The following is a 121896-nucleotide window of genomic DNA, read 5'->3' as shown; positions in this document are numbered from 1 at the left end:
TGCCAATTCTGGCCAGGTGTCTAATTTGGATGCCCAGTAATCAAATGGGAATGACGGTTGAGGTAGAACATCGATAAGGGATGAAAAATAGTTAGTAACCATACTGGACAAATGTTGTCTCCTGTCACTTTGAATTGATGCAGCAGTACCTGTCCTGTCTGCGGTCATAGCAAAATCACTCCACAACCTGGTCAGAAAACCCCTCTGTCCAACGCCACTTCTGATTTCTGCACCTCTAACACTTCTGGTCTGCTGCCCCCTGCAGCTCGTGTGAGAACGATCACGGGCGCTGTGTGCTGGGATTGCCTGAAGCAAACGGTCAACAAGAGTTGATTGTTTGGTTGCTAATATTAGTTCCAAGTTCTCATGTGGCATAATATTTTGCAATTTGCCTTTATAGCGAGGATCAAGGAGGCAGGCCAACCAGTAATTGTCATCGTTCATCATTTTCATAATGCGTGTGTCCCTTTTGAGGATACGTAAGGCATAATCCGCCATGTGTGTCAAAGTTCCAGTTGTCAAATCTGCGGTTGTGCTGGGTTGAGGGGCAGTTTCAGGAAAATCTACGTCACTTGTGTCCCTCAAAAAACCAGAACCCGACCTTGCCACGCCACCAATTTCTAGTGGCCCCGGAGAAGCTTCCTCATTAAAAAAATACTCATCCCCATCATCCTCCTCGTCCTCCTCCTCCTGTTCGCCCGCTACCTCGTCCTGTACACTGCCCTGACCAGACAATGGCTGACTGTCATCAAGGCTTTCCTCTTCCTCTGCTGCAGACGCCTGATCCTTTATGTGCGTCAAACTTTGCATCAGCAGACGCATTAGGGGGATGCTCATGCTTATTATGGCGTTGTCTGCACTAACCAGCCGTGTGCATTCCTCAAAACACTGAAGGACTTGACACATGTCTTGTATCTTCGACCACTGCACACCTGACAACTCCATGTCTGCCATCCTACTGCCTGCCCGTGTATGTGTATCCTCCCACAAAAACATAACAGCCCGCCTCTGTTCGCACAGTCTCTGAAGCATGTGCAGTGTTGAGTTCCACCTTGTTGCAACGTCTATGATTAGGCGATGCTGGGGAAGATTCAAAGACCGCTGATAGGTCTGCATACGGCTGGAGTGTACGGGCGAACGGCGGATATGTGAGCAAAGTCCACGCACTTTGAGGAGCAGGTCGGATAACCCCGGATAACTTTTCAGGAAGCACTGCACCATCAGGTTTAAGGTGTGAGCCAGGCAAGGAATGTGTTTCAGTTGGGAAAGGGAGATGGCAGCCATGAAATTCCTTCCGTTATCACTCACTACCTTGCCTGCCTCAAGATCTACTGTGCCCAGCCACGACTGCGTTTCTCTCTGCAAGAACTCGGACAGAACTTCCGCGGTGTGTCTGTTGTCGCCCAAACACTTCATAGCCAATACAGCCTGCTGACGCTTGCCAGTAGCTGGCCCATAATGGGACAACTGGTGTGCAACAGTGGCAGCTGCGGATGAAGTGGTTGGGCGACTGCGGTCTGTGGACGAGCTCTCGCTTCTGCAGAAGGACGAGGAGGAGGAGGGGGTGCGAACACCTACAGCCAACTGTTTCCTAGACCGTGGGCTAGGCAGAACTGTCCCGAAATTGATGTCCCCTGTGGACCCTGCATCCACCACATTCACCCAGTGTGCCGTGATGGACACGTAACGTCCCTGGCCATGCCTACTGGTCCATGCATCTGTTGTCAGGTGCACCTTTGTACTCACAGATTGCCTGAGTGCATGGACGATGCGCTCTTTAACATGTTGGTGGAGGGCTGGGATGGCTTTTCTCGAAAAGAAGTGTCGACTGGGTAGCTCGTAGCGTGGTTCAGCGTAGTCCATCAGGGCTTTGAAAGCTTCGCTTTCAACTAACCGGTAGGGCATCATCTGTAACGAGATTAGTCTAGCTATGTGGGCGTTCAAACCCTGTGTACGCGGATGCGAGGATAAGTACTTCCTTTTTCTAACCAGAGTCTCATGTAGGGTGAGCTGGACTGGAGAGCTGGAGATCGTGGAACTAGCGGGTGTGCCGGTGGACATGGCAGACTGAGAGACGGTTGGAGACGGTATTGTTTCCGCCGGTGCCCTAGATGCAGTGTTCCCTACTACGAAACTGGTGATTCCCTGACCCTGACTGCTTTGGCCTGGCAAAGAAACCTGTACAGATACTGCAGGTGGTGCGGAAAATGGTGGCCTTACAGTGACGGCAGGTATGTAGCGTTGCTGACTAGCTTCATTGGCCGAGGGTGCTACAACCTTAAGGGACGTTTGGTAGTTAGTCCAGGCTTGCAAATGCATGGTGGTTAAATGTCTATGCATGCAACTTGTATTGAGACTTTTCAGATTCTGACCTCTGCTTAAGGTAGTTGAACATTTTTGACAGATGACTTTGCGCTGATCAATTGGATGTTGTTTAAAAAAATGCCAGACTGCACTCTTTCGAGCCTCGGATCCCTTTTCAGGCATTGCAGACTGAGCTTTAACCGGATGGCCACGCTGTCCTCCAACAGGTTTTGGCTTTGCCACGCGTTTTGTCCCATCTACGGGCCCGGCAGATGGAACCTGTTGCGATGTTGATGCCTGCTGCTGCCCCTCCTCCTCCGCTTCAGAACTACTGCCGCCTGCACCCTGTTCCCCCAATGGCTGCCAATCGGGGTCAACAACTGGGTCATCTATAACCTCCTCTTCTAGCTCGTGTGCAACTTCGTCTTTGTCACCGTGTAAGTTGGTGGTATAGCATTCGTGACGGGGCAACATAGTCTCATCAGGGTCTGATTCTGGATCAGTACGCTGCGAGGGCAATGTTGTGGTCTGAGTCAAAGGACCAGCATAGTAGTCTGGCTGTGGCTGTGCATCAGTGCACTCCATGTCAGATTCAACTTGTAATGGGCATGGCCTGTTAACTGTTTCACTTTCTAAGCCAGGGACGGTATGTGTAAAGAGCTCCATGGAGTAACCCGTTGTGTCGCCTGCTGCATCCTTCTCTGTTGTTGTTTTTGCTGAAGAGGACAAGGAAGCGACTTGTCCCTGACCGTGAACATCCACTAACGACGCGCTGCTTTTACATTTACCAGTTTCAAAAGAGGAGGCAAAAGAGCTAGAGGCTGAGTCAGCAAGGTAAGCCAAAACTTGCTCTTGCTGCTCCGGCTTTAAAAGCGGTTTTCCTACTCCCAGAAAAGGGAGCGTTGGAGGCGTTCTGTAGCCAGAAGACGAACCTAGCTCCACAGCTCCAGACTTAGGTGCAATATTTTTTTTCCCACGACCACCTGATGCTCCACTACCACTACCATCATTACCAGCTGACAATGAACGCCCACGGCCACGACCTCTTCCACCAGACTTCCTCATTGTTTTAAAAACGTAACCAAAGTAACGGTATTTGTTGCTGTCAAAAAACTTACACGGTGAGCTATAACTTCAGTATGATTTAGATATCCCTTTACCGGTGGGTGAGACCGCAAGGAAAATCAGGCACAATGTTACACACTCTGTTTTCGGTGGCACCAAATGAGAGAGATGCCACACACGCAGGACTGTCACTCAAGCACAAATGTCAATAATAATCTCCCACTTTTTTTTTTTTTTTCAGGGAGAATTTAGAAAACAAATAAAAAAAATTGATTTTTTCAGGGAGAATTTAGAAACCAAATAAATAAAAAAAATAGGCTTTCTATGGCCCACTATTTGAGAGATGGCACACCCAGGAGTCAGGAGTGGCACACAAGCAGAAAGGCCAATATTAATCTCCCACTGATTTTTTTTTATTTTTTCAGGGAGAATTTAGAAACCAAATAAAAAAAATTGATTTTTTCAGGGAGAATTTAGAAACCAAATAAAAAAAATAGGCTTTCTATGGCCCACTATTTGAGAGATGGCACACCCAGGAGTCAGGAGTGGCACATAAGCAGAAAGGCCAATATTAATCTCCCACTGATTTTTTTTGATTTTTTCAGTGAGAATTTAGAAAACAAATAAAATAAAAAAATAGGCTTTCTATGGCCCACTATTTGAGAGAGAGAGATGGCACACCCAGGAGTCAAGACTGGCACACAAGCAGAAAGGCCAATATTAATCTCCCACTGATTTTTTTTTATTTTTTCAGGGAGAATTTAGAAACCAAATAAGAAAAAAAAATAGGCTTTCTATGGCCCACTATTTGAGAGAGATGGCACACCCAGGAGTCAGGACTGGCACACAAGCTGAAAGGCCAATATTAATCTCCCGCTGATTTTTTTTTATTTTTTCAGGGAGAATTTAGAAACCAAATAAAAAAAATTGGCTTTCTATGGCCCACTATTTGAGAGAGAGAGATGGCACACCCAGGAGTCAGGAGTGGCACACAAGCAGAAAGGCCAATATTAATCTCCCACTGATTTTTTTTTAATTTTTTCAGGGAGAATTTAGAAACCAAATTAAAGAAAATGATTTTTCCAGGGAGAATTTAGAAACCAAATAAAAAAAATTGGCTTTCTATGGCCCACTATTTGAGAGAGAGAGATGGCACACCCAGGAGTCAGGAGTGGCACACAAGCAGAAAGGCCAATATTAATCTCCCACTGATTTTTTTTTAATTTTTTCAGGGAGAATTTAGAAACCAAATTTAAAAAAAATGATTTTTCCAGGGAGAATTTAGAAACCAAATAAAAAAAATTGGCTTTCTATGGCCCACTATTTGAGAGAGAGAGATGGCACACCCAGGAGTCAGGAGTGGCACACAAGCAGAAAGGCCAATATTAATCTCCCACTGATTTTTTTTTATTTTTTCAGGGAGAATTTAGAAACCAAATAAAAAAAATTGATTTTTTCAGGGAGAATTTAGAAACCAAATAATAAAAAAAAAATAGGCTTTCTATGGCCCACTATTTGAGAGAGAGAGATGGCACACCCAGGAGTCAAGACTGGCACACAAGCAGAAAGGCCAATATTAATCTCCCACTGATTTTTTTTTATTTTTTCAGGGAGAATTTAGAAACCAAATAAGAAAAAAAAAATAGGCTTTCTATGGCCCACTATTTGAGAGAGATGGCACACCCAGGAGTCAGGACTGGCACACAAGCTGAAAGGCCAATATTAATCTCCCGCTGATTTTTTTTTATTTTTTCAGGGAGAATTTAGAAACCAAATAAAAAAAACAAAAAATAGGCTTTCTATGGCCCACTATTTGAGATAGAGAGATGGCACACCCAGGAGTCAAGACTGGCACACAAGCAGAAAGGCCAATATTAATCTCCCACTGATTTTTTTTTAATTTTTCCAGGGAGAATTTAGAAACCAAATTAAAAAAAATGATTTTTCCAGGGAGAATTTAGAAACCAAATAAAAAAAATTGGCTTTCTATGGCCCACTATTTGAGAGAGAGAGATGGCACACCCAGGAGTCAGGAGTGGCACACAAGCAGAAAGGCCAATATTAACCCCTTTACCCCCAAGGGTGGTTTGCACGTTAATGACCAGGCCAATTTTTACAATTCTGACCACTGTCCCTTTATGAGGTTATAACTCCGAAACGCTTCAACGGATCCTGGTGATTCTGACATTGTTTTCTCGTGACATATTGTACTTCATGATAGTGGTAAAATTTCTTTGATAGTACCTGCGTTTATTTGTGAAAAAAACGGAAATTTGGCGAAAATTTTGAAAATTTCGCAATTTTCAAACTTTGAATTTTTATGCAATTAAATCACAGAGATATGTCACACAAAATACTTAATAAGTAACATTTCCCACATGTCTCCTTTACATCAGCATAATTTTGGAACCAATTTTTTTTTTTGTTAGGGAGTTATAAGGGTTAAAAGTTGACCAGCAATTTCTCATTTTTACAACACCATTTTTTTTTTAGGGACCACGTCTCATTTGAAGTCATTTTGAGGGGTCTATATGATAGAAAATGCCCAAGTGTGACACCATTCTAAAAACTGCACCCCTCAAGGTGCTCAAAACCACATTCAAGAAGTTTATTAACCCTTCAGGTGTTTAATAGGAATTTTTGGAATGTTTAAATAAAAATGAACATTTAACTTTTTTACACAAAAAATTTACTTCAGCTCCAATTTGTTTTATTTTACCAAGGGTAACAGGAGAAATTGGACCCAAAAAGTTGTTGTCCAATTTGTCCTGAGTACGCTGATACCCCATATGTGGCAGTAAACCACTGTTTGGGCGCATGGGAGAGCTCGGAAGGGAAGGAGCGCTATTTGACTTTTCAATGCAAACTTGACAGGAATTGAGATGGGACGCCATGTTGCGTTTGGAGAGCCACTGATGTGCCTAAACATTGAAACCCCCCACAAGTGACACCATTTTGGAAAGTAGACCCCCTAAGGAACTTATCTGGATGTGTGGTGAGCACTTTGACCCACCAAGTGCTTCACAGAAGTTTATAATGCAGAACCGTAAAAATAAAAAATCATATTTTTTCACAAAAATTATATTTTTGCCCCCAATTTTTTATTTTTCCAAGGGTAAGAGAAGAAATTGGACCTCAAAAGTTGTTGTCCAATTTGTCCTGAGTACGCTGATACCCCATATGTGGCAGTAAACCACTGTTTGGGCGCATGGGAGAGCTCGGAAGGGAAGGAGCGCAGTTTGACTTTTCAATGCAAAATTGACAGAAATTGAGATGGGACGCCATGTTGCGTTTGGAGAGCCACTGATGTGCCTAAACATTGAAACCCCCCACAAGTGACACCATTTTGGAAAGTAGACCCCCTAAGGAACTTATCTAGAGGTGTGGTGAGCACTTTGACCCACCAAGTGCTTCACAGAAGTTTATAATGCAGAACCGTAAAAATAAAAAATCATATTTTTTCACAAAAATTATATTTTTGCCCCCAATTTTTTATTTTTCCAAGGGTAAGAGAAGAAATTGGACCTCAAAAGTTGTTGTCCAATTTGTCCCGAGTACGCTGATACCCCATATGTGGCAGTAAACCACTGTTTGGGCGCATGGGAGAGCTCGGAAGGGAAGGAGCGCCGTTTGACTTTTCAATGCAAAATTGACAGGAATTGAGATGGGACGCCATGTTGCGTTTGGAGAGCCACTGATGTGCCTAAACATTGAAACCCCCCACAAGTGACACCATTTTGGAAAGTAGACCCCCTAAGGAACTTATCTGGATGTGTGGTGAGCACTTTGACCCACCAAGGGCTTCACAGAAGTTTATAATGCAGAGCCATAAAAATAAAACAAAATTTTTTTCCCACAAAAATTATTTTTTAGCCCCCAGTTTTGTATTTTCCCTAGGGTAAGAGAAGAAATTGGACCACAAAAGTTGTTGTCCAATTTGTCCTGAGTACGCTGATACCCCACATGTGGGGGGGAACCACCGTTTGGGCGCATGGGAGGGTTCGGAAGGGAAGGAGCGCCATTTGGAATGCAGACTTAGATGGAATGGTCTGCAGGCGTCACATTGCGTTTGCAGAGCCCCTAATGTACCTAAACAGTAGAAACCCCCCACAATTGACACCATTTTGGAAAGTAGACCCCCTAAGGAACTCATCTTGATGTGTTGTGAGAGCTTTGAACCCCCAAGTATTTCACTACAGTTTATAACGCAGAGCCATGCAAATAAAAAATATTTTTTTTTCCACAAAAATTATATTTTAGCCCCCAGTTTTGTATTTTTCCAAGGTTAGCAGGAGAAATTGGACCCTAAATGTTGTTGTCCAATTTGTCCTGAGTACGCTGATACCCGATATGTGGGGGGGAACCACCGTTTGGGCGCATGGGAGGGCTCGGAAGGGAAGGAGCATCATTTGGAATGCAGACTTAGATGGATTGGTCTGCAGGCGTCACATTGCGTTTGCAGAGCCCCTAATGTACCTAAACAGTAGAAACCCCCCACAAGTGACCCCATATTGGAAACTAGACCCCTCAATGAACTTATCTAGATGTGTTGTGAGAACTTTGAACCCCCAAGTGTTTCACTACAGTTTATAACGCAGAGCCGTGAAAATAAAAAATCTTTTTGTTTTCCCACAAAAATTATTTTTTAGCCCCCAGTTTTGTATTTTCCCAAGGGTAACAGGAGAAATTGGTCCACAAAAGTTGTTGTCCAATTTGTCCTGAGTACGCTGATACCCGATATGTGGGGGGGAACCACCGTTTGGGCGCATGGGAGGGCTCGGAAGGGAAGGAGCATCATTTGGAATGCAGACTTAGATGGATTGGTCTGCAGGCGTCACATTGCGTTTGCAGAGCCCCTAATGTACCTAAACAGTAGAAACCCCCCACAAGTGACCCCATATTGGAAACTAGACCCCTCAATGAACTTATCTAGATGTGTTGTGAGAACTTTGAACCCCCAAGTGTTTCACTACAGTTTATAACGCAGAGCCGTGAAAATAAAAAATCTTTTTGTTTTCCCACAAAAATTATTTTTTAGCCCCCAGTTTTGTATTTTCCCAAGGGTAACAGGAGAAATTGGTCCACAAAAGTTGTTGTCCAATTTGTCCTGAGTACGCTGATACCCGATATGTGGGGGGGAACCACCGTTTGGGCGCATGGGAGGGCTCGGAAGGGAAGGAGCATCATTTGGAATGCAGACTTAGATGGATTGGTCTGCAGGCGTCACATTGCGTTTGCAGAGCCCCTAATGTACCTAAACAGTAGAAACCCCCCACAAGTGACCCCATATTGGAAACTAGACCCCTCAATGAACTTATCTAGATGTGTTGTGAGAACTTTGAACCCCCAAGTGTTTCACTACAGTTTATAACGCAGAGCCGTGAAAATAAAAAATCTTTTTGTTTTCCCACAAAAATTATTTTTTAGCCCCCAGTTTTGTATTTTCCCAAGGGTAACAGGAGAAATTGGTCCACAAAAGTTGTTGTCCAATTTGTCCTGAGTACGCTGATACCCCATATGTTGGGGTAAACCCCTGTTTGGGCACACAGGAGAGCTCGGAAGGGAAGGAGCACTGTTTTACTTTTTCAACGCAGAATTGGCTGGAATTGAGATCGGACGCCATGTCGTGTTTGGAGAGCCCCTGATGTGCCGAAACAGTGGAAACCCCCCAATTATAACTGAAACCCTAATCTAAACACACCCCTAACCCTAATTCCAACGGTAACCCTAACCACACCTCTAACCCTGACACACCCCTAACCCTAATCCCAACCCTATTCCCAACTGTAAATGTAATCTAAACCCTAACCCTAACTTTAGCCCCAACCCTAACTGTAGCCCCAACCCTAACCCTAACCCTAATCCTAGCCCTAACCCTAGACCTAACCCTAACCCTAGCCCTAACCCTAGCCCTAACCCTAGCCCTAACCCTAGCCCTAGCCCTAGCCCTAGCCCTAACCCTAGCCCTAACCCTAGCCCTAACCCTAGCCCTAACCCTAGCCCTAACCCTAACCCTAGCCCTAACCCTAGCCCTAACCCTAGCCCTAACCCTAGCCCTAGCCCTAACCCTAGCCCTAATGGGAAAATGGAAATAAATACATTTTTTTTTATTTTTCCCTAACTAAGGGGGTGATGAAGGGGGGTTTGATTTACTTTTATAGCGAGTTTTTTAGCGGATTTTTATGATTGGCAGCCGTCACACACTGAAAGACCCTTTTTATTGCAAAAAATATTTTTTGCAATACCACATTTTGAGAGCTATAATTTTTCCATATTTTGGTCCACAGAGTCATGTGAGGTCTTGTTTTTTGCGGGACGAGTTGACGTTTTTATTGAAAACATTTTTGGGCACGTGACATTTTTTTATCGCTTTTTATTCCGATTTTTGTGAGGAAGAATGACCAAAAGCCAGCTATTCATGAATTTCTATTGGGGGAGGCGTTTATACCGTTCCGCGTTTGGTAAAATTGATAAATCAGTTTTATTCTTCGGGTCAGTACGATTACAGCGATACCTCATTTATATCATTTTTTTATGGTTTGGTGCTTTTATACGATAAAAACTATTTTACAGAAAAAATAATTATTTTTGCATCGCTTTATTCTCAGGACTATAACTTTTTTATTTTTTTGCTGATGATGCTGTATGGCGGCTCTTTTTTTGCGGGACAATATGACGCTTTCAGCGGTACCATGGTTATTTATATCTGTCCTTTTGATCGCGTGTTATTCCACTTTTTGTTCGGCGGTATGATAATAAAGCGTTGTTTTTTGCCTCGTTTTTTTTTTTTTTTTCTTACGGTGTTTACTGAAGGGGTTAACTAGTGGGCCAGTTTTATAGGTCGGGCCGTTACGGACGCGGCGATACTAAATATGTGTACTTTTATTGGTTTTTTTTTTTTATTTAGATGAAGAAATGTATTTATGGGAATAATATTTTTTTTTTTTTTCATTATTTTGGAATATTTTTTTTTATTTTTTTTACACATTTGGAAATTTTTTTTTTTACTTTTTTACTTTGTCCCAGGGGGGGACATCACAGATCAGTGATCTGACAGTTTGCACAGCACTCTGTCAGATCACTGATCTGATAGGAGTGCAGGCTGCTTCACAGTGCCTGCTCTGAGCAGGCTCTGTGAAGCCACCTCCCTCCCTGCAGGACCCGGATCCGCGGCCATCTTGGATCCGGGGCTCGAGCAGGGAGGGAGGTGAGGAGACCCTCGCAGCAACGCGATCACATCGCGTTGCTGCGGGGGGCTCAGGGAAGCCCGCAGGGAGCCCCCTCCCTGCGCGGTGCTTCCCTGTACCGCCGGCACATCGCGATCATCTTTGATCGCGGTGTGCCAGGGGTTAATGTGCCGGGGGCGGTCCGTGACCGCTCTTGGCACATAGTGCCGGATGTCAGCTGCGATAAGCAGCTGACACCCGGCCGCGATCGGCCGCGCTCCCCCCGTGAGCGCGGCCGATCGGCTATGACGTACTATCCCGTCCAGGGTCAGATAAGCCCAGGGCACCTCGACGGGATAGTACGTCTAAGGTCACAGAGGGGTTAATCTCCCACTGATTTTTTTTTTAATTTTTCCAGGGAGAATTTAGAAACCAAATTAAAAAAAATGATTTTTCCAGGGAGAATTTAGAAACCAAATAAAAAAAATTGGCTTTCTATGGCCCACTATTTGAGAGAGAGAGATGGCACACCCAGGAGTCAGGAGTGGCACACAAGCAGAAAGGCCAATATTAATCTCCCACTGATTTTTTTTTATTTTTTCAGGGAGAATTTAGAAACCAAATAAAAAAAATTGATTTTTTCAGGGAGAATTTAGAAACCAAATAATAAAAAAAAAAAGGCTTTCTATGGCCCACTATTTGAGAGAGAGAGATGGCACACCCAGGAGTCAAGACTGGCACACAAGCAGAAAGGCCAATATTAATCTCCCACTGATTTTTTTTTAATTTTTTCAGGGAGAATTTAGAAACCAAATAAAAAAAAATGATTTTTCCAGGGAGAATTTAGAAACCAAATAAAAAAATTGGCTTTCTATGGCCCACTATTTGAGAGAGAGAGATGGCACACCCAGGAGTCAGGAGTGGCACACAAGCAGAAAGGCCAATATTAATCTCCCACTGATTTTTTTTAATTTTTTCAGGGAGAATTTAGAAACCAAATAAAAAAAATTGATTTTTTCAGGGAGAATTTAGAAACCAAATAATAAAAAAAAATAGGCTTTCTATGGCCCACTATTTGAGAGAGAGAGATGGCACACCCAGGAGTCAGGAGTGGCACACAAGCAGAAAGGCCAATATTAATCTCCCACTGATTTTTTTTTATTTTTTCAGTGAGAATTTAGAAAACAAATAAAAAAAAATAGGCTTTCTATGGCCCACTATTTGAGAGAGAGAGATGGCACACCCAGGAGTCAGGACTGGCACACAAGCTGAAAGGCCAATATTAATCTCCCACTGATTTTTTTTTATATTTTCAGGGAGAATTTAGAAACCAAATAAAAAAACAAAAAATAGGCTTTCTATGGCCCACTATTTGAGAGAGAGAGATGGCACACCCAGGAGTCAGGAGTGGCACACAAGCAGAAAGGCCAATATTTATCTCCCACTGATTTTTTTTAGATTTTTTCAGGGAGAATTTAGAAACCAAATAAAAAAAAATAGGCTTTCTATGGCCCACTATTTGAGAGAGAGAGATGGCACACCCAGGAGTCAGGACTGGCACACAAGCAGAAAGGCCTATATTAATCTTCCACGGTTTTTTGTTATTTTTTCAGGGAGAATTTCGAAACCAAATTTAAAAAAATAAAATAAATAGGCTTTCTATGGCCCAATATTTGAGAGAGAGAGGGCACACTCAGGACTGGCACACAAGCCCAAAGGCCAATATTAATCTCCCACTGTTTTTTTTTTTTCAGGGAGAATTTATAAACCCCCCCCCAAAAAAAAACAGAAAAATAAAAAGGCTTTCTATGGCCCACTATGTGAGAGAGATGGCACACACAGGGATGGCACTCTAGCAGAAATGCCAATCTTAATCTCCCACAACTTATTTTTTTAAGGAGAATTAAAAAAAAAAAAAAAGGGACTGTCCTACAATTACTATCTCCCTGCAGTAATCTCAGCCAGGTATGGCAGGCAGCAATAAAGAGTGGACTGATGCACAAATTAAATAAAAAGTGTAGACAAACAAAAAAGATAGCTGTGCAGAAAGGAAGGAACAACAAGATTTATGCTTTGAAAAAAAAGCAGTTGGTTTGCACAGCGGCGTACACACAGCAATGCAGCTATCAGGGAGCCTTCTAGGGCAGCCCAATGAGCTACAGCGCTGAGGGAAAAAAAATGTAGCTTCCACTGTCCCTGCAAACAAAAGGTGGTGTTGGACAGTGGAAATCGCTACAGCACAAGCGGTTTGGTGGTTAATGGACCCTGCCTAACGCTATCCCTGCTTCTGACGAAGCGGCAGCAACCTCTCCCTAGGCTCAGATCAGCAGCAGTAAGATGGCGGTCGGCGGGAACGCCTCTTTATAGCCCCTGTGACGCCGCAGACAGCAAGCCAATCACTGCAATGCCCTTCTCTAAGATGGTGGGGACCAGGACCTATGTCATCACGCTGCCCACACTCTGCGTCCACCTTCATTAGCTGAGAAATTGCGCTTTTCGCATCATTGAAACGCGACTTTGGCGCGAAAGTCGCGTACCGCATGGTCGACCCCACACAGGGGTCGGGTCGGGTTTCATGAAACCCGACTTTGCCAAAAGTCGGCGACTTTTGAAAATGAACGATCCGTTTCGCTCAACCCTAATCTAGATGTGTTGTGAGAACTTTGACCCCCCAAGTGTTTCACTACAGTTTATAACGCAAAGCCGTGAAAATAAAAAATCTTTTTTTTTCCCACAAAATTTATTTTATAGCCCCCAGTTTTGTATTTTCCCAAGGGTAACAGGAGAAATTAGACCCCAAAAGTTGTTGTCCAATTTGTCCTGAGTACGCTGATACCCCATATGTTGGGATAAACCCCTGTTTGGGCACACGGGAGAGCTTGGAAGGGAAGGAGCACTGTTTTACTTTTTCAACGCAGAATTGGCTGGAATTGAGATCGGACGCCATGTCGTGTTTGGAGAGCCCCTGATGTGCCTAAACAGTGGAAACCCCCCAATTATAACTGAAACCCTAATCCAAACACACCCCTAACCCTAATCCCAACAGTAACCCTAACCACACCTCTAACCCTGACACACCCCTAACCCTAATCCCAACGGTAACCTTAACCACACCTCTAACCCAGACACACCCCTAACCCTAATCCCAACTGTAAATGTAATCCAAACCCTAACTTTAGCCCTAACCCTAACTTTAGCCCCAACCCTAACTGTAGCCTTAACCCTAGCCCCAACCCTAACCCTAACCCTAGCCCTAAGCCTAGCCCTAATGGGAAAATGGAAATAAATACATTTTTTAAATTTTTCCCTAAGGGGGTAATAAAGGGGGTTTTGATTTACTTTTATAGCGTTTTTTTAGCAGATTTTTATGATTGGCAGCCGTCACACACTGAAAAACGCTTTTTATTGCAAAAAATGTTTTTTGCGTTACCACATTTTGAGGGATATAATTTTTCCATATTTGAGTCCACAGAGTCATATGAGGTCTTGTTTTTTGCGGGACGAGTTGACATTTTTATTGTTAACATTTTCGGGCATGTGACATTTTTTGATCGCTTTTTGTTCCGATTTTTGTGAGGCAGAATGACCAAAAACCACCTTTTGGGGGAGGCGTTTATACCATTCCGCGTTTGGTAAAATTGATAAAGCAGTTTTATTTTTCAGGTCAGTACGATTACAGCGATACCTCATTTATATCATTTTTTATGTTTTGGCGCTTTTATACGATAAAAACTATTTTATAGAAAAAATAATTATTTTTGCATTGCTTTATTCTGAGGACTATAACTTTTTTATTTTTTCGCTGATGATGCTGTTTAGCGGCTCGTTTTTTGCGGGACAAGATGATGTTTTCAGCGGTACCATGGTTATTTATATCTGTCTTTTTGATCGCGTGTTATTCCACTTTTTGTTCGGCAGTATGATAATAAGGCGTTGTTTTTTGCCTCATTTTTTTTTTCTTATGGTGTTTACTGTAGGGGTTAACTAGTGGGACAGTTTTATAGGTTGGGTCGTTACGGACGCGGCGATACTAAATATGTGTACTTTTATTGTTTTTTTTTTTATTTAGATAAAAAAATGTATTTATGGGAATAATATTTTTTTTATTTTGGAATTATTATTATTATTTTTTTTTTTTTTACACATGTGGAAATTTTTTTTTTAAACTTTTTTACTTTGTCCCGGGGGGGAAATCACAGATCGCTGATCTGACAGTATGCACAGCACTCTGTTAGATCAGCGATCTGACTTACAGCTTCAGGCTTACCAAGCGCCTGCTCTCCCTCCCTGCAGGACCCGGATGCCGCGGCCATTTTGGATCCGGGGCTGCTGCAGGGAGGAAGGTAAGAGACCCTCGCAGCAACTTAATCACATCGCATTGCTGCGGGGGTCTCAGGGAAGCACGCAAGGAGCCCCCTCCCTGCGCGATGCTTCCCTATACCGCTGGCACACCGCAATCATGTTTGATCGCGGTGTGCCGGGGGTTAATGTGCCGGATGTCAGCTGCGATAGGCAGCTGACACCCGGCCGCGATCGGCCGCGCTCCCCTCGTGAGCGCTGGACGTACTATTCCATCCTTGGGAATTAAGGCCCACCCCACATGGACGGAATAGTACGTCCAATGACAGAAAGGGGTTATGGTTAGATAGTTAAAATGATGTACTGAGAATAAAATTGGAAGAAAGATACAGTGAGCCCGTAAGCGGGGTGATATCTGTTCTGCGTTTCAATAAAGTGAACCCGTGGGGGTCAGTGAGTCATTTAGTGAGTTACTTAGATAGTTAGCTAGTTGGTTGCTAATTTTGCACTTACGAAAGAATAATTGTTGCACTTGAATAAAGAATAAGAATGTTTGCACTTCATCGGTAGTATACCTGTACGGGTAATAGTATTTTATAGTTAATACAAGATGAGCCAAGCAGTCATGTAAATATGTTATTGTTTGCAACGTTCAAGTGTTCTCACCTCCCATAAAGGGAAGGATAGTTAAATTAACTTGTTTTATAGCATTTAAAAATTTGCTTGTCTTTTGCTAATGTATTGTTGTTTTCTTTCCCAGTCCAGGAGTACTGGATTTAACAGGATGGGGGGGATGGGGGTGGGGAAACTCCAGGCTGCCAGGGGGAGCCATGCTTCTATTTATTAGGACACTCCTCACAATTAGGTAAAACTGGTGGTTTGGACAGGAAGTTAGAATAGAAGTGAGCTGGGCTTCACCCAGTAAGCCGCTATCTGAGCTCCACTCAGGTAGTGGGTCCCTGACAGGGGTGGGATCCTGTCAGAGGCCTAGACAGAAGGACACGGAGATGCGCATGCTTACCAATGCGGCAGCATCCAAAGAGAGAGACATTGAAAGGAATTGCGTTGCTGAGAGTAAGAAATGAAGTCATAGCAAAAGGAGAGGAAACCATAAGAAGTTCTGCCCTGTAAAAGGCTGCCTCCTTTCTGAGGCGCAGAAGCCGGTAGCCGGAACACCAAGGGAGTAATCGTCTCCAAACCTGGCTCCAGAGACCGGCAGGACAGCTAGTTCCATATTAGTTGCCCGACCTTATATCCAGGAGGCACGGTTGCAACTGTGGGGGCCGGGGCGTGAGAGTGTCCCTGTAAAAAACCTCAGGCCATCAGTCATACGGGTTTGTCCTATCCTTACCATCATGGGGACAGAGAGAGAAAGAGACATAACATCTAGAACATCTACAACAGTTGTGAGGACCTTACCGAGACACACAGCAGGGAGGTACTACAACACTCAGGCACTAGAGGAAGGCTACTGATTTCCACCTGGATATGGGGACTCTGGATTTGCCTTCAGACCGGCCGAACTCTGCCTGCCCTGTGATCTGTGCTCTGGACTGTGGATGCTGAACCTTCAGTAAAAAGGTAAAGAGACTGCACCCTTGTGTCCTCGTTCTTCACTGCGCCTCACACCATCCATCACCTTTGGGAAGCCCTGGGGATACACCAGTCATCTCTGTAGTGAGACAGCTCGAATGGAATTTTAGTTTAGAGGACATCCTTATAGACAGTGCTGTGTGCACTGAAATCATGGACCTCAGTGCAGGAACTCCGATCTAGTCATCTCTGTAGTGAGACCGCTAGAATGGCGTTGTTGTATAGAGGACGTCCTTGTAGACCATGCTGTGTGCACAGAAATCATGGACCTCAGTGCAAGAACTCCGATCTAGTCATCCCTGTAGTGAGACAGCTAGAATGGAGTTGTTGTATAGAGGACGTTCTTATAGACAGTGCTGTGTGCACAGAAATCATGGACCTCAGTGCAGGAACTCCGATCCCTGTAGTGAGGCAGCTAGAATGGAGTTATTGTATAGGAGCAGGGAAAAAGGGATTGGGGACATTTTATCGTAATTGCCTATTTTAAAAAAACTAATAAAACAATAACTGATTAATAAACGTTTTTTGTTTTCCCCCTATTTTGTCTGTAGGAGAGGTAAAGAGCGAGGCTAAAGATGCTTTATCTACAGAATTTTACAAAAGAGGGAGGATTGGTAACTTGGAATGTCCTTGTCTATTTTTGGATTGGGAGTTAGGAAAAGGGGCAGGAGACATTTCGGGTTTTGTTTTGGAGGTTGGGACAAAAGATGCAATAGTTGCTCAAATAGTGTAAATATATGAATGCAGTTAGGTCCAGAAATATTTGGTCAGTGACAATCTTGATTTCAGCTTTGCAGGCCATCAAATTTAGATTTAATATGAAACAATTGAAGTACAATTGAAGTGGAAACTTTCAGGTTTTATTTTTAAACATAATTTTTATTGAATTTTCCAAAACAATATACAAATAGTATAAGGAAAAAAGACGTTTTTCGTGACATATTGTAATTCATAGTAGTAGTAAAAACTTTTGATATAGCTTGTGTTTAATTGTGAAACTTTTTTTAGCAATTTTCAAACTTTCAATTTTTATGCCCTAAAAATCAGAGATATGTCACATAAAATAGTTAATAAATAACATTTAGATGCAAATAGACAAAGGATGGCAGCACTCACCAGTCTTGAAGGCAGGTAATTTTTTATTGTGATAAAATCTTCACGGCTCGGGGGTGCATGTACAGATGAGTGTGCAGGTCAAACGACGGCCGTTTCGCGCAACTCAGGCGCTTCAACAGGTCTGTGGGGAGACGGACATGACGCTGGAAGAAATATCTGCCTAGGCAGGCCCTTCTCCCGCCCCACTCCGCCCACCCACTATACAAAAACACAACACGTTAAAATCAATTAAAAACAAATGAACAAGTGACAAAACTTTGCGCTTAATATGACACAGATGTCCTATGTGTACCTCATAGTGTAAATGTTATTATTGAGAGAGAATATATACATACAGTGGCTATTCACAACATAATTAAACCTAAGTTTGCAATTAACGCTTTCATAGTTCTAACCGATCTAATGCAGAACTAATAGACATATTTTAAGGACTTAGTGCCGATGTTCAAACTTACCAGAAGGAACGCAGTCCTCCTGAATGCTGTAAAGCAATATACCCAGATGCAGTAACGCGGATGAAATGGGAGGGACATAGAATGCATACATCGTGTAACCTTAAAGGTAAACTAAATCCTGCATAACTTTTTATAGCAATGTGTTGCTTACAGGGAACGTGAGTTATAAGAAGATTGACATGTCCACCTTCTCATTTAGACCTAAAGGGCCCATCGCTCCTGTTTTCATTATCCACCTGGCCTCTTTTCTCAGCAGCTGGTTATGGAGGTCTCCTCCTCTCTCAGATTTAGTTACTTTTTCAATTCCAGCGAAGGACAAGACTTTTGGGTTCCCCCCGTGGACCTCTCGAATATGATTAATAAGTCGAGGTACTCCTCTGCCCGATGTGACCGATTTGAAATGTGCCCTAAATCGTATATATAGGCACCGTATGGTTTTTCCTATATAGAACCGCCCACATGGGCAGAAAAGTACGTATACGACATAGTCTGACTTGCATGATATAAAGTGAGTAAGTTTATGAGTAATGGGTCCGATGTTTAAGAGTCGCTCTGTTATGTGGTAGTCACAATATGGATAATGTCCGCATCGATTGTTCCCGCTAGGGACGCTTTTTTGTGACCAATTGCTTTTCCTCTCTTGTGTAATGCGATTCCGCACCAATACATCTTTAATTTTTGTGCTGCGCCTATTTGATATTAGTGGGCCCTTCGCTACTATACTGGCCAGATCCTTATCTCTTTCCAGCACGTGCCAGTTTTTTCTAATAGCAACTTTAGAAAAATTGAAAAAGTAACTAAATCTGAGAGAGGAGGAGACCTCCATAACCAGCTGCTGAGAAAAGAGGCCAGGTGGATAATGAAAACAGGAGCGATGGGCCCTTTAGGTCTAAATGAGAAGGTGGACATGTCAATCTTCTTATAACTCACGTTCCCTGTAAGCAACACATTGCTATAAAAAGTTATGCAGGATTTAGTTTACCTTTAACGTTACACGATGTATGCATTCTATGTCCCTCCCATTTCATCCGCGTTACTGCATCTGGGTATATTGCTTTACAGCATTCAGGAGGACTGCGTTCCTTCTGGTAAGTTTGAACATCGGCACTAAGTCCTTAAAATATGTCTATTAGTTCTGCTTCAGATCGGTTAGAACTATGAAAGCATTAATTGCAAACTTAGGTTTAATTATGTTGTGAATAGCCACTGTATGTAAATATTCTCTCTCAATAATAACATTTACACTATGAGGTACACATAGGACATTTGTGTCATATTAAGCGCAAAGTTTTGTCACTTGTTCATTTGTTTTTAATTGATTTTAACGTGTTGTGTTTTTGTATAGTGGGTGGGCGGAGTGGGGCGGGAGAAGGGCCTGCCTAGGCAGATATTTCTTCCAGCGTCATGTTCGTCTCCCCACTTACCTGCTGAAGCGCCTGAGTTGGGCGAAACGGCCGTCGTTTGACCTGCACACTCATCTGCACATGCACCCCCGAGCCGTGAAGATTTTATCACAATAAAATATTACCTGCCTTCAAGACTGGTGAGTGCTGCCATCCTTTGTCTATTTGCATCCACACGTTGTTGAAATTCTCTGGCAATAGCACCCGAAGTCCGGTTACTGGCTGGAGTCGATGCTGGCGGAGAGCAGTTAATTACTTTTTTGGCGTCCTAGTGGTACAGTCAGCTGTATCTTCTCTGTATGACTTTAATAAATAACATTTCCCACATGTCTACTTTACACATTTTTCTGAAACATTTTTTTTGCTAGGAAGTTATAAAGATTAAAAGTTGACCAGCAATTTCTCCTTTTTCCCAAAAAATGTTTGAAAAATAATTTACACAATTTTTTTTTTAGGGATCACCTCACATTTGAAGTGATTTAGAGGGGCCTATATGACAGAAAATACCCAAAAGTCACACCATTCTAAAAACTGCACCCCTCAAGCTGCTCAAAACCACATTGAAAAAGTTTATTAACCCTTCAGGTTCTTCAGGTCCTTCATAGGAATTTTTTAAATGTGGAAAAAAAATTAACCAAAAAAAATGAACATTCAACTTTTTTTCCCCAAAAAAAATACTTTAGACCCCAATTTTTTTTATTTTCACAAGGTTTACAAGAAGAAAACAGACCCCAAAATTTGTTGTGCAATTCATACTGAGCATGATAATATGGCATATGTGGAGGAAAACCACTATTTGGGTGCACAGCAGAGCTTGGTGGGGAAGGAGTGCCATTTGACTAACTGAATGCAATATTTGCTGGAAGAATTAGCAGATTCCATGTCGCGTTTGAAGAGCCCTTGATGTGCGTAAACAGTTAAAATCCCCCTCAAAGAGATGCCATTTTGGAAACTAGACCCCTCGGGGAATGGATCTAGATGTGTGGTGAGCACATTGAATTCTTGAGGGCTTCACAGAAGTGTATAACGTTGAGCCGTGAAAAATCACATTTTCCCCACAAAAATATTATTTCAGCCTCAAATTTAGCATTTTTATAAGGGTAACAGGAGAAATTACACAACAAATTGTATGGTGCAATTTCTCCTGAGTACATTGATACTCCCACGTGAGGGAGAGAACTACTATTTGGGCGCACGGCAGGGCTCAGAAGGGACGGAGCGTCATTTTAATTTTTGAATGTAGAATTTGCTGGAATCATTAGTGGATGCTATGTCCCGTTTTGAGAGCCCCTGATGTGCCTGAACAGTGGAAACCCCCACAAATGACCCAACTTTGGAAACTAGAACCCTCAAGAAATGTATTTGGATGTGTGGTGAGCACCTTGATGCTTCACAGAAATTTATAACGTTGAGCCATGAAAATAAAAAATTACATTTTCCTCATAAAAATGAGATTTTAGTCCCAAGGGTAACAGGAGAAATTGCACCATACAATTTGTTTTGAAATTTCTCTTGAGTATGCGGATACCCCAAATGTGGGAGAATACTACTTTTGAGGCACAGTGCACAGCTCAGAAGGGAAGAGGTGCCATATGGGAGTTCGGATTTTGCTGGAATGGTTTGAGGGTGATGTCACATTGGCAGAGCCGTTGAGGTGCCAGAACAGAACCCTCCCATATTACAAACTACACTTCCCTATGAATTCATTTAGGGGTGCAGTGATAATATTGACAGCACATGTGACTCGCAGAATTTTATACCATTGAGCGGTGAAGAAACAATTACATTTTTACCACTATAATATTGTTTTAGCCCCAAGTTATTATTTTTTCTAAGGGATAATAGAATTTTTTTTCAAACAAACTGAGATCCGTTTTTTCCTGAGTGCGTCAATACCCTACATGTAATTGGGAAAATTTTTTGAGGCACAGTGCAAAGCTCAGAAGTGAAGGACCGCATACTACAGTGCAGATTTTACTATTATGGTTCGCGGGTGCCTTGACCCTCTGGGAGAGCCCCTGAGTTGCCAGAACCCCACATAAGTGACTCCATTTTATAAACTACACCTCTAAACGAATTCACCTAGGGGTGCAGTGATCATGTTGACACCACGGGTATGTCGTATAATTTTCTATCATTGGGCAGTGTCGAAAAAAACCTACTTTTTTAAACACCAAAATTTTGTTTTAGCGCCCAGAATTTACATTTTCACTCAAGACGTGTGTAAAAATGGCATCCTAATTTGTCCCACAAGTTCTATTGAACGTGGCAATACCCCATATGTGGCTGAACAGTACTGCTTCGCCATACTAGAGACAAGGAAGGGACAGAGCGCTATTTGCCTCCTGGAGCGCAGATTTTGCTATAATAGCTTGCAGACTCCATATACAGCGCCCCTAATTGCTAGAAAAGCAGAATCCCCCCTCAATTGAGCCCATTTTGGAAAATATGCCCCTCTGGGAATTTATCTACAGGTGCAGTGACGATTTTGACTCCATGGGTGTTTTCCAGAAACAAGCAGCAATGAATGTTGCCATGTGAAAAGTGCAAACTGCCGTTGTAGTGACCAGTACGTTGTAGTGACCAGTATGTTGCTATCATCAGTACGTTGCAGGCACCAGTACATTATGCCCACCTCATGCTTCTGGAGACACACAGCCATAAGTTAGGCGGGCTCTCGTTGCTTTAGAAATGCCAAACGTCTACATTATATGTGGTTTAGTTACACTGTGGGGTTCAGAAGGGAGGGGAGGCATTTGTATTTGAGAGTGCAGAATTCGCTGAATATCTTTGGAAGGTTACGAAGCCATTTCACTTTTCCAGAGCCTTTGTGCTACCAGTAACATGGAAGCCCCCTATATTTCCGTTAACAGATGACAGACCTGAGTGGGAACTTGCTTTTTTGTGGATTGATTTGAAGCTTTTATTGGGAACATTTTACATAATGTTTGGGATTATGGGATTACATTTATAAAGCATTCTACGCTGAGTACTTACTATGGAGTTTTCATCTAAATCTCCAAGTGACGAGATTCATATGAAACCCCCAAGGGATCCATTCACTTTAATGAGGCAACAGAGTTATTCTGAACTCTGTCTGGCCTCTGTTCAGCGTTGTCCTTTTCAGAGATGCACAAAACTGTGTCCAACAGCACTTTTATGCAGTCCTAAAAAGATGGACACCACCGGTTCAGAGGTCCTATGGAGTCCACAGTGCCTCCATCTTCCTCACTATAGGGAATATTCTGCTGGGGTTCAGTCTGAATCACATATTTCAGAGATTTACATTGGTGTAAGCGCTCAGCGCAGGATAAATGTGAGCCAAGCCTTACTGCGATCTTTGGGAGACAGAACTAACAAAACAGCAGGTGAAGAATTGGTTTTATTTATTTTTTACATCATTACTTGTGCGGTATAAGTGATTAGGCAACTTTAGATTTATATGTTTTTTTGCTTGGCTGCTGTCACACGCTTAAAAAATGCTTTTTATTGCACATCACCATATCATGTCAGGGCATGTTTTTTGCAAGACGAGTTGACGTTTTTATTAGTACCAATATCACACTCATGACACTCTTTGATCGCATTCTATTCTGATTTTTGGGAGGAAGAATGAACAAAAATCAGCAATTCAGGATTATTTTTGTTATGTCACTCCGCATGTGGTAAAATTGATAAGACAGTTTGATTACAGCGATACCACAGTTTTATTTTTTTGATTTTTGATAAAAATCCCACCTTTTGTTCAACGGAATGATGACAAAGCAATGTTTGTCTTGTTTTTTTATTTAATTTTTATGGTGTCCACCAAAGTGGTTAAATAGTGGTAGGTCTATTCGGTCTGGAAGCGACAATACCAAATGTGTACTTTTATTGCTTATATTTTTTTATTCAAATATTTACTTATGGGTACAATATATTTTTACTTTTTAGTTTTGATCTTTTTTTATATTTTTACATTTTTTATAATTTTTTTTTTTTACTTTCTTTAACATTTTTTACTTTGTTCCACTATGGGAATTTCACTTTTTCCAGGCTGATCACTTGTATAGCATGGGGATGCAGGAGCATCCCTATGCTATGCAAACTGTCACCGCTGCTCTGACACACAAAGTTGCCGATTATGATAAAGCAACTTTGCTAGCTCAGGTCATCATCACGACATTGGGTCACCATGGCAACGATCAGGACCCCAAAAAGATGTTGCAGGGTCTCCGATCCAAAGGCAAAGAGGCGGACTGCTGTGAGTTTGATCACATCACTTAGGAGATTAAAGTAGCGGGAGCTTGCACAGGCCGTGTGAGTGCAAAATCATCAAGATGTCACTATGACCCAGGTTACAGGGACATATGGATACGTCCAAGGTGGGAAAGGGGTTAACAAAGCCAAACATTAGGAACCACAAGGTATTGCTTTAATAGTGGACAACCACTTTAAGAAAATGCAATTATTGGTTAAAACATTTCCAACATTCTGAACATGAAAAGGGCTTCTCACCTGTGTGACTGCTCTGATGTTTATTAAGAGTTAATTTCTGTGTAAAATATTTTCCACATTAATCGCATGAAAGACGTTTCTCCTCTGTGTGAATTATTTTGTGACTAGCAAAATCTGATTTCTGTTTAAAACATTTCCCACATTCTGAACATGAAAAAGGCTTCTCCCCTGTGTGGGTTCTCAGGTGCATAACAAAATCTGATTTACGCTTAAAACTTTTCCCACATTCTGAACAGCAAAAAGGTTTCTCCCTTGTGTGAGTTATTTGGTGCTTAACAAAGTTTGATTTCTGTGTAAAACATTTTCCACATACTGAACAGGAAAAAGGCTTCTCCCCTGTGTGAGTTCTATGGTGCACAACCAAATCTGATTTCTCGTTAAAACATTTCCCACATTCTAAACATGAATAAGGCTTCTCCCCTGTGTGAATTCTCTGGTGCTTAAGCAAATCTGATTTCTGGTTAAAACATTTCCCACATTCTGAACAGGAAAAAGGCTTCTCCCCTGTGTGAGTTCTCTGGTGTGTAACAAGATTACATTTGTGGTTAAAACATTTCCCACATTCTGAACATGAAAAAGGCTTTTCCTCTGTGTGAGTTCTCTGGTGACTAAGAAGATTTGATTTATTCACAAAACATTTCCCACATGCTGAACATGAAAAAGGCTTCTCCCCTGTGTGAGTTCTCTGGTGAGCAACAAGAATAAATTTATGGTTAAAATATTTCCCACATTCTGAACAGGAAAAATGCTTCACTCCTGTGTGACTTCTCTGGTGCTTAAACAAATTTGTTTTCTGGTTAAAACACTTCCCACATTCTGAACAGGAAAAAGGCTTCTCCCCTGTATGGGTTCTCTGGTGCGCAACAAAATCTGATTTATGCTTAAAACATTTCCCACAGGTTGAACAGGAAAATGGCTTCTCCCCTGTGTGAGTTCTATGGTGCACAGCCAAACCTGTTTTCTCATTAAAACATTTCCCACATTCTGAACATGAATAAGGCTTCTCCCCTGTGTGGATTCTCTGGTGCTTAACCAAATCTGATTTTCGGTTAAAACATTTCCCACATTCTGAACAGCAAAAAGGCTTCTCCCCTGTGTGATTTCTATGGTGCACAACCAAATCTGCTTTCTCGTTAAAACATTTCCCACATTCCGAACATGAATAAGGCTTCCCCCCTGTGTGGATTCTCTGGTGCTTAACCAAACCTGATTTTCGGTTAAAACATTTCCCACATTCTGAACAGCAAAAAGGCTTCTCCCCTGTGTGGGTTCTATGGTGCACAACCAAATCTGATTTCTCGTTAAAACATTTCCCACATTCCAAACATGAATAAGGTTTCCCCCCTGTGTGGATTCTCTGGTGCTTAACCAAATCTGATTTTCGGTGAAAACATTTCCCACATTCTGAACAGTAAAAAGGCTTCTCCCCTGTGTGAGTTCTATGGTGCACAACCAAATCTGATTTCTCGTTAAAACATTTCCCACATTCTAAACATGAATAAGGCTTCTCCCCTGTGTGAATTCTCTGGTGCTTATGCAAATCTGATTTCTGGTTAAAATATTTCCTACATTCTGAACAGGAAAAAGGCTTCTCCCCTGTGTGGGTTCTTTGGTCTATGGTATGTCCATATTCTGAATGTGAAAATAACTTCTTTTCTTTAGGAGCAGATTGTGTTTTAATGCTTATTTTGTGACTTTCATTTTCCTTTGTAGTCAGTAATAAATCAGAAGACAGGACCTGTTTCAAAGGATCAGATGACAGATCTTTGCTGTGAGGGGATGATGGTATATCTGAAGTCATGGCATTCAATGCAGTTGCATCCTGTAGGATTTCGAGATCATCTGATTTAAAAATTGAAGATGTCAGCTGTACCTCTGATCTCCGAGTACAGTCATCTGCTAAGAAAAAAAAAATTATTTTCAAATAAAATATCCTTGAATTTTATATTTTTGAACATTTCGACTTAAACTGTCCATAAAAATTAGCAAGCTGTGTAAAAAAAACTAATCATTTACCAAAACAATGACAGTTCACAGTCTAATAGAAAACCTTATTAGACGAATCAGTAGTGTGTAGTGTGCAACAGTTTGCTCATTCTGCATCCCAAATATTGAATAAAAAAAACAATCAATGTGTCACGCACGCGCCCAGACTGGTTGGCGCGGGCATACGGGGGTGTGGCCCCACTGGACCACAGACCAAACTTCCCTGGAAGGGGCGTAACTAAGTAGCTTCCTAGGTGTTCCCTGGAGCCTCTGATGGTGAGGTCAGACTTGTACAATAGGAAGCTACCAGGTGCCACTCCAGGGTGATGTCTGGCTGTGGCTGCTGATCCCACTAAGGAACGGAGCGGGCACGGCTGGCACTCTGGCTGACAGGCGGGCACGGCTGGGACACAGGCAGGCAGACGGGTACAACAGAGACACTGGCGGGCAGGCGGACACGGCTGGCTCTCTGGTAGGCAGGCGGGTACGGCTGGAACATAGGAAGAACCGGTAGGGACCGGTCTGCAGGCAGGTATGTGAAACAGGTTGGAACCTGTTCAGACAGGAGGACTAAGTAACAAGTAGAGAAAGACCGCAAGAGCGGATGCAGAGCGAAAGCACAAGAGCTAGAACCAAGAACAGAAACGCAGGAGGCTGAGTGCGAGTAGAAGGTGGAGCGAAGAGAAGGAGAAGGCAGAGCCAAGGGCGGAGCCGCAAGAGGCGGAGCCACTGGAGGCGGAGCCAAGAGCGGAGCCGCTGGAGGCGGAGCCAAGAGCGGAGCCGCTGGAGGCGGAGCCAAGAGCAGAGACGCTGGAGGCGGAGCCAATAGCAGATACGCTGGAGGCGGAGCCAAGAGCGGAGACGCTGGAGGCGGAGCCAAGAGCGGAGATGCTGGAGGTAACTGTTATGATAAGGTAATTCAGTACCACAATGGACATAGAGGTCAGAGCACATACAGTGACCTGACAATAACCCAAAAACATAGAACGAGCTCTGAGACGTGGGAACTCTGCTGACCGCAATCCCTAATCCTCTCCAACCACACTAGAGGCAGCCGTGGATTGCGCCTAACGCTCCCTATGCAACTCGGCACAGCCTGAGAAACTAGCTAGCCTGAAGATAGAAAATAAGCCTACCTTGCCTCAGAGAAATACCCCAAAGGAAAAGGCAGCCCCCACATATAATGACTGTGAGTTAAGATGAAAAGACAAACGTAGAGATGAAATAGATTTAGCAAAGTGAGGCCCGACTTTCTGAACAGAGCGAGGATAGGAAAGGTAACTTTGCGGTCAACACAAAACCCTACAAAAACCACGCAAAGGGGGCAAAAAGACCCTCCGTACCGAACTAACGGCACGGAGGTACACCCTCTGCGTCCCAGAGCTTCCAGCAAGCAGTAAAAAACAAATAGACAAGCTGGACAGAAAAAAACAGCAAACAAAATAGCAAAGCAGAACTTAGCTATACAGAGCAGCAGGCCACAGGAACGATCCAGGAGGAAACAGGTCCAATACTAGAACATTGACTGGAGGCCAGGATCAAAGCACTAGGTGGAGTTAAATAGAGCAGCACCTAACGACTTCACCACATCACCTGAGGAAGGAAACTCAGAAGCCGCAGTACCACTTTCCTCCACCAACGGAAGCTCACAGAGAGAATCAGCCGAAGTACCACTTGTGACCACAGGAGGGAGCTCTGCCACAGAATTCACAACAGTACCCCCCCCTTGAGGAGGGGTCACCGAACCCTCACCAGAGCCCCTAGGATGACCCCAGCTGGACACAGACATGGATTTCCAATCTAATACTGGATTATGGACTTGTAGCCATGGCAACCCCAACACGACCACATCATGCAGATTATGCAACACCAGAAAGCGAATAACCTCCTGATGTGCAGGAGCCATGCAAATGGTCAGCTGGGTCCAGTACTGAGGCTTATTCTTGGCCAAAGGCGTAGCATCAATTCCTCTCAATGGAATAGGACACTGCAAGGGCTCCAAGAAAAACCCACAACGCCTAGCATACTCCAAGTCCATTAAATTCAGGGCAGCGCCTGAATCCACAAATGCCATGACAGAATATGATGACAAAGAGCAGATCAAGGTAACGGACAGAAGAAATTTTGACTGTACCGTACCAATGGTGGCAGACCTAGCGAACCGCTTAGTGCGCTTAGGACAATCAGAGATAGCATGAGTGGAATCACCACAGTAGAAACACAGCCCATTCAGACGTCTGTGTTCTTGCCGTTCAACTCTGGTCAAAGTCCTATCGCACTGCACAGGCTCAGGTTTAAGCTCAGGTAATACCGCCAAATGGTGCACAGATTTACGCTCACGCAAGCGTCGACCGATCTGAATGGCCAAAGACATAGACTCATTCAGACCAGCAGGCATAGGAAATCCCACCATGACATCCTTAAGGGCTTCAGAGAGACCTTTTCTGAAAATAGCTGCGAGCGCACCACTTTCTAAATTTCTGACAATATACCTCTATCTCATCCTGACCCTGACACAGAGCCAGCAAGTTTTTCTCTGCCTGATCCACTGAATTAGGTTCATCGTACAGCAATCCGAGCGCCAGGAAAAACGCATCGATATTACTTAATGCAGGATCTCCTGACGCAAGAGAAAATGCCCAGTCCTGAGGGTCGCCACTTAAAAAAGAAATAATGATCCTAACTTGTTGAACTGGGTCACCAGAGGAGCGAGGTTTCAAAGCCAGAAATAGTTTACAATTATTTTTGAAACTCAGAAATTTAGTTCTATCTCCAAAAAACAAATCAGGAATAGGAATTCTCGGTTCTAACATAGAATTCTGAACCACAAAGTCTTGAATATTTTGTACTCTTGCCGTGAGCTGATCCACACATGAAGACAGACCTTTAATGTCCATCGCTACACCTGTGTCCTGAACCACCCAAATGTCTAGGGGAAAAAAAAGGCAAAACACAGTGCAGAGAAAAAAAAATGGTCTCAGAACTTCTTTTTTCCCTCTATTGAGAATCATTAGTACTTTGGGCCTCCAGTACTGTTATGATAAGGTAATTCAGTACCACAATGGACATAGAGGTCAGAGCACATACAGTGACCTGACAATAACCCAAAAACATAGAACGAGCTCTGAGACGTGGGAACTCTGCTGACCGCAATCCCTAATCCTCTCCAACCACACTAGAGGCAGCCGTGGATTGCGCCTAACGCTCCCTATGCAACTCGGCACAGCCTGAGAAACTAGCTAGCCTGAAGATAGAAAATAAGCCTACCTTGCCTCAGAGAAATACCCCAAAGGAAAAGGCAGCCCCCACATATAATGACTGTGAGTTAAGATGAAAAGACAAACGTAGAGATGAAATAGATTTAGCAAAGTGAGGCCCGACTTTCTGAACAGAGCGAGGATAGGAAAGGTAACTTTGCGGTCAACACAAAACCCTACAAAAACCACGCAAAGGGGGCAAAAAGACCCTCCGTACCGAACTAACGGCACGGAGGTACACCCTCTGCGTCCCAGAGCTTCCAGCAAGCAGTAAAAAACAAATAGACAAGCTGGACAGAAAAAAACAGCAAACAAAATAGCAAAGCAGAACTTAGCTATACAGAGCAGCAGGCCACAGGAACGATCCAGGAGGAAACAGGTCCAATACTAGAACATTGACTGGAGGCCAGGATCAAAGCACTAGGTGGAGTTAAATAGAGCAGCACCTAACGACTTCACCACATCACCTGAGGAAGGAAACTCAGAAGCCGCAGTACCACTTTCCTCCACCAACGGAAGCTCACAGAGAGAATCAGCCGAAGTACCACTTGTGACCACAGGAGGGAGCTCTGCCACAGAATTCACAACAGTACCCCCCCCTTGAGGAGGGGTCACCGAACCCTCACCAGAGCCCCTAGGATGACCCCAGCTGGACACAGACATGGATTTCCAATCTAATACTGGATTATGGACTTGTAGCCATGGCAACCCCAACACGACCACATCATGCAGATTATGCAACACCAGAAAGCGAATAACCTCCTGATGTGCAGGAGCCATGCACATGGTCAGCTGGGTCCAGTACTGAGGCTTATTCTTGGCCAAAGGCGTAGCATCAATTCCTCTCAATGGAATAGGACACTGCAAGGGCTCCAAGAAAAACCCACAACGCCTAGCATACTCCAAGTCCATTAAATTCAGGGCAGCGCCTGAATCCACAAATGCCATGACAGAATATGATGACAAAGAGCAGATCAAGGTAACGGACAGAAGAAATTTTGACTGTACCGTACCAATGGTGGCAGACCTAGCGAACCGCTTAGTGCGCTTAGGACAATCAGAGATAGCATGAGTGGAATCACCACAGTAGAAACACAGCCCATTCAGACGTCTGTGTTCTTGCCGTTCAACTCTGGTCAAAGTCCTATCGCACTGCACAGGCTCAGGTTTAAGCTCAGGTAATACCGCCAAATGGTGCACAGATTTACGCTCACGCAAGCGTCGACCGATCTGAATGGCCAAAGACATAGACTCATTCAGACCAGCAGGCATAGGAAATCCCACCATGACATCCTTAAGGGCTTCAGAGAGACCTTTTCTGAAAATAGCTGCGAGCGCACCACTTTCTAAATTTCTGACAATATACCTCTATCTCATCCTGACCCTGACACAGAGCCAGCAAGTTTTTCTCTGCCTGATCCACTGAATTAGGTTCATCGTACAGCAATCCGAGCGCCAGGAAAAACGCATCGATATTACTTAAAGGGAACCTGTCACCCCGTTTTTGAAAGATGAGATATAAATAGTGTGAAATAGGGGCAGAGCTGGGCTTTACATTAGTGTCCTTTTGGTGCCTTTATTCCCCCGGGATGCTGCTGAAATACCTTTGTGAAGTGTCCGTTTTGTCCTGTCAGTCAAGTTGGTCAGGTCGAATGGGCGTTGTAAAATAGCGGTTCCTCCCCCACCTCATGCAATTCCCTGCGAAGTTTAGTTCCGCCGTTGGCGTTATGTTTAGCGCTTGCGCAGTGAATTTGCCTCCGGCAATCTGTGGGCAAAGCATAATTGACATCATTGCGCATGCGCGGGCCTTCACTTTAGCCGGGGTGCCCCGGAAGTTGTCATATCGGCAAAGTGTTATTCTGGATGCCGTATCTCATCCCACACTGCGAGCGTAAGTTTTGTGCCAAGATCGCTCGCCTGCCTTACGCTCGCAGTGTGGGATGAGATACGGCATCCAGAATAACACTTTGCCGATATGACAACTTCCGGGGCACCCCGGCTAAAGTGAAGGCCCGCGCATGCGCAATGATGTCAATTATGCTTTGCCCACAGATGGGCAAAACATAATGCGCAGGCGCCGGAGGCAAATTCACTGCGCAGGCGCTAAGAAAAAGCGCGATCTGTGCTATTCACAGATCGCGTTTACGAAAGACAAGCCGAGAATCAGGGGGAGGAACCGCTATTTTACAACGCCCATTCGACCTGACCAACTTGACTGACAGGACAAAACGGACACTTCACAAAGGTATTTCAGCAGCATCCCGGGGGAATAAAGGCACCAAAAGGACACTAATGTAAAGCCCAGCTCTGCCCCTATTTCACACTATTTATATCTCATCTTTCAAAAACGGGGTGACAGGTTCCCTTTAATGCAGGATCTCCTGACGCAAGAGAAAATGCCCAGTCCTGAGGGTCGCCACTTAAAAAAGAAATAATGATCCTAACTTGTTGAACTGGGTCACCAGAGGAGCGAGGTTTCAAAGCCAGAAATAGTTTACAATTATTTTTGAAACTCAGAAATTTAGTTCTATCTCCAAAAAACAAATCAGGAATAGGAATTCTCGGTTCTAACATAGAATTCTGAACCACAAAGTCTTGAATATTTTGTACTCTTGCCGTGAGCTGATCCACACATGAAGACAGACCTTTAATGTCCATCGCTACACCTGTGTCCTGAACCACCCAAATGTCTAGGGGAAAAAAAGGCAAAACACAGTGCAGAGAAAAAAAAATGGTCTCAGAACTTCTTTTTTCCCTCTATTGAGAATCATTAGTACTTTGGGCCTCCAGTACTGTTATGATAAGGTAATTCAGTACCACAATGGACATAGAGGTCAGAGCACATACAGTGACCTGACAATAACCCAAAAACATAGAACGAGCTCTGAGACGTGGGAACTCTGCTGACCGCAATCCCTAATCCTCTCCAACCACACTAGAGGCAGCCGTGGATTGCGCCTAACGCTCCCTATGCAACTCGGCACAGCCTGAGAAACTAGCTAGCCTGAAGATAGAAAATAAGCCTACCTTGCCTCAGAGAAATACCCCAAAGGAAAAGGCAGCCCCCACATATAATGACTGTGAGTTAAGATGAAAAGACAAACGTAGAGATGAAATAGATTTAGCAAAGTGAGGCCCGACTTTCTGAACAGAGCGAGGATAGGAAAGGTAACTTTGCGGTCAACACAAAACCCTACAAAAACCACGCAAAGGGGGCAAAAAGACCCTCCGTACCGAACTAACGGCACGGAGGTACACCCTCTGCGTCCCAGAGCTTCCAGCAAGCAGTAAAAAACAAATAGACAAGCTGGACAGAAAAAAACAGCAAACAAAATAGCAAAGCAGAACTTAGCTATACAGAGCAGCAGGCCACAGGAACGATCCAGGAGGAAACAGGTCCAATACTAGAACATTGACTGGAGGCCAGGATCAAAGCACTAGGTGGAGTTAAATAGAGCAGCACCTAACGACTTCACCACATCACCTGAGGAAGGAAACTCAGAAGCCGCAGTACCACTTTCCTCCACCAACGGAAGCTCACAGAGAGAATCAGCCAAAGTACCACTTGTGACCACAGGAGGGAGCTCTGCCACAGAATTCACAAGAGGTAACGCCAAGAGCGGAGACGCTGGAGGCGGAGCCAAGAGCAGAGACGGAGCCAAGTGCAGAAACACAGGAGGCGGAGCCAGATAGAACCGCAAAGAGCGGAGCCAGATAGAACCACAAAGAGCAGAGCCACAGAGCAAAGCCAGAGAGTGCGAAGCAAGGACTGAGTGCAGAGCCGCAAGAGTGCGGAGTGTAAACAGACTGAGAACACAAGGAAAGACAAAGCAGGGAAGGAAGCCACAGACAAGGAGACCGAGAAAAGACAAAGTACAGACAAGGCAATGGAACAAGACACAGGGACAAAGACACAGGGACCAGGATATTCTGCCTCCTGGAGGGTGGACTACAAGATCAAGGCAATAGCACAGAGAAAAGCCTCCAGAGAGGGAGTAACTCAGAGCAAGGCCAGGCAAACTCAGCAGCTAAACACTAACTGAGCTAACACATTGCACAGGCCCAGAACACAGGGTGGAGCTGCACTATATACAGGAGGCCTCTTGGTAATTGGTCAGGAACTGATTAGACAGATGCACCTGATTCCTATAACAACCAGAGAGTTCAGGCGCCGGCCCCCTATACACATAGCCATGAAGCATGCACAGAGCAGAGACACAGAACATGGAGCTGGCATGAAACAGAAACCACACCAAGGCCTGGAGCAGTGGGTAAGATTGTGTGAGAGATGTGAGGCCATGCCGTGATGCCAGCAGAGTTGTTACAGTACCCCCCCTTTACGGCCCCTCTTCTTCAAGCCCGCCAGAATAACTTGTAGAAGAAGGATAGGAGCACACATAGTCCAGGCCAACATGACATCTTCAGGGTAGAATAAGGCAGGCGGGTCACCAGGAATCTCATAAAACAAAGTCTCTTGGTGCTCAACAGGGTTAGCTTCCACAATGAGCTGGACCACCTCCTTCAGGTAGACAGCTAACAGGGAATTGAATGCTGCTGTCTTAACATCTTCACCAGCCGGACACATGGAAACTGGAAGCCTTCTCATAGGATTCAACTTTTGCCCGACAGGTAGCAGAGATGTTCTTAGGTACGGAACACAAGAAAAGTCATTAGAGATGAGAGTGGAGAACAACAGCTCCATCGGGTCAGAGAAAAATTGAGGTGAACAAACTTCTGTTTTGAAATCGTCACCAGCCGGCCACAAGGACGCTGAAGGTATCCACATAGGAACCATCCTCTGCCCGTTATCCAGAAGAAATCGTCCAAACGGCGGGGATGTTCCTAGGAAAGGATTACAGGAATAGTCGTGGGAGATGTGTGAAGAGATAGTCACCGCTTCCCCATCTTCAGTGACGTTAGCACACCTTGACTCGACGACTAACTGTTTACTGGTATATAAAGGCACAGATGATTGGCCTCGGGGAGACCAAAACATCCAACACCGCGGAGACACCATCACGTGTTTCTCAACGCAGTGATTCCAGAACACTGCCCCCATCCCTTATGGGAAATATGCAGATGCATGTAAAGAAGCTGCGGAGACACCATCACGTGTTTCTCGACGCAAGCAGTGAATAGCCAGGCCTTTCCCCGGGAAGGAACAACCACGGGAAGGGCAGCATCCTATGAAGGAAAGCCACCTATGCCAAGCATGGTATCCATCCACAGACAGCTGTTTCGGGGTGTTTGCCCCTCATCAGTGTGGAGTAGGAATCTGGCTATTAGGAGCAGTGCCTAGTAAAAAGGCTATAAAGGCACAGATGATTGGCCTTTTTACTAGGCACTGCTCCTAATAGCCAGATTCCTACTCCACACTGATGAGGGGCAAACACCCCGAAACAGCTGTCTGTGGATGGATACCATGCTTGGCATAGGTGGCTTTCCTTCATAGGATGCTGCCCTTCCCGTGGTTGTTCCTTCCCGGGGAAAGGCCTGTTTACTGGTATAGTCGCTGGAGATGTGTGGAGACATCGTCACCGTTTCCCCATCTTGAGTGACGTCAGCACACCTTGACTCGACGACTAACTGTTTACTGGTATAGTCGCTGGAGATGTGTGGAGACCTCGTCACCGTTTCCCCATCTTCGGTGACGTCAGCACATCTTGACTCGACGACTAGCAGACCAGCTGAAGAAGATGACACTGCTGAGAGTCTTTGATGCATGGGAACCAGACACTTCTCAAGACTGGGTAAGTTCAAACGAAGCACTTTACTGGAACTCTTGACCAGAGCAGGTGGTAGAGTCCTTGGCTCAGAATGTCCCATGGGCATAACAGACAGCATACGGAAAACAAACTTCTTCGTGTATAAGGCTCCAACTTGGAGCTGTAGTTGTCCTAGCAGGACCAGACTGCTCTTTAGCAGGGCTCGGCCATTATCAGGCAACGCCCACACCGGGTTCTGGAGCTGTAGAACGGAGACCATGCACTGACTCCGAATGATAGGCGGCTCAAACACACCAAAGCTCCCAGAAGGCAGAGAAACAGTCATTAACTTTGACGGAAAGGAAGTACTCTCGCCAGGGGCAGCCTCTCCTACTGGCCCAGGGTTTTGGAGTACAGGCCTCACAGGGCAAAGACCATCTGAATGTTCTTTACAACCACAGGGATACCGTATTACAATCTCAGCACCAGATTCAGACTGCAGATTTGCCAGACCCCTCTTATTAGACCTCTTGGATCTTGGTCGGGTGGCCGTTTTGGCGGGTTGTGGAACAGATGAGTCTTGGACGGTCATGGATGGAAGTGACGGTTTACCTACAGGTTTCTTTCGTCTGGACCGTCTCTGTGAGCTAGAAGGGGAAGACTTTTCAGGAGATGCAGTAGTTGGCTCATCGAAGGCTTTACAGAAGGCCACCAGGAAGGCCGGCAGATTCAAGATGATGGGGTCCCCTGCTTCCCAAAGGGGGTCGCACCACATCAAAGCATCTCCTCTAAGGTAGGCCATTAAGAAACTTACTTTCAACCAGTCAGTGGGGAATTGGGTAGCATGCCACTTGAAATAATACAAGCACCGCTCCAGGAACACACGACATTGCTTTGGGTCCCCATAGTAGCATGGAGGATCTGCTGGCTTGGATTCGTCATTAGGAGCGCAGGCTTGAATTCGATCAAACAGCTCATTAGAGATGACAATAGGGGATGGAGCAGTGAAGGACTGGCTTTCAGACTGGGTAAACATTTTCCTCGGAGGCCAATACTGGCAAGAAGAGAGTTCATCTTGCTCCGAGAGCGAAGGCACATGGGACTCAGCAGGGACCATGGCCTGTGCAAACTGTCACGCACGCGCCCAGACTGGTTGGCACGGGCATACGGGGGTGTGTACCCACTGGACCACAGACCAAACTTCCCTGGAAGGGGCGTAACTAAGTAGCTTCCTAGGTGTTCGCTGGAGCCTCTGATGGTGAGGTCAGACTTGTACAATAGGAAGCTACTAGGTGCCACTCCAGGGTGATGTCTGGCTGTGGCTGCTGATCCCACTAAGGAACGGAGCGGGCACGGCTGGCACTCTGGCTGACAGGCGGGCACGGCTGGGACACAGGCAGGCAGACGGGTACAACAGAGACACTGGCGGGCAGGCGGACACGGCTGGCTCTCTGGTAGGCAGGCGGGTACGGCTGGAACATAGGAAGAACCGGTAGGGACCAGTCTGCAGGCAGGTATGTGAAACAGGTTGGAACCTGTTCAGACAGGAGGACTAAGTAACAAGTAGAGAAAGACCGCAAGAGCGGATGCAGAGCGAAAGCACAAGAGCTAGAACCAAGAACAGAAACGCAGGAGGCTGAGTACGAGTAGAAGGTGGAGCAAAGAGAAGAGGAGAAGGCAGTGCCAAGGGCGGAGCCGCAAGAGGCGGAGCCAAGAGCGGAGCCGCTGGAGGCGGAGCCAAGAGCAGAGCCGCTGGAGGCGGAGCCAAGAGCGGAGCCGCTGGAGGCGGAGCCAAGAGCTGAGACGCTGGAGGCGGAGCCAAGAGCAGAGACGCTGGAGGCGGAGCCAAGAGCGGAGATGCTGGAGGCGGAGCCAAGAGCGGAGACGCTGGAGGCGGAGCCAAGAGCGGAGACGCTAGAGGTAACGCCAAGAGCGGAGACGCTGGAGGCGGAGCCAAGAGCAGAGACAGAGCCAAGTGCAGAAACACAGGAGGCGGAGCCAGATAGAACCGCAAAGAGCGGAGCCAGATAGAACCGCAAAGAGCGGAGCCACAGAGCAAAGCCAGAGAGTGCGAAGCAAGGACTGAGTGCAGAGCCGCAAGAGTGCGGAGTGTAAACAGACTGAGAACACAAGGAAAGACAAAGCAGGGAAGGAAGCCACAGACAAGGAGACCGAGAAAAGACAAAGTACAGACAAGGCAATGGAACAAGACACAGGGACAAAGACACAGGGACCAGGATATTCTGCCTCCTGGAGGGCGGACTACAAGATCAAGGCAATAGCACAGAGAAAAGCCTCCAGAGAGGGAGTAACTCAGAGCAAGGCCAGGCAAACTCAGCAGCTAAACACTAACTGAGCTAACACATTGCACAGGCCCAGAGCACAGGGTGGAGCTGCACTATATACAGGAGGCCTCTTGGTAATTGGTCAGGAACTGATTAGACAGATGCACCTGATTCCTATAACAACCAGAGAGTTCAGGCGCCGGCCCCCTATACAAATAGCCATGAAGCATGCACAGAGCAGAGACACAGAACATGGAGCTGGCATGAAACAGAAACCACATCATGGCCTGGAGCAGTGGGTAAGATTGTGTGAGAGATGTGAAGCCATGCCGTGATGCCAGCAGAGTTGTTACACAATGTTATGTAGTCGAAAATAATATCAAATCTCATCTCACAAAAACAAGTCCCCACTCAGGTCCATCATCTGTCAATGGAAAAATAGAGGTTCCCACACTATTAGTAGCTCTAAGCTGTTAAAAAGCAACAGGGTTTCTATAAACCAATCCAGCAAAATCCGCTCTCACTCCTGAGTCTTGCAGTGTGCAAAAACGAAATTTAGGATCCCTGTATTTAGGAATATTATAGTGAACACAATCTGGGCACTAAGTGTTGGGTAATAAAATGGCAAATGTGTAATTTTCACTCTCCAAATTCCACTGCATGTTAATTTCTGGAAAGTGTGGAAAGTGGCTGTAGAATCAAAATATTCAGCCCTCCTACACACGTGGTTAAAATTGTTGTTACTAGGGTTGAGCGACTTAGTTTTTTAGGGTCGAGTCGGGTTTCGCGGAACCCGACTATCTCAAAAGTCGAGTCGAGTGGAATCAGCCGATTATCGCAAAAAGTCGGGGATCGTCCGAAACACGAAACCCAATGCAAGTCAATGGGGGAGCATAGTTGGCAGTGAGTGGAGGCCAGGAAAACACCTACAGTGCCCATTTTAATGGCAAAAACATCCATTCTTGTTACTGAAGCTTGTCAATCTTAATTTACCTTTTAATAATAGTAAGGCATTGGAAATTGGGGGTCATTTGGCTAAAGTTGTGGGGGGTAGGGCTAGTTCAAGTATTTAGTGGGCCCAGGAAATCTGGACCACGTCACGGCAGTGGAGCAGGGAGAGGTAAGTATTTAAACTTTGCAAGTGCTGTGATCCTGAGCAAACAAGGGGGGCCCACTCGTTGGCATTGGCACTGGCACAGGGCCCCTCAAAGTACGGTGGTGTGTTTGCACGGCGGGGGCGCCTCCCACCGGCAGCGACACTTTTGCGTACTATGAGGGGCCCTGTGCCAGTGACGTCGCCAACCAGTATTCCTCCCCCCACCTGATGAAGGAACCTGCACTTTCATCTGCACCTTCCTCTTTGTCCCCGTGTAAGGTGGTATGGTATGCGGGAAGGGGAACCTGACTTTCAGCAGAGTCACATTCTGGCTGTGTAACGTGCATGGGGAATGTAACGTTCTGGGTCAATGTACCAGCAGACTCATCTATCACTGGCTGGGCAATGGGCAGGATGAGGAGGAAACACAGATATAGGCTCAAATAATAAAGTGGGCTAAATGCAGTTCAAAATTGGTAACAGGACTAACCAGGGGGCATTGCTTTGTTCAGTGGAGTACAACTGTAATGAGAGGCTGACACAGTGAGTAGGCCCAAATCAGTAAGTAGGCTAAATGCAGTTCAAAATTGGTAACAGAAGTAAACAGGCGGCACTGGTTTGTTCAGTGTAGGAGAACATCAAGGAGCGGCAGACACCGTTAGTAGGGCCAACAAAACAAGTAGGCCAAATACAGTGTTATATTAACCCCTTCATGACCCAGCCTATTTTGACCTTAAAGACCTTGCCGTTTTTTGCAATTCTGACCAGTGTCCCTTTATGAGGTAATAACTCAGGAACGCATCAACGGATCCTAGCGGTTCTGAGACTGTTTTTTCGTGACATATTGGGCTTCATGTTAGTGGTAAATTTAGGTCAATAAATTCTGCGTTTATTTGTGATAAAAACGGAAATTTGGCAAAAATTTTGAAAATTTCGCAATTTTCACATTTTGAATTTTTATTCTGTTAAACCAGAGAGTTATGTGACACAAAATAGTTAATAAATAACATTTCCCACATGTATACTTTACATCAGCACAATTTTGGAAACAAAATTTTTTTTTGCTAGGAAGTTATAAGGGTTAAAATTTGACCAGCGATTTCTCATTTTTACAACGAAATTTACAAAACCATTTTTTTTAGGGACCACCTCACATTTGAAGTCAGTTTGAGGGGTCTATATGGCTGAAAATACCCAAAAGTGACACCATTCTAAAAACTGCACCCCTCAAGGTACTCAAAACCACATTCAAGAAGTTTATTAACCCTTCAGGTGCTTCACAGCAGCAGAAGCAACATGGAAGGAAAAAATGAACATTTAACTTTTTAGTCACAAAAATGATCTTTTAGCAACAATTTTTTTTATTTTCCCAATGGTAAAAGGAGAAACTGAACCACGAAAGTTGTTGTCCAATTTGTCCTGAGTACGCTGATACCTCATATGTGGGGGTAAACCACTGTTTAGGCACACGGCAGGGCTTGGAAGGGAAGGAGCGCCATTTGACTTTTTGAATGAAAAATTGGCTCCACTCTTTAGCGGACACCATGTCACGTTTGGAGAGCCCCCGTGTGCCTAAAAATTGGAGCTCCCCCACAAGTGACCCCATTTTGGAAACTAGACGCCCCAAGGAACATATCTAGATGCATAGTGAGCACTTTGAACCCCCAGGTGCTTCACAAATTGATTCGTAAAAATGAAAAAGTACTTTTTTTTCACAAAAAAATTCTTTTAGCCTCAATTTTTTCATTTTCACATGGGCAACAGGATAAAATGGATCCTAAAATTTGTTGGGCAATTTCTCCTGAGTACACGAATACCTCACATGTGGGGGTAAACCACTGTTTGGGCACATGGTAAGGCTCGGAAGGGAAGGAGCGCCATTTGACTTTTTGAATGAAAAATTATCTCCATCGTTAGCGGACACCATGTCACGTTTGGAGAGCCCCTGTGTGCCTAAACATTGGCGCTCCCCCACAAGTGACCCCATTTTGGAAACTAGACCCCCCAAGGAACTTATCTAGATGCCCAGTAAGCACTTTAAACCCCTAGGTGCTTCACAAATTGATCTGTAAAAATGAAAAAGTACTTTTTTTTCACAAAAAAAATATTTTCGCCTCAATTTTTTCATTTTCACATGGGCAACAGGATAAAATGGATCATAAAATTTGTTGGGCAATTTCTCCCGAGTACGCCGATACCGCATATGTGGGGGTAAACCACTGTTTGGGCACACGGCAGGGCTCGGAAGAGAAGGCGCGCCATTTGACTTTTTGAATGGAAAATTAGCTCCAATTGTTAGCGGACACCATGTCGCGTTTGGAGAGTCCCTGTGTGCCTAAACATTGGAGCTCCCCCACAAGTGACCCCATTTTGGAAACTAGACCCCCCAAGGAACTTATCTAGATGCATATTGAGCACTTTAAACCCCCAGGTGCTTCACAGAAGTTTATAACGCAGAGCCATGAAAATAAAAAATAATTTTTCTTTCCTCAAAAATGATTTTTTAGCCTGGAATTTCCTATTTTGCCAAGGGTAATAGGAGAAATTGGACCCCAAATGTTGTTGTCCAGTTTGTCCTGAGTACGCTGATACCCCATATGTGGGGGTAAACCACTGTTTGGGCGCACGGCAGGGCTCGGAAGGGAAGGCACGCCATTTGGCTTTTTAAATGGAAAATTAGCTCCAATCATTAGCGGACACCATGTCACGTTTGGAGAGCCCCTGTGTGCCTAAACATTGGAGATCCCCCAGAAATGACCCCATTTTGGAAACTAGACCCCCAAAGGAACTAATCTAGATGTGTGGTGAGGACTTTGAACCCCCAAGTGCTTCACAGAAGTTTATAACGCAGAACCATGAAAATAAAATAAAAAATTATTTTCTCAAAAATGATCTTTTAGCCTGCAATTTTTTATTTTCCCAAGGGTAACAGGAGAAATTTGACCCCAAAAGTTGTTGTCCAGTTTCTCCTGAGTACGCCGATACCCCATATGTGGGGGTAAACCACTGTTTGGGCACATGCCGGGACTCGGAAGTGAAGTAGTGACGTTTTGAAATGCAGACTTTGATGGAATGCTCTGTGGGCGTCACGTTGCGTTTGCAGAGCCCCTGATGTGGCTTAACAGTAGAAACCCCCCACAAGTGACCCCATTTTGGAAACTAGACCCCGAAAGGAACTTATCTAGATGTGTGGTGAGCACTTTGAACCCCCAAGTGCTTCACAGAAGTTTATAATGCAGAGCCGTGAAAATAATAAATACGTTTTCTTTCCTCAAAAATAATTATTTAGCCCAGAATTTTTTATTTTCCCAAGGGTAAAAGGAGAAATTGGACCCCAAAAGTTGTTGTCCAGTTTCTCCTGAGTACGCTGATACCCCATGTGTGGAGGTAAACCACTGTTTGGGCACACGTCGGGGCTCAGAAGGGAAGTAGTGACTTTTGAAATGCAGACTTTGATGGAATGGTCTGCGGGCGTCACGTTGCGTTTGCAGAGCCCCTGATGTGCCTAAACAGTAGAAACCCCCCACAAGTGACCCCATTTTAGAAACTAGACCCCACAAGGAACTTATCTAGATGTGTGGTGAGCACTTTGAACCCCCAAGTGCTTCACAGACGTTTACAACGCAGAGCCGTGAAAATAAAAAATCATTTTTGTTTTAGCAAGCAATTTTTTTATTTTCACAAGGGTAACAGGAGAAATTGGACCCCAGTAATTGTTGCGCAGTTTATCCTGAGTATGCTGGTACCCCATATGTGGGGGTAAACCACTGTTTGGGCACACGTCGGGGCTCGGAAGGGAGGGAGCACCATTTGACTTTTTGAATAAAAGATTGGCTGGAATCAATGGTGGCGCCATGTTGCGTTTGGGGACCCCTGATGTGCCTAAACAGTGGTAACCCCTCAATTCTACCTCCAACACTAACCCCCCCACACCCCTAACTCTAATCCCAACTGTAGCCATAACCCTAATCACAACCCTAACCACAACCCTAATTCCAACCCTAACCCTAAGGCTATGTGTCCACGTTGCGGATTCGTTTTACCTGCGGATTTTCCGCGGATTTCCAGTGTTTTTTGTGCGGATTTCATCTGCGGATTCCTATTGAGGAACAGGTGTAAAACGCTGCGGAATACGCACAAAGAATTGACATGCTGCGGAAAATACAACGCAGCGTTTCCGTGGGGTATTTTCCGCACCATGGGCACAGCGGATTTGGTTTTCCATAGGTTTAAATGGTACTGTAAACCTGATGGAACTCTGCTGCGAATCCGCAGCGGCCTATCCGCTGCGGATCCGCAGCCAAATCCGTACCGTGTGCACATAGCCTAATTCTAAAGGTATGTGCACACGCTGCGGAAAACGCTGCGGATCCGCAGCAGTTTCACATGAGTTTACAATTCAATGTAAACCTATGGGAAACAAAAATCGCTGTACACATGCTGCGGAAAAACTGTACGGAAACTGTTATGAATAGGTAATTCAGAACCACAATGGACCTAGTGGTTAAGAGCACACAAAGTGACCTGATAGTTACTAACATAGAGCGAGCTCTGAGACGTGGGAACTCTGCTGACCGCAATCCCTAATCCTATCATATCACACTAGAGGTAGCCGTGGATTGCGCCTAACGCTCCCTATGCAACTCGGCACAGCCTGAGAAACTAGCTAGCCCTGAAGATAGAAAAATAAGCCTACCTTGCCTCAGAGAAATTCCCCAAAGGAAAAGGCAGCCCCCCACATATAATGACTGTGAGTTAAGATGAAAATACAAACACAGAGATGAAATAGATTTTAGCAAAGTGAGGCCCGACTTACTGAACAGACCGAGGATAGGAAAGATAGCTTTGAGTCAACACAAAACCCTACAAACAACCACGCAGAGGGGGCAAAAAGACCCTCCGCACGGACTAATGGTACGGAGGTGCTCCCTCTGCGTCCCAGAGCTTCCAGCAAGCAAGAAAAACCAATATAGCAAGCTGGACAGAAAAAATAGCAAACAAAAACAACACAAGCAAAACTTAGCTAATGCAGGATAGACTGGCCACAGGAACGATCCAGGAGGAAGCAAGACCAATACTAGAACATTGCCTGGAGGCCAGGATCAAAGCACTAGGTGGAGTTAAATAGAGCAGCAACTAACGACTTAACCTCATCACCTGAGGAAGGAAACTCAGAAGCCGCAGTACCACTCACATCCACCAACGGAAGCCCATAGACAGAATCAGCCGAAGTACCACTTGTGACCACAGGAGGGAGCTCGACCACAGAATTCACAACAGGAAACGCAGCGGTTTACATTCCGCAGCATGTCACTTCTTTGTGCGGATTCCGCAGCGGTTTTACAACTGCTCCAATAGAAAATCGCAGTTGTAAAACCGCAGTGAAATGCGGAGAAAAAACGCGGTAAATCCGCCATAAATCCGCAGCGGTTTAGCACTGCGGATTTATCAAACCCGCAGCGGAAAAATCCGCAGAGGACCAGAATACGTGTGCACATACCGAAACCCTAACCCTAACCCTAGCCCTAACCCTAGCCCTATTCTAACATTAGTGGAAAAAAAAAATCTTTATTTTCTTTATTGTCGGGGTGACAAAGGGGGGGGGGGGGTCATTTATTATTTTTTTTATTTTGATCACTGAGATAGATTATATCTCAGTGATCAAAATGCACTTTGGAACGAATCTGCCGGCCGGCAGATTCGGCGGGCGCACTGCGAATGCGCCCGCCATTTTGGAAGATGGCGGCGCCCAGGGAGAAGACGGACGGACCCTGGCAGGATCGGTAAGTATGATGGGGTGGGGGGAGCACAGGGGGGGGGATCGGAGCATGGGGGGTGGATCAGAGCGCGGGAGGGGTGGAACGGAGTACGGGAGGGGTGGAACGGAGCACGGGGGGGTGGAACGGAGCACAGGGGTGGGGTGGAACGGAGCACGGGGGGGTGGATCGGAGTGCAGGGGGGTGATTGGAGCATGGGGAGGGTGATTGGAGCACGGGGGGAGCGGACAAGAGCACGGGGGGAGCGGAGCACAGGACGGAGGGGAGCCAGAGCAGTGTACCGGACAGATCGGAGGGCTGGGGGGGCGATCGGTGGGGTGGGTGGGGGCACATTAGTGTTTCCAGCCATGGCCGATGATATTGCAGCATCGGCCATGGCTGGATTGTAATATTTCACCAGTTATAATAGGTGAAATATTACAAATCGCTCTGATTGGCTGTTGAAAGTGAAACTGCCAATCAGAGCGATCGTAGCCACAGGGGGGTGAAGCCACCCCCCCTGGGCTAAACTACCACTCCCCCTGTCCCTGCAGATCGGGTGAAATGGGAGTTAACCCTTTCACCGGATCTGCAGGGACGCGATCTTTCCATGACGCCACATAGGCATCATGGGTCGGATTGGCACCGACTTTCATGACGCCTACGTGGCGTCATGGGTCGGGAAGGGGTTAAAAACAATTTAACGAGAGCCTGAAGATAAAAGCTAGGGAAAGGCAACCTGGAGAACACCTTGGAGCAGAAGACACCGTTTGTAGAACCCAGACCCAACTTGTAGGCCTAATGCAGTGTTGTTTCAACAACTACTTAACGAGAGCTTCAAGATAGAAGCTAGGGAGAGGCAACCTGGAGAACACCTTGGAGCGGCAGACACCGTCTCTACAACCCAGACCCAACTTATAGGCCTAATGCAGTGTTGTTTCAACAACTACTTAATGAGAGCTTCAAGATAGAAGCTAGGGAGAGGCAACCTGGAGAACACTTTGGAACGGCAGACACTATTAGTAGGCCCCAACCAAACTAGTAGCCCCACTGCAGTTGTTCGATTAAAAAACTATTTAACAAGAGTCTGAAGATAGAAGCTCAGTAAAGGCAATCAGGAGAACACCTTGGAGCGAAAGACTCAGTTTGTAGACCACAACGAAATTTGTGGCCCCAATGCAGTTTTATAATTCGGACAGGCTTTTTTTTTTTTTTTTTTTTAGAGGAGGACAGCTGTATTAAGTGGCGCAGACAGACACTGCTAGTAGGCCTTACACCACAAAGTAGGCTCACTGCAGGTTGAAAAAAAGTTTTATGGGTACACGGTCGGCATTGGTGTGCTCAGCGGAGGACAAATGGTAGGAGAGACCGCACACACACTTAGTAGGCCTAAAATTAAAAAAAATAGGCTCAAAGCACCTTCGATTATGTGGCAGGGGTACACAGGCAGCATTGGTGTGGTCAGCGGAGGACGATTGAAAGGAGTGTCTGACACAGTTAGTACTCCCAAAAAATAAATAGATGTTAATGTCTCGCAAAACAACAAAACCAAAAAACAAAAGGGTGGCATACTTACAGTAGGTAGAGGGGTGGGCTCCTCTGCTGAGTTTCAGACATAGTAATTTGGCGCTAAGTATTTACTGGTGTCAATATAGGACACTGACCCTGACTATTTTAACTAGCATCATACATGTCAACAAATTGGTATTGTCAGTGCCAGGCATTGAAGGATGTCAGCACATAGACTAAACATTGGTGGAGCTGTGAGAGATAATTTTGCAAGTGGTAGAGCACTGTTTGAGCTGGGGGGGGGGGGGAACTCTCTTGTGGCCGGCGGTACAGGCCCAGGGCCCCTCATGTTACAACGGTGTGTCTGACGTTGGGTGCGCGCCACCACCGCCAGAGACATTTTATTGTACTATGAGGGACCCAGTGGCCGTGCCGTCGACCAAAAGTGGGCACACCCACCTCTTCAGACAAACAGCACTCTCACGGGTGCTTGCGCCAAGTGGCGAGACCACGGCCCCGTGGGGGGAGTTAGCCCATTTAGGGAAGTGTAAACATGTTGTATGCTGGACAAACAGCTGCTGCAAATTAAGAGATTGGAACAGTCAGTAAGACCAGTCCACAAGCGAGACCTTTTTATAGGAAAGCTAGGTGTCAGCCGGGAAATGTAGGGCAAAATAATTCGAAATCTATGAGTGGTTCATTTTAATGAAGGTTAGATCATCAACATTTTGGGTAGCCAGACGAGTCCTTTTTTCGGTCAATATTGAACCAGCAGCACTGAATACTCTTTCTGATAGCACACTAGCTGCTGGGCAAGCCAGCTCCTGCAATGCATATTCTGCCAATTCAGGCTAGGTGTCTATTTTGGATGCCCAGTAATCAAATGGGAATGACGGTTGAGGGAGAACATCGATAAGGGATGAAAAATAGTTGGTAACCATACTGGACAAATGTTGTCTCCTGTCACTTTGAATTGATGCTGCAGTACCTGTCCTGTCTGCGGTCATTGCGAAATCACTCCACAACCTGGTCAGAAAACCCCTCTGTCCAACGCCACTTCTGATTTGTGCACCTCTAACACCTCTGCTCTGTTGCCCCCTGCAGCTCGTGTGAGAGCCATCACCGGCGCTGTGTGCTGGGAATGCCTGAATCAAACGGTCTACAAGAGTTGCTTGTTTGGTTGCTAATATTTGTTCGAGGTTCTCATGTGGCATGATATTTTGCAATTTGCCTTTATAGTGAGGATCAAGGAGGCAGGCCAACCAGTAATCGTCATCGGTCATCATTTTAATAATGCGTGGGTCCCTTTTGAGGATACGTAAGGCATAATCCGCCATGTGGGCCAAAGTTCCAGTTGTCAAATCTGCGGTTGTGCTGGGTTGAGGGGCAGTTTCAGGCAAATCTACATCACTTGTCTCCCTCAAAAAACCTGAACCCGGCCTTGCAACGCCACCAGTTGCTATTGGCCCCGGAGAAGCTTCCTCATTCAAAAAATACTCATCCCCATCATCCCCCTCCTCTTCGCCTGCTACCTCGTCCTGTAGACTGCCCTGACCAGACAATGGCTGACTGTCATCAAGGCTTCCCTCTTCCTCGGCTGCAGACGCCTGCTCCTTTATGTGCGTCAAACTTTGCATCAGCAGACGCATTAGGGGGATGCTCATGCTTATTATGGCATTGTCTGCACTAACCAGCCGTGTGCATTCCTCAAAACACTGAAGGACATGACACAGGTCTTGTACCTTCGACCACTGCACACCTGACAACTCCATGTCTGTCATCCAACTGCCTGCCGGTGTATGTGTATCCTCCCACAAATACATAACAGCACGCCTCTGTTCGCACAGTCTCTGAAGCATGTGCAGTGTGGAGTTCCACCTTGTTGCAACGTCGATGATTAGGCGATGCTGGGGAAGTTTCAAAGACCGCTGATGGTTCTGCATACGGCTGGAGTGCACGGGCGAACGGCGGATATGTGAGCAAAGTCTGCGCACTTGGAGGAGCAGGTCGGGTAACCCCGGATAACTTTTCAGGATGTACTGCACCACCAGGTTTAAGGTGTGAGCCAGGCAAGGAATGTGTTTCAGTTGTGAAAGGGCTATGGCAGCTATAAAATTTTTCCGTTATCACTCACTACCTTGCCTGCCTCAAGATGTACAGTGCCCAGCCATGACTGAGTTTCTTTGTGCAAGAACTCGGACAGAACTTCCGCGGTGTGTCTGTTGTCGCCAAACACTTCATTGCCAATACAGCCTGCTGACGCTTGCCACTAGCTGTCCCGTAATGGGACACCTCGTGTGCAACAGTGAAAGCTGCAGATGGAGTGCTCGTGCGACTGCGGTCTGTGGACGAGCTCTCGCTTCTGCAGGAGGACGAGGAGGAGGAGGAGGGGGGGCGAACGCCTACAGCCAACTGTTTCCTAGACCGTGGGCTAGGCAGAACTGTCCCAATATTGCTGTCCCCTGTGGACCCTGCATCCACCACATTCACCCAGTGTGCCGTGATGGACACGTAACGTCCCTGGCCATGCCTACTGGTCCATGCATCTGTTGTCAGGTGCACCTTTGTACTCACAGATTGCCTGAGTGCATGGACGATGCGGTCTTTTACATGCTGGTGGAGGGCTGGGATGGCTTTTCTCGAAAAGAAGTGTCGACTGGGTAGCTCGTAGCGTGGTTCAGCGTAGTCCATCAGGGCTTTGAAAGCTTCGCTTTCAACTAACCGGTAGGGCATCATCTCTAATGAGATTAGTCTAGCAATGTGGGCATTCAAACCCTGTGTACGCGGATGCGAGGATGAGTACTTCCTTTTCCTAACGAGAGTCTCATGTAGGGTGAGCTGGACTGGAGAGCTGCAGATCGTGGAACTAGCGGGGGTGCCGGTGCACATGGCAGACAGAGAGGGTTGGAGATGGTATTCTTGCTAGTGCCCTACATGCAGTGTTTCCTACTACGAAACTGGTGATTCCCTGACTGCTTTGGCCTGGCGACGAAATCTGCACATTTACTGCAGGTGGTGCGGGAAATGGTGGGCTTACAGTGAGGGAAGGGATGTAGCGTTGCTGACTAGCTTCATTGGCCGAGGGTGCTACAACCTTAAAGGACGTTTGGTAGTGAGTCCAGGCTTGCAAATGCATGGTGGTTAAATGTCTACGCATGCAACTTGTGTTTAGACTTTTAAGATTCTGACCTCTGCTTAAGGTAGTTGAACATTTTTGACAGATGGCTTTGCGCTGTTCATTTGGATGTTGTTTAAAAAAATGCCAGACTGCACTCTTTCTACTATCGGATACCTTTTCAGGCATTGCAGACTGAGCTTCTTTAACCGGATGTCCACGCTGTCCTACAACTGGTTTTGGTTTTGCCACGTGTTTTTGGCCAGATACGGGCCTGGCAGATGGAACCTGTTGCGATGTTGATGCCTTCTGCGGCTCCTCCTCCTCCGCTTCAGAGCTACTGCCGTCTGCACCCTGTCCCCCCAATGGCTGCCAATTGGGGTCAACAACTGGGTCATCTATGACCTCCTCATCTATCTCGTCTGTGTTACCGTGTAAGCCGGTGGTATAGCGTTCGTGACGGGGCACCATAGTCTCATCAGGGTCTGATTCTGGATCAGTACACTGCGAGGGCAATGTTCTGGTCTGAGTCAAAGGAACAGCAGAGTAATCTGGCTGTGGCTGTGAATCTGTGCACTCCATGTCCGATTCAACTTGTAATGGGCATGGCCTGTTAACTGTTTCACTTTCTAACCCAGGAACGGTATGTGTAAAGAGCTCCATGGAGTAACCCGTTGTGTCGCCTGACGCATCCTTCTCTGTTGTTCTTGGTGAAGAAGACAAGGAAGCGACTTGTCCCTGACTGTGAACATCCATTAACGACGCGCAGCTTTTACATTTAGTAGTTTCAGAAGAGGAGGCGAAAGAGCTAGAGGCTGAGTCAGCAAGGAAAGCCAAAACTTGTTCTTGCTGCTCCGGCTTTAAAAGCGGTTTTCCTACTCCCAGAAAAGGGAGCGTTCGAGGCCTTGTGTAGCCACACGACGAACCTGGCTCAACAACTCGAGACTTAGGTGCTATATTGCTTTTTCCACGACCACCTGATGCTCCACCACCACTACCATCATTACCAGCTGGCAATGACCGCCCACAGCCACGACCTCTTCCACCAGACTTCCTCATTGTTTGAAAAACGTAACCAAACTAACGGTATTTGTTACTGTAAAACCAGTTACAAGGTGAACTCAAACTTCTGTTGGATTTATATATCCCTTTATAGGTGGGTGAGACTGCAGGGAAAATCAGGCCCAATGTATAACAGTACACAGCTTCAGTGGCAGACAGATATGCCACTAACAGGACTGACGCTGATGCAGACACTAACAATTAAAATCTCCCTCTTTTTATTTTTTCTGGGAGAATATTGAAGAAATGTGGCCCACTCTTATACAGTATATGTTCTGTGGCACAAAATTAGAGACAGATGCCACACACAGCACTGTCAATGAGGCAGAATTGCCAATCTTAATCTCCCACTATTTTTTTTTTTGGTCAGGGAAAATTTAAAAGAAATCTGGCCCAGTATTACACACTAGGTTTAATGTGGCACACAATTTGAGAGAGGTGGCACACACAGGAGTGGCACTGAAGCAGAAATGGCAATCTTAATCTCCCACTATTTTTTTTTTTTTTAGTTATGGGAGAATTGGCAAGAAATCAGGCCCACTGTTAGACTGTATGTTTTCTGTGCCAGAAAAATGAGACACAGATGCCACACACAGGACTGCCACTGATACAGATTTGCCAATTTTAATCTGCACCCTTTTTTTTTTTTTCTTCAGGGAGACTAGTGAATAAATCTGGGCCACTGTATTAGAGTATATTTTCTGTGGCAGAAAGTGGCTTGAAGAGATATAACGAAACAAAAAAAAAAAAAGGGACTGTCCTACAATTACTATCTCCCTGCAGTAATCTCAGCAATGTATGGCAGGCAGCAATAACAAGGAGTGGACTGCTGCACAAAATAAGTCAAAAGTGTGGACAAACAAACAAGAAAGCTGTGCAGAAAGGAAGGAGCAACAGGATTTGTGCTTTGAAAAAAGCAGTTGGTTTGCACAGCGGTGTACAAACAGCAATGCAGCTATCTGGGAGCCTTCTAGGGCAGCCCAATGAGCTACAGCGCTGAGGAAAAAAAAAAATGTAGCCTCCACTGTCCCTGCTAAGAAAAGGTGGTGTTGGACAGTGGAAATCGCTACAGCACAAGCGGTTTGGGGGTTAATGTACCCTGCCTAACGGTATCCCTGCTTCTGACGAAGTAACGGCAACCTCTCCCTATGCTCAGATCAGCAGCAGTAAGATGGCGGTCGACGGGAATGCCCCTTTATAGCCCCTGTGACGCCGCAGAAAGCAAGCCAATCACTGTAATGCCCTTCTCTAAGATGGTGGGGACTGAGACCTATGTCATCACGCTGCCCACACTCTGAGTCCACCTTCATTGGCTGAGAAATGGCGCTTTTCGCGTCACTGAAACGCGACTTTGGCGCGAAAGTCGCGTACCACATGGCCGACCCCACACAGGGATCGGGTCGGGTTTCATGAAACCCGACTTTGCCAAAAGTCGGCGACTTATGAAAATGAACAATCCGTTTCGCTCAACCCTAGTTGTTACCCCTCGTTTAATGACAGAAAATCCCACAATAGTCACAAAAATAACTTGAATCTGACACAAGTAATAATGAATAATCTATGAAAATGAACAAATGAACGTCAGACATTGCTTTTCAACCATGCTTCCATAGAATTAAAAAATAAATAAAACTGCAGGGGTGCATTCATGCACTATTATTTGTGTACATTTATTCAAAGTACTTTTTCTAAGTACTGGGAGTTATAACATGGATGAATCTAGTAAATAGAAAGGGGGCACCACAGAAATACAGGGATCCAACCTGGCCTATACTATGAACAACAGTACAAAGAAGAACAACAAGGAATAGACCATAAAGAGGGGATCACCTGAGGCATGGATCAAATATAAAAATACAAATTTTATTTATATAACACAAAAGAACACAGAAAACCACAAGTTAAAAGCACAAGTTAAAAACATTAAAATTGGTCACACATGTGACCTACATGCAATACCAAATGGCCCATAATAAAGCCAACCCCCTGTAGCAACTCCCCAGTGACGGTGTAATGAAATGTCCTTGTAGATACAAGGTGTGATGTCTACGTGAACAGCACTCTAGGCTCTAAAAGAGAGCGGGATAGAAACTGACTGGGAAAGACTTATAGCGACTAAATGTATAAACATATAAAAAGCAGACTCGGCAACACGCTGTATAGACATCAAATTGCACATAAACCATGCCAAGGTAGGGCAGTATGTAAAGTGCAATAGTATGTAATGAATTGGAAGTAGAAGCATAAACTTGGCACCTATGTAACCCAAAAATATATAATAAATAAACAGGTGGAGATAGAAAAACATATAATATACCAACCAATTAGGGCTTACTGGCTTTGGTAACTCACTGTATGCTCCCTAGTATGGGAAGGCTTGGTGTCTTGGTACATTGGGATTTATACCCCTCTAAATGATTAATGAGCAATTTGATGTCTATACAGCATGTTGCCGAGTCTGCTATTTATGTGAATGGCCTGAATGGCAAAATTATCATCCATTCTCTGAACTGAAACACCCTACATGTCTATTGCTCCAGTCCCTGACAGCAAGCAGCCTGAATGGGATCTGAGTCATTCTATCTTCGGCATTGAATTCTGCATGTTTCTAGATTTGTTAGCCATCTTAGTAGGCATTTGTTTTTGTATATAGATAGAGAACTCACTTATGCTTGTCCTTATGCAGAGAGGTCACATAACTGTTTTCAAAGGAGTTTATGATCCTTCTAGGCCTGGACATTTGTTTATCTGGTCACTACATATATTGCGTCCTGCTGTCTCAACTGAGTTTGATTGATTGCTAACAAGAGGAGAAAAAAAAGGCAGATCCAAGAGCTAGCCTTCTATAAATTTAGACATTGCTTGGGGACGCATTCGTGCACTATTAAACGTGTACATTTATTCAAAGTACTGGCAGTTATAACATGGCAGTTAGACAGGGCAGGAGACAGGTAAGACAATCTAAATCTATTCCCTGTTCATTTAGGACAGAACAAATACTCACCATCTTTATTTAATAACTAGCTGAAGAGCCCGGCGTTGCCTGGGCATAGTAAATATCTGTGGTTAGTTATAGCACCTCACTTCTCTTATTTTCCCATCACGCCTCTCATTTTCCCAATCACATCTTTCATTTTCCCCCTCACATCTCTCATTTTCTCCCTCACACCTCTCATTTTCTCCCTCACTCCTCTCATTCCCCCCTAACACTTGTCATTTCAACCTCACATCTGTCATTTTCTGATCACTCCACTATTTTTCCTCACTTCTCTCATTTTGCACTCACACCTTTTCATTTTCACCTCACACCTCTCATTTTCACCTCATCACCTCAGTATATACATGTTTGTTATCTCCCTTATATATAGTATACATCTGTATGTCATCTCCTGTATATAGTATATACCTGTATGTCATCTCCCCTGTATATAGTATATACCTGCTGTGTGTCATCTCCCCTATATATAGTATATACCTGAATGTCATCTCCTTCTATATATAGTATATACCTGTATGTCATCTCCTCCTGTATATAGTATATACTTGTGTGTCATCTCACCTGTATATAGTATATATCTGAGTGTCATCTCCTCCTGCATATAGTATATACCTGCACGTCATCTTCTATATATAGCATATACCTGTATGTCATCTCCTCCTGTATATAGTATATACCTGTGTCATCTCCCCTGTATACAGTATATATCTGAGTGTCATCTCCTCCTGCATATAGTATATACCTGCATGTCATCTTCTATATATAGCATATACCTGTATGTCATCTCCTCCTGTATATAGTATATACCTGTATGTCATCTCCTCCTGTATATATATGTACCTAAATGTCATCTCCTCCTCTATATAGTATATACCTGTGTGTCATCTCTCCTGTATATAGTATATATCTGTGTGTCATCTCCCCTGTATATAGTATATACCTGTGTGTCATCTCCTCCTGTATTAGACCTCGTTCACACGTTATTTGCTCAGTATTTTTACCTCAGTATTTGTAAGCTAAATTGGCAGCCTGATAAATCCCCAGCCAACAAGAAGCCCTCCCCCTGGCAGTATATATTAGCTCACACATACACATAATAAACAGGTCATGTGACTGACAGCTGCCGTATTTCCTATATGGTGCAATTGTTGTAGTTTGTCTGCTTATTAATCAGATTTTTATTTTTGAAGGATAATACCAGACTTGTGTGTGTTTTAGGGCGAGTTTCGTTTGTCAAGTTGTGTGTGTTGAGTTGCGTGTGGCGACATGCATGTAGCGACTTTTGTGAGATGAGTTTTGTGTAGCAACATGCGTGTAGCAACTTTTTGTGTGTCGAGTTACATGTGACAGGTTAGTGTAGCAAGTTGTGTGCAGCAAGTTTTGCGCATGGCGAGTTTTGCGCGTTGCGAGTATTATGTGTGGTGCCTTTTGAGTATGTGCAAGTTTTGTGTGAGGCAACTTTTGCATGTGTTGCAACTTTTGTGCATGTGGCAATTTTTCCGTGTGTGCAAGTTTTGCGTGTGGCGAGTTTTTCATGAGGAGAATTTTGCACTTGTGGCGAGTTTTGCAAGAGCCTAGTTTTTGCATGTGACGAGTTCTGCGCGTGGCGAGTTTTGAGTGGCGACTTTTGTGTTTTGACTTTTATGTGGCGAGGTTGGTGTATTTGTGGTGAAATGTGTGCTGAGGGTAATATGTGTTCAAGCACGTGGTAGTGTGTGGCGCAATTTGTGTGTGTTCATATCCCCGTGTGTGGTGAGTATCCCATGTCCAGGCCCCACCATAGCAACTGTACGGTATATACTCTTTGGCGCCATCGCTCTCATTCTTTAAGTCCCCCTTGTTCACATCTGGCAGCTTTCAATTTGCCTCCTACACTTTTCCTTTCATTTTTTCCCATTATGTAGATAGGGGCAAAATTGTTTGGTGAATTGGAAAGCGCGGAGTTAAAATTTCACCTCACAACATAGCCTATGACGCTCTCGGGGTCCAGACGTGTGACTGTGCAAAATTTTGTGGCTGTAGCTGCGACGCTTCCAACACTTTTCCTTTCACTTTTTCCCCATTATGTAGATAGGGGCAAAATTGTTTGGTGAATTGGAACGCGCGGGGTTAAAATTTCACCTCACAACGGAGCCTATGACGCTCTCAGGGTCCCGACGTGTGACTGTGCAAAATTTTGTTTCTGTAGCTGCGACGCCTCCAACACTTTTCCTTTCACTTTTTTTCCCCATTATGTAGATAGGGGCAAAATTGTTTGATGAATTGGAACGCGCGGGGTTAAAATTTCGCCTCACAATATAGCCTATGACGCTCTCGGGGTCCAGACGTGTGACTGTGCAAAATTTTGTGGCTGTAGCTGCGACGGTGCAGATGCCAATCCCGGACATACACACACACATTCAGCTTTATATAGTAGATAATCTTTATTTTTTATATAGCGCTAACATATTCCGCAGCGCTTTACAGTTTTGCACACATTATCATCACCCCGATGGGGCTCACAATCTAGATTCCCTATCAGTATGTCTTTGGAATGTGGGAGGAAACCGGAGTGCCCGGAGGAAACCCACGCAAACACGGAGAGAACATACAAACTCTTTGCAGATGTTGTCCTGGGTGGGATTCGAACCCAGGACCCCAGCGCTGCAAGGCTGCAGTGCTATCCACTGAGCCACCGTGCTGCACCATATGCATTTGTACAATATATATCCTGGCTGCTTCATTCACTCACATTCACCGCCCTTGCATTAACTCTTTTCACTCCATCCATATTGGCCCTTCTGTCCTTTCCACTCCTATGCATAGCACTCACGCTCTGTTCACATTGCATAACAGATCCATTCAGTCCCACCATCCAACACAAGAGACGCTCTCACAAATCACTTAACCATCTGCTCACTCTTTCTATCCTCCTTCTCCTAGTAGCTGGAGACATCTCTCCCAACCCCGGCCCCCCATGTTATAGCAAGTCTAACCACTCAATTGCTACACTCAGAAACCCCTCTAACCTTATTACTATCCCATGCATGCCTTCTGCCTCTTTCAATTGTGCCTTTTGGAATTTCTCGCTCTGTGTAATAAACTCCCTTTCATCCATGACTACTTCCTTTCTAATTCTCTTAACCTCCTGGCTCTTACTGAAACCTGGATCCAGCAGTCAGACACCACTGCTGCTGCTGCTCTCTCATATGGTGAACTAGTGAACTACATTTTTCTCATACCCCAAGATCGGACAACAGAGCAGGTGGAGGCGTTGGCCTGCTCCTATCAACCAAATGTACCTTTCAGGTTATCCCCCAAGTACCCTCACTTGTATTCCCTTCTTTTGAGGTCCATGCTGTCAGACTCTACATCCCCCTTCTCCATGCGAGTGGCGATGGTGCATCGTCCTCCCGGCCCCTCTCATTAGTTCCTGAATCACTTTGCAACCTGGCTTCCACACTTTCTTTCCTGTGACATCCCCACCCTCATCACGGGTGATTTCAACATCCCCATTGCTTTTCCCCTTTCTCCATCTGCTTCTCACCTTTTATCTCTAACCTCCTCTTTCAGCCTCTCGCAGCATACTAACTCTCCAACGCATGACAACGGAAACTCCCTCGACTTGGTCTTCTCCCAGCTTTGCTCAGTGGATGATTTCACAAACTCCCCTCGCCCGCTCTCTGACCACAACCTTCTTTCATTCTCTATCAAGAACTGCCACCCTGCCCAGGTCACCCCCACTTTCCACACTTATAGAAACATACAGGCCATTAACATCCAGAAACTTGTGAATAACTTGCAGTCCTCATTGGCCCCTATCTCCTCCATCTCATGTCCTGATTCTGCACTGAAGCATTACAATGAAACCCTGCAAAGTGTCCTGGATGAAACTGCACCTCCTATACATAGAATAACTCGGCACAGACGGCGACAACCGTTGCACACGCTGCAAACACGCTTCCTGCAGCGGTGCTCCAGGTGCGCAGAACATTTGTGCAGAAAATCTAATCTACCCGAAGATTTCATCCATTATAAGTTCATGCTTAAAACATACAACTCTGCCCTTCACCTCTCCAAACAAACCTATTTTAAACACCCTCATCAACTCCCTGTCCAATAACCCTAAACGTCTCCAACATTTTCGAGTCTCTACTCAACCCAAGAGTGCAGGCCCCAACCACAGATCTCCGCGCTGACGACCTGGCCAATTATTTCAAAGAAAAAAAATTGACCACATCCGACAGGAAATTATCTCCCAATCCCTTCATACCATGCACTGTCCTCCCTCCCCCACAGCATTTAGTTCACTCTCTAACTTCGAACCAGTTACTCTTCAATCTGGTTTCCGCTCTTTACACTCTACTGAAACTGCCCTCACAAAAGCCTTTAATGATCTAATAACAGCTAAATCTAATGGTCACTACTCCATGCTAATTCTATTGGATCTCTCCTCACCATTCGATATTGGGGATCATCAGCTCCTCCTCACTATGCTCCGCTCCATGGGCCTCAAGGACACCGTTCTCTCCTGGTTCTTCTCCTATCTCCTTCACTGTATCTTTTGCTGGTTCCTCCTCCTCCTCTCACCTTCCCCTTACTGTTGGGGTTCCTCAAGGATCAGTCCTAGACCCCCTCCTCTTCTCTTTGTATATTGCCCCTATTGGACAAACAATCAGTAGATTTGGTTTACAGTACCATCTCTATGCTGATGACACCCAATTATACACTTCTCCTGATCTCACACCTGCCTTTTCAGAAAACACCAGTGATTGTCTTACCGCTGTCTCTAACATCATGTCCTCCCCCAATCTGAAACTGAACATGTCAAAAACTGAACGCTTCATGTTCTTTCCCTCTACTAACTTCTCTTTCCCTGACATTGCCATCTCCGTGTGTGTTTCCACCATTACTCCCAAGCAACATGCCCGCTGCCTTGGGGTCATACTTGATTCTGAGCTTTCCTTCACCTCCCACATCCGATCATTGGCTCGCTCTTCTCATCTGCATCTCAAAAACATTTCTAGAATTCGTCCTTTTCTTACTTTCGACTCTGCAAAAACTCTTACTGTTTCACTCATTCATTCTCGTCCGGACTATTGTAACTCTCTCCTAAACGGCCTTGCTCTTTCCAAACTCTCCCTGCTCCAATCTATCCTGAATGCGGCTGCCAGGATTATATTCCTCACCAACCGTTACACCGATGCCTCTACCCTGTGCCAGTCATTACACTGGTTACCCATCCACTCCAGAATCCAGTACAAAACTATTACCCTCATTCACAAAGCGATCCATGGCTCAGCACCACCCTACATCTACCTCCCTGGTCTCAGCCTACCACCGTACCCGTGCTCTCAGTTCTGCTAATGACCTGAGGTTAGCTGTTATGGCTGGCAATCAGGCAACACAGCGTGCAGTAATCAGCGCACATACAGAGATCTGGCAATAACCAAAAACAATAGGACGAGCTCTGAGACGTGGAATCTCTGTAGACTGCAGTACCTGATCTATCCTCACACAACTATAAGCAGCAGTGGATTGTGCCTATCACTACCTATGCAACTCGGCACTGCCTGAGGAGCTGACTAGCCTGAAGATAGAAATACAAGCCTGACTTACCTCAGAGAAATACCCCAAAGGAATAGGCAGCCCCCCACATATAATGACTGTTAGCAAGATGAAAAGACAAACGTAGGAATGAAATAGATTCAGCAAAGTGAGGCCCGATATTCTAGACAGAGCGAGGATAGCAAAGAGAACTATGCAGTCTACAAAAAACCCTAAAACGAAAACCACGCAAAGGGGCAAAAAGACCCACCGTGCCGAACTAACAGCACGGCGGTGCACCCCTTTGCTTCTCAGAGCTTCCAGCAAAAGTTAATAGCAAGCTGGACAGAAAAAACAGAAAACAAACTAGAAGCACTTATCTAGCAGAGCAGCAGGCCCAAGGAAAGATGCAGTAGCTCAGATCCAACACTGGAACATTGACAAGGAGCAAGGAAGACAGACTCAGGTGGAGCTAAATAGCAAGGCAGCCAACGAGCTCACCAAAACACCTGAGGGAGGAAGCCCAGAGACTGCAATACCACTTGTGACCACAGAAGTGAATTCAGCCACAGAATTCACAACAGTTAGCATCCTCAATAATCAGAACCTCCCACTCCCGTCTCCAAGACTTTTCATGTGCTTCGCCAATTCTTTGGAATGCACTATCCAGGTTAAAACGATTAATCCCCAATCCCCACAGTTTTAAGCATGCCCTAAAAAAGCATTTGGTCAGACTGGCCTAACGCCTCAACGCAATTATCCCTGTGTGGCCCATTCATATAAGTTAAACCAAAATCAGGTTCCACGCATCATGTTCTCATACAATTTATGCAGTTAATAGCCCTCTGTGTCTGTATTGCTACATACTTAGGCTGTTAACTGGTTCATGCAGCTTTACATGAACACTCGATCCTTACACTATGGCTGGTCCAAACAACAAATCATAGTAACATAGTAACATAGTTAGTAAGGCCGAAAAAAGACATTTGACCATCCAGTTCAGCCTATATTCCATCATAATAAATCCCCAGATCTACGTCCTTCTACAGAACCTAATTGTATGATACAATATTGTTCTGCTCCAGGAAGACATCCAGGCCTCTCTTGAACCCCTCGACTGAGTTCGCCATCACCACCTCCTCAGGCAAGCAATTCCAGATTCTCACTGCCCTAACAGTAAAGAATCCTCTTCTATGTTGGTGGAAAAACCTTCTCTCCTCCAGACGCAAAGAATGCCCCCTTGTGCCCGTCACCTTCCTTGGTATAAACAGATCCTCAGCGAGATATTTGTATTGTCCCCTTATATACTTATACATGGTTATTAGATCGCCCCTCAGTCGTCTTTTTTCTAGACTAAATAATCCTAATTTCGCTAATCTATCTGGGTATTGTAGTTCTCCCATCCCCTTTATTAATTTTGTTGCCCTCCTTTGTACTCTCTCTAGTTCCATTATATCCTTCCTGAGCACCGGTGCCCAAAACTGGACACAGTACTCCATGTGCGGTCTAACTAGGGATTTGTACAGAGGCAGTATAATGCTCTCATCATGTGTATCTAGACCTCTTTTAATGCACCCCATGATCCTGTTTGCCATGGCAGCTGCTGCCTAGCACTGGCTGCTCCAGGTAAGTTTATCATTAACTAGGATCCCCAAGTCCTTCTCCCTGTCAGATTTACCCAGTGGTTTCCCATTCAGTGTGTAATGGTGACATTGATTCCTTCTTCCCATGTGTATAACCTTACATTTATCATTGTTAAACCTCATCTGCCACCTTTCAGCCCAAGTTTCCAACTTATCCAGATCCATCTGTAGCAGAATACTATCTTCTCTTGTATTAACTGCTTTACATAGTTTTGTATCATCTGCAAATATTGATATTTTACTGTGTAAACCTTCTACTAGATCATTAATGAATATGTTGAAGAGAACAGGTCCCAATACCGACCCCTGCGGTACCCCACTGGTCACAGCGACCCAGTTAGAGACTATACCATTTATAACCACCCTCTGCTTTCTATCACTAAGTCAGTTACTAACCCATTTACACACAATTTCCCCCAGACCAAGCATTCTCATTTTGTGTACCAACCTCTTGTGCGGCACGGTATCAAACGCTTTGGAAAAATCGAGATATACCACGTCCAATGACTCACCGTGGTCCAGCCTATAGCTTACCTCTTCATAAAAACTGATTAGATTGGTTTGACAGGAGCGATTTCTCATAAACCCATGCTGATATGGAGTTAAACAGTTATTCTCATTGAGATAATCCAGAATAACATCCCTCAGAAACCCTTCAAATATTTTACCAACAATAGAGGTTAGACTTACTGGCCTATAATTTCCAGGTTCACTTTTAGAGCCCTTTTTGAATATTGGCACCACATTTGCTATGCGCCAATCCTGCGGAACAGACCCTGTCGCTATAGAGTCCCTAAAAATAAGAAATAATGGTTTATCTATTACATTACTTAGTTCTCTTAGTACTCGTGGGTGTATGCCATCCGGACCCGGAGATTTATCTATTTTAATCTTATTTAGCCGGTTTCGCACCTCTTCTTGGGTTAGATTGGTGACCCTTAATATAGGGTTTTCATTGTTTCTTGGGATTTCACCTAGCATTTCATTTTCCACCGTGAATACCGTGGAGAAGAAGGTGTTTAATATGTTAGCTTTTTCCTCGTCATCTACAACCATTCTTTCCTCACTATTTTTTAAGGGACCTACATTTTCAGTTTTTATTCTTTTACTATTGATATAGTTGAAGAACAGTTTGGGATTAGTTTTACTCTCCTTAGCAATGTGCTTCTCTGTTTCCTTTTTGGCAGCTTTAATTAGTTTTTTAGATAAAGTATTTTTCTCCCTATAGTTTTTTAGAGCTTCAATGGTGCCATCCTGCTTTAGTAGTGCAAATGCTTTCTTTTTACTGTTAATTGCCTGTCTTACTTCTTTGTTTAGCCACATTGGGTTTTTCCTATTTCTAGTCCTTTTATTCCCACAAGGTATAAACTGCTTACAGTGCCTATTTAGGATGTTCTTAAACATTTCCCATTTATTATCTGTATTCTTATTTCTGAGGATATTGTCCCAGTCTACCAGATTAAGGGCATCTCTAAGCTGGTCAAACTTTGCCTTCCTAAAGTTCAGTGTTTTTGTGACTCCCTGACAAGTCCCCCTAGTGAAAGACAGGTGAAACTGTACAATATTGTGGTCGCTATTTCCTAGATGCCCGACCACCTGCAGATTTGTTATTCTGTCAGGTCTATTAGATAGTATTAGGTCTAAAAGTGCTGCTCCTCTGGTTGGATTCTGCACCAATTGTGAAAGATAATTTTTCTTGGTTATTAGCAGAAACCTGTTGCCTTTATGGGTTTCACAGGTTTCTGTTTCCCAGTTAATATCCGGGTAGTTAAAGTCCCCCATAACCAGGACCTCATTATGGGTTGCAGCTTCATCTATCTGCTTTAGAAGTAGACTTTCCATGGTTTCTGTTATATTTGGGGGTTTGTAACAGACCCCAATGAGAATTTTGTTACCATTTTTCCCTCCATGAATTTCGACCCATATGTTACCATTCACCTCTTGCGTCTCCCCTTTTTCCTCATAGTTTGTAAGCTTGCGAGCAGGGCCCTTACTCCTCTTGGTATTTGTTTTGATCTGTGATTTTTGTTATGCTGTAATGTCTATTGTCTGTACAAATCCCCTCTAAAACTTGTAAAGCGCTGCGGAATATGTTGGCGCCATATAAACAAAATTATTATTATTATTATTATTATAGGCCTGGACAGAAATGATGGTACCCCTGAAAATGTGACAATAGGGACATGTTAAATCAAGGTGTGTCCACTAATTAGCATCACAGGCGTCTACAATCTTTTTTATTTATTATTACTTTTGTTAGAGTCAAGTTATATCTGGGACCATTGTGTGTTTTTCTGTCATTAAACGAGGGGTACCAACAATTTTGACCAAGTATGTATAGATTATAACCCTCAGTGAATTAATTTATAAATGGAATCACTTTATGGGGATTTCAACTATTCTGGTTTTCTGTCATTTAGTTGGGCTTCTGCATATGGTGTGTTGAATCTCCTCTGGGATCTGTTCCTGCTGTCCAACTGGAGTAATCTGCTCCCTACTTCAGCCATTTGGAAAGTACCACACCCTACTAAAGCTCAAAGCATATGACAGGAATCTGCCAGAAACAGCGTTGTTCTCCTCTGGTTCAGTCCTCTGTGCTCACCTTGTGGCTTGTGTATTTGCTTCCTGTTGTGAACGTGGCCCGTTTACTGACTAGTCTTGTGTCTTCTGATTCTATCCTTCTGGTTCTGACCCAGCTACCTGACTATTCTTCTTGCCATCTAACACCACAGAATAGCAGGTAACACCGTGGTCCAAACCTAGGGGTCCCAGTGTAAGTCCAGATACATGTAAGGGTGTTAAAGGGCAATGAGCAAGGCAATCCTTGGGATATGGAAAGCAGATAAGATAGTACCAAGCATGTTCATGGTGGATGTCTTTTGAGCTGCCAGGTGACCCAATACATTGTGTCTGCAATCTATTCTAGCTAGATCTACATTCAAATAGCTACATGGTGCTCCTTCCATTCTGAACACTGCCATGTGCCCAGACAGTACAATCGTATGTAGGGTATTGTGCAAAGTTGGAAAATAATTTGTAAGATCCATTTGTTTTCTATTATCCTTTGTGAATAATTCCAAAGTTATCACTACATAACGTGACACATATCAGATATGAAAAATGGGGCCTGATTTGGAACACAAAACTGGCTGCAGGAAGAGGTTAAATTAGAGTATTTTTGACACTGACTACTGTAATCAAAAACTGTGACTATAAACAATAACACAACTACTGAAATGATCAAACTTAATAGTCTTCATCTGTAATATCTAGCAGTAAAACCTCTCTGGAGTAATAAAAGTATGGGTCTCAGTGACTTCACAATCTAAACTATCCTAAGGGCCAATATTTTCTGTCTCAGATGAGTATCAAGAAGAAATATTACACATTTAAAAATAACTGTGTATAATAGTGCAGAACTGAGATGTCTTAAAGTGAACCTGTCAGCAGGATTGGGCACAGTAACCTACAGACACTGTCAGGTGGGTGCCGTTCTACTGATTACATTGACACCTGGCGATGAAATCCATCTTGTGGTTGTTGTTTAATCTGTATTTGTAGTTTTCAGTTAATGAGACTCTCGTGCTCTGGGGTGGGGCTGTGGGCGGGGCTTTATTTGGTGCCCTGATTACATATTCATCTGTATTGGCTTATGACAGGTCACTGATCCCTCAGTGACCTTCCCCCCCATTTTTACATAATGCATATAATAGCGTTGATATTATTGTTGATAATGCCTATAATATTGTGGCTATTGTGAGGCTTAAAAAAATAAATTACATCCAGCAAAATGTCACCGGCGATGTCGGCGCCTGTGCAGTAGCATCTATAAGTAAGAGATAGATGCAACTGGCAGGCGCCGTCGGTGTCATTTTGTTGGATGTAAAAAAAATTTCTAAGCCTCACAATAGCCACAATATTATAGGCATGATCAACCATAATATCAACACTATTATATGCATTATGTAAAAATGGGGGACAGGTCACTGAAGGATCAGTGACCTGCCATAAGCCAATACAAATGAACATGAAATCAGAGCACCACATAAAGCCCCGTCCACAGCCCCACCCACAGCCCTGCCCTAGAGCACGAGAATCATTAACTGAAAACTAAAAAAAAAAAAAAAACACAAGACGGATTTCATCACCAGGTATCAATGTAACCAGTATAATGGCGCTGACCTGACACTGTGTGTAGGTTACTGTGCACAATCCTGCTGACAGATTCATTTTAAATTTGGATTTTAGGCATTTGGAAGAGGCGATGGAGAGCTTTTTTTTTTTTTTTTTTTTTAAGACTATCAGGGAGTTACAGACTCACATAAGTCAGGCAGATCAATCCCACCACAATTAAACTATCATACAGAATGAACAGGTAAAAAAAAAAATACATTTTTTTAATATATGTTACATTCCCAACAACAACGTATGTACGAGGGAAGAACTTCAACATTAAACCGGAGTTGCATTCATTTATGGCAGACCATTGAAGCTACTATGAGTCCTGACCAGAAGATTAGAGAAAATAATATTGCTCCCCATTTCAGGAGAGATTGTGCAGTAATCTGAATTCCTTAGGATCGAAATAGGGATTTTTGTGTACTCACTGTAAAATCCTTTTCCCCGAGACGCTCATTGGGGGACACAGACCATGGGTGTTATACTGCTGCCACTAGGAGGACACTAAGCAAAAAACAAAGATTAGCTCCTTCTCCGCAGTATACACCCTCTGCTGGCTCAACCCTAAACCAGTTCGGTGCCAAAGCAGTAGGAGCTCATAAATAGCAAATAATAAAGCAACATGTCAAAAACCAAAGAACAAACCACAAGCCAACAGGCTAATACGGTGGGTGCGGTGCCCCCAATGAGCGTCTCGGAGTAAAGGATTTTAAGGCGGGTAGACAAAAATCCCTATTTCTCTTTCGCCTCATTGGGGGACACAGACCATGGGACGTCCCAAAGCAGTCCATGGGTGGAAAACAGTGCAACAGCTGAAACCTTGTATACTACCAGGTCAAATTTGCCCTACAGATGTGATACTGCCGACTGCAGAATCCGTGTGCCAAGGGCTGCATCTGCAGTAGCTTGCGACAGAATGCTGTGATGCTTAACAACCGCATCCAGGCTGGACCAACCGCAGCCGTGCACGCTTGCTGTGCCAATGCCTGGTGCTGAATGGCCCAGGAAGCCTCCACTAACCGAGTGGAGTGTGTCTCAATCCTCTCAGGGATAGGCTGAACTCTGGCACGGTAAGCATCATGGATCACTGAAGTGATCCCTCTGCTATAGCAGCTATAGAAACCGGTAGGTCCCCTGGTGCTGAGTGGCCCAGGAAGCTTCCACTGACCTAGTGGAGTGTGCCTCGATCCTCGCAGGGATAGGCTAAACTCTGGCATGGTAAGCGTCAGGGATCACTGGAGTGATCCCTCTGCTATAGTAGCCTTAGAAACAGGTAGGTCCCTTTCTGTGTCCCTTTGGAAACACGGAAAAAGGGAATCAGATGTGTGAAAAGACGCTATCCTGGGAAAGTATTTCCTGAGTGCCCTCACAAGTCAAGGAGTGGAGAACCTTATCCATACGATGAGCCGTAGCTAGGCAGAACGAGGGCAAAACTATGTCCTAATTCAGATGAAAGGAAGAAAAGGTCTTTGACAAAAAAGGACGGAATGTTCTCAACACCGCCTTGTCCTGGCGGAAAACCGGAAAAGGAGCTTTGCCAGACAAAGCCGCTAACTCAGAAACCCCCTGATGGATATCGTTGCCACAAGGAAAGCAACTTTTCCAAGGAAGAAGGGGACGCGACGTATCCTGCAGAGGATTCTAAGGGAGCCTCCTGGAAGGTGCCTAGGACCAGATTAAGATCCCAAGAATCCAGTGGCATCTCATAGAGAGGGACAAGATGCAACACTCCCTGTATGAAGGTCTTAACCCGCAATTTGGAAACTATTCTTTGGTGGAAAAGGAAGGATAATGCGCTTGGATGTAGGTTTTCGCGCATAAATCATAGTGGAAGCTACTTAATGCTAAAAAAACAGGATTCAATGGCCAAGCCGTTGAAACCCTGGAGTTCTGGTGAAAGCTTGGCCCTTGAAAGAGAAGGTCTGGACGGTCTGGTAACCGCTGGGGAAGGGGAGTAGTAGCACTAGATCCGCATACCATGCTCTGCATAGTCAGTCTGGTGCGACGAGAATCACTGGGATTCCCTCCGCCTTGATCTTCTGGATGACACTTGGGTTTAGCGGAAACGGCGAAGAAAAAGTAATGGAAGTGAAACTGCTGCCATGGAAGCACCTGGTCATCGGACCCGAGGCCAACTGGGTCACGGATCGGAGCTAGAAAAGCCGGGGCTTTGGCGTTTAGCGTAAAGGCCATGAGGTCTATATGCTGCATTACCCAGCATTGCCAAACATGCTGAAAAGGCTTCCGGGGAAAGGGACCAGTGTCCTGAGATTAGTCCCTGGTAGCCGAGGGAAAGTGCGCCCAATTCCCTACCCCTAGAAAGTGAACTGCGAAAACCAGTAAATGGTTTGTATCGGTCCCTTGCAGAATGTGAACTACGTCATGCATAGCTCCTGTGCTTCCTGAGCCCTCCTGAAGACAGATACATGTCACAGCCGTGGTGTTGACTGGTTGGATCCGGAGGGAACGACTGTCAAGAAGCCGGCGGAAATGTTGAAGGACTAGTCTGATTGCCTGGATTTCGAGAAAATTGATGAGGAGACCTGATTACCAAAGGGGCAAGTGTCCCAGGGCCGTGTGGTGGCGGAAGATCACTCTCCAACCTAGGAGACTGGCGTCGGTGGACAACACCCGCGAAGGATCAGGAAGAAGTACTTTACCCGAATAAATGAAGACAACTATTTCCACTGCCTCGGAGACCACCTGATTTTACCATTCTGTTATCACCTCACATTCCAATCCTTCTCAGGCCGACAAGGATGTCTCTGTTTCGCCATCGGAGATAACCACTTTCAGATCACGGCTTTAACCTTCGGCCTCGCCGCGGCTCTAAGGCTGTTCTCCAAGGTCATGGCAGTCGTTATTTCTATACTGCGCTCTCGGGGCGTGGTGATTCTGCCCTACCCAGACGACCTCCTTATCAAAGCATTGTCCCTTCAAGGCTGCACAGAGTGTGTCAGCATCACCGCGGACACTCTCATTCATCTACGTTGGTTAGTGAACCTGAGCAAGTCCTTTCCAGCCCCATCCCAGAGGATCCTCGTTTTTAGGCCTGGAAGCTTCCCGAGGGTGGATAATTCCCCCTTCAAGAATCTTCCTTGAAGTTAGTTGGCTCTAATTTCAGGATAAAGGGAAACTCTGCTGTTACTCTACAATTGATGTGAATACTTTGCCCAATGATGACAAAAGTATTCTAGGAGCGATACCTTAATTGGCTAACCAGAAAATAATATGTTTGCAGCTTTCAGAGCACAGTGGCTCCTTCTTCAGGCAAGATTACAAATAGGTTAATAAGAAAAAAGCACAACATTTAAGGAATACTGCAGTAGGACATTTGTTCAGGGGGATGATGCCTCCTAAAGATAAATCAAGGAAAACTAATTAGGCATTTTCTTACAAATGGAGAGGCAGTGGCAATGATGTTTTTAAGGTACCATCACACTCAGCGACGCTGCAGCGATATAGACAATGAGACGACCTAAGCTAGATCGCTGGAGCGTCGCTGTTTAGGTCACTGTAGAGACGTCAAACACAGCAACTCCAGAACGATGCAGGAGCGATCCAGTGACATAACGGCGACTCACTTCTCGTTCTTGCTGGTTGTTAGCTCCATGTAAAAGTTGCTGGCGTCTTTGCTTTTGATGTCAAACATGAAGATACACGCCGACCTGACGACGAAATAAAGTTCTGGACTTCTAGCTCCGACCAGCGATGGCACAGCGGGATCCAGATCGCTGCTGCGTGTCAAACACAACGAGATCGCTATCCAGGACGCTGCAACGTCACGGATTGTTGTCGTTCTCGTTGCAAAGTTTCTGAGTGTGACGGTACCTTTAGTTATCTGGAGTCCTGGTGGAGGTGTGAATTGTATCCATGTAGTGACTCAGAAATCAAGGTGTTAAATTGAGTCCTAGTGTCAAAGAATTGAACATCTTCACTAGTTAGAAAAATTTGGGAATTCATTCTCTGTCATCCTTAAAATGATCTTTAGTATTAAGACTTAAGTCTGTCATACAATGTCCAGGTCCAGAGAAATGTTTTCCCACAGGCGTGTCCATTTCATTCCTGATTGTGTGTCTGTGTAGATTCATCCTAGTTTGTAGTTTGATATTCATCAAATACATTTTGCTATATATTTTAGCATCCTTTTTTTACGCATGTAAATACACACATAGGATCATTATTTATTTTTACACTGTCTAATGACACGTTTTCCATTTTAATTTTTTCTTTTAACCCTGCTGTTCTGTTGGTCAAAAATGACCGACTTTGAACTTCAATATTCTTTAAAATATTCAAGATGCGGCTCTGAAACCCGTGGCCGACCGACCCATCCTCATTTAAGTCAATCAACCACAAGTTTCAGAACCGCATCTTGAACACCCCAAAAAATACCAAAGTTCAAAATAGGTCTCCCCAGACCGAACAGAACAGCAGGGTTAATAATATGCTGCAACATGTTTTTATCGCAAACAAAAAAGTTTTTGATTTTATACTGCCCAGTTTATTTGGACAACTCTAAACAAGCACCATATTGATCACTCCAATCAGTCCACTAAGTTTTCTTTATTTACCCTCATTGATCATTGATTGAACTCCAAACCGCAGCTGTGCTCAGTAAAGGGAAAGAAGAAAAAAGAAAAAAAAAAGTTGACCCTGAATCTAAGGACGATGTAAGCCGCAGGCAGCAACTACCCTGACGAAGAGGGCTGCTGTCCCTCGAAACGCGTTGGTTTCTCAATTCGTCCTTCTCAATCGGTGATGTCACTCCAAAACCCCGCCCATCTCATTTCCGCCGCATACACGGCGTGCTTCCGGCCGGGGCACCTGTGATCAATGTCGGCGTCCAGTGCAGCGGTTCCTGCACACCGACTGCGGTCACCCTCTGCAGCACAGCGGTTATCCTTCCGGACGCAGGCACACCACTTGTCGTCCCCACATCCAGGATCAACACAGTGAGTAACGCCTTAAACCTGATTAAGCACACTAGGTTACTGCCATCAAACCCTGCTAGATCCTCCCACGGACTATTAACCACTGAGTCCACCATATTTTATACAGACAATTCACTACGAATACCTATTGTGCTGTTACTAGGGGCAACCTAACAGGATACTATATCCACATGTGAATAACAGCTTATTCACGCATTATTAAAGGATTCACCACCAACTATCCACCACTATCGATCTTCTAGCGGTCACACCACCTCAAGGCAATTCAGTAGGTACAACTACGAACACATCAGTACTCTTTACTGTTCATATTAAAAGTCTTGTGGGTGACAGCAAAACTCCCTTTTTTTTCTCATAGGGGAGATCACACCCTCTCCCACCAATTCTAAGAACAAGTTCCACTGATGCATATCATACAAAAAATAATGGGGGTATACCCTATGAACTTGGACAACATATGAATACCAAGGACGCTCCAATACTATAAATCCTACAACAAACCATGGAGTAAAAAGTCCCAAGACTTGAACTAAAAGAAGTAACAGTAGATTTTATTGACAATAAATTTAACATGAGAGAACATACAGACTTACATAACAAGGTCCAAACAGAGTTAGTGTACAGAGGACAAAGACCACTGTAATTGCAAAATGGGCTCAATGAGCATATCTCTAAAAAATGCATATACCATAGCTATCCTCAAAAAAGTGCCTAGTGCATAGTAAAGTGCCAGAGCATATAGTGTTAGTCCCTCCAGATGGAAAAATCTCTATATGGCCCATACCATATCCATGGCCAGAAGGGAGAAAATTAATACGGACATGCTCATCTTACCCATTAATATATGCCAGTGTATGTCCAGCAGCCCCAACGCGCATTTCGCGTTGGGCTTCCTCGGGGGGCTGTCAACAAAACGCACTGGCCATGGATATGGTATGGGCCATGTAGAGATTTATCCATCTGGAGGGATTAACACTATATACTCTGGCTCTTTACTATGCACTAGGCACTTTTTTGAGGATTGCTATGGTGTATGCATTTTTTAGTGATCTGCTCATTGAGCCCATGTTGCAATTACAGTGGTCTTTGTCCTCTGTACACTAACTCTGTCTGGACCTCTCCCACCAATTGTTGGGATCATCATCTCACTAAACTAAGTGCCACTCATCAGATCCGTCCTTTTGGCATAACCGCAGTAAGTTTCTTTTCATTTGCATATTTAACATCTTCACAATTTGGCTTTACACATGTATGGAGTAGCGCGGTGATATATTCTTGTTTTTTTAGAACATGTAGAAGGTACCTGTTTGGGGATTGTCTGGTGATAGTTCCAGCATTGAGGATGAAGTAGAATCAAATCCATTGATATGTGTTAGTTCCTCTGTGTATTTTTTGGTCGGATCTCCCTGAAGTGGAGTGTAGTATTTTATATCCAAGAGTTGTCTGTTTGCTTCCAGGATGTAATCTGCCGTGCTCATTATGACTACAGCTCCTCTTTTGACTGCTGGTTTGATTATGATATTATTATTGGCTTTTAAGGATTGTATGGCTTTTCTTTCCTCCATAGTGATATTTTGTGGCACTTTATGGTGTCTGTCCAAAATGTCAGATTTAACTTTTTTACGGAAAGAGTCAGAGTTTGGTTGTGGCCAGGTTGCGGGGTCCAGTTTGTCCTCTTTTTCTTTTTTGCTGTGTCGTTCACATTGTCTTGTGATGTGATATTTAGTCGCAATCTGTAGAAGAATTCCATGATATCGCTACAGAACTGAGCCCCATCAAGCTGGTTTGTAGGACAGAATGTTAAGGCCCCTTCACATTAAGCGACGCTGCAGCGATACCGACAACGATCCGGATCGCTGCAGCGTCGCTGTTTGGTCGCTGGAGAGCTGTCACACAGACCGCTCTCCAGCGACCAACGATGCCGGTAACCAGGGTAAACATCGGGTAACTAAGCGCAGGGCCGCGCTTAGTAACCCGATGTTTACCCTGGTTACCATCCTAAAAGTAAAAAAACAAACAGTAGATACTTACCTACCGCTGTCTGTCCTCCAGCGCTGTGCTCTGCACTCCTCCTGTACTGGCTGTGAGCACAGCGGCCGGAAAGCAGAGCGGTGACGTCACCGCTCTGCTTTCTGGCTGACCGACGCTCACAGCCAGAGCAGGAGGAGTGCAGAGAACAGCGCTGGAGGACAGACAGCGGTAGGTAAGTATGTACTGTTTGTTTTTTTACTTTTAGGATGGTAACCAGGGTAAACATCGGGTTACTAAGCGCGGCCCTGCGCTTAGTTACCCGATGTTTACCCTGGTTACCAGTGAAGACATCGCTGGATCGGTGTCACACACGCCGATCCAGCGATGTCCACGGGAGATCCAGCGACGAAATAAAGTTCTGGACTTTCTTCAGCGACCAACGATCTCCCAGCAGGGGCCTGATCGTTGGTCGCTGTCACACATAACGATTTTATTAACGATATCGTTGCTACGTCACAAAAAGTAACGATATCGTTAACAATATCGTTATGTGTGAAGGTACCTTTAGTCCCTTTGATAGAACATGCATTTCTCCTGTGCTTGGCTCATATTGGGGACACGCCTGTGGGAAAACATTTCTCTGGAACTGGACATTGTATGACAGACTTAAAAGTCTTAATACTAAAAGGTCATTTTAAGGATGACAGAGAAAGAAAAAATTGAGAATTCAAACTACTGAAGATGTTCAATTCTTTGACACTAGGACTCAATTTAACACCTGGATTTATGAGACACTACATGGATACAATTCACACCTCCACCTGATGGACTCCAGATAACTAAGAACATCATTCCCACTGCCACTCCATTTGTAACAAAATGCCTAATTAGATTTCCTTGGTTTATCTTTAGGAGGCATCACACCTCCCATTCCCTGAACAAATGTCCTACTGCAGTATTCCTTAAATATTGTGCTTTTTTCTTATTAATCTATTTGTAATCTTGCGTGAAGAAGGAGCCACTGTGCTCGGAAACCTGCAAACATATTATTTTCTGGTTAGCCAATTAAGGTATCACTCCTAGAATACTTTTGTCATCATTGGGCAGAAAGTATTCACATCGATTTTTCGGCTAACACAGTACCACAATACAATTTGTTATTGTACATCCGGTTATTGTACAGAAATTCACAATTGGCCCTCACTACACATTTAGTGTTGTCGATCATAAAAGCAAAGTTTGGCCAGAAAGACTGGACCTGGTCTTGTAGGGACCATATGATCGGATTGAGCAGCACAGAAGGGAGAGAGGGTAGATTCAGCCAATACGATATCAGGGTTATAGGAAGCCAACAGCATCATTACCCTCTGCTTTCTCTTACAGGACCATCATACTTTTCCTCAAGTGATTTTCTAACTTGTCAGCACATTCTACGTACGCTGTCATTTGGCTTTGTAGTTTACAGATCTGGGCAGGTAACGGTCACCATCTTCTATCCCCAGAGGGTAGGTGGATCCTCCAGTTTGTAAGTTCTATATAAAAGGGCTTTCAATACCCAAAGTCATTTGAACAGTTTTGAATGGAGGAGAATGTTGTGGTCTAGAGGCAAAATGGCGATCATGGTAATACAGCTGGACTACACCACCGTTAAAGCAGCCACAGCCGGTCACTGAGAAGAATCTGTGACTTCTCTGCATTTAGTGGTTACTACTCACCTGGGGAGTCATATGTGGGAATCTCCTCTTTACACCACTCGTCACCCCTCACATAGGTCTCTGTAGTATTAATATGGGTCAGATCTTCACCCTGAAACAAATATTGTAAAAGTCACAGAGAGAGGGAGACATCATATCAATGATCAACTCTAATCCTGCTATCTCCACCGTTCTCATTACACAAATGTAAAACATACTAGATGGTGGCCCGATTCTAACGCATCTGGTATTCTAGAATATGTATAGTAGTATATAATACAGCCATGTAGTATATTGCCCAGCCACATAGTATATAGCACAGCCACGTACTATATAGCACAGCCACATAGTATAAAGCACAGCTCACACAATAGATAACACAGCCCACGTAGTATATAGGTGTTAAATATTAATTATTAATTGAATTATTCATATACTCAATTCTGTACTGAACACATTGTCTTTCGCTGACATTACAAAAGCTATTTCTGTGTATGTAGCTCGGAGTATAAGTTAACACCATATAGAGGGAACACGTGGTCTGTGAGACATATAAATAACGTCTCTTAGGAGGGTGTGGGGGCTGTCACGTGGGAGCAGTCACCTCCTGCCTTCACCATAATTCTCCATGGACATCAGACAAGTCACACAAGGAAGGAACAGCTGGTAGCCATGATTCTACTCCATGAAAGAAAGATGACTTCTATTACATCTCAGAAATGAAGAGGAACAAGCGCTGATATTTACAAATGGACAATCTGTTCGTAACTATTTAATCTATTTTTATGTTTTGCTTCAATGTGGATTTTCTGTGGACAATTCAATAAACCACTACATTTTTTAATGAAAATATCATGACATTTTTTCTTTAAGAGTAACGCACCTGGTAAAGTCCTAATTAAATAAATGTATGAAATAAGCATATTTAACAATAGGACAGCCACATAGTATATAACACAGCCCACGTAGTATATAACACAGCCACATAGTATATTGCCCAGCCACGTAGTATATTGTCCAGCCACGTAGTATATTGCACAGCCACGTAGTATATAGCAGAGCCCACATAGTATATAGCACAGAGATGTAGTATATAACACAGAACACGCAGTGTATAACACAGCCCACGTAGTATATAACACAGCCACGTAGTATATAACACAGCCACGTAGTATACAACACAGCCACGTAGTATACAGCACAGCCCACGTAGTATAAAGCACAGAGACGTAGTATATAACACAGGCCACGCAATATAGAACACAGCCCACGTAGTATCCAACACACTCCACGTAGTATAGAGCAAGGTGGGCACCATATCCCTGTTAAAAAAAGAATTAAAATAAAAAATAGTTATATACTCACCTTCCGGTGGCCCCCGGATCCAGCCCAGGCGTTTACAGTTGCTCCTCACGACGCTCCGGTCCCAAGAATGCATTGCGGCAATAACACGTGATGATGTGCCGGTCTCACGAGACCGCTACGTCATCTCCGGTCCTTGCCGCAATGCATTCTTGGGACCGGAGCGTCGCGAGGAGCGGGAAAGGCGCTGGAAGGAAAGAATAATGATTTTTTATTTTTTTAAACATTAGATCTTTTTACTATTGATGCTGCATAGGCAGAGTCAATAGTAAAAAGTTGGTCACACAGGGTTAATAGCAGCGTTAACGGACTGCGTTACCACCGCGTTATGCCGCGGTGTAACGCAGTCCATTTAACGGACGGCTAAACCGCTATGGGGGCACTGGAGGGGAGTAGCGAGTGGGCACTGACTGGAGGGGAGTAGAGAAGGGCGAATTCGTGGCCGGACTGTGCCCGTTGCTGATTGGTCGCAGCCGGCCGGGACAAATCAGCGACGCGGCATTTCCGTGACAGACAAACATAAGGAAGTGACCCTTAGACGATTATATACAGTGGGGCAAAAAAGTATTTAGTCAGTCAGCAATAGTGCAAGTTCCACCACTTAAAAAGATGAGAGGCGTCTGTAATTTACATCATAGGTAGACCTCAACTATGGGAGACAAACTGAGAAAAAAAAATCCAGAAAATCACATTGTCTGTTTTTTTAACATTTTATTTGCATATCATGGTGGAAAATAAGTATTTGGTCAGAAACAAAATTTCATCTCAATAGTTTGTAATATATCCTTTGTTGGCAATGACAGAGGTCAAACGTTTTCTGTAAGTCTTCACAAGGTTGCCACACACTGTTGTTGGTATGTTGGCCCATTCCTCCATGCAGATCTCCTCTAGAGCAGTGATGTTTTTGGCTTTTCGCTTGGCAACACGGACTTTCAACTCCCTCCAAAGGTTTTCTATAGGGTTGAGATCTGGAGACTGGCTAGGCCACTCCAGGACCTTGAAATGCTTCTTACGAAGCCACTCCTTCGTTGCCCTGGCGGTGTGCTTTGGATCATTGTCATGTTGAAAGATCCAGCCACGTTTCATCTTCAATGCCCTTGCTGATGGAAGGAGGATTGCACTCAAAATCTCACGATACATGCCCCATTCATTCTTTCATGTACCCGGATCAGTCGTCCTGGCCCCTTTGCAGAGAAACAGCCCCAAAGCATGATGTTTCCACCACCATGCTTTACAGTAGGTATGGTGTTTGATGGATGCAACTCAGTATTCTTTTTCCTCCAAACACGACAAGTTGTGTTTCTACCAAACAGTTCCAGTTTGGTTTCATCAGACCATAGGACATTCTCCCAAAACTCCTCTGGATCATCCAAATGCTCTCTAGCAAACTTCAGACGGGCCCGGACATGTACTGGCTTAAGCAGTGGGACACGTCTGGCACTGCAGGATCTGAGTACATGGTGGCGTAGTGTGTTACTTATGGTAGGCCTTGTTACATTGGTCCCAGCTCTCTGCAGTTCATTCACTAGGTCCCCCCGCGTGGTTCTGGGATTTTTGCTCACCGTTCTTGTGATCATTCTGACCCCACGGGGTGGGATTTTGCGTGGAGCCCCAGATCGAGGGAGATTATCAGTGGTCTTGTATGTCTTCCATTTTCTAATTATTGCTCCCACTGTTGATTTCTTCACTCCAAGCTGGTTGGCTATTGCAGATTCAGTCTTCCCAGCCTGGTGCAGGGCTACAATTTTGTTTCTGGTGTCCTTTGACAGCTCTTTGGTCTTCACCATAGTGGAGTTTGGAGTCAGACTGTTTGAGGGTGTGCACAGGTGTCTTTTTATACTGATAACAAGTTTAAACAGGTGCCATTACTACAGGTAATGAGTGGAGGAAAGAGGAGACTCTTAAAGAAGAAGTTACAGGTCTGTGAGAGCCAGAAATCTTGATTGTTTTTTTCTGACCAAATACTTATTTTCCACCATAATATGCAAATAAAATGTTAAAAAAACAAACAATGTGATTTTCTGGATTTTTTTTCCTCAGTTTGTCTCCCATAGTTGAGGTCTACGTATGATGTAAATTACAGACGCCTCTCATCTTTTTAAGTGGTGGAACTTGCACTATTGCTGACTGACTAAATACTTTTTTGCCCCACTGTAGATAGATAATACTGGGGGATAAAACAAGACTGAGCACAAGACCTTCACAGCCATCTACACATCATAGAGGAGATCTCATGACACCTTCTCTCCATCTACCTGATGATCCTGAGGAACATTGGGATCTTCTTGTTTACAGTCCTGTGGATAAAGAGGACAGGGACATCTCACTGGTGTTGTCCTCTTACTGGATAGATCTGGAGGAAACACATACAGCGACTGAATTCATTATTTACATACAGATAATTATAGGCCATGTGTATTTAGTCCTGTCTATTACCTGGTGATGTGAGGGGCCGGGGAATTTCCATTATGACGTTCTTGTACAGATCTTTGTGTCCTTCTAAATACTCCCACTCCTCCATGGAGAAATAGACAGTGACATCCTGACACCTTATAGGAACCTGACACATACAATGATACCGTCATCCCCCGATCCCTTCATAGCATCACTGTATAATTTCCCAGCATTCCCAGCAGTGTCACCTCTCCAGTCAGCAGCTCAATCATCTTGTAGATGAGTTCTACGATCTTCTGGTCATTGATGTCCTCATGTATCAGGGGGTGAGGTGGAGGCCCCGTGATTGGGCTCAGGGGTCTTCTCCATTCCTCAGACACAGGGTCCTGACAGCGCTCACTAGAGGTCTTCTTCACTACTGTGTAATCCTGGTTATGGAGAGACACATTAATAAATCTCACTACAGACATTTCCAGAGTCCTCACCTCTCCAGTTCTGTCCATCTATTATTCCCATTGATAAGAATGATGTAATGTGACGTCATCAGAATCTCTCACCTCTCCAGTAAGCCGGAAGAGGATCTCTAGGGTGAGGTGTAATATCCTCTCCGCCATCTTGTCTCTGTCCATATCCATCTTTGATGGGTAATCTAGGAAAATTTTCTTATGTAGAAGATCTTCACTGAGAGGATCTGATATTGTAGAGACCTGAATGAGAAGATGAGCCGATGTAAGATCATAAAAATCCTGTGTAATAACAATAATAATAATCTTTATTTATATAGCGCCAACATATTCCACAGCGCTTCACAGTTTAACAGTTTCAAACACAAAAGTCATAAGTAACAATGTTAACAATACAATAATTAAAGCAAAATAAGACGACCCTGCTCATGAGAGCTTACAATCTACAATGAGGTGGGGGAGATACAAAGTACAGGTGTGTATTTACAATGGTGTATTTACAATCATGGTCCAGCCATCTTCCGGGGTTGGGGAATAGATGGGGATAGTGAATGGGCTACACACACACACACACACAAACATAACATAACTTTGATTAGTGAACGTGATAGGCCGCTCTGAACAAATGTGTTTTGAGCGAGCGCCTAAAACTATGCAAATTATGGATGGTCCTAATATCTTGGGGTAGAGCATTCCAGAGGATTGGCGCAGCACGGGAGACGTCTTGGAGTCGGGAGTGGGAGGTACGGATTAGTGCAGAGGTTAATCGAAAGTCATTTGCAGAGCGCAGTGGTCTGTTAGGCTGATAGATAGAAATGAGGGAGGAGATGTAAGGGGGTGCCGCACTGTGGAGAGCTTTGTGGGTGAGAACAAGTACTTTGAATTGTATCCTGTAATGAATGGGTAGCCAGTGTAACGACTGGCGAAGAGCGGACGCGTCCGAGTAACGATTAGCCAGATGGACGACCCTGGCTGCTGCATTAAGGATGGACTGGAGAGGGGAAAGTCGAGTGAGGGGGAGGCCAATTAATAGAGCGTTACAGTAGTCCAGGCGGGAGTGGATCAGGGCGACCGTGAGGGTTTTAGCTGTCTCCATGGTGAGAAAAGGGCGGATTCTAGAGATGTTCTTTAGGTGTAAGCGGCACGAGCGGGCAACACAATTACTGGAGATAATAAGGGAAACATATGAGATTTATTATTTTACAGTATTTAGTTTTCTTCTTTACATCTTCTAATAAAACCTATATATTTAGGCCACAGACAACAAGCAGTTTCTTCCTCGGAGTCGGCAGCTGAATACGTTCCTCATAGACTCATCTTCCATAACGCTAATTCTCATCTCATTTACCGACACTGGAATCGGCATTAGCAATACTGCAGGAGATATTCATTACACGTGACAGGAGAAATAACTACTTCATGATGAGGACGACATCTTCATCTTCTACTACGGCTCTAGAAACATATTTGTCCAGAGTCCGTCACTGACTCCATCCCCACCGGCCGTCTATACGAAGGTTTCCCGTCTTCCCCGCACTGTAATCTTCTACCACATTAGATCTCATGCCTGATTCAGACACAGAAGTTTGAGGCTTTTATGAAAGCTTTTTTGTTTCCACAAACACAGCGGACAGAAATGATCTGATCCCAAATAGAGATGGGCGAACCCGAACAGTAATGTTCGGAGTCCATACTGAACACCTATTGTTCGGGCACGGACTTCGCCAGGAAGTCGGTGTTACTGTTTGGGTTCGGCTATCCGAATACCGGGTGTTTGCTGCGCTGTCATGTGCATGACAGGGTGGCAAACACCGCTTCTGATTGGTGGGGAAATCCATCCCGCCAGTCAGAGAGCCGCGGTTCCGATACTGTACAAAGACAGCGTAAGTTCTCAGCTGTGATACAGTTTACCTCTGGTCACTGGTGTCAGCTGATGGGACTACTGCTCCTATCATCTGATACCTGCAACTGCTAATTACAGTGAGAGCAGGAGCGGCGGATTCATTAGCTGCTCCTGCACTGTAAATAAACAATTTAAAAACAAAACTGGCGTGGGTTCCCCTGTATTTTTGCTAACCAGCCAGACAAAACTCACAGCTGAGGTCTGCAATCCTCAGCTGTCAGCTTCAGCAAGGCTAGATAAGAAAAATAGAGGGGTCCCCATGGTTTTTTATTTAAATAAATAATTTAAATAAACGGCGTGGGGTCCCCCCATTTTTGGCAACCAGCCTTGCTAAAGCTCTCAGCTGGGGGCTGGTATTCTCAGTCTGGTAAGGGGTCATTGATATAGGCACCCCAGCCTTAAAATAGCAGCCCGCAGATGCCCAGAAAAGGCACATCTATTAAATGTATCTTTTCTGGTGCTTTGCCCGGCTCTTCACACTTGCCCTGTAGCTGTGGCAAGTGGGGTTAATATTTGTGGGGTTGATGTCACCTTTGTATTGCTACGTGACATCAAGCTCACGGCTTAGTAATGGAGAGGTGTCTATAAGATACCCATCCATTACTAATCCTATAGTTGTATGGTAAATAAAGACACAGCCAGACTAATATCCTTTATTTGAAAAAATGACACAGACTCTTTTATTAATCTCAATTAAACCATACTTACTGCATCGCCTAATCCCAGCGAATAAAATAAAAATCCAACAATACACCATACCTGTCCGTTGTTCTGTCCCACGCCGTAATCCATGTTTGGGGGGATAATTAGCTTTCAACCAGGATGGCGCCAAGATGTGACCATCCCAGCAGAAAACCACTGGTGAATGAGCTGCTGAAAGCGCAGCGTCTGTAAGCAGGTTGCGGGATGCAGTGACGCAAGAGAGGCAGAGCAAGGGTTAACAACTTGAACAGATTTAATATAACAGGGGTTAAACTCCTCGTAGGTAGATACAAAGGGAGGTTGAACAGTACAGTGGCAGATAATAAACAACAAAAGTGAGCAGTAAACGTAATAATGGCAGTTCCTGAAAATCACTTATCATATCAAAGGCCTCTCAGTCTTTACCTGTAGCTTTGGAGACGACGGCGCCAGCAGCAGATGGTGTTGTGTGGTTCCAATGGGATCTTTTACGCAACGGTCCTTTTGGCAGCACCAGTCGGGCTCCGGTACCTTCTGCTGAGCCCCTAGTCGATAGGTTGGTGTGGCCAAGGCAAACAGGGCTGCAGCAATTCCAGAATCCGGCGTAGAGTGGTCCACGAGAATTGGTCAGGCCATATAAGTCTATCTGGTGCCCGGCTCTGTCTTAGCGCACGGGCATTGTGCTCACAGATGAGGAGCACACGGCAGCTCCCAGTCTGGTGAAGCCAGAACATCCAACTGCTCAGTCCTTCCTGGACACTCAGGTGATGGCAGGGACTGGCGGGTGCAGAGCGACGCAACGCGGGTGCTCAAGAGAAGGAGCACACTCCTCCAGCTGCTCGCGCTCTGCCCGTGCAAAACTGACTGCTTCCGAGTGCGCTTTTCTTTGGGCACGTCCCCTGCTGCTGTGTCAGGCATTCTATCTTAGCTTTTAAACCTTCCCCCGGACAACAAGGGACGTAGCCTCAGCAGTTCCGGGCCCGACGCAGTGCAGGATCCAACAGTCCGGGGCTTCTCCTTACACATCATTCTCCAGTGATGACATCATCGAGGCCAGGCTGAACTAAGGTGACCTCCGGACCGTGGGAAAATGCCAATGATGATGTCACTGCTGGTCAATGATGCTGAGCTCGCAGCATGTCATTCACCAGTGGTTTTCAGCTGGAACGGTCGCATCTTGGCGCCGTACTGGTTGAAAACATATTATCTCCCAGACATGGATTACGGCGTGGGACAGAACGATGGACAGGTATGGTACATTGTTGTTTTTTCATTTTATTTTTATTACAGGAGATCGAGGGCTTCGCTGGGATTAGATGTAATAATAAAAATAGAAAACTGCGTTTAGTCTTATTTCAGATAAAAGACTTTATTCTGGTTGTGTCTTTATTTAACCTTTTTCTGACCTCGGACAGGATAGTACGTCCGAGGTCAGATACCCCGTCAGACATGTTTGGTGTCTATGAACTTGTAATGACCTGGAGAATCATAATGGCAGGTCAATTTTAGCATTTAGTGAACCTAGCAAAAAAGCCAAACAAAAAACAAGTGTGGGATGGCACTTTTTTTGCAATTTCACCGCACTTGGAATTTTTTTTCCCCATTTTTTAGTGCACGACATGCTAAAACCAATGATGTCGTTCAAAAGTACAACTTGTTTCGCAAAAAATAAGCCCTCACATGGCCATATTGACTGAAAAATAAAAAAAAGTTATGGCTCTGGGAAGCAGGGGAGGGAAAAACGAACATGGAAAAACGTAAAATCCCAAGGTCATGAAGGGGTTAACACGTAACTATAGGATTAGTAATGGATGCGTGTCTTATAGACACCTCTCCATTACCAAGCTGTGGGCATGATGTCACCAGACAATAGAAAGGTGACATAAACCCCACAAATATGAACCCCACTTGCCACTGCTAAATTTAATATGTGTGCCTTTGTTGGGTGCCTGCAGGCTGCTGTTTTTAGGCTGGGGGCTATATAAATGGCCTCTTACCAGCCTGAGAATACCAGCCCCAGATGTCTGTTTTAGCAAGGTTGGTTGTCAAAAATGGGGGTGACCCCATGCCTTTTTTTTAAATTTTAATTATTTATTTAAAAAAAAAAATTAGCTTGGGGACCCCTCTATTCTTGGTCTTGCTGAAGCTGACAGCTGAGGGTTGCAGCCCCAGCTGTGAGTGTTGTCTGGCTGGTTACCAAAAATACAGTGGAACCCATGCCAGGCTTTTTTTTTTATTAAATTATTATTTATTTACAGCGCAGGAGCTGCTAATGAAAACTCCTATCCGCCGTTCCTGCTTTGACTGTAATCTCTGTAATTAGCGGCTGCAGGTGTCAGATGATGACTACAGTTTAATAATGGGACTACAGCTCCCATCATCTGCTCCTGCGCTGTAAATAAATAAAAAAAAATAAGCGGCGTGGGTTCCCATGTATTTCTGCTAAACAGCCAGACAAAACTCACAGCTGTCAGCAACCCTCAGCTGTCAGTTTCAGAAAGGCTAGTTAGCAAGAATAAAGGGGTCCCCACGCTGTTTTTTTAAACATTTAAATAATTTTTTTTTAAAAGTGTGGGTCCCCCCATTTTTGACAACCAACCTTGCCAAAGGGACAGTTGGGGGATGGTATTCTCAGGCTGGTAAGGGGCCTTGGATATAGCCCCCCCCAGCCTAAAAATAGCAGCCTGCAACTGCCCAGTAAAGGCACATCTATTAGATGCGCCAATTCTGGCACTTTGCCCAGTTCTTCCCACTTGCCCTGTAGCAGCGTCAAGTGGGGTTAATATTTGTGGGGTTGATGTCACCTTTCTATTGTCTGGTTACATCAAGCCCACGGCTTAGGCAACTTTCACACTAGCGTCGGTACGGGGCCGTCGCGCTGCGTCGGCCCGACGTACCGACGCATACTGTGCAAGTGCCGCACAACGGGGGCAGCGGATGCATTTTTCCAGCGCATCCGCTGCCCCATTGTGAGTTGCGGGGAGGCGGGGGCGGAGTTCCGGCCGCGCATGCGCGATCGGAAATGGTAGTCACAACGCAGCAAAAAACGTTACATGTAACGTTTTTGCTGCCGACGGTCCGCCACAACACGACGCAACCGTCGCACGACGGTTGCAACGTGTGGCAAAGTGTCGCAATGCGTCGCTAATGTTAGTCAATGGAGAAAAAAACTAATCCTGCAAGCAACTTTGCAGGATGCGTTTTTTCTCCTAAACGACGCATTGCGACGTGCAGTGTACGACGCTAGTGTGAAAGTAGCCTTAGCAGTGGATAAGTGTCTATAAAAGACACCTATCCATTACTAATCCTATAGTTACATGTTAAATAAAGGGACAGCCAGAATAAAGTATTTTATTTGAAATAACACTAAACACAGTTTTCTATTTTTATTATTACGCCTAATCCTAGCGAAGCCCTCGATCTCCTGTAATACAAATAAAATGAAAAAAAAAAACAATATACCATACCTGTCTGTCGGTTTCACCATGCCGTAATCCATGTCTGGGGGCTAGTTTTCAACCTGGACGGTGCCAAGACGTGACCGCCCCTGCTGAAAACCACTGGTGAATGAGATGCTGAGAGTGCAGCATCATTGACCAGAGTGACATCATCATTGGCGTTTTCCCATGGTCCTGAGGTCACCGACGTTCAGCCCGGGACGGTTGTATCTTGGCTCCGTGAAGGTTGAAAACTATTTAGCCCCCAGACATGAATTACAGCGTGGGACAGAACGATGGACAGGTATGGTATATTGTTGTTTTTTTATTTTAGTTTTATTACAAGAGATGGAGGGCTTCACTGGGATTAGGGGATGCAGTAAGTATGGTTTAATTGAGATTAATAAAGGAGTTTGTGTCATTTTTTCAAATAAAGGACTTTAGTCTGGCTGTGTCTTTATTTACCATACAATTATAGGATTAGTAATGGGAGGGTGTCTTATAGACACCTCTCCATTACTAAGCCGTGGGCTTGATGTCACCTAACAATACAAAGTGACATCAACCCCACAAATATTAACCCCACTTGCCACCGCTACAGGACAAGTGGGAAGAGCCAGGCAAAGGGCTAGAAAAGGTGCATCTAATAGATGCACCTTTTATGGGTAGCTGCGGGCTGCTGTTTTTAGGCTGAGGGGCCTATATCCATGGCCCTTTACCAGCCTGAGAATATCAGCCTGCAGCTGTGAGCTTTAGCAAGGGTGGGTGTCAAAATTGGAGAGGGACCTCACGCCATTTAATTTATTTGCTAACTAGCCTTGCTGAAGCTGACAGCTGAGGGTTGCAGCCCCCAGCAGTGAGTTTTTCATGGATGGTTAGCAAAAATACAGGGGAACCCACGACTTTTTTTCTTTTTTTTAAATTATTTATTTACTGCGCAGGAGCAGCTAATGAAAACTCCCATCCGCCGCTCCTGCTCTCACTGTTATTAGCGTTAGCAGGTGTCAGATGACGGGAGCAGTAGTCTCATCAGCTGACACCAGTGACCAGAGGTAAACTGTATACCTCCGATCACAGCTGAGCGCTTCCACTGTCTTCTGACAGCGTGGGAACCGCGGCTCTCTGACCAGCGGGGAGCATTTTCCCCGCCGATCCGAAGCAGTGTTTGCACATGACAGCGCTGCAAACACTGGATGTTCGGATCCTCCATTCAAGTGAATGGGGTCCGGGTTCGGGTGCTGTTCTGCTACCCGATCCCAAACTTTTTGTAATTGTTCGGCTGAATCCGCCGGACCCAAACATCCAGGTGTCTTCCCATCTCTAATCCATAAGTCTCCATGTACAGTGTTTTATGGGGTTTAGAAAAAAAAAAAACAGGTAAAATGTTTCTAAAGAAAATTGGCTCCAACAATTCTTGTGAAAAGAAAAAAAACATGGAAAAAAGCTGAAGAGATTTTATTTTTTCACACAATAAACAATTGTTTTAAAAAATTAACTCTTTTGGGCCCCAGAACATAGATGCACACCGCAGGGACCGCACAGGGGCGGCTGCAACAAAAACCCTGGTAGTTTAACCATTTGCTGCAAACAAGGCATCTAAGAAGATGTGACAGTTTGGCTAAATGCCCTCCTCTCCCAAGTACTCGATAGTATGGGGCGGCCTAGTTACTAAGATACTTACATGCCTAATAATGGTGTCTGTGATTAAGAGATTTGGCACTCAACTTTTGAAGATATGAGGTAATTTTAATGCAGTCAAAACTGTAGTACAGTATCCTGACGTTTCCTGGCAGCATCCTGTAATGATGTAGATAAGCCCCCGATGTATCCAGAAAGATGAGAAAAAGCGGTTAGATTATACTCACGGTCGCGGTCCGGGGCCTCCCATCTTCATAGGATGATGTCCTCTTCTTGTATTCACGCTGCGGCTCCAGCGCAGGCGTACTTTGTCTGCCCTGTTGAGCACAGAGCAAAGTACTGCAGTGCGCAGGCGCCGGGCCTCTCTGACCTTTCCCGGCACCTGCGCACTGCAGTACTTTGCTCTGTCCTCAACAGGGCCGACAAAGTACGCCTGCGCCGGTGCCGCAGCATGAAGACAAGAAGAGGACGTCATCGTAAGAAGATGGAAGGCCGAAAAAAGACATTTGTCCATCCAGTTCAGCCTATATTCCATCATAATAAATACCCAGATCTACGTCCTTCTACAGAACCTAATAATTGTATGATACAATATTGTTCTGCTCCAGGAAGACATCCAGGCCTCTCTTGAACCCCTCGACTGAGTTCGCCATCACCACCTCCTCAGGCAAGCAATTCCAGATTCTCACTGCCCTAACAGTAAAGAATCCTCTTCTATGTTGGTGGAAAAACCTTCTCTCCTCCAGACGCAAAGAATGCCCCCTTGTGCCCGTCACCTTCCTTGGTATAAACAGATCCTCAGCGAGATATTTGTATTGTCCCCTTATATACTTATACATGGTTATTAGATCGCCCCTCAGTCGTCTTTTTTCTAGACTAAATAATCCTAATTTCGCTAATCTATCTGGGTATTGTAGTTCTCCCATCCCCTTTATTAATTTTGTTGCCCTCCTTTGTACTCTCTCTAGTTCCATTATATCCTTCCTGAGCACCGGTGCCCAAAACTGGACACAGTACTCCATGTGCGGTCTAACTAGGGATTTGTACAGAGGCAGTATAATGCTCTCATCATGTGTATCCAGACCTCTTTTAATGCACCCCATGATCCTGTTTGCCTTGGCAGCTGCTGCCTGGCACTGGCTGCTCCAGGTAAGTTTATCATTAACTAGGATCCCCAAGTCCTTCTCCCTGTCAGATTTACCCAGTGGTTTCCCGTTCAGTGTGTAATGGTGATATTGATTCCCTCTTCCCATGTGTATAACCTTACATTTATCATTGTTAAACCTCATCTGCCACCTTTCAGCCCAAGTTTCCAACTTATCCAGATCCATCTGTAGCAGAATACTATCTTCTCTTGTATTAACTGCTTTACATAGTTTTGTATCATCTGCAAATATCGATATTTTACTGTGTAAACCTTCTACCAGATCATTAATGAATATGTTGAAGAGAACAGGTCCCAATACTGACCCCTGCGGTACCCCACTGGTCACAGCGACCCAGTTAGAGACTATACCATTTATAACCACCCTCTGCTTTCTATCACTAAGCCAGTTACTAACCCATTTACACACATTGTCCCCCAGGCCAAGCATTCTCATTTTGTGTACCAACCTCTTGTGCGGCACGGTATCAAACGCTTTGGAAAAATCGAGATATACCACGTCCAATGACTCACCGTGGTCCAGCCTATAGCTTACCTCTTCACAAAAACTGATTAGATTGGTTTGACAGGAGCGATTTCTCATAAACCAATGCGGAGATGGAGTTAAACAGTTATTCTCATTGAGATAATCCAGAATAACATCCCTCAGAAAACCTTCAAATATTTTACCAACAATAGAGGTTAGACTTACTGGCCTATAATTTCCAGGTTCACTTTTAGAGCCCTTTTTGAATATTGGCACCACATTTGCTATGCGCCAGTCCTGCGGAACAGACCCTGTCGCTATAGAGTCACTAAAAATAAGAAATAATGGTTTATCTATTACATTACTTAGTTCTCTTAGTACTCGTGGGTGTATGCCATCCGGACCCGGAGATTTATCTATTTTAATCTTATTTAGCCGGTTTCGCACCTCTTCTTGGGTTAGATTGGTGACCCGTAATATAGGGTTTTCATTGTTTCTTGGGATTTCACCTAGCATTTCATTTTCCACCGTGAATACCGTGGAGAAGAAGGTGTTTAATATGTTAGCTTTTTCCTCGTCATCTACAACCATTCTTTCCTCACTATTTTTTAAGGGGCCTACATTTTCAGTTTTTATTCTTTTACTATTGATATAGTTGAAGAACAGTTTGGGATTAGTTTTACTCTCCTTAGCAATGTGCTTCTCTGTTTCCTTTTTGGCAGCTTTAATTAGTTTTTTAGATAAAGTATTTTTCTCCCTATAGTTTTTTAGAGCTTCAATGGTGCCATCCTGCTTTAGTAGTGCAAATGCTTTCTTTTTACTGTTAATTGCCTGTCTTACTTCTTTGTTTAGCCACATTGGGTTTTTCCTATTTCTAGTCCTTTTATTCCCACAAGGTATAAACCGCTTACACTGCCTATTTAGGATGTTCTTAAACATTTCCCATTTATTATCTGTATTCTTATTTCTGAGGATATTGTCCCAGTCTACCAGATTAAGGGCATCTCTAAGCTGGTCAAACTTTGCCTTCCTAAAGTTCAGTGTTTTTGTGACTCCCTGACAAGTCCCGCTAGTGAAAGACAGGTGAAACTGTACAATATTGTGGTCGCTATTTCCTAGATGCCCGACCACCTGCAGATTTGTTATTCTGTCAGGTCTATTAGATAGTATTAGGTCTAAAAGTGCTGCTCCTCTGGTTGCATTCTGCACCAATTGTGAAAGATAATTTTTCTTGGTTATTAGCAGAAACCTGTTGCCTTTATGGGTTTCACAGGTTTCTGTTTCCCAGTTAATATCCGGGTAGTTAAAGTCCCCCATAACCAGGACCTCATTATGGGTTGCAGCTTCATCTATCTGCTTTAGAAGTAGACTTTCCATGCTTTCTGTTATATTTGGGGGTTTGTAACAGACCCCAATGAGAATTTTGTTACCATTTTTCCCTCCATGAATTTCAACCCATATGGACTCGACATCCTCATTCCCTTCGCTAATATCCTCCCTTAAAGTGGACTTTAGACAAGACTTTACATAGAGACAAACCCCTCCTCCTCTCCGATTTTTACGATCCTTTCTAAACAGACTGTAACCCTGTAAGTTAACTGCCCAGTCATAGCTTTCATCTAACCATGTCTCGGTTATTCCCACTATGTCAAAGTTACCTGTAGATATTTCTGCTTCTAGTTCTTCCATCTTGTTTGTCAGGCTTCTGGCGTTTGCGAGCATGCAGTTTAGAGGATTTTGTTTTGTTCCAATCTCCTCACTGTGGATTGTTTTAGAAATGTTCTTACCTCCCTTCTGAGTATGTTTTCCTGGGTCGTCTTTGTTCGAGTCTAATGTTTTTCTTCCCGTCCCCTCTTCTTCTAGTTTAACGCCCTCCTGATGAGTGTAGCGAGTCTTCTGGCGAATGTGTGTTTCCCAGGTTTGTTGAGGTGTAGTCCGTCTCTGGCGAGGAGTCCATCATACCAGTAATTCACACCGTGGTCCAGGAATCCAAATCCTTGTTGTCTGCACCATCGTCTTAGCCAGTTGTTTGCATCAAGGATCCTGTTCCATCTCCTGGTGCCATGCCCGTCTACTGGAAGGATAGAAGAAAAAACTACCTGTGCATCCAGTTCCTTTACTTTCTTCCCCAACTCTTCAAAGTCCTTGCAGATTGTCGGTAGGTCCTTCCTTGCCGTGTCATTGGTGCCAACATGTATCAGAAGAAATGGGTGGACGTCCTTGGAGCTGAAGAGCTTTGGTATCCTATCGGTCACATCCTTGATCATCGCACCTGGAAGGCAGCATACTTCTCTTGCAGTTATGTCCGGTCTGCAGATGGCTGCTTCTGTGCCTCTCAGTAGTGAGTCTCCCACCACCACCACTCTTCGTTGCTTCTTGGCTGTACTTTTTGCTGTCACTTGTTGCTGTGTGCCCTTTTCTTTTTTGCTTGCTGGTATTGCTTCATTCTTAGGTGTGCCATCTTCATCCTCTACAAAGATTTGATATCGGTTCTTCAGTTGTGTGGTTGGTGATTTCTCCATGGTCTTCTTGCTTCTTTTGGTCACATGCTTCCACTCATCTGCTTTTGGAGGTTCTCTGACACTTTTTTCACCTTCTGTGACCAGTAGAGATGCTTCTGTTCTGTCTAGAAAGTCTTCATTCTCTTTGATGAGTTTCAAAGTTGCTATTCTTTCTTCCAGACCCCGCACCTTTTCTTCTAAAAGGGCCACTAGTCTACACTTCTGACAGGTGAAATTGGATTCTTCTTCTGGTCGATCTGTGAACATGTAGCACATGCTGCAGCTCACCATGTAGGTTGTCACATCTGCCATGTTGCTCCTAGATCCTGCTGACTTGCTGTGTGTTTTCCTTCTTGTGCAATCTACTCAGCCAAGCTCTCTTGCAATAATGTCCTACAGGCAAAAATTCGCGGCGCGCGGTTTGGTGATGCTTTCGAAGCAGCTGGTCCCGGCTGTACCCAACGATCTTCTAGCTTAGGGAGACTTCGCTTCTCCCAGAAGGCACCTGGAATATGCAAATTAGCCTCCTGAAGCTTGAATCCTTGGTTTGGTGATGCTTTCGAAGCAGCTGGTCCCGGCTGTACCCAACGATCTTCTAGCTTAGGGAGACTTCGCTTCTCCCAGAAGGCACCTGGAATATGCAAATTAGCCTCCTGAAGCTTGAATCCTTGGTTTGGTGATGCTTTCGAAGCAGCTGGTCCCGGCTGTACCCAACGATCTTCTAGCTTAGGGAGACTTCGCTTCTCCCAGAAGGCACCTGGAATATGCAAATTAGCCTCCTGAAGCTTGAATCCTTGGTTTGGTGATGCTTTCGAAGCAGCTGGTCCCGGCTGTACCCAACGATCTTCTAGCTTAGGGAGACTTCGCTTCTCCCAGAAGGCACCTGGAATATGCAAATTAGCCTCCTGAAGCTTGAATCCTTGGTTTGGTGATGCTTTCGAAGCAGCTGGTCCCGGCTGTACCCAACGATCTTCTAGCTTAGGGAGACTTCGCTTCTCCCAGAAGGCACCTGGAATATGCAAATTAGCCTCCTGAAGCTTGAATCCTTGGTTTGGTGATGCTTTCGAAGCAGCTGGTCCCGGCTGTACCCAACGATCTTCTAGCTTAGGGAGACTTCGCTTCTCCCAGAAGGCACCTGGAATATGCAAATTAGCCTCCTGAAGCTTGAATCCTTGGTTTGGTGATGCTTTCGAAGCAGCTGGTCCCGGCTGTACCCAACGATCTTCTAGCTTAGGGAGACTTCGCTTCTCCCAGAAGGCACCTGGAATATGCAAATTAGCCTCCTGAAGCTTGAATCCTTGGTTTGGTGATGCTTTCGAAGCAGCTGGTCCCGGCTGTACCCAACGATCTTCTAGCTTAGGGAGACTTCGCTTCTCCCAGAAGGCACCTGGAATATGCAAATTAGCCTCCTGAAGCTTGAATCCTTGGTTTGGTGATGCTTTCGAAGCAGCTGGTCCCGGCTGTACCCAACGATCTTCTAGCTTAGGGAGACTTCGCTTCTCCCAGAAGGCACCTGGAATATGCAAATTAGCCTCCTGAAGCTTGAATCCTTGGTTTGGTGATGCTTTCGAAGCAGCTGGTCCCGGCTGTACCCAACGATCTTCTAGCTTAGGGAGACTTCGCTTCTCCCAGAAGGCACCTGGAATATGCAAATTAGCCTCCTGAAGCTTGAAGGTAGGGACAATAATAAAATAAATATATATATTTTTTTTTCCACTAAGGTTGGGATTAGAACTAGGGTTAGGGTTAGGGTTAAGGTTAGGGTTTCGGTATGTGCACACATATTCTGGTCCTCTGCGGATTTTTCCGCAGCGGATTTGATAATTCCGCAGTGCTAAACTGCTGCGGATTTATGGCGGATTTACCGCGGTTTTTCTGCGCATTTCACTGCGGTTTTACAACTGCGGTTTACTATTGGAGCAGTTGTAAAACCGCTGCGGAATCCGCAGAAAGAAGAAGTGACATGCTGCGGAATGTAAACCCCTGCGTTTCCGTGCAGTTTTTCCGGAGCATGTGTACAGCGATTTTTGTTTCCCATAGGTTTACATTGAACTGTAAACTCATGGGAAACTGCTGCGGATCCGCGTTTTCCGCAGTGTGTGCACATACCTTTAGAATTAGGCTATGTGCACACGGTGCGGATTTGGCTGCGGATCCGCGGCGGATTGACCGCTGCGGACTCGCAGCAGAGTTCCATCAGGTTTATAGTACCAAGTAAACCTATGGAAAACCAAATCTGCTGTGCCCATGGTGCGGAAAATACAGCGCGGAAACGCTGCGTTGTATTTTCCGCAGCGTGTCAATTCTTTGTGCGGATTCCGCAGCGTTTTACACCTCTTCCTCAATAGGAATCCGCAGGTGAAATCCGCACAAAAAACACTGGAAATCCGCGGTAAATCCACATGTAAAACGCAGTGCCTTTTACCCACGGATTTTTCAAAAATGGTGCGGAAAAATCTCACACGAATCCGCCACGTGGGCACATAGCCTTAGGGTTAGGGTTGGAATTAGGGATGTGGTTAGGGTTAGGGGTGTGTTGGGGTTAGGGTTGTTGTCAGGATTCCCCTGACCGCTGCCACCAATTTGTCAGGATTCCCCTGACCGCTGCCACCAATTTGTCACGATTCACACCGTGACCGTCACCCCTACGTCACGGGTTGGGGTGAATTTAGGCCAACAGACGGCTATCACATGTGCAGGGGGGCTTATCTTAGTTATCCCTCCACTGCTAACAATGTGATGAGAAAACACACACAAGGCTATTGACCTCTTAGTTTACAGCAGGGGCTTATTCTAGGTATCCCACTGCTTTCAATATACCACAAACTGCAGGGATTTATGTATATCCCGCTTACAGTTCCACTTAAAACTTGCAGCTCTCTGGCGCCCCCCTTACTCTCAGGTCAGATTAGGTACTGCACCCTGGGTAATTAGTCGCCAGAAAGGCTGCCTGCTATGTACTGGCTATTGGGCACGCTGCAGCGACGCAATAACTACTCCCACTCAGGCAGGAACAATAATTATCAACGCCGCAGTCGCTACAGCATCACTCAACAGTCTGCACACTATCGCTGCCACCAGCTTCGATTAAACAGGTCCGAAGCTAACCCCACACAGTAGCGTAATTCTCTTCAAGAGACACAGTACGTTTAGAGCATGGAGAATGAACTAACATATAATATTATATCCCATAAAAAATTAGGCAGTGCTTTATCAAAAATATTTTATAAAGATGATACAAATGAGACAATTGCAAATATGTACAAGGGTAATTATGAAATAAACAGGGATTAAATGAGAAAAAGTAACACTCACATGTTAAAAAAAAAGTACTTTTTCATTTTTACGGATCAATTTGTGAAGCACCTGAGGGTTTAAAGTGCTCACTAGGCATCTAGATAAGTTCCTTGCGGGGTCCAGTTTCCAAAATGGGGTCACTTGTGGGGGAGCTCCAATTTTTAGGCACACGGGGGCTCTCCAAACGTGACATGGTGTCCGCTAAAGAGTGGAGCCAATTTTTCATTCAAAAAGTCAAATGGCGCTCCTTCCCTTCCAAGCCCTGCCGTGCGCCGAAACAGTGGTTTACCCCCACATATGAGGTATCAGCGTACTCAGGACAAATTGGACATCAACTTTCATGGTTCAGTTTCTCCGTTTACCATTGGGAAAATAAAAAAATTGTTGCTAAAAGATCATTTTTGTGACTAAAAAGTTAAATGTTCATTTTTTCCTTCCATGTTGCTTCGGCTGCTGTGAAGCACCTGAAGGGTTAATAAACTACTTGAATGTGGTTTTGTGCACCTTGAGGGGTGCAGTTTTTAGAATGGTGTCACTTTTGGGTATTTTCAGCCATATAGACCCCTCAAACTGACTTCAAATGTGAGGTGGTCCCTAAAAAAAATGGTTTTGTAAATTTCGTTGTAAAAATGAGAAATCGCTGGTCAAATTTTAACCCTTATAACTTCCTAGCAAAAAAAATTTTGTTTCCATAATTGTGCTGATGTAAAGTAGACATGTGGGTAATGTTATTTATTAACTATTTTGTGTCACATAACTCTCTGGTTTAACAGAATAAAAATTCAAAATGTGAAAATTGTGAAATTTTCAACATTTTCGCCAAATTTCCATTTTTATCACAAATAAAAGCAGAATTTATTAACCTAAATGTACCACTAACATGAAGCCCAATATGTCACGAAAAAAACAATCTCAGAACCGCTAGGATCCGTTGAAGCGTTCCTGAGTTATTACCTCATAAAGGGACACTGGTCAGAATTGCAAAAAACGGCCAGGTCATTAAGGTCAAAATAGGTTGGGTCATGAAGGGGTTAATGCGAACACGTCCGTTACTTACCTTATCTTTATATCACAGATACATCTTGTAACAGGGAGCACAGCGGATGCTCCATGGCACACAGCGCCTCTCTGAGGTACAGGCACACTTTTTTTAAGATCATACAATCAACGTCAACTCATACCTCTGTCTTAGTCTAGTCACATCGGTCACTTGCTCTATCTGCACATTACAGATACAATTTACCATAGGAAATACAGCGGGTACCTCACTGAATACAGTGCTTCTCTGACTTAAAGGTATCGTCATATTTCTTACCTAACATATAATGAGATCATATCATTCATTCTCTCTATTATATCGTAGACCACATCCTATTCTCAAAAACACCCAAACTGTCACCTAATTCTGCGAAGCCAGTAATAATAGGTGGGTATCTCAGAATAATCACTCCTAATAAAATCAATCTACCTCTTACACCACCTTACTTGTTTAACAGGATGTAGAGACACAGGGTTTTATACCCCTTAATTACTGCACCAAACAGCAGTCGGGTAGGTTCTTCACTATACTTCTTCCTCTTCAGAATAACATGTGTTCTCCAGATATAAATATGGAGGATTATTCTATGTTTATCACTCTATTATTGAGATGTTTGAGGGATTACCACCCTCCGTGTGACTTACAAGATCACACATTTTTTCTTATGCTCTTTATTTATATGTTTTATTGTATTATGTGTGATTTGATTATTTATTTTGTTTGCATTCTTTGTTTCCATTGTTAGTAATCTGATGAAGGTCACCGTTTGACCGAAACGTCTGGATACTGTACTACAGTTTTGACTGCATTAATATTATAGATATAAAGCGAGAGGAGTATAAACAAATCCCTTTTGCCGTTTTTACCACAGAAAATCCTGGAATATTAGCAAAAAACAAAAAAAGTGTGGTTTCAAAACGTAACTTTTACTAGTTAGTTTATTAAAAGGAGGTCCATAACCTCCATAAAATCAATGTGAATAGTAGACCATCACACACATATATTAAATCTCAACCCCCTGTTTGGGGAATAGAATTCAAACCACAATTCTCAATCAGAGATACAGAAATATGAATTAATATACGAGAACCCAAAGGCCCGCCTGGGGCAATCAATTTGAGTTAATACTTATTAGTGATAAGCGAGTGTACTCATAGCTCAGGTGGTCTCCGAGTATTTATGACTGCTCGGAGATTTAGTTTTCATCGCCGCCGGCTGAATGATTTACAGCTATTAGCCAGCTTGATTACATGGGATTCCCTAGCAACCAGGCAACCCCCACATGTACTCAGCCTGGCTAGTAGCTGTAAATCATTCAGCTGCCGCAATGAAAACTAAATCTCCGAGTAGTCATAAATACTTGGAGACCACCCGAGCGTGCTCTGGAAAACCCCGAGCAACGAGAACACTCGCTCATCACTAATACTTATCCATACTATTCACATATACCTTTCTATCATGAGGATTTGTCTGTCACATATCTCATGGGCCATAAAGAAAATAAAATGGAACAATCTCACCATTTGTTGTTTCTTTGCTTTTTTCCTCCTTTCACTGCAAATGGAGTCTGGGTCACAACATAGTCCCTGTCAAACCCTAGTTTTGGCTGACCCTGGTACACCAAAAGACTCCTGCCCTTACAAAGGCAGTCCACAGCTAGCCCTCACACTAGCCAGCCCTGGACCGACCCTGTGTGCCTCCCGACGCGTTTCTTCAACAAAGTGATTCATCAGGGGATTGGCACATTAATTCCTGTCAGAAGTTCCTTGGGAAACATCACCCTTCAGTCAGGAGCAAAAGAAAGTGGCCATATTGGTCACCACCTCTTATAAATGGTATACATCATTAGTGAAAGAGCTAACACACCTGAAATCCATCTTCATAGGCGTAATAACATCTATACAGGGATATGGACACTTTCATAGATTAACCCCAATTATATCTCTCAGTTACGTTTTAAAACTGCATTAAAATTACCTCATATATTCAAAAGTTGAGTGCAAAGTTTCTTTATCACAATATTTAGTTTGGGACCCTACCTGAGCACCATACCAGTAGTGCCACCTTACAACACTGCTTAAAAATGGTGTCTGGGCCTGCAATGTATGAAGGTCTATTAGGCCGGGCCAGAGGCAGCGTCCAATAAATTACCTTTCATCAACCCCATACACATTAGACTTAAGTTACATGAAAGTACTGATTTTGGGGGGTTCGGGCGACCATATAATGCATTTGGGGGCCTCACGACAGATGATGTCAGGGCAGAGAAGGATCTGACATCCTGAATTTCAGAGGATAATCAGTTTGTTCTTCCTGTAGATAATCCTCCGCTAGAGGAGTCTGGAGGTGACCTCTCATACAGACCACAGGAAAGCTGGAATATTTGTGTGTATGGGGGAGTTGGGAGAGATAGCCATCTGCCAAATGACCGTTCAGTCAACACTTATCTCATGTATATGGGGCTGTTAGTGTTACACTGACGGGCAGTGATGATACACGGAACTACAGTAGTACAGTGCATCACCGGAGCCACCAGAGGCTTGGATGTTGTATGATCGCAGTAATCAGAGCTGTTGAAAAAAGGTTTAAAGGGACACTGTCACCTGAATTTGGAGGGAACAATCTTCAGCCATGGAGGCGGGGTTTTTGATTCACCCTTTCCTTACCCGCTGGCTGCATGCTGGCTGCAATATTGGATTGAAGTTCATTCTCTGTCCTCCATAGTACATGCCTGCACAAGGCAAGATTACCTTGTGCAGGCATGTTCTACGGAGGACAGAGAATGAACTTCAATCCAATATTGCAGCCAGCATGCAGCCAGCGGGTAAGGAAAGGGTGAATCAAAAACCCCAAAACCCCTCCTCCATGGCTGAAGATTGTTCCATCCAAATTCAGGTGACAGTGTCCCTTTAAAGTGAAAAAAAAAATCATAGTTTAACAACCAGAAATATCCATTAGTATAGGGAAACCAGAGTCACTACACAACATTAGTCACGTCACATCCATAACAATTTTATTATACGCTATTATCCTATACATAGTGGAGTAGATAGAAATCATGGATCAAACAGTAATATCTGTAATTGGGCCTCAAGAGGAAAAAATAAAATAAACATATTTGTAATGTAACCTATGTGACCCCATGTAATGCATTAGTCACACTGTCACCTACAGGTGCTTCTCACAAAATTAGAATATCATCAAAAAGTTAATTTCAGTTCTTCGATACAAAAAGTAAAACTCATTATGTAGAGTTATTACACACAGAGTGATATATTTCACATGTTTATTTCTGTTACTGTTGATGATTACAGTTTACAGACAATGAAAATCCAAAATTATCTAAGTAAATTAGAATAATTAACAAAAAAAACATCTGCAAAGGCTTCCCAAACATTTAAAAAGGTCCTTTAATCTGTTTCAGTTGGCTCCACAATCATGGGGAAGACTGCTGACTTGACAGATGTAGAGTAGGCAGTCACTGACACACTCCACAAGGAGGATAAGACACAAAAGGTCATTGCTAAAGAAGCTGGCTGTTCACAGAGTGCTGTATCCAAGCATATTAATGGGAAGTTGAGTGGAAGGAAAAAATGTGGTAGAAAAAGGTGCACAAGCTACTAAGATAACCACAGCCTTGAAAGGATTGTTAAGAATAAGCTATTTGAAAATTTGGGGGAGATTCACAAGTAGTGGACTGCTACTGGAGTCATTGCTTCAAGAGCCACCCCACATACAGCTATATCCAGGACATGGGTTACAAGTGTAGCATTCCTTGTGTCAAGCCACTGATGATCAATAGACAACACCAGAAGCATCTTACCTGGGCCAAAAGGAAAAAGAACTGGACTGTTGCTCAGTGGTCCAAGGTGTTTTTTTCAGATGAAAGTAAATTTTGCATTTCATTTGGAAATCAAGGTCCCAAAGTCTGGAGGAAGAGTGGAGAGGCCACAATCCAAGCTGCTTGTGATCTAGTGTGAAGTTTCCATAATCAGTGATGGTTTGGGGAGCCATGTCATCTGTTGGTGTAGGTCCACTGTGTTTTATCAAGACAAAAGTCAGCTCAGCCATCTACCAGGAAATCTTAGACCACTTCATGCTTCCCTCTGCTGACAAGCTTTTTTAAGATGACATGTCATTCTCCAGCAGGACTTAGCACCTGTGCACACTGCCAAAAGTGCCAATACCTGGTTTAAAAACAACAGTATCACTGTGTTTGATTGGCAGCAAACTCGCCTGACCTTAACCCAATAGAGAACCTATGGGGTATTATCAAGAGGAAGATGAGACACCAGACCCAACAATGCAGATGAACTAAAGGCTGCTATCAAAGCAATAACACCTCAGCGATGCCACAGGCTGATCGCCTACATGCCACGCCACATAGATGCAGTAATTGATGCAAAATGAGCCCTGACCCAGTATTGAGTACATTTACTGAACATACATTTCAGTAGGCTAACATTTTGGATTTTAAAACCATTTTTGAAGCTGGTGTTATAAAGTAATCTAATTTACTGAGATCATGACTTTTGGGTTTTCATTGGCTGTAAGCCACAATCATCAACATTAACAGAAATAAAACATGTGAAATAGATCACTCTGTTTGTAATGACTATATATATGAGTTTCACTTTTTGTATTGAAGAACTGAAATACCATATTTTTCGGATTATAAGATGCTCAGGATTATAAGATATTCCCCAAATTTTGAGGAGAAAAAAAAAGGAAAAAAAAAATAACTTTTTTAAATAAAATCGTGATGCTTCTTGAAGTACAGTGCCTTGTGAAAGTATTCAGCTCCCTTGCACTTTTCAACCTTTTCCCACATATCATGATTCAAACATAAAGATATCAAATGGAAATTTTTGGTGAAGAATCAACAACAAGTGGAACACAATTGTGAAGTTGAACGAAATTTATTGGTTATTGTACATTCACACTGAAGGCATCAAAACTGAATTAACACATGTGGAATTATATACTTAACAAAAAAGTGTGAAACAACTGAAAATAAGTCTTATATTCTAGGTTCTTCAAAGTAGCCACCTTTTGCTTTGATTACTTTTTTGCACATTCTTGGCATTCTCTTGATGAGCTTCAAGAGGTAGTCACCGGGAATGGTCTTCCAACAATCTTGAAGGAGTTCCCAGAGATGCTTAGCACTTGTTGGCCATTCTGCCTTTACTCTGCGGTCCAGCTCACCCCATACCATCTCGATTGGGTTCAGGTCTGGTGACTGTGGAGGCCTGGTCATCTGGCGTAGCACCCCATCACTCTCCTTCTTCGTCAAATAGCCCTTACACAGCCTGGAGGTGTGTTTGGGGTCATTGTGCTGTTGAAATATAAATGATGGTCCATCTAAACGCAAACCAAATGGAATAGCATGCAGCTGCAAGATGCTGTGGTAGCCATGCTGGTTCAGTATGCATTCAATTTTGAATAAATCCCCAACAGTGTCACCAGCAAAGCACCCCCACACCATCACACCTCCGCCTCCATGCTTCTCGGTGGGAACCAAGCATGTAGATTCCATCCGTTCACCTTTTCTGCGTTGCACAAAGACACGGTGGTTGGAACCAAAGATCTCAAATTTGGACTCATCAGACCAAAGCACAGATTTCCACTGGTCTAATGTCCATTCCTTGTGTTCTTTAGCCCAAACAAGTCTCTTCTGCTTGCTGCCTGTCCTTTGCAGTGGTTTCCTAGCAGATATTTTACCATGAAGGCCTGCTGCATAAAGTCCCCTCTTAACAGTTGTTGTAGAGATTTGTCTGCTGCTAGAACTCTGTGTGGCACTGACCTGGTCTGTAATATGAGCTGCTGTTAACCTGCGATTTCTGAGGCTGGTGACTCGGATAAACTTATCCTCAGAAGCAGAGGTGACTCTTGGTCTTCCTTTCCTTTGGTGGTCCCCATGTGAGCCAGTTTCTTTGTAGCGCTTTATGGTTTTTGCAACTGCACTTGGGGACACTTTCAAAGTTTTCCCAATTTTTCGGACTTACTGACCTTCATTTCTTAAAGTAATGATGGCCATTCGTTTTTCTTTACTTAGCTGCCTTTTTTCTTGCCATAATACAAATTCTAACAGTCTGTTCAGTAGGACTATCAGCTGTGTTTCCACCAGACTTCTGCACAACACAACTGATGGTCCCAACCCCATTTATAAGGCAAGAAATCCCACTTATTAAACCTGACAGGGCACACCAGTGAAGTGAAAACCATTCCCGGTGACTACCTCTTGAAGCTCATCAAGAGAATGCCAAGAGTGTGCAAAGCAGTCATCAAAGCAAAAGGTGGCTACTTTGAAGAACCTAGAATATAAGACATAATTTCAGTTGTTTCACACTTTTTTATTAAGAACACAATTGCACATGTGCTAATTCATAGTTTTGATGCCTTCAGTGGAAATGTACAATTTTCATAGTCATGAAAATACAGAAAAATCTTTAACTAAGGTGTGTCCAAACTTTTGGACTGTACTGATAGATATATATATATATATATATATATATATTTGTGCAATACATAACCTTCACCAAGATAGGGCGGGAATTAGTACGGTGCTGTCATGGATCTGGAAAATCAAGTTACCGGTAAGTAATTATCATTTTTTTCCCTTCCCCATGACAGCACCTAACATGAGAGGAGAAAATAGAAAAATAGAAGAAGACTCCTAGGGTGGAACACCAGCCGATAAGACTTTCTTCCCAAAAGGCAAGACTTGAAAGCCCCAGGTTCAATCTATAGTGGCGAAAGAAGGTAGAGGGTGAAGACCATACTGCCGCATTACAAATTTGCTCTATCGACATATTTGCCCTTTCCGCCCAAGATGTGGCGATAGCTCTTGTGGAGTGTGCCGTCACCCCTAGTGGAGGGCATTGCACTGAAGAGGAGTAAGAGAGTGCAATAGCCATGCGGAGCCACCATGTAATAGTAGATTTCGTGGCCTTCTTTCCCCTGTTTGCTCCCTGAAAGGAAACAAAAAGGGCTGAAGACTGTCACCATGGTTTTGTCACTTCTAGGTATTGAATTAGGCAACGTCTCACATCAAGGCAATGAAAGGTTTGTTCTCCCTGGGATTTTGGATTGGCACAAAATGAGGGTAAAACCATCTCCTGGTCGCTATGGAATTTTGAATTGACCTTTTAGTAAGAAAGGCCGGGTCAGTTTTAATTATTACCCTGTCCTCCAAAATTGTAGTGTATGGAGGATCAATAGCGATAGCTTGGATCTCACTAATGCGTCGAGCGGACGTCAGGGCAACCTGGAGAACCGTTTTTAAGGTTAGAGTTTTTTCTGAGATTGAGTTAAGAGGCTCAAAAGGAGGAGAAGTTAAGGCCTGGAGCACTAAATTTAGATCCCAGGGAGCTACCTTTGGCCGAGGTTTAAATGGCCTTGCTGTGAAGGAGGCTCGGATGAACCTGTACACCCAGGGGTGATCAGCCAATTTTTGATCAAATAAGGCGCCAAGCGAGCGAAACTTGCACCTTTAGGGTGCTGGTAGATAAACCCTGTTCCAACTCTTTTTGGAGGAACTCTAAGACTTCCCTTATTGGGACTTTCTGAGTGGTGCTTGATAGTCGTCGTCCTGAAAATTCTAGAAATTTTTCCCAGATTTTTTGATATTTATCGGATGTAGTTTTTTTTCTGCTAGATAGCAGAGTAGAAATTAACAGAGCTGAGAAACCCTTTGCTAACAGAAGCCCCCTCTCAAGTTCCAGGCAGTGAGATGTAGGCTGTGTACTTGAGGATGGGATACTGGACCCTGGTGTAGTAGATTTGTAACATCTGGAAGGATTCATGGGTCCGATATGGACATACGTCTGAGCCAGGGGAACCATGCCCTCTTCTGCCAGAAGGGTGCGATCAGTATTATTCGTGTCCCGTCCTCTCGGATTTTTTTCAACACTGTTGGTATTAGCGGAATAGGGGGAAATGCGTAGGCAAGTTGGAACTTCCATTGGTGCAACAGCGCATCCACTCCTTCTGGGTTCTCTCATGGGTTCAGGGAATAGAATCTTTCTACCTTCCGGTTTTGTTTTGTGGCAAAGAGATCTACCTGTGGAATACCCCAAATGGCACAGATTTCCCCAAATATTTCCTGATTTAGAGACCATTCGTTCTGATGTAGTACATGCCTGCTCAAGAAGTCCGCGACAAGGTTGTTTGTCCCTTTCAGATGTGTACTTGTCAATGATAAGAGGTGATTTTCTACCGAAGACAATAGTCTTTTGGTTTCTTCTAACAGAGATCTAGACCTTGTTCCCCCTTGTAGATTTATGTAAGAGACTGCTGTGCTGTTGTCGGACAAGACCACTAGGTGTTTCCCTTTGATAATCTCTTCAGTTTGCAGAACTGCTAGCCTTACTGCTGTTAGTTCCTTTAGGTTGGAGGATGCGGACTCCATATGAGGATCCCATCTGCCTTGCAGAATTTGATCTTTCAAATGTGCCCCCCAGCCGAGAGGGCTCGCATCCATGGTTAGCACCACTGGATTCTGGACTGACCATGGCACCCCCTTTTTTAAATTTTCTATTTTTAGCCACCAATTTAAAGAGTCCTGAACTTGTGGCAATAGAACGATTTTCCGATTTAAATTGTAGGGATTTTTTGCTTTTTCGGTCAGTATTTGCCATTGTAACTCCCTTGAATGCAATTGTGCCCACTGAACCGCTGGGTTTTGTGGCTGTCAACATCCCCAGAAGGGATATGGCTTCTCTTATCGAGATAGACTGCCCTGATTGTGCTTGATTTACCTTTTGTTTTATGGCTTTGATCTTCCTGTCCGGAAGGATACAAACTTGCTTGATTGAGTCCAATTGAATTTCCAGGAATTCCTGTATCAGGACTGGAATCATTTTTGATTTTTTCAAATTTATTTACCATCCTAGTATGGACAGTAGGCCCCATACTTTTGAGACTGCCATTATGCATTCTTCCTGGCTGTCTGCTATAAGGAGAAAATCGTCTGGATAGGGTACTAAGAAGAGGTTTTCCTTCCTTACCAACAACGCTATCTCTGAAATTATCTTTGAAAGATTCTGGGGGCCATTGACACCCCGAAAGGGAGACATTGGTACTGTAGATGAGTAGGGATTTGATTTATTTCTACTACCAGTCTTAAGAATTGTTGATGTTCTACACAAATGGGAACATGATCGTAGGAATCTGTGAGGTCTATACTGCCATGTAACAGCCTGGATATAGCAGTTTTGTTGTAGTTTTTAACGTCTCCACTTTGAATGTGAATACTTTGATGTATTGATTTCGAGATTTTAGATTGAAGATTGTTCTTAGTGAACCATCCGATTTTGGCGTGAGGAATAGGGTACTGTACAACCCTTTCCCAATCTCTTGCGTGGGTACTTTTACCAGGACTTGTTTTTTCCCTGGGGAGATGAACTTCCCTTTCCAATGTTGCCTGGTTTCTTTTTGCGACATGGGTGACTGTTACTCGATGAGGAGGGAGGGAGGTGAAGTTTAAACGTAGGCCTTCTGTTAAAAGGGAGATTACCCATTGTGATGTTTGTAACTTTTCCCACTGGTGGACCAAAAAAAAAAAAAAATCGAAGCCCCCCCCCCCCCCCTGTTGTGAATTCTGCTCTTGGGCTCCCTCCGGTGGTTATAAGTGGCACTTTTGTGAGTTCTGCTCTTGGGCTCCCTCCGGTGGTTTTAAGTGGAATGGCTGCTCCTTGGATTTAGCAGTCTGCAGCTGCTTCCACTGATTTTCTTTCTGCTCGGCTATTTATGCCTGGCTCTTTCCTTCAGCCAGTGCCACTTGTCAATGGTTCCTGGTTGGATTCACATCTCTGCTTGGATTTCCCTGATATCCTGACCAGTTCAGCAAAGATAACTCCTTGCTTTGCTCTTTTCTGTCCACTTGTAGTGGACTTAATTGTTCTGTACATTCTATGTTTTTGGTCCAGCTTGTCAGTATGGATTTATTCAGTTAAGCTGGAAGCTCTGGGAAGCAGATTTACCCTCCACACCTTTAGTCAGGTGTGGAGATTTTTGTAAACTCTGTGTGGATTTTTCTAGTTTTTTAATACTGACCGCACAGTATTCTGTCCTGTCCTATCTATCTAGATAGACTGGCCTCCTTTGCTACATCCTGGTTTCATTCTACGTATGTCATTTCCCTCTCCACTCACAGTCATTATTTGTGGGGGGCTGTCTATCCTTTGGGGATTTTCTCTGAGGCAAGATAGCTTTCCTGTTTCTATCTTTAGGGGTAGTTAGTTCTCCGGCTGTGACGAGGTGTATAGGGAGTGACAGGAACATCCCACGGCTACTGCTAGTGTTGTGTTAAGCTTAGGAACTGCGGTCAGTACAGGTACCACCTCCTTCAGAGCTCGTCTCATGTTGCTCCTAAACCACCAGTTCATAACACCCCCCCCCCCTCCCCACCAGGATGTCGGCGTCATTGCTGTTTGGGGTCTGATTTCTGAGGGGGCTTGTTAAAGAGATATCCTCTCTTCTCTCACTCCAGGGTTTCCCTCGTGTGGATTTATCCCCTGGCCGACAGCGGCCTGTTTTTCCTGAACCCCGCAAGGAAGGCCGGTTATCATTCCACCGCCGTCTTGAGAATGGGGGAGGCGGGAAGTGTTTTTTCTTGTCTGCCGCCTTCTCTAGAATTTCATCTAGTGTTTTCCCAAATACATTTTGGCCCTCCCAAGGGACTGCACACAGTTTGACTTTTGACTGAAAGTCAGCAGACCAATTTTTTAGCCACAATGCTCTACCAGAGTTGGAGAGGGCACATGCACGGGCAGAAAATCGTACTGAGTCAATAGTAACATAGTAACATAGTAACATAGTTAGTAAGGCCGAAAAAAGACATTTGTCCATCCAGTTCAGCCTATATTCCATCATAATAAATACCCAGATCTACGTCCTTCTACAGAACCTAATAATTGTATGATACAATATTGTTCTGCTCCAGGAAGACATCCAGGCCTCTCTTGAACCCCTCGACTGAGTTCGCCATCACCACCTCCTCAGGCAAGCAATTCCAGATTCTCACTGCCCTAACAGTAAAGAATCCTCTTCTATGTTGGTGGAAAAACCTTCTCTCCTCCAGACGCAAAGAATGCCCCCTTGTGCCCGTCACCTTCCTTGGTATAAACAGATCCTCAGCGAGATATTTGTATTGTCCCCTTATATACTTATACATGGTTATTAGATCGCCCCTCAGTCGTCTTTTTTCTAGACTAAATAATCCTAATTTCGCTAATCTATCTGGGTATTGTAGTTCTCCCATCCCCTTTATTAATTTTGTTGCCCTCCTTTGTACTCTCTCTAGTTCCATTATATCCTTCCTGAGCACCGGTGCCCAAAACTGGACACAGTACTCCATGTGCGGTCTAACTAGGGATTTGTACAGAGGCAGTATAATGCTCTCATCATGTGTATCCAGACCTCTTTTAATGCACCCCATGATCCTGTTTGCCTTGGCAGCTGCTGCCTGGCACTGGCTGCTCCAGGTAAGTTTATCATTAACTAGGATCCCCAAGTCCTTCTCCCTGTCAGATTTACCCAGTGGTTTCCCGTTCAGTGTGTAATGGTGATATTGATTCCCTCTTCCCATGTGTATAACCTTACATTTATCATTGTTAAACCTCATCTGCCACCTTTCAGCCCAAGTTTCCAACTTATCCAGATCCATCTGTAGCAGAATACTATCTTCTCTTGTATTAACTGCTTTACATAGTTTTGTATCATCTGCAAATATCGATATTTTACTGTGTAAACCTTCTACCAGATCATTAATGAATATGTTGAAGAGAACAGGTCCCAATACTGACCCCTGCGGTACCCCACTGGTCACAGCGACCCAGTTAGAGACTATACCATTTATAACCACCCTCTGCTTTCTGTCACTAAGCCAGTTACTAACCCATTTACACACATTTTCCCCCAGACCAAGCATTCTCATTTTGTGTACCAACCTCTTGTGCGGCACAGTATCAAACGCTTTGGAAAAATCGAGATATACCACGTCCAATGACTCACCGTGGTCCAGTCTATAGCTTACCTCTTCATAAAAACTGATTAGATTGGTTTGACAGGAGCGATTTCTCATAAACCCATGCTGATATGGAGTTAAACAGTTATTCTCATTGAGATAATCCAGAATAACATCCCTCAGAAACCCTTCAAATATTTTACCAACAATAGAGGTTAGACTTACTGGCCTATAATTTCCAGGTTCACTTTTAGAGCCCTTTTTGAATATTGGCACCACATTTGCTATGCGCCAGTCCTGCGGAACAGACCCTGTCGCTATAGAGTCACTAAAAATAAGAAATAATGGTTTATCTATTACATTACTTAGTTCTCTTAGTACTCGTGGGTGTATGCCATCCGGACCCGGAGATTTATCTATTTTAATCTTATTTAGCCGGTTTCGCACCTCTTCTTGGGTTAGATTGGTGACCCTTAATATAGGGTTTTCATTGTTTCTTGGGATTTCACCTAGCATTTCATTTTCCACCGTGAATACCGTGGAGAAGAAGGTGTTTAATATGTTAGCTTTTTCCTCGTCATCTACAACCATTCTTTCCTCACTATTTTTTAAGGGGCCTACATTTTCAGTTTTTATTCTTTTACTATTGATATAGTTGAAGAACAGTTTGGGATTAGTTTTACTCTCCTTAGCAATGTGCTTCTCTGTTTCCTTTTTGGCAGCTTTAATTAGTTTTTTAGATAAAGTATTTTTCTCCCTATAGTTTTTTAGAGCTTCAATGGTGCCATCCTGCTTTAGTAGTGCAAATGCTTTCTTTTTACTGTTAATTGCCTGTCTTACTTCTTTGTTTAGCCACATTGGGTTTTTCCTATTTCTAGTCCTTTTATTCCCACAAGGTATAAACCGCTTACACTGCCTATTTAGGATGTTCAATGGCGGCATCTGCCAGGAAGCCTGCTGCATTTTGAAGTGAGGGTATTGGACATTTGTCTCTTATTTGCTCGCTCAATTCCTCTAACCATTTTATCATGGCCCGAGCTGTACAAGTGGTGGCCACTCCTGGCTTAATGCCGATTTTAAGAAGGCGTCCGCCTTTTTATCAAGAGGATCTTTTAAAGCCCCCATGTCTTCGAAGGGAAGCGCTATGCCCCTGGAAGTGCTCGCAATTGCCAAGTCCAATTTAGGTGCTTTTTCCCATTTGTCACAGATTTCTTCCTCAAATGGATATTTACGCTTAAGGGCCTGAGGAACTCTGACATTTTTTTTATTTGTTTTTTTTCCACTCTTTTTTTAATTAAATTTAACACATTTTCATGGAAAGGAAAAAGCCGAATTACTTACGGTAATACTCTTTTAATGAGTCCACGACAGCACCCCACATGAGAGAGAGGGATCCGTCCATAGGAACAGGAAACCTACAGAATAAAAGGAGGCGGTCCCTTCTCCTCCTCAGTTTAGTTTACAGAGTATAAAAAGGGAACCGCAAAAAGCTTTAGTATTAATTCCTATTCAGCAATATCAATTTCTTAAACTCTATACAACCATTATTTGTGAACTTAAGAGAAAGAGCTGTGTAAAACTAGGGAGGGTTGTAAATGGGTGCTGTCGTGGACTCATTAAAAGAGTATTACCGTAAGTAATTCGGCTTTTTACCCTTCGCCACGACAGCACCCCACATGAGAGATTTTCAGAGAGTCATTATCTGGGTGGGATTACTGTACTAAGAACAACTCTACCAAAGGTTAGATCAGAAGATGTGGATAGATCAAGTCTATAATGGTTGTAGAAGGTAGAAGGTGTAGACCAAGTTGCGGCCTTACATATCAAATGGATTGGTACATCCGCCTGCTCTGCCCAAGAGGAAGCCATGGCCCGAGTTGAATGTGCCTTTATGCCCACTGGAGGAACTTCACCCTTTGACGTATAGGCCAAACAGATTGCCTCTCTGATCCATCGAGATATGGTAGCTCTTGTGACCCCACGTCCTTTCTTGCTGCCCTGAAAGGAGATAAACAGAGCCCTACTCTGCCTCCATGTCTGAGACCTCTCTATATACGTCAGGATGGCTCTTCTGACATCTAAGGTGTGGAATTTATGTTGTTCTGGGGTTACAGGAGAATCAAAAAAGGAAGGGAGAAATATCTCCTGAGATCTGTGATAGGTGGATGCTACCTTAGGGAGGTATGAGGGATCAGGTATTAGGACTATACGATCTTAACCCCTTTCTGCCAGCTGACGGAATAGTACGTCAGCTGGCAGATCCCCTGCTTTGAGGTGGGCTCCGGCGGTGAGCCCACCTCAAAGCCGCGACATGTCAGCTGTTTTGTACAGCTGACATGTGCGCGCAATGAGCGCGAGCGGAATCGCGATCCGCCCGCGCCCATTAACTAGTTAAATGCCGCCGTCAAGCGCTGACAGCGGCATTTAACTAGCGCTCCCGGCCGCGCGGCCGGAGTTGCTCGCACTGCGGACCCCCGTCACATGATCGGGGGTCAGCAGTGCATCGCCATAACAACCACAGGTCTCCTTGAGACCTCTATGGTTGTTGATGGCCGATTGCTTTGAGCGCCACCCTGTGGTCGGCGTTCAAAGCAACCTTGCATTTCTGCTACATAGAGGTGATCTGTACTTCACCTCTATGTAGCAGAGCCGATCGAGTTATGCATGCTTCTAGCCTCCTATGGAGGCTATTGAAGCATGCCAAAATAAAAAAAAAAAAGTGATTAAAAATATGAAAAAAATAAAAAATATATAAAAGTTCAAATCACCCCCCTTTCGCCCCAATCAAAATAAAACAATTAAAAAAAAATCAAACATACACATATTTGGTATCGCCGCGTTCAGAATCGCCCGATCTACCAATAAAAACAAAGGATTAACCTGACCGCTAAATGACGTAGCGAGAAAAAAAATCAAAACGCCAAAATAACGTTTTTTTGGTCGCCGCGACATTGCATTAAAATGCAATAACGGGCGATCAAAAGAACGTATCTACACCAAAATGGTATCATTAAAAACGCCAGCTCGGCACGCAAAAAATAAGCCCTCACCTGACCCCAGATCACGAAATTTGGAGACGCTACGGGTATCGGAAAATCGCGCATTTTTTTTTTAATTTTTTTTTTAGCAAAATTTGGAATTTTTTTTCACCACTTAGATAAAAAATAACCTAGACATGTTTGGTGTCTATGAACTCGTAATGACCTGGAGAATCATAATGGCAGGTTAGTTTTAGCATTTAGTGAACCTAGCAAAAAAGCCAAACAAAAAACAAGTGTGAGATTGCACTTTTTTTGCAATTTCATCACACTTGGAATTTTTTTCCCGTTTTCTGTTACATGGCATGGTAAAATCAATGGTATCTTTCAAAAGTACATCTCGTCCCGCAAAAAATAAGCCCTCACATGGCCATATTGACGGAAAAACAAAAAAGTTATGGCTCTGGGAAGGAGGGGAGCAAAAAACGAAAATGAAAAAGCGGAAAAAGCTCCGGGGGTGAAGGGGTTAAAATACTAGCAAGAAAGGTGGGTCTACTGATAGGGCCTGGGTGTCACTAACCCTCCTAGCTGAGGTTAGGGCTACCAATAGGGCTACTTTATACGTTAGAACATTTAGAGGTATAGAATCTAGTGGTTCAAACGGGGAGTTAGTTAAGAATTCCAGTACTAAATTTAAATCCCATGGGGTAGACGGGGAATATGAACCGGATTACTCCGTTCACAAGACTTAATAAATCTGGAGACCCATCTATCAGCTGCTATATTACAACCATATAGAGCTCCTAATGCTGAGACCTGGACTCTCAAGGTGTTCACTGATAATCCTAATTCTCTGCCTTTTTGTAGGAACTCTAGAATAGGTGTCACTGGAACTTGTCTAGTGAATGGTATCGTATAAAAGTTTAAGAATTTTTTTCCAGACCCCACTATATATTAGGGTGGTAGATCTTTTTCTACTTAGTAGCAGGGTATTTACTAATTGTTCTGAGAATCCCCTTGAGCTTAGTAACTGCCGCTCAAATTCCACGCCGTCAAGTGAAGTCCTTTCACTTGCGGGTGGAAGAAGGGCCCCTGGAACAGTAGTTTCTTGTCTGATGGAAGAATCCACGGGTCGCATAGACACATGCTCTGGAGACAAGAGAACCATGGTCTCTTTTGCCAAAAGGGTGCGATTAGGATTACCCTCGCTTGTTCTCTCCTGATCACTAGTGGAATCAGAGACATTGGAGGAAAGGCGTACGCCAGTTTGAACTTCCAGGGATGGTGTAGAGAGTCCAACATGTCTGGATGATCCCTGAAGTTCAGAGAAGCGAATCTTTTTACCTGTCTGTTGCCTCTTGTGGCGAACAGATCTATTTGAGGTGTACCCCATGATCTTGTTATTGCTCTGAATATGTCTCTGTTTAGGGTCCATTCTCCCTGGCGTAGCCTGTTTCGACTGAGATAGTCTGCTTTGATATTTTCCACCCCTCTTATATGCAGGGCTGTTAAGGATGCAAGATGAGTCTCTGCCAATTGGAAGATCTCTCCTGCTATGGTCATCAGACTTCCTGACCGTGTACCACCCTGATGGTTTACATAGGCCACTGCGGTAGAATTGTCCGAGAAAACTCTTACATGCGCTCCTTGGATCTGTGGAAGAAAATGATTTAAGGCATTTTCCACCGCTCTTAATTCCTTCCAATTGGAAGAACATGACAACTCTGCCTGATTCCAGGTGTCTTGGACCACATAATCCGGTAGGGCTGGCGTCGGTAGTAATTATTTTAGATGGGTCTACTATCCAAGGTACACCTTCTGAAAGGTGTCCCATATCTAGCCACCATGATAGGGATTCTATGACATTCTTGGAAAGAGTTAGTTTACTCTCCAGATGTCGCTTCTTCCCCTGGACTGATAAAACTGTAACTGACGGGTATGAAAATGAGCCCACGGTACAGCTGGGATACATGAAGATAATGATCCTAATAAGGACATAGCTTTTCTTAGAGTCATATGGGGATTTTTTATTGCCTTTGACACCTTTGACTGAATGGTTACTTTTTTAGAATGCGGGAGGAAGCTTTTTTGACTTACGGAGTCTAGCCGGATCCCTAGAAATATCTGAACGGTGTCTGGGTTCAGTCTGGACTTTTGGAAGTTGACGATCCAGCCCAACTCCTGTAGGGACGAGATTGTGTTAGATAATCGCATTTTACATCTCCTACCACCAGAAAATCATCCAGGTAGGGTATTATCAAAGTGTCCTGTTGGCGTAGATAAGCCATAACTTCTAATATCACTTTCGTGAAGATGCGTGGAGCCATTGAAAGCCCAAAGGGCATTGCTACATATTGAAAGTGACGAACCTGTCCCGCCAGGATGACTGCTACTCTTAGGTACTGCTGGTGTTCGGTATGTATGGGAAGATGGTAGTAGGCATCTTTTAGGTCTATCCCAGCCATGACACACCTAGGGGACAAAAGTTTGATGGCAGAACTAATAGATTCCATTTTGAAAGTATGGTTACGTAGAAAGGAATTTAATCTATTGAGATTTATGATGGTTCTAAATGAACCATCTGGCTTACTGATCAAGAACAAAGGGGAATAGAAGCCCCTTCCCTCTTGATCTCGGGGAACCTCTAGCAATACTTTTTTAGATAGGAGAGATAGAATCTCGGATTCTAGAGCCTTTTGTTGTTCTTGTCCCCCTGGAGATGTTATTATAAAGGAATCCCAAGGGATTCTCTCAAATTCTAGTTTTATTCCATACTTATTAATGTCCAGAATCCAATAACAATAACTGGATGTTATTTGCTCCCATTTGGAAACAAAATATTTTAATCTCCCACCCACTTCGTAGTTAGCGGTACTTGTTACGTTTTGGGTTATAGGATCCGGTAAACAGAGCACCTTTTTGTTTTGGGTCCTTTGTTTCCCAGCGCTCCCTTTGCTCAGTAGGCCTGTTCCTGGTAAAGGGGCGTCTTCTGAAGGCTCTCCTGTAAGATGGAAGATATTGGTAAGGGAAACCCTTCTTCTGCTCTCCTGCTTTATTTAAGAGCTCATCTAGTGTTTTCCCGAACAGGAACTCACCCTGGCCGGTAAGCGTACAAAGTTTTGCTTTGGCCTGTGCGTCCCCTTTCCAGTTTTTTAACCAGAGTGCTCGCCGGGCTGTGTTCACTAGGCCGGCTGACGTGGCTGCTAGGCGTAGCGAATCCGCAGAGGCATCAGCTAGGAACGCTACTGCCTCTTTCATTAGAGGGATTTTCGATAAGATTGTACTTCTTGAAGATCCACCTCTAATTTGCTGCTCCAGCTGCTCCGTCCACACTAGCAGCGACCTTGCAGTACAGGTACCAGAAATAGCTGGCCTGAATGCCCCTGTGTTGGCCTCCCATGACCTTTTAAGTAAGGCTTCTGCTTTCCGGTCTAATGGGTCAGCTAGAGTCCCTGAGTCTTCCACAGGCAAGACTGATTGTTTGGAAGTTGAGGCTACTGCGGCATCAACTTTTGGTATTTTTGACCAAGAATTTAGCTCTTCATCGCTGAAGGGATAGCGTCTTTTGGCAGATGATGGAAAGAATCCCCTTGTATACTGTTTTTCCCACTCCTTTTTAACTAGTTCTTTAATTGTGGGTATGACGGGGAAGAATCTACGCTTTGTTTGTCCTAACCCCGCAAACATAATGTCTTGAGTCGACTTCTTCCCTTTCTCGTCTGGGAACCACATCGTATTTCTAACAGCTTTTACTAAGTTGTCAACGCTGCTATTGGGTAGACACAGTCCCCCTTCATTTTCGGATGAACTCGGCTGAGTTTCATCTCCCTCTGAGGATCTATGTTCCGACTCCGAGCTTGCTGGAGATTGGGACCTGCTTGGCTGTCGGGTACTGGTGCTACCTGCATGCGCCAAACCCTGCATCTCTTCGCGGATAATGGCTCTGACGTCAGACGGAGTCATTACATTCTCCTGCCGTAAGGTCAATATAATGCATTCTGAGCATTACCTCTTTGTATATGAGTCCGGGAGGGTTTGCAAACATAAAGCACATTCTCTGTGTTTGGATTTATGTGTCCTTTTCTTATTCTAGAGGGGATACAGGAGGAGCATATATCAGCATATGGGAAGAGACTTTTTCAACAATTCACCCAGTGAAGATGACAGGTACCGGTTCTGGAGGCGGATTCTTTGATGAAAGATCCCTCTGTTTGGTGGCAGATCGTTTCTCCTGAGATCGCTTTTCCTGAAATCGATCCCCACTTTTAGCGCTGCTTCTGGCGCTTGTCTCCTTACTGGGAGAGCGCTCTGTTGCAGGCAAGTGTGCTACATCGGCCGGTGAAGCCATACTTACACACACCGGCCGACGCTAGCGCTGGATTTTTAAATGTGGCACCGAATCTCCTGCCTCCCCGGACCTAACCCGGAAGTGCTCCGGCGACTTCCGGGTTAGACGCGCCGCTCCTTCTCACCATGCGACGGCTGCTGATAAAAAGCCGGCCGCTGAGCGCGCGCGTCCTCATGGAGCCGGGCGGACCAGCGGCACCGAACCCGGACCATGGCCATCGATCAGACGAGGGGGGAGGCTGCAAATAGTGGCTCCCCCGCCGCTGCTTCTGGAACCGCAGCCCCTGCCGTTCCTTACAGAGACTGACGTAGGCGGGTGCATGGCCCAGGGATCCTCTTCTGTAGGTAAGTCCTGGGATTCCCATAGGAACAGGAAACCTAAACTGAGGAGGAGAGGGGACCGCCTCCTTTTATTCTGTAGGTTTCCTGTTCCTATGGGTGGATCCCTCTCTCTCATGTGGGGTGCTGTCGTGGCGAAGGGTAAAAACTCTGTTTTTTCAGCTCTAGGTTGCTAAACATAGAATCTTTGGTTGTTTTATGTTCTTTTGGTGCTTAAAGCCCCAATGTTGATCTAACAAGCTTAAACAGTTTCCCAACGTCCTCAGATACCGTAGTACATACGGCCGACCACACTCTTCATCTGAAGAGTCTAAGTCTGAGTCATCATCAGGTGGCAATTGCCCCGGTTCGCTTTCTGATTCCACGTCAGAGGTTTGGGCAGGTCTAGGAGGTGGATTTTCAGAGCTATGCAACCCATGCTGTTTCATCTGCTCCTTTATTGTGATTTTGACTTCATCCCTAACGATAGCCTTTATATTTTGGAGTAATGATGAAGACTCCTCGGCCATAGTCTCATCTATACATAACCGACAGATCCGTTTGTCATAGGTTCTAGGGAGAGCTTTATCACAGAATGCGCACACTTTATTTTTCTGTTTGGCCGTATAGCCTTCTTCCCCTGCACAATATAATACAGAGATACTGTGTTACTGACATGTTATCTGCCTTAAAAGGCACTCACCCACCGAAATCTTAGTAACACGGGAGTCTGTGGGATGTCCACCGGAACCGGCGATTCCGCAGTCGGGTCCGCCATGTTAGAAAGGCTATTGCCACTATTGCTCAGGCTTTGCCTCTTTAAATAATACAGGGTGGAGAGCGCTCCTGAACTTCCAACCTCCCGGGAGTGTCAGTACACCGCTCCCCTCGGCGTGTGATGTCACTTGCGGTTGAACCCGGAAGTTCTCTCATTTACCTTGGCGCCAGCCTAGTGATGGGCACGCCCTTACCCCGGCCCAGCCTCCGGCCAGGAGCGGACGCCGTGGAGCCCTCAGCGGGTAGGACACCACCGATACAGCTCCAGTGAGTAATGCGGCCGCACATGCCACCAGCTGCTCCCGCTGGGTCGATGTCACAGGTTCCCCGCAGCAACAGGAAACTAAACTGAGGAGAGAGGTGCCGCCCCCATCTTTTATCTCCTATGCAGGTTTCCTGTTCCTGGGGGCTGGGACCATGTCTCATGTTAGATGCTGTCATGGGGAAGGGAAAATATAGGAAGTTTACAAAAGATATTACAAGAGGAGACAAAATACAGTATGTAAACACAGTTAAAATAAAAGGGATTAAAATAAGAAACTTACTCTATGTCAGTCACAGATATGACGTGTTGATAAAGGAGAGGAGAGCCTTCCCATGGCAAAGGGTCTCTCAGCACAGCATTGTGCAGCTGGTTCTCCAGGCATCTGACACCTCCCTGATTGAGCTTCTGGGCTTTATGCTTTGCTCTTGCTGACCTCACTTGGTGGGCTGAGTTAGAGAATGTATGCTCCTTTTTGAACAGTTATTAAAAACTTCTCCTTGCCATAACTCTGAATGGGAAGCTCACTGAGTGGCAACAGGGGAATTATATTTTCTCTTGGGACCCTGCTCCATCGTGGCTGGTAAAGTATATAAGCATTATAAGACGCACCCCCATTTTCCCCCCGAATTTGGGAGAAAAAATGGAGTCTTATATTCTGAAAAATATGGCAATACAATGAATAAAATAAGACTGAGCACAAGACCTTCACAGCCATCTACACATCATAGGGGAGATCTCATGACACCTTCTCTCCATCTACCTGATGATCCTGAGGAACATTGGGATCTTCTTGTTTACAGTCCTGTGGAAGAAGAGGACGGGGACATCTCCCTGGTGTTGTCCTCTTACTGGATAGATCTGAAGGAAACACATACAGGGAATGAATTCATTCTTTACATACAGATAATTATATGTGTATTTAGTCCTGTCTATTACCTGGTGATGTGAGGAGCTGGGGAATCTCCATAATGACGTCCTTGTACAGATCTTTGTGTCCTTCTAAATACTCCCACTCCTCCATGGAGAAATAGACAGCGACATCCTGACACCTTATAGGAACCTGACACATACAATGATACCGTCATCCCCCGATCCCTTCATAGCGTCACTGTATAATGTCCGAGCATTCCCAGCAGTGTCACCTCTCCAGTCAGCAGCTCAATCATCTTGTAGATGAGTTCAAGGATCTTCTGGTCATTGATGTCCTCATGGATCAGGGGGTAAAGTGGAGGCCACACGATTGGGCTCAGGGGTCTTCCCCATCCCTCAGACACAGGGTCCTGACAGCGATCACTAGAGGTCTTCTTCACTACTGTGTAATCCTGGTTATGGAGAGATACATTAATAAATCTCACTACAGACATTTCCAGAGTCCTCACCTCTCCATTTCTGTCCATCTGTTATTCCCATAGATAAGAATGATGTAATGTGACGTCATCAGAATCTCTCACCTCTCCAGTAAGCCGGAAGAGGATCTCTAGGGTGAGGTGTAATATCCTCTCCACCATCTTGTCTCTGTCCATATCCATCTTTGATGGGTAAATTAGGAAAATTCTCTTATATAGAAGATCTTCACTGAGAGGATCCGATATTGTAGGGACCTGAATGAGAAGATGAGCTGATGTAACATCATAAAAATCCTGTGTAATAATACAATTACTGGAGATAAGTGAAACATGAGATTATTTTACAGTATTTAGTTTTCTTCTCTACATCTACTAATAAAACCTATATATTTTAGGCCACAGACAACAAGCAGTTTCTCCCTCGGAGTCGGCAGCTGAATACGATTCTCATAGACTCATCTTCCATAACGCTAATTCTCGTCTCATTTACCGACCCTGGAATCGACATTAGCAATACTGCAGGAGATATTCATTACACGTGACAGGAGAAATAACTACTTCATGATGAGGACGACATCTTCATCTTCTACTACGGCTCTAGAAACAGATTTGTCCAGAGTCCGTCACTGACTCCATCACCACCGGCCGTCTATATGAAGGTTTCCCGTCTTCCCCGCACTGTAATCTTCTATCACGTTAGATCTCATGTCTGATTCACACACAGAAGTTTGAGGCTTTTAGAAAAGACTAGATGGTGGCCCGATTCTAACGCATCGGGTATTCTAGAATATCCTGTCCACGTAGTATATTTGAAGACACAAAAGCGCACAGAGAGGTCAAAAATACTCTGTTGTAAAAAAGGTCACAGTAAATAAGCAAGTGCTAGTCAAAAAAAGGAAAAAAACACAGGGTATTTAGTTACCATATATACTCGAGTATAAGCCGACCCCCCTAGTTTTGCCACAAAAAACTGGGAAGACTTAATGACTCTAGTATAAGCCTAGGGTGGAAAATGCAGCAGCTACCGGTGAATTTCAAAAATAAAAATAGATGCTCCATGTAAAGCTGTGCCCCATATATAATGCTCTGCACCGTTCACTATGGCCCCATAGATGCTCCACATAAAGCTGTACCATATAGAATGCTCTGCACCGTTCATTATGGCCCCATAGATGCTCCACATAAAGCTGTGCCCCATATATAATGCTCTGCACCGTTCATTATGGCCCCATAGATGCTCCACATAAAGCTGTGCCCCATATATAATGCTCTGCACCGTTCATTATGGCCCCATAGATGCTCCATATAAAGCTGTGCCATATATAATGCTCTGCACCGTTTATTATGGCCCCATAGATGCTCCACATAAAGCTGTGCCCCATATAGAATGCTCTGTACCGTTCATTATGGCCCCATAGATGCTCCATATAAAGCTGTGCCATATATAATGCTCTGCACCGTTTATTATGGCCCCATAGATGCTCCACATAAAGCTGTGCCCCATATAGAATGCTCTGCACCGTTCATTATGGCCCCATAGATGCTCCACATAAAGCTGTGCCATATATAATGCTCTGCACCGTTCATTATGGCCCCATAGATGCTCCATATAAAGCTGTGCTATATAGAATGCTCTGCACTGTTCATTATGGACCCATAGATGCTCCTTATAAAGCTGTGCTATATATATATTGCTCTGCACCGTTCATTATGGCCCCATAGATGCTCCTTATAAAGCTGTGCCCCATTTATAATGCTCTGCACAGTTCATTATTGCCCTATAGATGCTCCTTATAAAGCTGTGCCCCATATAGAATGCTCTGCACCGTTCATTATGGCCCCATAGATGCTCGTTATAAAGCTGTGCCATATAGAATGCTCTGCACCATTCATTATGGCCCCATAGATGCTCCTTATAAAGCTGTGCCCCATATAGAATGCTCTGCACCGTTCATTATGGCCCCATAGATGCTCCTTATAAAGCTGTGCCCCATATATAATGCTCTGTACCATTCATTATGGCTCCATAGATGCTCCTTATAAAGCTGTGCCCCATATATATTGCTCTGCACCGTTCATTATGGCCCCATAGATGCTCCACATAAAGCTGTGCCATATATAATGCTCTGCACTGTTGATTATGGCCCCATAGATGCTCCTTATAAAGCTGTGCCCCATATATATTGCTCTGCACCGTTCATTATGGCCCCATAGATGCTCCTTATAAAGCTGTGCCCCATATAGAATGCTCTGCACCGTTCATTATGGCCCCATAGATGCTCCTTATAAAGCTCTGCCATATATGCTCGGCACCATTCATTATGGCCCCATAGATGCTCCTTATAAAGCTGTGGCATATAGAATGCTCTGCACCGTTCATTATGGCTCCATAGATGCTCCACATAAAGCTGTGCCATATAGAATGCTGTGCACCGTTCATTATGGCCCCATAGATGCTCCACATAAAGCTGTGCCATATGGAATGCTCTGCACCGTTCATTATGGCCCCATAGATGCTCCACATAAAGCTGTGCCATACAGTTAGGCCCATATATATTTGGACAGAGACAACATTTTTCTAATTTTGGTTATAGACATTACCACAACGAATTTTAAACAAAACAATTCAGATGCAGTTGAAGTTTAGACTTTCAGCTTTCATTTGAGGGTATCCACATTAAAATTGGATGAAGGGTTTAGGAGTTTCAGCTCCTTAACATGTGCCACCCTGTTTTTAAAGGGGCCAAAAGTAATTGGACAATTGACTCCAAGGCTATTTCATGGACAGGTGTGGGCAATCCCTTCGTTATGTCATTCTCAATTAAGCTGATAAAAGGCCTGGAGTTGATTTGAGGTGTGGTGCTTGCATTTGGAAGGTTTTGCTGTGAAGTAAACATGCGGTTAAAGGAGCTCTCCATGCAGGTGAAACAAGCCATCCTTAAGCTGCGAAAACAGAAAAAAACATCCAAGAAATTGCTACAATATTAGGAGTGGCAAAATCTACAGTTTGGTACATCCCGAGAAAGAAAGCAAGCACTGGTGAACTCATTAATGCAAAAAGACCTGGGCGCCCACGGAAGACAACAGAGGTGGATGATCACAGAATAATCTCCATGGTGAAGAGAAACCCCTTCACAACAGCCAACCAAGTGACCAACACTCTCCAGGAGGTCGGCGTATCAATATCCAAATCTACCATAAAGAGAAGACTGCATGAAAGTAAATACAGAGGGTTCACTGCACGGTGCAAGCCACTCATAAGCATCAAGAATAAAAAGGCTAGACTGGACTTTGCTAAAAAACATCTATAAAAGCCAGCAGAGTTCTGGAATAACATTCTTTGGAGAGATGAAACCAAGATCAATCTTTACCAGAATGATGGAAAGAGAAAAGTATGGTGAAGGCGTGGTACAGCTCATGATCCAAAGCATACCACATCATCTGTAAAACACGGCGGAGGCAGTGTGATGGCTTGGGCATGCATGGCTGCCAGTGGCACTGGGTCACTAGTGTTTATTGATGATGTGACACAGGACAGAAGCAGCCGAATGAATTCTGAGGTATTCAGAGCCATACTGTGTGCTCAGATCCAGCCAAATGCAGCCAAACTGATTGGTCATCGTTTCATACTACAGATGGACAATGACCCAAAACACAAAGCCAAAGCAACCCAGGAGTTTATTAAAGCAAAGAAGTGGAATATTCTTGAATGGCCAAGTCAGTCACCTGATCTCAACCCAATTGAGCATGCATTTCACTTGTTAAAGAATAAACTTCAGACAGAAAGGCCCACAAACAACCAGCAACTGAAAACCACCGCAGTGAAGGCCTGGCAGAGCTTCAAAAGGGAGGAAACACAGCGTCTGGTGATGTCCATGAGTTCAAGACTTCAGGCAGTCATTGCCAACAAAGGGTTTTCAACCCAAGTACTAAAAATGAACATTTTATTTAAAATTATTGAATCTGTCCAATTACTTTTGGTCCCTTTAAAAACAGGGTGGCACATGTTAAGGAGCTGAAACCCCTAAGCCCTTCATCCAATTTTAATGTGGATACCCTCAAATGAAAGCTGAAAGTCTGAACTTCAACTGCATCTGAATTGTTTTGTTTAAAATTCATTGTGGTAATGTCTATAACCAAAATTAGAAAAATGTTGTCTCTGTCCAAATATATATGGACCTAATGCTCTGCACCGTTCATTATGGCCCCATAGATGCTCCTTATAAAGCTCTGCCATATATGCTCTGCACTGTTCATTATGGCCCCATAGATGCTCCTTATAAAGCTCTGCCATATATGCTCTGCACCGTTCATTATGGCCCCATAGATGCTCCTTATAAAGCTCTGCCATATATGCTCTGCACCATTCATTATTGCCCCATAGATGCTCCTTATAAAGCTGTGCCCCATATATAATGCTCTGTACCATTCATTATGGCCCCATAGATGCTCCTTATAAAGCTGTGCCATATATAATGCTCTGCACCGTTCATTATGGCCCCATAGATGCTCCACATAAAGCTGTGCCATATATAATGCTCTGCACCGTTCATTATGGCCCCATAGATGCTCCACATAAAGCTGTGCCATATATAACGCTGCTGCTGCTGCAATAAAAAAAAAAAAAACACATACTCACCTCTCTTGCTTGCAGCTCCTCAGCATCCCGTCTCGGCGTCTCTCCGCACTGACTGTTCAGGCAGAGGGCGGCGCGCACACTAGTACGTCATCGCGCCCTCTGACCTGAACAGTCAGTGCAAGTGGACGGGAAGACTGAGCGGCGCCCGGCGGGTGGAACGTGGACAGGTGAATATAAAATACTCACCTAGTCCCGGCGCTCCTGACGCTCCCCCTGCCTGTCACACTGTCTCCGGGTGCCGTAGCTCTTCCTCTGTCAGTGATCACTGGCACCCCTCATTAGAGGAATGAATATGCGGCTCCACCCCTATGGGAGTGGAGTCCATATTCATAAGTTTAATAAGCGGTCCCATGTGACCGCTGAACAGGGGAAGAGCTGCGGCACCCTGAGACAGTGTGACAGGCAGGGGGAGCGTCAGGAGCACCGGGACTAGGTGAGTATGCAACAATCCTCTCTCCCCCTCACCCGCCGACCTTGCCACAGACCGTGACTCGAGTATAAGCCGAGAGGGGCACTTTCAGCCCAAAAATTTGGGCAGAAAATCTCGGTTTATACTCTAGTATACACGGTAACACTTTTTTTGCCAAAAAATGTATACTAAGCTGCTCCACCAATCGCCAAGGTATACCCATAATAGAGCAGTCCTATCTAATGTATATAATCCCCATCTGATGTATTTAAAAACCTGATCATCTGTATAGTACCTGTATAAGCAGGGTTCAGAGAAGGAATATCCATGTGGACGTGCAGGATGGAACAGCTACAATGCAAATGGCCCACAGAGGAGTGATGGACTCCCCAGTCTTGTAGAAAACAAGAGAACAATTATAGATTCAAAAACACATGGGCTACTTGCACAGTGAACACCACCACCACCACCAAAGAACTTGAAGACACAAAAGCGCACAGAGAGGTCAAAAATACTCTGTTGTAAAAAAGGTCACAGTAAATAAGCAAGTGCTAGTCAAAAAATGAAAATTTTTGGTGGAGCAGCTTAAAGGGCCACTGTCACCCCTTCCAGCCGTTATAAACTAAAAGAGCCACCTTGTGCAGCAGTAATGCTGCAGTCTAACAAGGTGACTCTTTTAGTTTTTGTTGCTGATATTCCCACAATAAAGGTATTTATAATTTTGCTCAAATACCTGTCTTTGTCCATGGAGGCGGGTCTGAAGCCTCCTCTTTGAAGCGCCCAACTGCCATCAGTCATCTCTTCTGGGGCGATTGTCGCCGCCCCCTCAGCACTGTTATGGTCCGAAATCCGGCGCCTGCGCTCTGCTCTTCTGCCTGGAGCAGGCGCATAGAGCAGCGGCCGTCCTAGCTCTGATGCCGGGTTCCGGTCTGCGCCTGTGCGGCCACCCTGTTGCTGAATCCCCGCCCCGCACTGTGCATAATGCATAACACAGTGCGGGGCGGGGATTCAGTAACAGGGTGGCCGCACTGCCCGCACAGGCGCAGACCGGAACCTGGCATCAGAGATAGGACGGCCGCTGCTCTATGCGCCTGCTCCAGGCAGAAGAGCAGAGCGCAGGCGCCGGATTTCGGACAATAACAGTGCTGAGGTGGCGGCGACAATCGCCCCAGAAGAGATGACTGATGGCAGTTGGGCGCTTCAAAGAGGAGGCTTCAGACCCGCCTCCATGGACAAAGACAGGTATTTGAGCAAAATTATAAATACCTTTATTGTGGGAATATCAGCAACAAAAACTAAAAGAGTCACCGTGTTAGACTGCAGCATTACTGCTGCACAAGGTGGCTCTTTTAGTTTATAACGGCTGGAAGGGGTGACAGTGGCCCTTTAACATACATTTTTTTGCAAAAAAACGTATTAACTAAATACCCTGTATTTTTTTATTTTTTGACTAGCACTTGCTTTTCCACGTAGTATATTGCCCAGCCCCGTAATATATTGTCCAGCCACGTAGTATATTGCCCAGCCACGTAGTATATTGCCCAGCCACGTAGTATATTGCCCAGCCACGTAGTATATTGCCCAGCCACGTAGTATATTGTCGAGCTACGTAGTATATTGCACAGCCACGTAGTATATTGCCCAGTGATGTAATATATTGGCCAGCCACGTAGTATATTGCCCAGTGACGTAGTATATTCCACAGCCCACGTAGTATATTGCCCAGTCACGTACTATATTGCCCAGCCACATAGTATATTGCCCAGTTACGTAGTATATTGCGCAGCCACGTAGTATATTGCCCAGTGACGTAGTATATTGCCCAGTGACGTAGTATACAGCACAGAGCCACGTAGTATATTGCCCA

At 44.5% G+C, this 121896-nt stretch overlaps 1 protein-coding gene across 1 annotated transcript; it reads right to left on the bottom strand.

The window, feature by feature from the left end:
- Positions 1-19537: 19537 nt before the first annotated feature.
- LOC138666947 (zinc finger protein 271-like) lies at positions 19538-77092 on the bottom strand. The gene is made up of 6 exons (XM_069755145.1): positions 76949-77092; positions 76640-76819; positions 76434-76557; positions 76253-76350; positions 72657-72747; positions 19538-25797 (listed from the first exon to the last, which is right to left on the bottom strand). Exons 1-6 carry the CDS (start codon positions 77024-77026, stop codon positions 23957-23959), a joined length of 2412 nt encoding a protein of 803 aa, XP_069611246.1. The 5' UTR covers positions 77027-77092; the 3' UTR covers positions 19538-23956.
- Positions 77093-121896: the final 44804 nt, after the last annotated feature.

Source organism: Ranitomeya imitator, chromosome 2 (assembly GCF_032444005.1).
Source record: "Ranitomeya imitator isolate aRanImi1 chromosome 2, aRanImi1.pri, whole genome shotgun sequence".
Taxonomy (NCBI): Eukaryota; Metazoa; Chordata; class Amphibia; order Anura; family Dendrobatidae; genus Ranitomeya; species Ranitomeya imitator.
The sequence above is the reverse complement of the archived record's forward strand: the minus strand, read 5'-3'. Positions and strand labels throughout refer to the sequence as shown.

What these genes read in the sequence shown, in the direction of transcription:
- LOC138666947 (XM_069755145.1), bottom strand. Translation starts at nt 77,026, where the DNA reads ATGGATATGGACAGAGACAAGATGGCGGAGAGGATATTACACCTCACC. An exon ending in TCTTCCGGCTTACTGGAGAG is followed by an intron (nt 76,820 to 76,948) that starts GTGAGAGATTCT and finishes CTCCATAACCAG; the next exon opens with GATTACACAGTAGTGAAGAA. An exon ending in ATGTTCCTCAGGATCATCAG is followed by an intron (nt 72,748 to 76,252) that starts GTAGATGGAGAG and finishes TATTTGTTTCAG; the next exon opens with GGTGAAGATCTGACCCATAT.